The 142,779-nt window shown below is 48.9% G+C and overlaps 3 protein-coding genes and 1 non-coding gene across 11 annotated transcripts; 1 reads left to right on the top strand and 3 right to left on the bottom strand.

The window, feature by feature from the left end:
- Positions 1-1,101: 1,101 nt before the first annotated feature.
- CARD19 (caspase recruitment domain family member 19) lies at positions 1,102-16,866 on the bottom strand. 2 transcript variants are annotated; one of them, XM_061426221.1, is made up of 6 exons: positions 16,333-16,866; positions 5,098-5,240; positions 3,224-3,377; positions 1,950-2,009; positions 1,633-1,704; positions 1,102-1,365 (listed from the first exon to the last, which is right to left on the bottom strand). In XM_061426221.1, exons 1-6 carry the CDS (start codon positions 16,337-16,339, stop codon positions 1,250-1,252), a joined length of 552 nt encoding a protein of 183 aa, XP_061282205.1. In that variant the 5' UTR covers positions 16,340-16,866; the 3' UTR covers positions 1,102-1,249. The 2 variants fall into 2 exon arrangements, with proteins under 2 accessions (XP_061282205.1, XP_061282206.1); XM_061426222.1 differs by lacking the exon at positions 1,950-2,009 and having other exon boundaries at positions 16,333-16,844.
- Positions 7,754-7,880, top strand: LOC133253544 (small nucleolar RNA SNORA27). Its single transcript, XR_009738333.1, has one exon. It is a non-coding gene; the product is annotated as a small nucleolar RNA SNORA27 (small nucleolar RNA).
- A 17,059-nt stretch (positions 16,867-33,925) lies between the features above and the next one.
- On the bottom strand, positions 33,926-53,665 carry SUSD3 (sushi domain containing 3). Of its 2 annotated transcripts, none has more exons than XM_061426220.1 (5): positions 53,510-53,665; positions 40,866-41,054; positions 38,974-39,121; positions 38,151-38,303; positions 33,926-36,117 (listed from the first exon to the last, which is right to left on the bottom strand). In XM_061426220.1, exons 1-5 carry the CDS (start codon positions 53,595-53,597, stop codon positions 36,075-36,077), a joined length of 621 nt encoding a protein of 206 aa, XP_061282204.1. In that variant the 5' UTR covers positions 53,598-53,665; the 3' UTR covers positions 33,926-36,074. The 2 variants fall into 2 exon arrangements, with proteins under 2 accessions (XP_061282204.1, XP_061282203.1); XM_061426219.1 differs by having other exon boundaries at positions 33,926-34,612; positions 53,510-53,651.
- A 24,194-nt stretch (positions 53,666-77,859) lies between these two features.
- FGD3 (FYVE, RhoGEF and PH domain containing 3) lies at positions 77,860-141,858 on the bottom strand. Of its 6 annotated transcripts, none has more exons than XM_061426214.1 (19): positions 141,757-141,858; positions 110,652-110,832; positions 110,444-110,512; positions 109,312-109,825; positions 102,883-102,972; positions 102,065-102,201; positions 99,700-99,856; positions 98,339-98,477; positions 97,729-97,787; positions 94,631-94,777; positions 94,195-94,287; positions 92,926-93,005; positions 91,654-91,684; positions 90,626-90,733; positions 89,198-89,260; positions 81,449-81,571; positions 80,994-81,134; positions 79,074-79,220; positions 77,860-78,802 (listed from the first exon to the last, which is right to left on the bottom strand). In XM_061426214.1, coding segments are annotated over exons 3-19 (2,277 nt in total). In that variant the 5' UTR covers positions 110,446-110,512; positions 110,652-110,832; positions 141,757-141,858; the 3' UTR covers positions 77,860-78,556. The 6 variants fall into 6 exon arrangements, with proteins under 6 accessions (XP_061282198.1, XP_061282201.1, XP_061282197.1 ...); XM_061426217.1 differs by lacking the exon at positions 141,757-141,858 and adding an exon at positions 119,391-119,482 and having other exon boundaries at positions 110,157-110,512; XM_061426213.1 differs by lacking the exon at positions 141,757-141,858 and adding an exon at positions 119,391-119,482.
- Positions 141,859-142,779: the final 921 nt, after the last annotated feature.

Below are 142,779 nucleotides of genomic sequence, written 5' to 3'. Positions count from 1 at the left end.
AGAGGGTTCTGTGTACTCTGTCTCAACCTCCTCTCCACCTGGATTTTGTGTTCATTTCTAGGCTCTGACCATACATGTGTCCCTGACCCCCAAAGCCAAGGTCATCGCTTCCCCAGGAGGGAGGGGCTCTGTCTCCCGGATAGTGGGATCTGAGGAGCCTCACAGGGCCCAGGAACTGGGCGTTGGCTCTGGTGACTAGACAGAGACAAGAGGGCTGATGGGGGTATCTCCCTGGGACATGTCATAGGAAGGGAATGAAGGTGGTGGTCGAGCCCCTCACATGCCGGGTCCTCCTTTCTTGGCTCAGTGCCTCTCCTTTCAGTCTCAGCTTCTTCATCAGGAAAGCAAGGGCAGCAGCCCCCACCTTCTGGGGCTGCTGGGAGGAGTCAAAGCAACACATGCAGCACTAGAGCATCACAAGGCATTGGGCTGGTGCCCCGCCATGGCCCTCCACTAACGGCCTGGGGTTTGGCCACACGCAAGCCCCTTGTTCTGAGCCGAGCCCTGTAACTGCCTTGGGGACAAGGGCCTGTCTCCTCAGCCAGGGAGCTTGTACCCATCTGTCTCACCTCCTGGCCTCAGCCTCAGGATCTTGTCACAGAAACGTCCCTGTGCACATCCAAGAGGGCTCGGTGCTCCGCCTTTGGCCCTGGCGGCCCTGTGAGCCGAGGGAGGGTAACAGAGCAGTCCAGAGGGCCTGCCTGTCCATCCTCCAGGCCTGGGGCTGAGGACTGGGACAGAGAGCAGATCGGGGGGCAGGTGTGGGGAGCAACAGTGCTCCAGGTGGGGGATGGCAAGCAGGGCTCAAGGCAGGGAGTTCTGGAGAGAAGCAGTGGAAGGAGGCCCCAGAAGGAGGGGCAGGACATGCGGCAGGGTTACATCTGGAAGAGGGCACTGGGGGACAGCCGGGGACATTTGGGGTTGGGTAGTCCACACAGAGGGGTGAGACCCAGGCTCAGAGGAGTCCGGGAAGGCAGCCTGGGCAGGACCTGGGTCTTGGGTTGGACTCAGGAAGTGAAGAACCCACAGGAGCAACCTTAGTTAGAGATGCTGTCGTGTCTTGAATTGGAATCATCTAGAAAACACTCCTGAGAGAAGGGATGAGACTCAAACATTTAATATTGTTGAACACCTCTGTACAATGAAAGTAAAGTGCTTATTACAGAAATTATAAATAGCAAGAAATAAACACTTAGGAAAGAAGCAAGCCCCTGGAGAGCAACACGCAGGCAGGCAGGGCTGGGGTCGGTCAGAGGCCCCCCAGGTCATCTGTGAGAAAGGCCAGCAGGAAGCGGCTGACGTGCCTGTCAATGATGACAGGGGAGAAGCCCAGGACACGCCGGGCCCCTGGAAGCACCTTGGGGTCTGGAAGACAAGGGGGTCTCAGAACTCCTCCAGAAGGTACCTTCTCTCATCCTCGCAGCATCACCAGCCCACACCTGAGTGATGTGGGGTCCCCACGCACCGCTCCCACCCAGGACCTGGACAAGGTCAGCATGGCAGGAAAGCGACGGCGGGCATGCCACACTGGGTCACAAGGCGGGGCCTCAGGTGTGGGCCTCCGTCCATCTGGCAGGGCTCAGCCCCAGGGCGTGGGGAGGACTGGCCGAGGCCTGGCCCAGCAGCACCCACCTGGAGGGCAGCAGTAGATGAGAAGCGCCAGGCCCGCGGCCAGGCCGAGGCAGGTCAGGAAGGCCACAGGTCCTGGGGAGAAATGCGCGTGAGCAGCTCCCCGAGCCCTGAGGGGTGGGGAGGGGTCCGGAGGCCTCGAGGACAGGCTCACACCTTGTGCTGGGGTCAGCCAGGCAGGGATACCCCTAGTGAGCACCCTAAGGGGATCTGTCCAATGGGCAGCCAGGACTGGAACCCAAGTTGGAATGAGAAGCCCCCAAGACAGAGGTGGAGCCCTGGGTCAGGGGACAGAGAAAAGGGAAGTGGGAGGCGGTTACCCCTGTCACTGAGCTCACAGCTTGTGTTGCCCGAGTCTAGCTCTGTGCAATCTGAGTTCTCTGGAAACAAAATCACAGGGCGTGGTTAGTCATGGGGGAGCTGGAGAGTAAGGTGGTCGCCTGCCATCGAGAAACCAAGGGGGCCGCCAAGGCCCCTCCCCGCAGACCACCCAGGCCCCTTGGGTTGTGCGGGTGCTGAGCCCTCCACGCTGTGTCTGGGGCAGTGGGCGGGGGAGGGGGGTAGTCAGCACCAGGGAAGGACCCCTGCACAGTCTGGGGTCTTCTCCTTTTGTCCACTTCGTGGGAACTTGAGGACCATGGGATGGGGATTTCATTGTTCCCTGGCAACCACAAGGCACCCAACAGTGCAAACACCTGCCTGTCCCAAGTCCGATGGTGCTGAGTGAAGGCAGGGCGCCCTTTCTCTTCCCCAGACCTCCCTGGGCTCCCCAGTCAACCAGCTTCTTGATAACCCTGAGGGCACCCTGGAAGGTCCCTGACTCCAGGCAGGGCTGTGTGGTCCTGACAGCTGGGGTGACAGGGCCGTTCCATGCTGCAGCTCAGGGCCCAGGCCTGCCAGCCTGTGCTTGGGGCCCCTGGTCCAGCTGAGTGGCCTGAGGTGAGCCACCTCTGCCCTCACGGCCTCCAGCCTTTCATGTGAGGATTGAGGGACAGTAGCCACTCGCCTGGGGACCTGGGTGCAGAGGCCTCAAGACTGAGCTGCCACCCCTACCTGTGCCTTCCCTGTACCCATCCTGGCAGCTCAGAGGATCCCTCTCAAGCCTCCTGGGTCATGGGCTGGCACTTCTAAACCAAAACACATTGTCCTGGACCAGCCGTCTGTGCCAGAGACTGTTGTACAGAAACATCCACACCATGAGGCTCTACCTGGGTGAAAGTAGATACAACCTCTGTCGTGGGAGGCAGTTCACTCAAGGCTGGTATAGCCTACAGCTGTGAGCTAGTTCTGATCAGAAGCGTAAGGATTCCCAGGTTCATTAGATTATAGAGGAAAGGGTAGGACTACATGCACAAGATACTTTTCTGTAAGAAATAAAGAGCACAAGAAAAAGGGAGACAGAGAGAAGGAGAGAGACACACACAGTGACATGAAGAGACAGAGACAGGGAACCTTGGAGACAGAGATATCTGTGTTGTCTGAAATAATCTCTCTACACTCTCTGAGGGTCACACAAGACGCAACCAGAGGGTTGTCTCTGGTGAAGGGCTGAACAAGGAGATGCCAAGGCCAGGGGGCTGGGACACGCACTTACGCAGGGCGTGCCGGCTAGGCAAGCAGCTGTGCAGGGGCTGGGCGTGGATGTACAGGGCCCGATAGAACTCCTGGCAATCCCGCTCACCGCTCCGCTGCAGGTGGCCCAAGAGGTCGCAGAGACGCACTCGCAGAGACAACTTGGGGTTCCGGAACTGGAGAAGGAAGGGGCACAGAGAGATCAGGCTGGAGGACTCCGGATTCACCCCCCAGCCCCAGCCTTCTCAATGGCTGTGATGCCACCTTCGTGGCTGGAACAACCATGGGGAGGTAGCAATTGCTACCAAAGACTCAACCACTCCCGTGCGGTGCCCAAGACTGTGCTACACGGCCACTAATCCTTGCACTCCCATTGGAGGTCTCGACAGGTCACCAAGAAAGATGGTGGTGACATTATTCCAAGTGTGGAAACTTAGCGGCTGGCTAACTTGGTTTTCCCACGTGTAAAAAAGGAAATAATAAACCTACACGGTACGATCATTATAGGGAACCTTCAAGGTAATGGCATAAATGATAACTTCTAGTAGTTCATAGTCTACAGGAATGTGATTCGAGTTTTAAAAAATATATCAAGGGTTGCTAAGTCACTTCAGTCGTGTCCAACTCTGTGCGATCCCATAGACGGCAGCCCACCAGGCTCCCCCGTCCCTGGGATTCTCCAGGCAAGAACACCAGAGTGGGTTGCCATTTCCTTCTCCAATGCATGAAAGTGAAAAGTGAAAGTGAAGTCGCTCAGTCGTGTCTGACTCTCAGCGACCCCCTGGCCTGCAGCCTGCCAGGCTTCTCCATCCATGGGATTTTCCAGGCAAGAGTACTGGAGTGGAGTGCCATTGCCTTCTGCGATATCAAGGGTTAAGGAGAAAAAAAGGTGCCTTTTTCGATGTGGCTGACTGAAACATGTGTGGTTGTAAAGGTCAATGGACAGGGTACCCGCACTGACTCCCAGAACATGGAGGCTATGGCCCGGTGCTGCCACCTGGTGGTGGTGGACCATTCTACAAGAAACTAGAGTGGAACCACAAAAGGACAGAAACGCAAAGCAAAGACAGGTGTGCAGCAGAAACCATGGGTACCTATGAGGAAAGGAACCGTGGGGGTGTGTGTGTGTGGAGTTTCCTTTTTCTCATGTCAACATCTGAAGCTTTTCAAAATTGTTTTAAAATAGTGAATGCATATTAGACTTTTAATTACAAGACAGAAATTTGAGCCCCTACTTTTCAACTTACTGGACTACTTTTAGAACTCAACAAGCATCTGAGCCAGTAGCAGGTGTGGGTGGATTCTAGCTCTGTCGAGGATCAATATCATCTGTCCCCTGGAGAGGCCTCAACCCTCCAGAGAGCCCTGCATGTGGCCCCAAGAGGAGAAGGGCTCGCTCTGTCACCCAGCTGGGAGGCAGGTCATGTGCCCCAGAGCCCCAGCTAGTCTCTGGCACCCACCCCCATTGCCACAAGGGAGCCAGAGAAGTGGGTGGGGTGCACAAGGAGCACCCACTCTCATCCAGTGTCCCCGAAGAGGACGGGCCAGATCACACCCAAAATGACTGCCCATTTTGAACTTTTGGAAGATGCTGAGTGAAGAGTTCTGCAGCACTCAGTAGAGTCTGGTATCCCTGCTCCCCTCCCACCCTGGTACTCCCCTGTTCCCCTTCCCAGGTCTGTCTCATGTTGTCACACCTCTCCTGTAATCCTCCAGCATTTCTGAAAGGGGCTAGAAGTTCTGATGACATCTAAAGAGACTAAAGCTCAAAAAAATGATGTTCTAGGCCTAAGGTCACCCCAAGGAGATAGGTTTTCACCTCCAAACTGTCCTGCCCCCCGCTTCTCCCAGCCCAGAGAAGAAAGGATGGGAGAGCAGCCTCAGGTTCCTTGGCACCTTTTCTGCGTCCTTGTTGCTGAGGATCTGGGGATAGTAGCGGTTTAGCTGGAGGATAATCCTGTCCACCTGCTGCTCACTCAGGCGTCCGAGGCTGGTGAGGAAAGGAGTGTCCTGGACTAGGCGATCACAGTAGGTTTGCTCTGAAACAGAAGCAGAGAACACAGAAGGACATGAGCCAGCACAGCCCAAGGAGGTGTTGAGTCCCACACACCATGACACAGCCATGGCAGGGACTCCTCACAGTAAGGTCCTGTGCCCACCAAGAGGTGTACCAGCTGTAAGCATCCGGACAACTGCTGACATCCCAACTCATGCAAAGCCCAGGAATCCCCCATGTCATGCCAATCCCCTTGCAAAAGAGTGGGGTGGGTGGGTGCAGTGATAAAGGTACAGAGTGCTTAAGAGCAGAGCAGAGTCTCTGGTTCCTCCTCTCTTCTATGCCTGAGAGCTCATCACAAAACAACTCAGAAGGGTGAAGAGTCTGCTGTCTGCAGGGCCCCCAGTGCTCTCTGGAAATAGGCAGGCCTGAGGAAGGACACAGCAGCGAGAGAAGGCCCAGCTCCAAAGCTCCTACAGCCACTGTTGTCATGGGGATAGGAGACACACAGACAGAAGCACAGGGTTTAGAGTGGCCTGGCCACTTTTAGCTGGCATGGCCACCAGACATAGTATCTGCAAGGCCTTGGGAAGCTGCCACAAACAGCAGACCAACACGCCTGCTACCCAGGAGGCTGGGAAATGCTTTTCCTTTTGTTTTTTTCTTTCAGAATCATCATTAAAACATCACTGTTACACTATCTCTCCCATTAAGAATGTCCCTTAGAATGACAAGCCTTTAAAGGCAGGGAGTGGATGGGAAGAAGTTGGTGGGCAGATGGCAAAGAATCTCTGAGGAAGGGTCCCAAGGCCCTGCAGCCCTAGCTACCTGAACAAGTACACCACCTTACCTATGTGAGGCAGCTTGTCCTGTTTCCTGGTGGACCCAGAGGATGGGGGTTGGTGTGCGGGCAGGCAGAGCTATATAGGAGGAGTTTCTGTATGTGACTGAAGTTAAGCTGGTATTGATTCAAATTAGATAGCTGTAACTGTACAATATTAAACATAACCCCCATGGTAACCACAAAGAAAATGTCCATGGAATATACACAAAAGAACATCAAAATGTGTTACTACAGAAAATCAACATAAAAGGAAGTAATGGAAGAAATGAAGGACAAAAAAGCTACAAGACATACAGAAAACAAACAGCAAAAAGGTAGAAACAAGTTGTCCCTTATTTGTCAGTAATTAAATATAAATGGATTAAACTCTCTAATCAAAAGACACAGATTGACAGAATAGATTTGTGATACTGTGATTTACAGTAAGATGAAATGGCAATCCACTCCAGCACTCTTGCCTGGAAAATCCCATGGACGGAGGAGCCTGATAGGCTACAGTCCATGGGATTGCAAAGAGTCGGACATGACTGAGTGACTTCACTTTCCTATATTCACTCAGTAGTGTCTGACTCTTTGCAACCCCATGGACTATGCAGTCCATGGAATTCTCCAGGCCAGGATACTGGAGTGGGTAGCCTTCCCCTTCCCCAGGGGATCTTCCCAACCCAGGGATAGAACCCAGGTCTCCCGCACTGCAGGCAGATTCTTTACCAGCTGAGCCACCAGGGAAGCTCATGCCTATCTAAGGAAACCTCCATAACCTTCCCCCTGACCAAAGCGGGGTTTGGAGCACCTCCCAGTTACTAAACGCATGGAGGTGCCTGGGAGGAGCATGGAAGCTCCATGCCCCTTCTCACGTGTTTTGCCCTGTGCTTCTCTTCCACCTGGATGTTCACTTGTATCCTTGAAATATCCTTTGTAACAAACTGTGAATAGTAAGTGTTTTCCTGAGTTCTGTGAACTGCTCTAGCAAATGACAGTCAGGGGAAATCTGATTTATAGCCAGTCAGTTAGAAGCACAGGGGGCAGCCTGGACTGGTGACTGGCATTTCAAGTGGGGGCAATCTTGTGGGACTGAGCCGAAAGTGAACCTATGCGATCTGACACTCTCCAGATAGACGGTGTAAGAATTGAGTTAAATTTATAGGACACCCAGTTGGTGTCCACCAAAGAACTGGAAAATTGCTTGACAGAGGAAACCCCCACACACATTTGGTAACCAAAAGTGTCAGAAATAAAAGTGTTGAGAAATATGCATCGAGAAAAGAAATGCAAGAAGGCAAAGTGGTTGCCTGAGGAGACCTTACAAATAGCTGAGGAAAGAAGAGAAGCGAAATGCAAGGGAAAAAGGGAAAGATGTACCCGACTGAATGCAGGGTTCCAGAGAATGGCAAGGAGAGATAAGAAGGCCTTCTTAAATGAACAGTGCAAAGTAATAGAGAAAAACAAATAGAATGGGAAGACTAGAGATTTCTTCAAGAAAACTGGAGATATCAAGGGAGCATTTCATGCAAGGATGGACACGATAAGGGACAGAAATGGTATAAGGACCTAACAGAAGCAGAAGAGATTAAGAAGAAGTGGCAAGAATACACAGAAGAACTATACCAAAAAGGTTTTAATGACCCAGATAATCACGATGGTATGGTCATTCATCTAGAGCCAGACATTCTGGAGTGTGAAGTCAAGTGGGCCTTAAGAAGCATTCCTACACACCCACTTTCACTCTGCCAACTGGACTTATGTCTTTATTGGTCATTCAAGTGGGGCAAAGGAAATAACCTTTTAGAACTCAGGCAAACTGGGCGTTTGTCTTGTAACCTGTCAGAGGAAACATTGTAAAAGGAAAAAAAAAAAAAAAGAAGCATTACTACAAACAAAGCTAGTGGAGGTGATGGAAGTCCAGCTGAGTTATTTCAAATCCTAAAGGATTTTAAAGTGCTGCATTCAATACATCAGCAAATTTGGAAAACTCAGCAGTGACCACGTGACTGGAAAAGGTCAGTTTTCAATTCAATCCGAAAGAAGAGCAAGGCCAAAGAACATGTAATCTACTGTACTACTGCGCTCATTTCACACGCTAGCACGGTTATGCTCAAAATCCTTGAAGCTAGGCTTCAGCAGTATGTGAACTGAGAACTTCCAGATGTACAAGCTGGGTTTAGAAAAAAGCAGAGGAATCAGAGATCAAATTGTCAACATTCACTGGCTCACAGAGAAAGCAAGGGAATTCCAGAAAAACATCTACTTCTGCTTCATTGACTATGCTAAAGCCTTTGACTGCGTGGATCACAACACACTGTGGAAAATTCTTAAAAGAAATGGGAATATCAGACCACTTTACCTGACTCCTGAGAAACCTGTATGTGGGTTAAAAAGCAACAACTAAAACAGGACATGGAACAACTGACTGGTTCACAACTGGGAAACGAGTGCGACAAGGCTGTATACTGTCACCCTTATTTAACTTAAATACTTATTTACTTAATATTTATTTTAACTTAAATGCAGAGTACATCATGTAAAATGCTGGCTGGATGAATCACAAGCTGGAATCAAGATTGCTGGAAGAGATATCAACAACCTCAGATATGAAGATAATACCACTCTAGTGAAAGACAGTGAAGAGGAACTAAAGAGCCTCTTGATGAGGGTGAAAGAGGAGAGTGAAAAAGCTGGCTTGAAATTCAACATTCAAAACATTAAGATCATGGCATTCTGGTCCGTCACTTCACAGCAAACAGAAGGGGGAAAAAGTGGGAGCAGTGACAGATTTAATTTTCTTGGGCTCTAAAATCACTGTGGATGGTGACTGCAGCCATGAAATTTAAAAATCCTTGCTCCCTAGAAGAAAAGCTATGAGAAACCTAGACAGCGCATTAAAAAGCAGACACATCATTTGCCAACAAAGGTCCGCCTAGTCAAAGCTATGGTTTTTCCAGTAGTCATGTACGGATGTGAGAACTGGACCATAAAGAAGGCTAAGTGTTGATCTGATGCTTTCAAATTTGGTATTGGAGAAGACTTTTGAGAGTTCCTTGGACTGCAAGGAGATCAAACCAGTCAATCCTAAAGGAAATAAACCCTGAAAGTTCACTGGAAGGACTGATGCTGAAGCTCCAATACTTTGTCCACCTGATGCAAAGAGCTGACTCATTGGAAAAGGTACTGATGCTGGGAAAGATTGAAGGCGAAGGAGAAGGGGCTGGCAGAGGATGAGATGGTTAGACAGCATCATTGACTCAATGCACATGGATATGAGCAAACTCTGGGAGAGGATGGAGGACAGGGGAGCTTGGCATGCTACAGTCCATGAGGTCGAAAAGAGTTGGACATGACTTAGCAACTGAACAACAACAACATATTAAGAAAGCCCGCATGCAGCCATGAAGACCCAGTGCAGCCAACAACAACAAAACCAGCGCCCTCCTTAAAGCAGCCTGCATAAGTGTTGACCCTTTCTGGCCAGGCTTGTCTGCAAAGGCTTTGGCCAGTGTCAACATCGGGAGCCTCATCTGCCACGTGGGGGCTGGTGGATCTGCCCCTAGCAGCTGGCGCTGCACCAGCCGTAGGTCCAGTTCTCTTCACCACTGCTGCCCTAGCTGAGAAGAAAGCAGAGGCAAAGAAATAAGAATCTGAAAAGTCTAATGATGCCATGGGCTTTGGTCTTTTTGACAAACCTCTTCAGTAACACATTCAATAAAACGCTGAACTCTTAAAAAAACTTTAAAAAGGAATAAAACACTTAGAAATAAATTTAACCAAGAAGATAGAAGACTTGTACACTGATCTATAAAACACTACTCAAAGAAATGCTAAAAGATACAAATAAATGGAGAGACATTCCATGTCCATGGGTTGGAAGACTTAATATTGTGAAGATGACAATATTACCCAAAGTAATCCAGGAATTCAATGTGACCCCTATCCAAACTGCAATAAATCTTTTTTCATCTTTTTTTCATTCTAAAATTCATATGGGATCTCAAGGGACTTGTACAGCCAAAACAATCCTCAAAAAAAGAACAAAGTGGATGATTCACACTTCCTCATTTCAAAATCTACTACAAAGCTACAGGAATCAAAACTGTGGCACTGACATACAGACCAATGTAACAGACTAGAAAGTCCAGAAATTAACCCTATTTTGAGTTAAAAAAAAAAAAAGTGAAAAGACAATCCATAGAACGGGAGAAAATATTTGCAAAGCATATATTTGGTTAGGGATTAACATATATAGAAAGAGAGAGAATATAAAAACAACTCCTACAACTCAACAACAAAAAAAATCCTACAAAATAACCAATACAACGATGAGCAAAATACTTGAACAGGTATTTCTCCAAAGGTGGACAAATGACTGCTAAGTACATGAAAAGATGCTCAACATCACTAGTCATTAGCAAAAAGCAAGTCAAAATACAATGAGATACCACTTCATACTCATTAGGGTAAAATAAATATATGGAGAGAGGGAATATGAATATGAGGATGAGGATAAACTGGAACTCTCATGCACTCCGTGGGCAGGTAAAATAGTACAGCTACTATGGAAAACAGTATGGCTGTTTTTCAAAAAGTTAAATACATCCGCAATTCCATTCCTGGGTATACACTCAAAAGAATTCAAAGCAGAGACTCAAACAGATATGTGCATGTCAAGTTCAGAGTAGCATTTATTCACAAAAGCCAAAAGGTAAAAACAACCCAAGTGTCCACAGACAGATGAACAGATAGACAAAATATGGTATACATACAATGGAATACTATACAATCATAAGAAGGAACGGAATTCTAATACATGGGTTCAAAAACACGGATGAACCATGAAAACAATATGCTAAGTGAAATAAATTAGACACAAAAGGACAAATGAAGTGAAGTGTTATGTTAGTTGCTCAGTCGTGTCTGACTCTTTGCGACCCCATGGATTGTAACCCACAAGCTCCTCCGTCCATAGGATTTACCAGGCAAGAATACGGGAGTGGGTTGCCATTTCCTTCTCCAGGGGATCTTCCTGACCCAGGGATCAAACCCGGGTCTCCTGCATTGCAGGCAGACTCTTTACCATTTGAGCCACCAGGGAAGCCCATACAAAAGGACAAATGTATTCCACTATATGAACAAATGTATTCCACTATATGAACTATCTAGAATAAGCAAGTTCTAAAGACAGAGAAAGTACCATAGTGATTAACAGGGGCTGCAGGTAGGGGTGAAAGGGGAGTTTTTGTTTAATGAGTACACAGTTTCCCTTTGAAAAAGTTCTTGAAATGCACAGTTTCACAGCACTGTGGATGTATTTAATCCCAATGAAATGGTTAAAATGGTAAATTTTATGTTCTGTATATTTTACCACACATATACATATAAATGGACATGAATCTGAGCAAACTCCAGGAGATAGTTGAGGACAGAGGAGCCTGAGCAAGCTTGCAAACAGTCGGCCATGACTTAGCTACTGAACAACAAAATACATATAAAGGTAAGTGGATAATATATTAAACTGTGGTTCAGTTTAATAAGTTACAATGGAATATAACCCAGTGATTAAAAGACCTACAAAGTTACAAAAAGACATTGAGGAAACAAATGCATTTTGTTAAAGGTTAAAGAAGCCAATTTGAAAAGGCTATATACTATATGATCCCAAGTATATATTTTAGAAAATGCAAAACAATGGAGACAGTAAAAAGATTAGAGGTTGCCAAGGGTTATGGAAGAGGGAGGGATAAATAGATGGAGCACAGAAGATGTTTAACCCAGTAAAACTTCTTGTATGATACTGTAATAGTGGATACTGGACATCATGAATTTTTCAAAAAACTCATACAGTGTACAACACAAGGAATGAACCATCATATTAATATGGACTTTAGTAACAACTGAAATTAATAATACTGTATCACTATTGGCTAACAACCATACAAATGCAAACTACTAATAATAGAGGAAGTGGGGTGGGGGGAACCCTCTGTGCTATCTGCTAGATTGTCTATAAACTAAAAATGCTCCAAAAGTAAATTCTAGTAATTAATAAGAAATACTATTTGGGAATTCCATTGTTGAATTTTTTTTCTTTTAAAATTTTATCTATTTTATTTTTGGCTGTGCTAGGTCTTCATTGCTGTTCGGGCTCTCCTCCAGTTGTGGTGAGCAGGGGCGACTCTCTAGTTGCGGTGCACAGGGCTCAGCTGTTGCAGCTCGCGGGCTCTAGAGCACAGGCTCAATAGTTGTGGCACAAGGGCTGAGCTGCTCTGCAGTTTGTGGGATCTTCCCAGATCTGGGATAAATGTCTCCTGCATTGACAAGCAGTTTCTTTACCACTAAGCAACCAGGGAAACCCTCCATTGTTGAATTTTAAAGACGAAAACAACAGTCACAGAAAGGAGATGAATTCTTGGATTGGGTGGTGTTCACTGGAAAGGAGCATGAAGGACTTTCTGGAGTGACAGAAACGTTCTAGCTTGATTTGACCTGGGCCAGTTGTTCCATGAGTATATACATTTGTCAAAACTTAAGAGAATTTTTCACTAAAAATGAGTGTATTTATAAGTAAACAATACCTCAATAAAGTTGATTTTTAAAAAATAGGGTCACTGAGTTGGAACAAGTGGGGCCTCCTCCCGATTTCTTCCGTGGGCCCAACTCAATAGACCGTTTACCTTCTCATCTCTCTCTCCTGATGCTACCTCCTCCTGGATAGTCTATTCCCCCCAGAATAAGAATTTCTAACTTTTTATTCTCCCAGTCTCTGAAAGTATATTTTGAAGACAGACTTGTCAGAGCTCCAACGTGGTAAAGAAGCCATGGACAGGGATGCAGAGACATCTGTCACCACCATGTGGCAGGACCCTCCTGGCCACCTGGCTTCATCACCTGTAGCCTCTCTGATTAAAGAGTTAATAATATTGGCCATAGTTCATGGACTGGGACCCATGCTTGGGCATTCTGGGAGCTCTGTGCATCATCATTCTTCTATCAGCTCTGCTACACGAGCATGACCACTACCCTCATTTTCAGAAGGAGAAACTGAGGCACAATAAATAGATAAGGTACCTGCTGAAGAACTCAATCAGCTGGAGAGTGATGGATTGATTTCAGGACCCAGGCACAGTGTTGGGGCCCATTTCTGCCTCTCTGATCAATCTACTAATTAATCATGCAATTTAGCTGCATCATGTCTGCTTCTGACCAAGCCACGGGCCGTCTTGTGTGTGCTGCCAGTGTGTGCACTGTGCATAGGGCTGGTACACACTAAGCACTCACTGAAGAGTTTTGGAACGAATGGACATAGGTCCAAGGCTCAGGGCAAGGGCTGTCAGTGGACAGTGACTAGCACTTCTGCAGTGGCTCCTCCCACCCTGCAGGCTGCTAGCCAGGGGAGCCACCACTGGCTGGAGCTGTGAGTCACTTGGCATAATGGCACAGCCTGGGGACCACAGCTCCGGGCTCTGCCGTGCCCTGTGCTTCCTGTGGCCGTTGTGAGCTGTGCACACAAACCACACCCAGGTGGCCATTCACAGGCATGACAAAGCACAAGAAAGGAAACCAGTTTGGCCCCAAGTGACAGTCCCAGACAGTTTTTATAGGAAGGAGGAAAATGAATGCTCTGGCAAAAAAACTCACCAGACCTTCACCAGCAGCCTTTGCTAAGCCCTACCTCCCCCATCGTTGTTTTTTTCTTTGGTTGCGCTGGGTCTTCACTGCTGCATGCAGGCTTTCTTTAGTTGCAGCAAGCAGGGGCTACTCTTCTTTGTAGTGTCTTCTCTTGTTGCAGAACACAGGCTCTAGGCACACAGGCTCAGTAGTTGCAGCGTGCGGGCTCTAGGGTAGGTGGACTCAGCAGCTGCGGCACATGGGCTCAGTAGTTGAGGCTCATGGGCTCCAGAGCACAGGCTCAGTAGTTGTGGTGCACAGGCACAGAAGCTCCATGGTATGTTGAATCCTCCCAGACCAAAGATCAAACCTGTGTCCCCTGTGACCATGGAAGTGCCCCTCCCCCATCATCTTGCCCTACTGGCACCACAAGCATAGTTGGGCTGGCCAACCTGTTAGCCTGACCTGGCACTGGAGGCCCTGTGGGAGCTGGCCTCACTTGCCAACCAGGTCTCCCAGCCCCTGAGCCAACCCTGCACAGCAACACCCAACTGCAGCATTCTGCTTCGGATTCCCAGGAACAAGAACGCCTCTCCCTATGGTTTCCACCTGGCCAACTCCCCTCAAGAGACTTTCCTGAGCTCCCCACCCACCACCACCCCCAACAAAGTCCAGATGCTTGGGCCTCAACCTCCCCTCCCAAAATGAATCTCCCAGAATCCCCTCCTGTCCCAGTGTCCAACCTGGCCTCAGGCATGGAGCTGCAATGTTCCACTTGCCAGCACGCCACAAGGAAGGAGCCGGTTCTGCACCAACAGTAATTGCTACAGTGATACCTGGTCAGTGTGGCCCTGCACAGATGCATGAGGCTCCACACGCTCACTCTGCGACCCTTCGTAAAGGCCCCAGAACGAGACAGGTTGCTACTGGTGCACGGAGACAGTAAGCCCGGAACTTGGGACCTACAGCCTTGCAGGCCTGTTCATTTGGCCCTCCCAGGCCTGCACTCTCTGGGCCCTAGTTCCCCATCCCCAAAATGAAGGACTCTGAGGGAAGAGGCCTCTAGAAGCCCAGGACACAGAGACTGTAGGGAGAATGGGGACTGGTGGGCCTGGTCAAGGTCTGGTCCTGGCTCCGCCACTGACTGCCCCAGCAGTCTAGGGCACCTGCCCAAGCTGAGTCTTTGTTTCCTCATTCACACACAGAGATATTCCATATTTCCCCATACAGCAGGCCTGAGTAGCAAGCATCTGATGCAGGACCAGATGCACAGTAGGTACAATAGACCTTTGAACAGTGAGGGGGTTGGGGGACAGACCCCGAGGAGCCAAAAATCCACACATTACTTTACAGTCAGTCCTCTGTATCCATAATTTTGCATCTGAGAATTCAACCAACCTCAGGTCAGGCAGTAGTATGTATGCATCGAAAAAAATTCACGTATTTGAAACTGTCACATTTGAAACTCTAGGTCAGAGGATCAACTTTACTCAGAAATAGCAGCCACAGATTAAAAACAGTTCAGAGAGACGACAGGGGAATGAGTAGTAACTGGGGTCTCTTCTGGCTTAGGCTGGTACACTGGTGTCCTGGAAATCACCAGGTTCCTGCCCATCAAATCTTACTAGTATATGGGACTTAGGCTGGGACTTCAGTGACAGCTACAGAGAGAACAGGGACTTCAGGGGCCTCCCAGACCCTGTGGGTCACCCTAGGTGACTTTTACCTCAAAAGCATTCCCTGAAATAAGGTATGGCTTCTGGAAGCCACCACACTCCCTGATTACACTGGCATGAACTCTCACTAGCCTGTTACTCTCATGGAGCTTCTCCTACAGGGAAAGGTCCACAGAGCAGGATTACTCTGCTCAGAATCAGGAAGGTGGTGGGTGGGTCCCCATTCCGAGAGGCCCTTGGAGGATGGCTGGGCTAGGGACTGCATTCTGGGGGGAAAAAAAAGCTGGAGGGGCTGGGGCAGTCCAGATGGGGCACAAAGCCTTGGGAGACAGAGTGTGTGTGCAAGATCCCCTCGGGCCTGTCCCTGGACAAGGGGTGCAGCCTGGGAGATGCCAGAGTCCCACAGGTACCACACACTGCCCAGGAAGGCACCACCCGTTGGGCAGACTTCTCAGGGGACTCCTAACAGAAGACACAGCCTTCTATCAAGAGTTTCTATATCTCCTGATAGAAGCACAGTAGAACCCCAGAGAGTATTCCTTACCACCAATTACTTTCACCTCCTAGTGCCAGGCCACAGATCCTCACCCCAGCAGCTCCCCACCTGCAGACATACGTTGGCCTCTGCCCTCCTGGAATCACCCAAGACCTGGTCCCCGCCACTAGAACCTTCCATGGCTTGACCTGGCCTCACAGCACAGAACACGCTAAGGCTCGGCCCCTAACGCTCAGAAGCCTCCAGGGCATGACGTGGCTTTGCCCACCAGAACTCTCCAGAGCTTGTCCATGGCCCCCGCCCCCAAGCACCCTCCTAGACCCGGCCTGGCCTCGCTCCCAAAGAACCCAGCCCTGGGCCGCGCGCCGCTCTGCCGTCGCCCTGTCGACAGGGCACTCAGTCACGGGCAAGGTCACTCGCCGTCGCAGCGAGGAGTGGCATCGGGACACTCGGATCCTACGCGCCACCGTGGCCGCGTGCCTGTCTCCGCATGGCAGGCACGACCGCGGACCGCGCTCACCTGTCATGGCGGCGGCAAGCCGTGCATTCGGCCGACCCGACCCGTCCCCCTGCCGCTGTCAGCCCGTGTGGTTGTCCGCGCGTTGCCCGTGGGTCCGGTTGACCGCCTCCCGCTCCGGCCCGCTTTTTCCCGGTGGGCCCCGCCCCTGGTATCCTCTCGGCGTAGCTTTAACCCCGCCCTCACTGAGCCCGCCCCTTCCCGCTAGGCCCCGCCCATGGGGTCGGCGGCGCTGCCGCAGGGTCTAAAACCCTCAGCTTTCCCTGCAGTGCAGCTTCCTAACGCGTGGGCTACGGACGCCGCTGAGCCCTTAGCCCCGCCCCTCGCTGGATCCGCCCTTCCGGGAATCCAGGGCCTAGTCTTTGTCAACGCTAGGGCTCTAAACACTGCCCTCACTGAGCCCCACCCTTGCAGACCTTAACTAGGTCGCGACCACAACCCTGAACCCCGCCCCTCGCTCGGTCCTCATTAGTTACCGGGCCTCCGAAAGCCTTGAGCCTGACTCCCGCCCACAGGAGGTGCCCTCAGCTCCGCCCCTCACTGAGCTCCGCCCCCGCTGCTCTGGGCTAAATCACCGCCGTATCCTGACTCTAAACACCACCATTGTAGCTCCGCCCCCTCGGCGCTAGCTACGTCGCTGAGCAGTCCTGAGCCCCTCCCCTCCTCGCTCGAGCCTCACTCCAACTTTGGCTCAACTTCGTTTGTAGCCCACGCACTTCTCCCAGTCCTGGCTCCATCTTGGTCTGCCCTGGTCCCGCCCTGTCTTTGCCTGGCGGGCCAGCCAGACTGTAGACATGGTTGAGCTCTTTGCAGCAGTCAGCGGTGCTTCTGCTTTCCGCGCCGCCACCTATCCCCCCCCCCCCCCCCCCGCCAACTACCTCGTTCCCCGCTCCCATGAGGGAACTGGAGGATGCTTACTGGAGGGGTTCAGATCAGTTCAGTCGCTCAGTCGTGTCGGACTCTGCCACCCCACGGACTGCAGCACGCCAGGCTTCCCTGTCCATCACCAACTCCCAGAGCTTACTCAAACTCATGGCCATCAAGTCAGTGACGCCATCCAACCATCTCATCCTCTGGCCTTCAATCTTTCCCAGGATCAGGATCTTTTCTAGTAAGTCAGTTCTTCGCATCAGGTGGCCGGAGTATTGGAGTTTCAGCTTCAGCATGAGTCCTTCCGATGAATATTCAGGACTGATTTCCTTTAGGATTGACTGGTTGGATCTCCTTGCAGTCCAGGTGGGGTCTATCCTAAGCTGAGGGGGACAGCATCTACCTTGGACAGGAAGATTGTGTAACATGACCTGGGGGTGATAGAGGAAGTCCAGGCCTGCTCCAGGTCCTAGGGCGCAGTCCTCCCAGAGGGAGGGGGCATCCTGCCCACCAGTGGAACCGGCCTGACCCCCGCATTACTCTGCATCATTCTTGCTGCGTCATGACTCTGTGGACAAAAAAATGTTGCCTGCCATCCCAGTAAAGGCAAATGATACCCACTATTAAGCCTTTTGCCTCTGTACCACTCGCTTTGAGGGGAATTTAGGATGGAGAAAAACAAGATACTGGCCTCAGATAGTTGAGATTTGTATTTAAGGAATAATTTCAATGAACCCACGTTCTTGCATCTTCCCAAAGATAGTAAAGCACTAAGATCATTAACTTGAAGTGTCTGTTTTTGTAATTAGTAATCTTCCGATGTTCAACTGCATGGGTTTTTTAGTTTCTTTGTGGGTTTTTTGTTTTGTTTTTTTCTTTTAGCAAAATTCCTGTGTATCCTGGTTCCTTCTTAATTTTGAAACAGTCAACTGAAAGCTGAGCTTTGTTTTATCTGCCAGACTTTTTCTAAGGACTTCAATACTGGGAGGTAGCCTCTCAGATAGCTCTGAGGGACTGCTCCAAAGAGGTAAGGGAAGAGCCAGGATATATAGAAGTTTTGCAAGGAAGACTAGATAGTTGAAGCATCAAAAGTTTCCTGTTTAATAAAGAAAACCAGATATCTCAAGTTGATGAATTTATCACTTTTCTTTGTATGGGAAGATGCAAGAGTTTGGGTTCATTGAAATCATCCCTTTTATATGCACCTTAGCTATCTATGGCCATGATCCTTCTCTTTCCCATTCTGAGTCCCCTTACGGTGTATTGATGGGAGTGGCTGCAGTTGCTGAGGGCTTGGGGGAGGGGCAGCCCATTTGTCTGCATCCTGAGTTCCCAGTTCTCACCGTAAGGGGCAGTGGTAATGACTGATGGCTACAGCATCTTTTTATGTTTACTGATATGGCAGGCAACATTATTCATTCACAGAACAATTTCTCAGAGCTGAGAGCCTAGTCTTCACTAAGGTCTCTGAATAAAGCATAACTGGGAACTTTAAGACTGTATGTTTTTATTTATTTGTTTATTTATTTTTGGCTGCGAGAGGGCTTTCTCTAGTTGTGGTGAGCAGGGGCTACTCTTTAGTTGCGGTACACAGGCTTCTCATTGTGGTGGCTTCTTTTATGCCAGAGCACTGGTTCTAGGGCTTGCAGGCTTCCGTGGTTGTGGCACGCGGGCTCAGAATTTGCAGCTCTTGGGCTCTAGAGCACAGGCTCAATAGTTGTGGAGCATGGACTTAGTTGCCCCTTGGCATGTGGAATCTTCTTGGACCAGGGATGGAACCCATGTCCCCTACATTGGCAGGCAGATTCGACCACCAGGTTAGTCCTGTGGTTTTTCAAAAGTCAATGGCTCCTAGCGTTTACTTCTCTCAGTTCCTTTCTAAGAGTGATGTAAAAATCTTGACTCCCTGTGTACCCATGCTGAACAGAAATACGGAGACGGAGTTATGGAGGAGAAAGAGTGGCTTTATTTCTTTGCAAAGAGGGAACACAGTAGGCTAGTGCCTCAAGAACTGTGCCGCCCTCCCTGGGGGATGGGGAGAGCTCTTATAGTCAGGCAGAGATACATGATTGTAGTAGGATCAAGGTAGTAACAGTCATGCATTCTTTCTTCTGCAAAGTTTCAAAGGGTTAAGTTGCTGACAAGATTATAATGTGGGCAGGCTCTCAGGTGGTCTGGCCTCCTAATCATGATGAGCTTCTCTGGTCCCTTTAATCTTGTCTCAAGTGCTCCTCCCTGATTAGCAACTGTTCAGATCTGCCCTTTGGAACTCATAGAAGCTGGAGTCTTGCCTACAAGAAATGGCAGACCATTCTCCCAAATCATCGCCACCCCACCCCCGACCCCCGCAGAGTCCAAAAGACTGTTCTATACATCTGTGTCTCTTTTGCTGTCTCGCATACAGGGTTATCGTTACCATCTTTCTAAATTCCATATATATGCATTAGTATACTGTATTGGTGTTTTTCTTTCTGGGTTACTTCACTCTGGTGGGAGGGGGGTTCAGGATTGGGAACACATGTACACCCGTGGCAGATTTGTCTTGATGTATGGCAGAACCAATACAATATTGTAAAGTGATTAGCCTCCAATTAAAAAAAAAAAAAAAGAAATGGCGGACCAAAAGGCTCCCTGTGGACCCAGGAGCCTCACAGGACGCTGCTCAGTTTCAGAAGTAATGTCAGTGCCATAAGCCTGGAGTCTAGATGGACGGGGGACACAGTGGGGAAGGGGGACAGATGCAGAAACTGAGGCTCAGAATGAGGTAGGAGATAGATGGACCTCTGGGCTGGACACCTGGTACTTGTCAAGTGAAGTAAAATTCAAGCTTTGTTCTCACTCAGACATTCCAAGGATAAAACTAGTGGTGAAAGCTGAGCTCTGTCGAAGTAGAGAGATAAGGCACCCTCGCCTGAGGTCAAGGAAGACTTTTCTGCACATGTGCAGAAAGGGTTCTTGGCAGTTGAAAAGGGAGGGGCTCCACCCCAGTATAAGTGTGGACATGCACCCATAAACCTCTGCAGTGGGATCCAGTTTAGAAAAAAGTTGCACAAGCATCTTGGGGAGGATCCAAGTCCCAGTTAGGTGTAAAGAAAGGAACAAGATAATTGGCCAAAGGTAGGACGGGGGAGCCTGGTGGGCTGCCGTCTATGGGGTCACACAGAGTCGGACACGACTGAAGCGACTTAGCAGCAGCAGCAGCAGCAGCAGGATTGTCCTATATAAGTGATTAACATTCCCAGGTCGTGCTAGTTGTAAAGAACTCACCTGCCAATGCAGGAGACATAAAAGACATGGGTTCAGTCCCTGGGTCGGGAAGATCCCTTGAAGAAGGAGATGGCAACCCACTCCAGCATTCTTGCCTGTAGAATCTCATGGACAGAGGAGCCTGGCGGGCTACAGTCCATGAGATTGCAGAGTTGGACATGACTGAAGCGACTGAGCATACATGCACAGAGACCCAGAAGGACTGTTCTGTGTAAGTGACTTACATCCCCTCTTTACTGCACTCTTCCGCCTTCAGGATACCCATGCCCTCTCTCTCTGCCTAGTCTCTGACTCACCGAAAGGACATTCATACCTTTTCTCTCTGGCTTCGTGTATCTCTGCCCTGCTTCTGACTTAAACTGTTTACCTGTGTGCTCTCCCATACATTGTACTGCCTCTCTAATAATATACTTTGTATGTATTTTTTAGTTTTTGCCTCCTTGAAACATGCTTGCTTTCAAACAGGGGAAAGAACCAGGGCCACTTTGCTTCTAGTCTCTAGCCCCTGGTGGTCAAACTGCTGGGGTTCCTGGTTTTCACCCAGGTTAGCCAGGTTCAATCCCTGGACAAGGAACTAAGATCTCTCTTCAGGACTGCTCACTGCTTTCCCTCCGAGATCAAGAGCAGCAGATTTCTGGACCTTGCCCCTGTACAACAAGGACAGGGTCTCCCAAGTGCCGGATTTGCTACGGGGCCTCCACTCCCTGGCAGATGGATCCTGTGCCCCTTGGGATGTGTGCTACAGGCAAGCAAGGGCAGCAGATCTCCACCCTGTGAGTGGCAGGTGGACACTCAAAGGGTGGACCCTGGGCACTCCCCTGCCCAGTCGGGGGTCAGGTGCAGTGTCTCCCTCCTTGCCCATTGCCCCCACTGAGATGTGCATGTTGCAAGTCAAAAGTGAGCACTTGGAGCTTATTTTAATTTTTGTTTAATCAAATAAACAAGACAGTTTTTCCATGGGAAAAAACCAGATTTGGTCATTGTTAAGGCATTCAACCAATGTTAACTTCCATTGCTTAATATGTAAGTTTTGCTAGATGTTACTGTGATATATAGTAGAACCTCTGATGACCCTCTCCTAAAAAGGTAAATTGATAAAGAACAGTATAATATGGAATAATGACAAATTACAGCTGCGTGTAGTGTGAACTGTCAGAGTAATAAAGAGAATGCAGAAACACTTGAAGAGTGAGCACTTGGGTAGGAGGTTGGGCCATCCAAGATGGGAGGGCAGGACTCCTGGGGACCTTCCTCCATCTGCTGAACACTGGGGGGTCTTATATGCAGATGGAAACAGATCACCCTGTGTGGACTTACTGGTGCAAACTGACATTGCTCCCCAGCTGTCCCTAAATGTCCAGGATGCACTGGCCCTGCCCCTCACTCCCAACCCCCATGGCTTTCACTTCTGACTTCTGCTGTCTTAGAATTTTGTAATCCTGGTATGCTTTATCTGATCAGTAAGTAAATACAAGTTTAAATCAGGCAGGGAGAGTTCACCCCACATGGTGTCTGCACTTGCCACTCACCTGATCTCCTCAGGGCTGCCCTTCCCTCCAACATGTCTACAAAGTCAAAAAACAGACTAGAAATGGGGAGATATCGGCCACTTGTCTCACAGAAGGCTCATCTCCCTAATTAATAAAGGACTCCTAGAAATCAACCCTAGAGATCAATACTCCTATCATTAGAGAAACAGGAAACACCTAAGGAGCTGCTCAATTTCATTCATAATAACATTGTGTTCCACACATACAACTGGCACAAATTCAAGTTCCTGATCAGACTTGTGGGCCAGGTCATGGAATGCTTCACCGCAGGGCACCACCATAGGCTCCCCATTCTGCCCCCCAAGCACTTTCTGCTACCCATCTCCCAACTAGAATGTCAGTTCCCAAGGACAGGGCCACATCTACCTTGGTCACAGTGCCAGACATACAGCAGGTGCTCTGTAAATGCACTTAGAGCCTAAAAAGATGAGTTGAAAAAAGAGTCAAGCACAGGTTGAGGCAAGAGGAATGAAGTGTGCCCATGGACCGAGGGGCAGCCTGCCTGGCTAGAGCTGACTGTGTGAAGGAGTACGGTGGGTGATGAAGGGCCTGACCACTGCGGAGGAGCAAGGACATTTTCCTCCACATTCACATATGGCCAAAGGTCACAATTCATTCATTTACTCATTAATTTATTTGATAAATGTCTCCTAAACACCTGTGATAAGCCCCAAAAAGAGGTATACTATTTCTGGGAGAGCAGAGGAGCCCTGCTTACGTGGAACTTCCACCAATAGCAACAAAACACATCTGAGTGCAGGTGCTGAGTGTTGTGAAGAGCAAGAGACTAGACAGAGGCTGCCTTTGGGAGCCTGCCAGCCTCCAAATTGGCCCCTCATATTGCTACTGAACTCAGGATCACCTGCTTACTGCTCAAAAGTCAATAATTGAGGACCAAGAGTCAGTACAAAGGAAAGGTATTTTATTCAGAAAAACTGACAATCTGGGGAGAAAGGGAACTCTTGTCTGAGACCAAGTCCACAGATTCTGCTCAGCCGTGACTATCTTTAAAGGGAAAAAGGGGAAACGATCTCAGTTAATCATTAATGTAGGAAATCAGATTCTTTGTCATTTTTCCATTGAGTGCAGATCTGCTGATTTCCGATCTTCATTTGGACGCTGTCTTGCTCACATGGTCCCCCTGCAATTGGATGTTCTCTTGGCCGTGGTCTGCCTGCAAATGTACCAAGGGCAAGATAAGGTAAAGTCAGTCATTCTTTAAGTATTAATGCTTCACTCTTACTCCTTTTAATTAAGGAAAGGAATCAACAGGTTAGGCAAAACATTGTGTACATCCAGTAAAGCAAACATCAGGAACTAGCTTAAATGTTGTCTAGCGATCTCATGCTTATGGTTAAGGTCTGAGGAAAACAGGGAAGAACAAATGGAAACACACGGGGCGAAAGAGCTGCTTGCACCATCCCGGGTCACATTCCTGTGCAGTCTCCTCCACAGCAAATCAGGCCAATCTTTTTGACTGGTGAAACACGGCAGAAGTGATGATGACTTCTGGGGCTTGGATCATAAAGGGGATTGTGGTTTCTGCCTTTCTGTCTTGGATCACTCTCTCTGGGGGAGACAACTGCCATGTCATGAGGATGAGCAAGCAGTGCTGAGGAGTGTGCTGAGGAGTTGGACCCCCAGACAACAGCCAGCATCAGCTTGCCATTGATCTCAGCAAGGCAGCAGTGAGTGGTGGTGTGAAGCAAGATCTTAATTCCCTGCCTGGGAATTGAACTGAGGTAGTCTGAAGGAAATGGCAACCCACTCCAGTGTTCTTGCCTGGAGAATCCCAGGGACAGGGGAGCCTCGTGGGCTTCCATCTATGGGGTCACACAGAGTCGGACACGACTGAAGCAACTTAGCAGTAGCAGCAGCAGTCTGAATGAAAATCAGGAATTCTAGCCATCAGACCAGCAAGGGCTAGAAGTTAGAAGCTATTTTTCCTTGGATCTTTGAACCGGGTGAAAAAAAATACTTTTATCACAGAGGCAAAAACTGTAAGTATAGGTACAAAGTTAATTATTTGAGACACAAAACAAGTGGGAGAGCACACAAAGAAACTGTTTAGTTAAGGTAGAAGCAAGGCAGAGATGCACACCCAGAGAGAAAGGGTGTGGGTCCCCTCCCTAGTGAGGAGGAGCACAGTAAAGAGGCAGATGTCATTTATATAGGTCAGTTCTTCCAGGTTTTTACCTTCCTTCAGGTCAATTACCTGACCTACGCTGGAACCCTCCCTGGGTGAACACACACCTCTAAGCCAAGATGGATCTGGCTTCTGGAAGGAGCAAGACTCATTATGGCCTGGCCTTATCCCCTGACTTTTGACCCCCAAGGAGCCTTTCTGTGCATGGGTAGTGTCTCCCTTGTCCCAAAAAGGGGGAGCAGAGATCTCAAACAGGATTTTGCCCCTCTTTGTCCTTGCTATGACTATTACCTTAAAGGGTTTACAAGAAACAAAGACTGGCTATTTACCTTGTTTATATTGTTACTTCCACTTCGGAGGGGCAACAGGAGGCTGATTGTTAATGTCTTAACTGGAGCCCACCTATCTCTTGTCTCAGGAAATGCTAACAGTTTTATGTATCCAGCCTGAAGACCACCTCGTCAAGCCCCATGAAATGCAAACAGGAGGCCAGTTGTAAATGTCTAACCTGGAGCCCTTCTATCTCCTGCCTCACCATGAAGAAGTCCCTGGCTCCAGTTAAGACTTCAGGTGAAGTCTTCAGGTGAAGACTTCAGGTGAAGGCCTGGCTAACATCTGACTGCAGCCTCAAGAGAGACCCACAAGGACTTCCCTGGTGGTTCAATGTCTTGACTCCATGCTCCCAATGCTGGGGGCCCAGGTTTGATCCCTGGTCAGGGAACTAGATCCCACATGCCACTACTAAAAGTTTGAATGTCACAACAAAGATGGAAGACCCCATGTGCTGCAACTAAGACCTGGCCCAGTGAAATAAATATTTTTTTTAAAAAAAGAAAGAAAAAGAGAGAGAGATCCAGAGACAGAGCCACCCTGCCAAGCCTCACCTGAAACTGTGAAAGATACTAAGTGATGATTATTGTTTTGAGCAGAAGGGGAAGGTCAGGTGGTGACAGGCAGATCACATAGGGTCAGGCAGGCCAGGTAGCTGAGAGCTGGCAGTATGAGGGTTATGAGCTAGGGCAGGGAGAATGGAGATCTGCTCTGATTTATAAGTTTTAAAAATAACCCCCTGCACACACAAAAGCCAACTCATTGGAAAAGACCCCAATGATGGGAAAGATTGAAGGCAGGAGGAGAAGGGGGCGATAGAGGATGAGATGGCTACTGACTCAGTAGGCGTGAGTTTGAGCAAACTCTGGAAGATGGTGAAGGACAGGGAAGACTGGCACACTGCAGTTCATGGGGTTGCAGAGTCAGACTGGACTTAGTGACTTAACAACAACACACAAAAGTATTGAAAGAAGAGTCTCAAAGAGACATTTGCACACTTTGAACGCTGTTCAAAGCAGCATTATTTACTGTAGCCAAAAGGTGGAAGCAACCCAAGTAGCAAATATGGCATATACCTAAGATGGGAGTACTATCCAGCCTTAAAAAGGAGGAGATTCTGACACATGCTACAACATAGATGAACCTTAAAGACATTATGCTAAGAGTGATATTACAATTTATAATGAGAAATATATATATTTGATTTTCATCCTGATTCCCTGCACAGATTTTCTAAAAACCTTTGAAATTTCCCAAGTGGTTAGGTAGCCAAAATTCAGCCTCTGTATCCTGGTACTGAATTGAATATCAGAAACAGAGTTTTGGGTGAAGTAGAAAAGAAGAGCTTTATTACTTTGCCAGGCAAAAGGGGCCACAGCAAGCTAATGCCCTCAAAACTGTGCCTCAACCTGGAGGGGACAGAGAGTCTTACAGTAATGGTTCAAAGAGGAGGGCAGGATCAGTTCATGGACATTCTTCTGATTGGTTGGTAGTGACGCAACTGGAAGTCAGCATTATTAACCTTCTGATGCTAACTGGTTTAACCACAAGTCTATGTGCTTTTGGGTAGTATAGAGTTAACGTCTCCCACTTGGTGGGGGTTTCAGTATCTGCAAAGCAGCTCAAACATATTGTGTATATCCATTGAGGGGGAACCAAGATCATTGGTTTTTGACTGGTCCTCCTTTGTCTCCACAATCCTTCCCTTCCCTGATTAGCAATTCTTTGAATCTGCCCTTTGGAATGCAGGGAAGGTCATGGAGGCTGAACGAAGCCCATTTTCTTGTAAGCAAGCCCCACAGGGTCCTACTTGGTTTCAGTAACAGAAACCTTTTTATTATATTTTTATATTTTATATTGTTATATTTAGGTAACTTCTGGAAAGCCCCTAGGTCACTGAAGGATGGAGGTTGGTTGCCAGGGGGACCAACATTGTAACTGTTGTTGTTGAGTCACTAAGTAATATCCAACTCTTGGAGATCCCATGGACTGCAGCACTCCAGGCTTCCCTGTCCTTCACTATCTCCCAGAATTTGTTCAAACTCATGTCCACTGAGTCAGTGATGCCACCCAACCATCTCATCCTCTGTTGTCCCCTCCTCCTGCCTTCAATCTTTCCCAGCATCAGTGTCTTTTCCAATGAGTCAGCTCATCCCATAAGGTGGCCAAAGTTTTGGAGCTTCAGCATCAGTCCTTACAATGAATATTCCGGGTTGATTTCCTTTCAGATTGACTGGTTTGCTCTCCTTGCTGTCCTAGGGACTCTCAAGAGACTTCTCCAGCACCACAGTTCAAAAGCATCGATTCTTCAGCATTCAGCCTTGTTTATGGTCCAACTCTAACAGGACTACTAGAAAAACTATAGCTTTGGTAGCTCAGTGGATAAAGAATCTGCCTGCAGTGCAGGAGACCTGAGTTCAATCCCTAGATAGGGAAGATCCCCTGGAGAAGAAAACAGTAACCCACTCCAATATTCTTGCCTGGAAAATCCCATGGACAGAGGAGTCTGATGGGCTACAGTCCATGGGGTTGCAAGAGTTGGACATGATTTAGCAACTAAACCACCAATACAGACCTTTGTCAGCAAAGTGATATTTCTGCTTTTTAATATGCTGTCTAGGTTTGTCATAGCTTTTCTTCCAGGGAGCAAGCATCTTTTAATTTCATGACTGCAGTCACCATCCACAGTAATTTTGGAGCCCAAGAAAATAAAATCTGCTACTGTTTTCATTCCGCCCCCCCCCCCCATTTATTTGCCATGAAGTGATAGGACCAGATGCCATGATCTTAGTTTTTTGAATGTTGAGTTTCAAGCCAGCTTTCTCACTTCTCTTCTTTCACCTTCATCAAGAAGTTCTTTAGTTCCTCCTCACTTTCTGCCATTAGGGTGATATCATCTGCGTATCTGAGATTGTTGATATTTCTCCCACCAATCTTGATTCCAGCTTGTGATTCATCCAGCCCAGCATTTCACATGATGTACTCTGCATAGAAGTTAAATAAGCCAGGGTGACAATATACAGCCTTGATGTACTCCTTTCCCAATTCTGAACCAGCCCATTGTTCCATGTCTGGTTCTAACTGTTGCCTCTTGACCTGCATACAGGTTTCTCAGGAGGCAGGTAAGGTGGTCTGGTATTCTTATCTTTTGAAGAATTCTCCACAGTTTGTTGTGATCCACACAATCAAAGGCTGTTGTTAGAGATGGTTAAATCAATATATAGGACAGTCCTTCCTAGTCTTTGTTCTCCTCTGGCCAATTATTTCACCTCTTTTACCATATCTGACCTTTCTTAGAACCCTCCCTGTTATGCACGCACATCTTTTTGCCAAGATGGATTCTAGCGCAAAGGCTAAAGGAACGTTTGACAACACCTACTGTGGGATAATGCCCCTTTTCTTTTAACTCCCAAGGACCTTCCATGTGCACATTCATTCAGGGAGGTTTCCTTGACCTTATGTGGTCATCTTATCTTTTAGCAGAGCCCAGCTCTTGCCATTAACTTTGTCTTCTGGAGAAGGGAAAGCAACCCACTCCGTGTATTCTTGCCTGGAGAATTCCATAGACCAAGGAGCTTGGCAGGCTACAGTCCATGGGGTTGCAAACAGTCAGTCATGACTGGGCTACTAACACTTTCACTAGAGTTTCTAGGGCAAACAAAGCTCTAATTTGTTCCATTTGACAAACTCCAGCTGCTCAGCCCGGAGACCCATCTACCTCCTACTTCAAAATAAGCTAGTCACAAAAGGACAAATAATGTGTGATTAAACTTATGTGGCGTCTCTAAAGCAGAGACATTACTTTGCCAACAAAGGTCCGTCTAGTCAAGACTATGGTTTTTCCAATAGTCATGTATGGATGTGAGAGTTGGACTGTAAAGAAAGCTGAGCACTGAAGAATTGATGCTTTTGAACTGTGGTGTTGGAGAAGACTCTTGAGAGTCCCTTGGACTGCAAGGAGATCCAACCAGTCCATCCTAAAGGAAATCAGTCCTGGGTGTGCACTGGAGGGACTGATGTTGAAGCTGAAACTCCAATACTTTGGGACCTGATATGGAGAGTTGACTCATTGGAAAAGACCCTGATGCTGGGAAAGATTGAGGGCAGGAGGAGAAGGGGATGACAGAGGATGAGAAGTTGGATGGCATCACCGACACAATGGACATGGGTTTGGGTGGACCCTGGGAGGTGGTGATGGACAGGGAGGCCTGGCGTGCTACGGTTCATGGGTTCGCAAAGAGTCGGACACGACTGAGTGACTGAACTGAACTGAACTGAGAGTAGTCAAATTCATAAAGACATAGAGGAGAATTGTGGGTGCCAGAGGTTGAAGGAGGTGAAGGGGGAGTCAGTGTTTAACAGGGACAGAGTTTCTGCTTGGGAAGACAAAGAGTTCTGGGTATGGATGGTGTTGACAGCAGCACAACGTGAATGTGCTTAATGCTACTGAACTTTACACTTAGAAATGGTTTAGACAGTGAATTTTATGTGATGTAGCGTTTACCACAATTAAAAATTTAAAAAGCAAAGTAACCCTCCGGTTATGGGAACTGACCCTGGGGGCGGGCGATGGGGCTTGAATGGAGGAAGGGAGACCAAGCGGTGACCAGGAGGGTGCTACTGTGATGGTCCAGGTGAGAGGGGAGGAGGCTGGAGCCAGGGTAGTGGGTGTGGAGGTAGGGAGATGGGGTATGTTCCAGTCAAAATTTGAGGTTGAAGCAAAAGGACTGCTGTAGGATTGGATATGGGGTCTGAGAGAAAGTGGGGCCAGGGTTTTTGGCCTGGGGAAGGGGATGGAGAGAGGTAGAAGGGACAGTTCCTTGGCGCACTGAGTTCAAGAAGTGTGAGCATATCTAAATGTCAGGATGATCTTGGCCATGTAGCAGTGAACGGTGGCTCGAAGTGAGATCTGAGTTCCATGCCCAGGAATTGAACCTGGGTAGTCTGGATGACCACTGGAAAAACCATAGCCTTGACTAGACGGACCTTTGTTGGCAAAGTAATGTCTCTGCTTTTTAATATGCTGTCTAGGTTGGTCATAACTTTCCTTCCAAGTAGTAAGGTCTGTCTAGTCAAGGCTATGGTTTTTTCCAATGGTCATGTATGGATGTGAGAGTTGGACTGTAAAGAAAGCTGAGCACCAAAGAATTGATGCTTTTGAACTGTGGTGTTGGAGAAGACTCTTGAGAGTCCCTTGGACTGCAAGGAGATCCAACCAGTCCATCCTAAAGGAGATCAGTCCTGGGTGTCCACTGGAAACTGATGTTGAAGCTGAAACTCCAATACTTTGGGATCTGATGCGGAGAGCTGACTCATTGGAAAAGACCCTGATGCTGGGAAAGATTGAGGGCAGGAGGAGAAGGGAATGACAGAGGATGGGATGGTTGGATGGCATCCAACCGACACAATGGACATGGGTTTGGGTGGACTCCGGAAGGTGGTGATGGACAGGGAGGCCTGGTGTGCTGCTGTTCATGGGGTCACAAAGAGTCGGACACGACTGAGCGATTGAACTCAACTGAACTGAGTCTGGATGAAAACCAGGAATCCTAGCCAGCAGACCAGCTAGGGCTAGAGGCTAGAAGCTATTTTTCCCTGGATCTTTGCCCCCAGTGAAAACTGCATTTCCCACTGAAGCAAGAATTGTAAATGCAGATAAAAAGTTTATTTAGAGACATAGCACAACAACAAGTGGGAGAGCATGTAGAGATACTGTTTAGTTAAAATAGAAGCAAGTGAGAGAAAGTGTGTGGGCATTCCCCCTAGTGAGGAGGAGCACAGAAAAGAGGTGGTTAAGTCATTTATATAGGACAGTTCTTCCAGCGTTTTGTTTACCAATTATCTGGTTTCTTTTTCCACACCTGACCAATCCTAGGACCCTCCCCAAGATGTATGTGCAACTTTTTTTCCAAGATGGGTTCCAGCCCAGCGGTCTATGTGATCCACATATTAGCATCACATATTATGGGGTGATGCCCCTCCTTTTGACCCCAAGGAGCCTTTCTGCATGTGAAATGTCTCCTTTGCCCCAAGGATGGGAAATACATGATGTCCTCATCTTTCAAGAGGGTTTAGTCCCACTGTCCCTGCCATAAAAATGCCCAGTGTCTGGTTATTTACTCTATTCCTGTGCTGGTTTTTATACTGAGGTATAAATCTCAAAATATAGGCAGGAACCCAGTCATAAATATGTTGTCCTGGAGCCCATTTGTCTCTTGCTTTAGCAAATGTAAACAGGGGGCTGGTTATGAATATTCTACCTGGAACTCATCTTATTCTCACCCCAGGAGGTGTGAATAGGAGGCCAGTTATAAATACCTATCCTGGAGCGCATCTACCTCCTGCCTCAGGACTGCCTGGCAATAGTCTGGGCCCAGGCCGTAGGAAACCAACAGCCCCCACTTCCCACTTCTGGGACATCTACCCTTGAATCCCAGCCCCCACCCCTAAAGAATACTCAGGCCATGTGTGGTGTTTCCTCCCAGAGTCCCAGCTGAGGTCCCCGACAACTAGTGTCAACTAAACTGTGAGTGATCACCTTCAGGAGATCTCAGCCCTGGACTCTGCTACCTGCAGCAGTGGGGGAGGCACGCCAGCAAGAACCCACAGCGCTAGGACAGATGACAAGTCAGCGGCTGCGGTCTACAGCCACCAAGTTTGGGGATGACTCACTACCCAGCAGTGCATAAATGTGACACACAGCTAACCAAATTGTTGAAGAATCAACATGAGGCACAGTTTTGTTTTTTCCCCAACTGCTGTGCCCCAACTGCTGGGGAATGAAGTCTCCCTTGGGTCATCATAGTCTGATTCTTCAGAGCTTCTTCTGGTGACAAGAATGGTACTGCTCCAGTATTTAGGGCTGGCTGGTGTTTCTCTGATAAAGTACCTGTCACAGCAACTGAAAACCATGGATCTTGGCACCAAATGTTAAAGAGCTGATGCAGGATGACACGGTAGCCCTGGTGGGACTCTTGCTGTACCTCTTCCCTCTCCTTCTGCACACCCAGGAGAGTCACCCTGCTGGCCCGAGGTCAGTCTGGTCGACGTGTCCTACACAGAAGTGGGGCGTGTCCCCTCCACTGCTGGTGAAAGAGGCTCCACCATCCCTTCTCGTTCCTGCAGATTGTGGAGGTGAAAGTCGGAAAGGGGTGCTCCACGAGGTGAGGGCCCTACAACTCCACTGAGCACAGCCCCTGCTGATTGAAGTGGACACACAATCTGAGCAAGGAGTAAGTGATGTTGTTTGAGCCCCTGAGACTTAGGGGGTTGTTATGAACTGAGTGTTTTTTCCCTTCAATCCATATACTGAAGCCCTAATTCCCACTGTGGCTATGTATCACAGGTGGGCCTTTAAGGAGGTACTTAGGGTAAAACAGGGTCTGAACGGTGTGGTTCTGACCCCATAGGATGAGTGTTCTAAGAAGAGACATCAGAAAGTACTCTCTCCCTCTCTCTGGACACACTCCAAGGCTACGTGAGGACATAGCAAGAAGGGGGCCACCTGCAAGCCACTAAGAGAGCCCTCAACAGAAAACAAATCAGCCAGCACTTAGTTCTCACCTCCAAGACCATGTGATATAAATCTCTATTTTTTAAATTGCCCATTCTGTAGTAATTGTTAGAGCTGCCTGAGCTGACTGAATCAGGGGCTGTCAGTTTCAGCACCATAGTCTCGCCCATCCTGATATAAAAAGTGGCTAATGTTTCTTGAGCCAAGAAGGCAAGTGTGGCCATGTGGCATGTAAGGGCAGTGTTGCAGGCAGAGGGGACAGCAGGTACTAAGGCCTGTCCATGGAGGGTAAGCCTGGTAAGCAAGAAAAGGTGTTCTCACTCCTTTCTTCCTTTTAGGGGAGATTTGGAGCTGGCTCCCCCTTCCGCTTCTCCTCTGGTGCTGAGTGAAGCGCTCTGCTCTAAAATGCCTGTGAAAGAATGTTGCTCTCTTCCTGCTCCTTGGCAAGCTCATCTCCCAATCCAGCTGAGACCGCTGGCCACAGGGTAGATGGGTCAGGGCCCAGCGAGCTGCACCACTAAGGCCTCATGCCCCTCTAGCTCTCCTGAGCAATGACTCTGATGTCCAGCCGGCAGTCTCTCCAGCTGGGCACCACGTTGCTTCCCTCCCACCCCTGCAGTACCCTGTGGCCATCTGGATGCCTGTTCCTGTAACTCTCAGCTGTTGGGTGCTGGAGCAGGGTGGCGCCATCCTCTTGGCTCCACTTCACCTCATCCCTCCTGTCCTCTGCTCCAGTAGCCCAGGGTCCAGGGACAAAGCACCACTTCCTGTTGAAGGCACTCCCTCAAACCCTCATGGCAGCTTCTCACCACCTCACTCTGATAAGGACATGGAGAGGGCCTGGTGGAGTTAGCATTTGTGACCGAACTCGGAGCCTTGCACAGAGCTGCTGAAGCCCTCCATGAGGGGCCTGTGGTTTCGGACAGCATCCATATGCCCTGACACGCACTCGCAGGATCAGGGTGGACCCTCCACCACTGCCTGGCCCCACAAAGTTGAGCCCACAGGACCCTTGGAGGCACACAGCCGAGGGCGGCTACTTGCCCCTCCCAGAAAAGCTGGAGAGGGCCTGAGTCTACCAGGGACCCCCACAGCATGAATGCTGCACTATCTGGTTGAGGGCTGGGTCTGGGCTTGCCCCCCAGTGGCCCCTGCATGACCTTTCCCTCACTGGAGAACCACACACACCTTCAGGCCTCAGAATTCTTCATTGGAACCCACCGGATGGAATAGCATCCCAGACCAGAAAGGATGTGGGCACCAATGTAGCAGCTGAAAATGTGGAACCACCCAACTGCCCCTGCTGGAGGCTTTCCACATGAATCAGGACAGATGGACTGCCCCGTGTAACCTGTATCAAGATGTATTTGTTAGTGACGGAAACCATGACAAACGTGGCTTCAGGGTAGCACAGGCTCTTTCAGGACCACCAGCTCTTCGTCAGGCTCTTCTCCTTACAGCCTAAGAGTGACTGCAGGGCCTCCAGGAAGCAGGAAAGTTCAGAGAGCAAACACCAATGAGGTTCCTCAATGGCCAGACAGATCACACCCCAAATCTCAGAAGGCTGGAAGTCAGATTTCAACTGGTTCAGGAGAGAAGTGGAGTCCAAGTACCTCCCGTCATTGAATGAAACACAGAAGTGACCGAGGATGATTTCGGAGGCCCTGAAAGGTAAGGTTTGCACTTGGGACTCGCATTGTGGAAACCAGCTGCCATGATGTGAGGAGGCCTGGCCACTCGAGGTGGTCACCACTTCACGGGTCTCTGCTGACTCCTGGCAGCAACCCAGCTGACCACAAGCACATGGAGGAGGCGCTGTGAGCACTGGCCAGCCCAGCCCAGCAGTCCTGGAATCCCAAGCTGTAATAATGAGAAACTACGGTTTTATGCTGCTACACTTGAGGCTCTGTTACACAGGGATTGAAAACTGAGACAGTAATTCTTACCTTTATTGTTTTTCAAAGAATTGTTTATTTCATACCCCTTGCCACAACTTTACAGATAATGGATGCAGCATCCCAGCTGGGTCTCTGCTTGTAGGTACAAGGCAGCCAGCTGTAACTGTTGAGGAGTCTGCTGCCATCTCCTCCACTCTGCTATGCAAAACTAGACGTGCCTAAAATGTCCTCCAGTCTCTTCAAAGGGGCCTCACTAGATGGAGGCTGCAGCTGGTTTTGTGAACCTCAGTGGTGGTTTTAAGGAGCCCTGTCTATAAAAACAACTATGGCTGGGCTCCCCTGGGACAGGTCACCCCGTGAAAGGGTCCCCAACTCAATGCCCTGAGGGATCTCTAAGCCCGGAAGCTGATTTCACTGACCAATCTTGAGCTGGACACATGTCGAGATGCAGGTGTCAGCTGGTAGGGTCGTCCTGGCCTTCCCACTGTGGAGGGCAGGCTCTGGCCTCCGCTTTGGTCACCCTGGGACATAGGCTGCAGGCTGTCTGAGCATCACAGTTGGCCTGGAGGGAGGCAGAATCTGCCCTGGGTTTGCTGTATGCACCATCACCTGGGAGCAGGGTGAGCTGGTGGGGCCGCTAGCAGTCCAGAAGTCCTTGTCCATGCCTCGGGCCATGCTGGCTAGCTCTCTGGTACCCTCGCCAAGGTCTCTGCAGGAAGAGAAAGTGTGAGCTTGGGGGAAGAGTGAGGACTCCATTTAACTCCAACTTTGCCCCCATGCTGGGTACCCGAGCCCTGGTCTGCAATGGGTCTGGGAGAGATTGCTGCCCCAAGGCGAGGGCCCGTTTCCTCTTGCCTTGCACCCAGGGAAGCCCCTCCATAGGTGCCTCTCCCTGAGCCTCAAGTCCCTCCTTCATACAAGAAGGATGATTCAAGGAGCAGCACACCCACCTTCCTGGGGCTTTCTAGAAGAAGAAAGCTTATTCAGAGTGAGTGTAAACTATGTGGAAACAGCATGCCCTAGGCAGAGAAGGGACACTGGGGCCCCAGGAACATTCTGGAGGACACCCTTGCTCTTGCCAGGCTCTCCTCTGGCACTCTGGGGCCAGATCTCCTACCTTCTAGATCTTCAGTTCCCTTGTGGCCTCCTCTAGCCCCCAAGCCACAAACCCACCCATTTTCCAAGCTGAGCAAACCCTGGCCCCCACCTTTGTCCACCTGGTCCTGCTCCTACCCACTTATACTGGATTCTACTGCCTGAGGCTGCCTGGCTACTTCTTCCCCTTAAGATGCTTTCTCTTTCCTTCTCTCCAATACAGTCTCTCCCCATCTATTCACCTCAGGCAGCACTTCTTCCAGGAAACTTTCCCAGATTTCTGTTCCCACCCACATCTAGTCCTCAGGAAAGCTCTAGGAAGTACTAGGAATTACATTATCTGTTGGTTCAATGAATACGTGAGTGAATAAATTAATTAATTAGCAGAAAGGAATATCAGCTTAGTAAGCAAGTTCATTGACTTTGGAGCTGACTTCAAACCTAGCTTCATGCTTAGCAGTTGTGTTTTTCTGGACACGTTTCTCAAAATGGGATAGAAAAATAGTTCCTACTCCTATGGTTAGAACAAGTAATGTTTGGAAAAGCTCAGAACAGTGCCTGGCACAATGTGAGTGCTGGGAAGCATTTATGAAAGAAAAGTAAGGTCGAGGGGCAAACCTCACCTTACTAAAGACAATTTCACCACCAATCAGTGGGAGAACTGGGGCATCTTGCCTAGGATGGTACATCCTGAAATGCAGCAATTCCCTCCCCTATCCCACTGGGGCTCTTCCCAACTGAGACACCAGAAAGTGTGTCACAGGTCTATAATGGGGAGAGGGTGTCACAGGGCAGGGGGCAATGGAGAAGCTCCAAAACCTGCCAAGGAAATATGACTGTATGAAAAGGGTATGCACTACCAACATATCCTGCACATAATCTGAAAATAACTAAAATAAAAAGGAAAGTACTTGCAGCTGGCTGATGGGTAAGGATCTCTTCTACAATGTACACGAAGCTTCCAGTATTGATGAGAAAAAACATCAGGCAATTCAGCAGAGCAAACCAAAAATGACTAAAACCAGCAATGCGACTGGTAAGCAAAGGCAGGAGAAAATGCTCTTTCTCAATGTTAATCAAATAAATGCTGATGAAAACCACCGATGTAACTCACACGTGCTAAGGAAGTGATGGAAAACAAATCATTAACGTTTGGCAATGGTTAGCTGTAAAAATGGCTCAACTGGCACTGGGTTCCTGGAGAAAGAATTTGGTAATAAAAATATTCAGACTTATTTGACCTAAACAATCTGTTTCTAGGATCGCCCCAAAATGCCATCTCAAAGAAAAACAGCTCTAAGTACAGGCATTTACCTAAACCTGAGCACAACACTTGAAGTATTTGGAGTGAAGCTCCAGGGGCCTCAGACCGCCATGGCAACACAACGTGTCAGGTCAGGTGGAAAGGCTGCAAGGTGGCATTCCTGCCATGGCCACCACGATGTAGGCCTAATGTGTGTCCGAAGTTCAAGGGAAGGAGTTAGGAAGTCAATTCCTTCCCAGAGGCCTTACCACTCCAGGAGTCAGCCAGCCCCAGCGCTTTGAGTGTGGACATGGGATCAGACAGGCCCTTGCTACTCCTGCACAGGCCACCACCTCTACCACCTCAGTTTCCTCATATGCGTACCAGGGACAAGAGCAGAATTAACAACAATGGCTGGCACTCACTGAAACTGTACTCTGGGCCCAGTCGAGCCCACTGACTCATATCACCTCAACAGGGCCAAGAAGTGAGGCCCACCATAATCCTCACTGTACAAGGGTGGAAAATGAGGCATGAGCAGTTGTCACACAGACAGGTGTCAGGCTCAAGCAATTGGCTCCCTGGGAGGTTCCTGTGGGGATGGACTGAGGAAATGAGCAGAAGCTGACCTTGCGATGCCAGGGCAGGGCAGAGAAAGCACTCAGTGGGCCAGAACATCCTGTGTGAGAGAGGAGGTGCTGCAGCTACCGAAGCCAGCAAGCCTAGAGCCCACGCTCCACAGTAAGAGAGGCCATCACAAAGAGAAGCCTGCATACTGCAACAAAGAGTAGCCCTACTTGCTACAACTAGAGAAAGCTCCCGCGCAGCAACGAAGACCCAGCACAGCCATTAATAAATTTTTTTTTTTAAAGTTTGAGAAAAGAATACCTGTGAGTTCAGAGTGATACAAAAATAACAAAACAAAATGAAAAGGAAAGGAAGGATAAGACAAAATCCATTTCATTCCTCATAGAGGGAATAACAGAATCACAATGGAATTAAAATCATTATTCCATAACCCCCAGGGCCAAAACTGATTCTGGCTGGATCATCCCTGGATGCTAAGGCTACAGGTCAGGGGTCATGGGGGCAGCAGAGTGACCCTTAACAGAATCCTCTGTCACTTGACAACGGGCTCATCTCAGCTAAGAGGGCCCAGACCTCATGCCTGCAGGGCGATAGCCCAGCCTACATCCGTGATTCACACCAGCACCACCCATGGGGCACCTGCACCAGAAATGCTTCCCAAGTGAGTCACGCAGGAACGCCAAGACAGTCCAGAATACAGAGTCTGTAGGAGACCGCTGGCCTTGAGTGTGCCAAGGGAAACACCACCGAAGACAAATGTCCTGCCTGATTTAAGGAGCCCAGAGACCAGGAAGCCCTGGGACAGAGGGTGCTCACTCAAAGCTGGTAACAACAATGGGAGATGTTCTATCTGCAGTCCATGTTCAGCCAAGATTAGACTCCTTGAGTCAAAAAAAAGCATGTAAAAAATGTCCTTGTACTGGTTCATAAAAAGTGAGTGTGTGTTTTGAAAGGGAGACAAGGAGAGACAGAAACGGAGAGACAGAGGAGCAGGGAGAGAGACGGGAGGACAGAGCAAACTGACAGGGCACTGTGGGTCCTGGTGAAGGGTAATACTCATTTCCAGAAGCTTCCTTCTCTGGACAAGGGGTGACAAGACATGGAGTGGAGGGCAGCTCCAGGTCCTAGGGTACAGGGTCAGGCACAGGCTGCAGAAGGACCATCAGCTTGTCCTACAGATGGGAGCTGGGGCCTTGGTGGGCCTGGACTCACAGCATGCGCAGACCGTGAGTGCCCTTGGTGTCCAGGTTCGCTGGCCAAGCCAGGCACTCCCCTGCCCTTACCACTGCCCCACCGCCCTCCTTGCCCTGCCCGTGCCCACGTGGTGAAGCTGTGATTGTCGTGCACTTGGACAGGCTGGATCCTGGACACTCCACTGATGCTGCTGTCACTGTTGAGGCCCTTAAGGCCGAGGTAGGGAGCCTGTACCGTCTCCAAATCCTCGCTTCTCAGCTGGAGCCACAGTTGGTTTGCCCTGGGGAGAGATGGGGGAAAGACAGTCAGGTGTGAGCGTGTCCAGGACACTACCTGCAAGCCTCTGCAAGGCCAAGAGTGAGTATTTTAGGGCTGTACCGTTCTGCTGCTGTAGGGAGAAGGCAGTCGTGGATGATGAGTAAGTGCCAGAAAAACTACTTACAAAGACAGGTGGTGGAAAGTTCTTGCAAAGAATCAAGCCAGTGATGGCACAACACTGTGAATATAACTAATGCCCCCGAATTGTGCACTGAAAGATGGCTCGCATGGTAACTTTTATTATGTTGTAAATATTTTACCACTGTTTAAAAAAAAAATACCCGCCCCCACCCGCCACACACACACACAAAAACAGGATAAATTTCTGTGAAGAAAAGTAGAGGTGAGCCAGACTCCACCTGCAGGCCCTAGTTAACCATCGTGTGGTCAGCCCTGCACGTCCACACACAGCAGAGCACACGCTGGGGGTGTGCACAGTCTGCAGAAGGAGAAAATCCCACGTGTACCTGTCACCTGTCTTACAAAAGACCAAACAAGTGAGCCATGCGCCCTGCACAGCCTAGATGTTCTGTGAACGGCAAGACGCCAGGATCCCAGCAGCCCCACTCCCTGACACCCCAGGGGTCCCGCCGTGACTAGCAAGTGCCCGCAGCAGTGACAGGTCACTGTACCTGTCAGATCGCCGCTGCTCACTCCTCTTCAAACACTTCACGAAGCAGCAGGTGAGGAAGGCCATGGACATGAGCATGATGATGGCGCAGCTGATGATTGAGGAGATCACGGCCACCTTGAAGCCAAAGGTTTCGTAGGGGGGCACAGCTGTGAGGGAGACAAGACCAGCTCTTGGGCCCAGCCTGCCCTCAGGGAGCCCTGTTCCATGGGGAAGCCAGGGAGGTACTGACAGATGAGGTGAAGGTCTGTGAACACTGTTGCAGGGGTAGGGCTACCAGGTAAGACTGCCCCCGAGAAGCGGGTATTTGAGCAAGGTTTCGGTGAGTGTGTAAGTTTTTGGTGGCATGCTGGGGGAAGCTCTGACAGGGAATTCAGTGATGGTCTCTTTGGCTCCATCCCCTGTAGACTGGACTCCTGAGACCAGAGAACAGTATACAACACATGGTCTATTTTCACAATGCCTCAAGCTGGGAAAACCCTTTGGGGGCCTATGTGCCTTCTTAGGTCACTTTCTAGGAAGGTGTGGAAAAAAGGAAAACACCAATGGTGGCTCAGATGGTAAAGCGTCTGCCTACAATGTGAGAGACGCAGGTTCAATCCCTGGGTTTGGAAGATCCTCTGGAGGAGGAAATGGCAACCCACTCCAGTATTCTTGCCTGGAAAATCCCATGGACAGAGGAGCCTGGTAGGCTACAGTCCATGGGGTCACAAAGAGTTGGACACGACTGAGCGACTTCACTTTCAGTGTTTGGGGTCAAAGGGCCTTTGGCATGTTATCAGCTATGTGCCAAGTACTAGTTCTATCAGGTTCTAAAGGATGTTCTCGAAATTGAGGCCCAGAATCCTAATTTGAACAACACTGCATATTTTCCCATGTAGTAGATATAGACCACGCTTTCCATTTCCTAGTCCCTCTGCCCTAACTGGACACTGACCATCCTGACTGAAGACTACATTTCACAGCTTCCCTTCACATGACCCATTCTGGACAGTGGTGAACAGTGGGGCAGGGGTGTGGGACAACTTCTAAGAGCCTTTCTTGCCCTGCAACTAATCCTGTAACAACTACATGGATCACGCAGTTGAAGTCATGCCCAACAGAGCCACAGTATGGGAAGGGCCTGGGTCCCCACCATGGGGCACCATACAAGCCTTGGACTGCCCACCTGAGGACCAGAGGCAAGAAAAACCTCTCATAATCCCCCATTACTTTGGTAACCCTCATTATCTTGGGTTTTCTATCTCTTGTTGGAGTCTAATCCTAAGAGACACTCTCCTTCTCAGAGATTCCACCACCACATGAGTATTTTAAAGGCTCTGAGAAGTCCTGCTGCCTGTTAACCCAGTCTTTTCTGAATTATATTGACTACAGAGCCCTTTTCAATGCACAACACAATTAACACAACATATGTAGCCTCACTTTGGAAAATGCTGTGCTAGCTATTATTCCTCAACACCCTGTATAGCAAATACAGAAAACCATCTCCTCCTCCAGATTGAGCCCTATGGCCAGGCAATCCCATTCCCCAGTCCTAGAATTCTTGGCACATGGAATATCCTATTAAGGTTTCCTGTATCTGTGCATGAAATAACACATGAATGAATGCAGTTTTCTGCTTAACAGATAAAGTGCTAGCTCAGATGCATGAGTCACCTCTTGGAGATGACAGGCTAAGTCAGTGGCAGCGCTAGAATCTGAAGCAGCTACTAGAACTTGAGTCTACACTGCAGACATGGAGCCCCAAGGGACCACCAGCCTTGGGAACAGGACCTTACACAGACACCCATGGAACCTTCTCTGTGGACACCCATGCCACCCATGTGACAAAATCAGCACTCCCCCCAGGGGGCACTGCTGAGTTGGGGGCAGCTCAGGCAGAATGGGCCTCACTCTTGCACATGGGGGTCCCTGAAGACCACTCAGCGATGTTCCCCTTCCAGGCACAGGTGAGGAGGCCAGACCCCACCATCTGGTGGCCTGAGGGGCAGTGGAACATGATGACAGTCCCCACAGAAGTGCCGTCCCCACGAAGTACTTGGAAGGTGCCCTGCAGGGGCTGCTGCACTTGCACACACATGCCTAGGAGAGAAGAGAGGGGAGACAACGTGAGACCCCACCCTTGGGGCAGGGGCGTGGTGGGAGACTTCACCTGACCCAACGACTATACGTGCTTTGGAGAAGGTCACACAGTCACCCAGACAAGGGACAGTGGCATCCACGTGGCCAAAGTGTAATCCCTACATTAAGTGGAATCTAGAGGTGCTGAAGACCATGGTGTTGAAAAAAGAAACACACATCTAAAGACAAGAAAAGCAAAAGGACAACTGTTATCCAAGTGCAGCTCAAAAGGCAGAATTAAGGGGGGGAAAAAGGAAGGAGAGAGACTGACAGATGTGATTTCATGAAAAGTAAAAAACACAAACTTTTGTCCTTCCCTAATAACTGAAAACCCCTTCATGGATCACAACCTTGTTGTGGAGAAGGGGCTTGCATAACTCAGTGAAGCTATGAGCCAGGCCGTGCAGGCCTACCTCAGACAGACAGGTCATAGTGAAGGGTTCTGACAAAAGTGGTTCACTAGAGGAGGAAAAAGCAAGCCGCGGTAGCATAGCGGGTAGAGTCAGGCAGGCAGGGAGGTAGGCAGGCAGGTCCGTAGGTCAGGAGTTCGAATCTCAGGCAGGGTCAGGAGCATAGGGTTAGGGTTAGGAGGTAGGGGCTAGGGCTAGGGCTAGGATAGGGACCCCCTAGCGGTAGGGGATAGGAACACAGAGGATGAGATGGCTGGATGGCATCACTGACTCGATGGACGTGAGTCTGGGTGAACTCTGGGAGTTGGTGATGGACAGGGCGGTCTGGCGTGCTGCGATTCATGGGGTCGCAAAGAGTCGGACACGACTGAGCGACTGAACTGAAACTGAACTGGAGGAGGAAATGGCAAACCACTTGGGTAGTCTTGCCACAAGAACCCCAAGAACAGTATGAAAAGGCAAAAAGGTATGACACCAGAAGAGGAGCCCCCAAGGCTAGAAGGCGACCAATACACTACTGGGAAAAAGCAGAGGACAATTACTAAAAACTCCAGAAAGAATGAAGAGGCTGGGCCAAAGCAGAAATGCTGCTCAGCTGTGGATACGTCTGGTGGTGAAAGTAAAGTCCAATGCTGTAAAGAACAATATTGCATAGCTGATCACTAAAGAATTGATGCTTCTGAATTGTGGTGCTGGAGAAGACTCTTGCCCTTGGTTTGCAAGGAGATCAAACCACTCAGTCCTAAAGGAAATCAACCCTGAATATTCATCAGAAGGACTGATGCTGAAGCTCCAATAACTGGCCACCTGACGCAGAGAGTCAACTCGTTGGCAAAGACTCTGATGTTTGGAATTGCTGAAGGCAAAAGGAAAAGGAGATGGATCAGATGGTTAGATGCCATCACTGATTCAATAGACAAGAATTTGAGCAAACTCTGGGAGAAGGACAGGGGAGCCTAATGTGCTGCAGTCCACGGGATCACAAAGCACTGGACACGACTTAGCAACTGAACAGCAACAATAACTGAAAAGCAAATTCAGATGAAGAAATTAGGAAAAGATATTTGGAAAACACAGGACGAAAGTTCAACACCCGTAATTTACAAAGAGATCTTAACACATCAGTAAAAGCTGAACATCCAAGTAAAACAGAATGAGCTGATGTGTGAACAAGCTACTCAAAGAAACAAGTAGCTCACAGACATGAGAAAATGCTTGCCTTCATAGTAACTGTGCGTGCTAAGTCGCTTCCGTGACATCCGACTCTTTGTGACCCTACAGACTGTAGCCCGCTAGGCTTCTTTGTCCATGGGATCCTCCAGGCAAGAATACTGGAGTGGGTTGCCATGCCCTTCTCCAGCGGGGCTTTCTGACCCAGGGATAGAATCCAAGTCCCTTGTGTCTCCTGCATTGGCGGGTTCTTTGCCACTAGCACCACCTGGGAAGCCCTCAGAGTAACTGAAGAAACACTAACTCAAATGAGAGCTAATCTGTCACTCCTCCACCTGCAAAACGTAAAAACAAACAAACAAAACATGTGAACTTAGCAAGGGCCTGGGAACAACTCCTCTCTGACTTGTTGATGGCGGTGCAGACCCAAATCTTTCTGGACAGAGTCTGGTAAAGCGTATTAAGACCGTTATGCTTGTATATAAATCTGAGAATTTAGCCAAAGTAAGTACTTATGATATGCTGCCAGGATTTCTATAACAAGATATTTGTCTGCACCCACATCTCCAACTGTGGGCATCAGTGCAGTTAATCAGAGTATATCTGACATGAGTGTCAGCAATGATATCCTCAAGTGTTACAATGATGTCCTCATATAAGGACATATACAGAATTTACTCTGCGCTGTTCTAAATGCTTTACATGTATTAACTCATCAATCCACAAAATACCTCCCCATTTGACAGGGGAGCAAACCGAGGCACAGAGCGGTTTAACCATTTCCTGAAGTAGCACAGCTCGTATGCTGTAGGCAGAGATTCTGAAGCACACAAGGAGGCTCTGGGCACCCTCTCAATATACACGTGTGACAGACACATCATGGGTCCTTTGTGCTGGCTTCCTTCGCTTAGCACGAGAGGCGGCGTGCTGCGTGTGTTGCCAAGCTGTCCATATTCACGGTGGACCAGAGCCCCACTGTGGAGAAGGCGATGGCACCCCACTCCAGTACTCTTGCCTGGCAAATCCAATGGACGGAAGAGCCTGGTGGGCTGCAGTCCATGGGGTCACTAGAGTCGGACACGACTGAGCGACTTCACTTTCATGCATTGGAGAAGGAAATGGCAACCCACTCCAGTGTTCTTGCCTGGAGAATCCCAGGGACGGGGAGCCTGGTGGGCTGCCGTCTATGGGGTTGCGCAGAGTCGGACACGACTGAAGCGACTTAGCAGCAGCAGCAGCAGAGCCCCTCTGTGTGGATGCCCTGCGTGCTTCCCTGTCCTGCTGACAGACGGATGTGTGCGTTGCTTCTGGCCTTCAAGAAGATGGAACGAAGTGGCTACCGATGTTCTGGAGCATGCCTCCTCGTTCCCGAGTGCAAGAGGCTCTTCCTTCTGCTTTTCTGGAACTTTCTGATTGTACTTCTGGTGTATAAAGTGGTTAGCCTCAGACAAAAGGGAGACTGGTTGAGCTGGTTGTCTGGCCTGTGTCTGTGGCAACACTGACCAGAGGCAACATCCATGTTCAACTCCCTTGCTAGGTGGGAGCAAGGGTGGGGACTGGGACAGGGGTTAGCACTGCCCAGGCTGAGGACCCTGTTATTCCACACCAACCTAAGACAATGCTGCACCTGACCTCCACTGGATGCCTCCAGCTAGGACCGTGTCCTGGGCACCAGGCATAGATGTCCTAAAGCCCACTCAGCCTGCCACACCCAGTCAAGCTCCTGCCCTGGCCAACCTGCTCATCACTTGGCTCCCCTATTCTAACTATGATGTCAGCCACCAGTTCCTCTATCCTTTACTTGCTCTAGCCCTCACATTTAGAACCTACCTGGACTTCCTTTTCTCAGTCCACAACCAATTCACCAGCAAACTCTGTGAGTTCTGTTTTCAAAATACATACCCAGGACATATGTAGTAGGCTGGAGAGTCCTCCAAAATCCACACCCACGTGGAAGCAGCCCCACAGGGGGTCCACTGTGAAACGCATGGGACACTGTGTCATACAGGTTGTGGGGACAGAGCATGCCTGCGACTGCCCAAAGGGCCATGGCTGTCACTCAGAGGGGTCACAAACATGCACTCATATGCCTTGTGATAGCACCTCACATGTCTGCACACAACCAGCCCTGTCCAGAAGGGAAATCGAGGCTCAAGAAGGTCAAGCCACTTCTTGCATGAACCTGCTGGCCCTGCCCTACTTAGGGTGAGGGTGTTAACAGGGCAGTGACAGAGCCAGGCTTCAGCCTCAGGCCTGCATTCTGCCCTCAAGGAGGCCAAGGCTGCCCAAGACCCTTGGTGTGGGGCAGCAACACTCAGAGACGTCATTTGGGACAGGTTGGCCAAGCTGCATTTAGTCCACACACTAGCCCCACCCTCCCAAGAACCTGGCGGGTGCCTCATCAGGCTAAAAGGCTGGAGGGAGGAGTCTGTGCTGGGGGGTCCTTGTGGGAGTGGGGACTGACCATTGGAACAGTACAAACAACACTGGACATCTAATGGATGGTTCACTGTATTTGAGCCATATGAGAAGACCATCCACCTCACAGATGGGAAACTGAAGCACAGCAAGGCTGGATGACATGCTGAGGGGGATGGGGTGGAAGGGTGCTAGGCCATGGCTGTCATGTAAACCACACGTCTGGGAGGATCTGGGCTTCCCTGTCTGAGATGTCCACCGTTGGTGTCACACTAACAATAGCTGATAGAAACATCTGGTCAAGAAGGACCCCAATTCTGGCCCTCATATGGCACTCAACTATCTGCAGAGAACAACAGTCATTATATCATTTTAACATGAGCAACCAAGCTTAGAGAGGTGGCTGACCCGCCCAGCACCCATAGATTGAGAGGGAACCCACAGACAGGATTGACACACAGCTTAAGATTCCAAATCAACAGCAGAACAAAGGAGTGTGGGCATTTGCAACATACATGTAAGGGAGCATCTTTCTTACATAAACAGCACTTACGCAAGACAAAAGTCACAACAGAAAAAATGGTTACGTTACAAAGAAAAAAATGGAAATGGTCCCAAACTAGTGAGCAGCAATTAATTAAGAAAATTAAATAGCATCCACATTAGGAAGGAAGAAGCAAAGCTTCTCTATTAGATGGCATGATCCTATATCTAGAAAATCCCTGCTGCTGCTGCTAAGTCGCTTCAGTTGTGTCCGACTCTATGCAACCCCATAGACGGCAGCCCACCAGGCTTCCCCATCCCTGGGATTCTCCAGGCAAGAACACTGGAGTGGGTTGCCATTTCCTTCTGCTAAAAAAATCTACAGGAACTAATAAATGAGTCCATTAGGATTACAGTATACAAGATCAACACACAAAAATCCATTGTATTTCAGTACAGTGGCAATGAGCAAACTAAAAATGCAATTAGGAAAACAATTCCATTTACAAAAGCATCAAAAAGAATAAACTACTTAGGAACAAAATTTAACAAAAGAAGTTCAGGTAAAACTGAGACTAAAAAATTACAAAGCATGTTTAGAGAAATTAAATAAGACCTAAAAATATAGAAATACATGACATACTAGGGGGTCAGAAGACTTAGTATGGTTTAAGATGGCAATGCTCCTCTGCTCACTTAACAGCTTAACCCTTATTCAGCATAACCCCAATTCAGCATAACCCTTATCAGAGTCCTAGCTGCTACCTTCACAGAAACTGACAAACTGTTCCACAATTCATAAGGAAAGGCAAAAAGACCTAGAGTAGCACAAACAGAACAATCTTGAAAAAGGAGAACAAAGTTGGAGGATTCATATTTCCTTAGTTCAAATTTTATCACAAAGCTATGGTGATGAAAACAGAGGACACTGCTATACAGACAGACACACAGGCCAATGCAAGAGTTTAAACTCAAGACATAAACTCCTATTTACAATCAGCTGATTTTCAACATGGATGCCAAGACAATTAAACGGGGAAGAGAATAGTTTTTCAACAATTTGGTGCCACGAAAACAATATATACATGCAAAAGGAGAAAGTTGGACCTCTCCTTATATCATATAAAAAATTAATTTAAAATGAATCAAAGATCTCAATATAACAGATAAAAACCATAAAAACTCTTAGAAGAAAACATAAGGGTAAATCTTCCTGACTTTCCAATGGCAATGGTTTCTCAATGATTACCTAAAGACAAATAACAAAACAAATAGATAAATTGGACTTCACTAAAATGAAAAAATTTGTGCTTTATAGGATACTACCAAGAAAGTGAAAAGACAACCCTCAGAGTAGGAGAAAATATTTACAAAAGCATCTGTCTGAAAAGGGATTGCATTTAGAGTGTATAAATTATTATACTGAATTAAAAAAAGATAACCTAATTTATAAATGGGCAAAAGATATGAACAGACATTTCTCTATAAAGATATACCAGTGGCCACCAACAAGCACATGAAAAGATGCTCAACATCACTAGCTTCAGGGAAATGCAAACCAAATCCACAGGGAGGTACTTTTTCATGTATACCATGAAGAAGACACACGAAAAAAATAACAGGTGTACCAAGAACATAAAAAACCGGAGCCCTCACAAACTGCAGCTGGGAGAGTCAATGGGGCACCACTTGACAGTTTCTCTAACAGTTCACTTCCAAATGACGCAGCACTGCTCCTCCCAGCAATATACCCCAGGGAAAGGAAAACACATCTACATAAAGACTTGAACACAAATGTTCATTAGCAGCATTATTCATAATAGCCCAAAAGTAGAACCCACCTAAATGGTCATCAACTGGTAAACGGTGAGCTAAAACAGGGTCCACCCTTACAATGGAAGATTATCTGAAGAACTGACGTGCTACAACATGGATGAACCTTCAAAACTAGCCAGTCACAAAAAACCCACATATTGTATAATTCCATTCATATGAAATGTCTACAACAGGCAAATCTACAGAGACAGAAAGCAGATCAGTGGTTGTCTGGGGCAAGGGAGAGGGGAAGTTGGGAGGTGAAGTCTAAGGTATGCAGGGCTTCCTTTTGGGGTGATGAAAATGTCCTAAAATTGACTGTGGTGATAGTTGTACGTATCCGAATGGATTAAAAGCCATCAAGTTGTACACTTTAAATGTACAATTTAAATGTGTGAATTGTACGGCACATGAATAATACCTCAATAAAGCCTGTTAGAAAAATTCAGGGGAAATATTTATCTCAATGAAAGAAGTGTGAATTTGAAACCTAAGTTATTACTTTTGGCTGGTCTAGTTCAAAAACACCAGCCCACCAGCTTAGTGAGGCTGTGGGAAAAGGGGTGGGGCAGAGGGCACAGCCCGGAAGACCTAAGAGGCAGTCCTCCCCCCAGCAGGGCAGGCAGGTGCTTGCAGGCAGGAAGGGGTAAGCAGCCCGACTGGGAGTCCCAGGGAGGCAGGGCAAGGAGGACACAGCACCGGCTTCGAGCCCCCAGTCAGACATTTCCCGATTACCCTCACTGGCCTTGGGTCACCCAGTACCCAGCAGTACAGAGGTTCAGTACTACAGAGTACTCAGTACTGTACAGAGTAGTACAGTAGTACTCTTGATTCCAAAGTATAGGCCCTTAATTAATCATCACACTGTGTTTCCACAGGTGCCGAAGGAGAAATGAATGAACGAATGAATGTACAAATGAGTGAACAGACAACCTAACCTGGAAGCTGTGATCAGCACTCCTCCAGGAGAAATCTCTTTTCTTTTTCAGGATCTGTGGACTTGGGCATGTGTTGTCCTTCCAGCCAGGGAAGTGGACTGGGGTTTTGGAACTGGGCAGACATGGCAGGGCAGCCACAGGCCAGCCACATGGCCCCTTCCCCAGGGTCACCGGAAACCAACACTTCCCATTCCCCAATTTAGAGCTGCCACTTCTCCATTCTTCTGTGGCTAAGCACCTTCTTTCTCCCCAGCCCCATGAGGCCCTCGGAGAAGGGAGGGCCCTTTGGAAGGGATCAGCAGGGGTAGGAGCTTCGTGGGCACTTGTCTTCCCAGCACCTGGCGAATAAAAGGAGGAAGGGATAAACTTGTGTTTTATCCTTTAAAGATGCAACTAGAACTTTATCAAAAAAATAAGATGCTTTGAGGGAGGGACAAAGAGATGGCAAGAGATGAGATGAAGCAGACCTGGTGAAAAGTTAAGGGTAGGATAGAGCTGGGGGATGTGTGGATATTAATTCTTTCCTCTGTGGTATGTTTAAAAAATTTTTTTAATGTGGGGAGAAAGCCTTAGGCATCACTGTTGAATTTATCTGACTGCCTCAAATCCCCCAGGGTGGGTGGCTGCCCATCTCCCTACCCAGTCCACATCCTGCACTATCAGCTCAGATGGCCCTGGCATGGGGAGTCACAGACAGAAGAAAAAGTTTCAGACACTGAGGCAGCAGGCTGGTTCTACAGACACACACATCTGGGTATAAACCACACTTAACCTGCGGGGTGACCAGGTTACCAATTCAGTCCTCAACTCACCCGTAAAGGCTGCAGTGGGCAAGACTGGGCGGGGCCTGACTGAGATGACATGCAGCCCCAACCCAGCAAGGAAACCACCACTGTCGTGGGGAAAAGGGCCCGGCTGTCAACAGCCACATCCTGTACAGCTGCTGGGTTCCGCTATGGTGACATGCCAATCCTGAGACAAGCACTGCCGCTATTTCATCACCCAAGGGGCTCACATAGCTTCAATGACAGAAGTAAGCCCTCCCCACAAGAGGCCCAAAGCCTGTCCTGCCTCCTGGAATCTCACCAAGGTGGGAGGGTGAGGGGTGATGCCATAGAAAGGGAACAGGCCTGACGTGTGGATGCCTCCAGGGTGTGCGTCAAACTGAAGACTCAAGGGAAAGGTTCAAGAGAATTCGCAGCCCAGGCCCAGTGAAAATGCCACTGCCCATTACAATGCATGTTGAGCAGCTGGGGGCAGGAGGGCCACCGAGAGACCCAGAGTGGGGGCTTTAAAAGGAGTCATGGCCTCTCTCCCCAGACCTGTGGCTTCACACTCTGCATTTGTGGCCAGCCAATACAGGTGTCTCACGCCCATCAGAGGCAGGGAGCCCCTGCTTCAAGCACAAGTGTACTGTTCAAACAGGTCCTCTTTTAAAAATGAAAATGAAAGGTCTGAGGAAATAACTCTGATAAGAAAGAGCACGGGGAAGATGAGCCTTGCCCAAGGCCCCTCCCTGCAGTGAGTACATCATGGAACCTTCCCCTACCTGAGAGGCAAGGAGCTCAACTCCAGTAATCTGAGAGACCAATCAAGCAGAGAGGCAAAGGCAGAGAAGCCAAGTGGGCCTGGTCTGCTAGGACCACCCTCTCAGCCCCAGACCCTCTCCACCAGGTCTGACCCTGCTCCACCACCTCTAGGCTTAGGTCCTAGACTTGGTCAGATTTAATTTCCCAACCTGCAAAATAGGGTGACCTGCTCTTCAGGTCAGTGATAGGAAGAGTGGGACCACCTGGTGGAGACTTTAAACCTGTGCCTGGGAGCTCAGGAATGCCCCCAGGAGGAGGCTTAATACCTCACTCTATCCCCCATCCCAAGTCCACAGTATCCAGGATACCTGCACCTGCTACCCCCAGACTCAGACCCAAGTCTTCCCCAAGACCACGACACTCTGCCAAGACACCTATATCTGCCATCCCCTTACTCCAACAGAATGTCCTGCATCCCTTCTCTGGGCCTGGAAGGCTGGCAAACACTTTGGGCTGGGCCCATTTTCCAGATGAGGAAACGGAGGTCCACAAACCTGTTGAAGGCCCCAGGTACACACTGGCAGTGCCCCCCACAAGACCTTTCTACCCAACTTGTGACACACAGGCCAGATGGGGCAGGAAGGTGGCACAGCGTCAGAGGATGATGAGGGCTTCAGTCTACCCATCTTCTAAGGATATGCCAAGAAACCACCAGCTGGCTCCAGAGACATTCCAGAGACATCCCCTAACCACTGCAAACCCAGCCTCTTCTCACATTCCTCACTACACCCTCCACAGCCTGGAGACCCCCAGACGCTCTAGCTGGGCCCCCAACAGTCCCTCCCTACAACATGGTGTTTAAGAGGCAAATCCCGCTTCCTCCATCCCCTGCTGAAAATCCTCACCGACACCCAGCTGCCCCTGTATACCTTCCTAGACCTGGTCTCCACCCCACCCCCAACTCCCAGCTGTCCTTCCCTTCCAGCCCCACTCAGCCCTGGCGCCTGGCCCTGCCCACTTGCGGCCGACTCACACACTGGATGCTGCATTCCCCCAGCCCTCCTCTGGCTGGACCCCTGCACCTCTCAATCTTTGGTGCATTTTTTTCTCCGCACCCTTTATGAACTCATCTTTTTTTCTCTATGTACAAATAAATCTCAAAGGAGAGGAAAAACAACAGAAAAAAACAAAAGGAATGGATTTGATGCAGGCAAGATACAAAACAAAAGCAAACCCTATAAACTCAATGGACAGTGGAGAGGCAGATCTGCCCATCCGGTGTGCATCCAACTCCCCCGACTCACTCCCCAGTGCCAGGCAATGCTCTCTCCCACCCTCTAACACACAGTGGGTGTATGGCCTGGCCTGCACACCCTGTCCTTCCAGCCCAAGCCTCCCCCAGCCTGCCTGGCCAGTGGGGATAAGAACAATCCTTGCTTGTTAATCTTTTATCTGGAACCTTGGACACAGGACCATCCCTCCTATCCTCCTTCCTGGAGCCAACACAGCCCTCAAACCCTGACCTCATCCGCTGGGAGGTAAATAAGTTAACCTTTTATGCTGGCCATGGCTGCGGACAACAGGGACAATGGGGAGATGGGGGAAGCAGGCTCCTGGACTCGCCCACTGTGGGCCTGGGTCACTGTGGGAATGGAAAGTCACTTCCTTGTTCTGAGTCTCAGTATCCTCAAGTGGAAAGAGGAACCCACAGGAGGGATTTCTCAAAGAGAAATCAAAATGGGTGACGGGTACCGGTGCACAGGTACTCTATGGAGAGTCAACCTCCCCCCACTCCCACCCACAAGACCCCAGCAGCGGGGACAGCCACATGCAGGAGGCCCACGCCCTGGCTGAGTGTACTGAAGCAGGCACAGGGTTCAAAACTACTGCAGTTCTGGTCCTTGACTCCAGTCCAGACCTGGGTCTCCCAGGCAGTCTGCTGACAGCAGGTCAGCTCACACGTGAGAAATGTACATCCTCCTCCAGCACATGACCAGGTTAATTCCAACCCAGTAAGAGCACAAGCCCCGTGCCCCCATCCCCTCCACTCTGAATCTCTCAGGGGAGAACACTGAGCTCCAGAGAGCCTCTTTCATCCAGCAGCTCTGTCTGTACCCTGCTGGGAGACCAGAGCCAGGCCTCAGGGGCACAGAGGCCCTGTTTAGAGACCAACGCCCACCCACTCCCTCCAGGTTTTGGTCTTTTCGTGAAACGGGCCCATGCTGGCTGTGGGGCTGGCCTGCAGAGTGAAGCCAAGGGGACGCCCACAGAGCATGTGGAGGAGTCGGGACAACAGTGGGCCTACCACTTAGCATATGGAGAAACTGAGGCACACAGATAGTGAGACCAGATGTACCCCAAGTTGGGGGGGGCTCCACCCCCAAATTCCTGGGAAAGATTCACAGGCTGGGACCCCCAGGGTAGCAGGGCTGGGGCCAGGCCTGGCAGGCTAGATAGAGGGCAAGAACTGGACTCTGAGACCCCTTTTCTCCCAGGACAGTTCTCTGAAAACAGTCTTTTGTATGTAGCCAGGGTCTCCCCCTCGCTCTCCTTGGCTGATCTTGGGCAAGTCCCTGTGCCTCACAGTGGACACTCACCTCCCCAGGCGGTGCTGCACAACTCGCACACACATTATCCTCTCTTCACACACACTGAAACACTAAATTCGGGACGGGGCATCAGGCTGCCAGAGGGAGTTAAAGAAAAACCCACCCCACCAGGCCAGGGGCAGGTCTCAGGTCTTGGCTTTCACACCACCAAGCCACACGCCTCTGCTCAGAGACTGACTTCTCTGGGCCTGTTTTCCCATCTGAGACAGAGCCGTCATTCCTCCCAAGGTGGCAGGTGTCACTGTTTTAAGCTTGACTGGCTGCATGCCCAATGGGGTGTGTCCTGTGCCAGGCTGCTCCTCCAGGCCCGGCTTCCACCCGTACAATTCAGCGCCTGGCATGGGGCACGGTGTGCACAGACCCTCAGGCTTAAGGGGGAGCGGACTGTGTGCCCTCAAGTGAGCCTCCAGGAACATCTGGGGCTCAACGTCTGGGTTTATCTGTGTTTCTAAAAGGATTAAATTTCAGACGCATTCATGGCGTAAAGCGGACATTCGAACCCCGGGCTTCGGACGCTTTCCCCACACCGAAGGCGGGCGAAAGACGAATCTCCTACAGAACAATCCAGAAATCAAACATTTACGATAACAGTCAGCCTTCCGGAGACCCCGGAGCCACACACCAGGCCCAGTTGTCGTTCTCCTCTCTCAAGCTCAGTTCCCCCACCTGTAAAGTGGGGCTGAGGAGCTAGCCGAGGAACCGGAGCATCTCCCCGAGGTAAGACCGGTTTTGGTTTCCCCACGTCCGTCGCGCAGCCATCCCCCACATCACCCCGAGGCTGCCCCCACTGGGAAAGGGCGCACACCTGGGCTGGTGCGCGGCTAAACGCAGCCGCCTAGCTTCTGGGCACTCGCTGCCCGGCTTCAGCTCCGCTGGGGCGCCCGCTGGGCGGCGGAGAGGGCCGGAGGGTGTTAACCGCCGGGTGTGCACCTCCCAGCGGCAGAGTGCAACCCACCGCTCCCCGCTCCCGCCCAAGGCTGTGCACGCAGCCCCTCACTTTTCCCGTCTGTTTAATGGGCGCAGAACCTCACCCGAGGCGCTTACCTGTGCCGTTCCCGGGGGTGGGCATGGCGTTCCCCTTGCGCCCCCCGGGCCTCGCCCTGCGGCGGAGGGTCGCCGCCGCCCCGCGCATCCCCGCGCCCTCCGCGGCGCTTGGCCGGACTGCCGCGCAGGGGCCAGCGTGGGCGGGGCGGCCAGGACGCGCCCTCGCAGGGCAGAGGGCGGGGCCGACCTCGCAGGAGCCCTCGGCCCCGAGGGGGCGAAAGTCGCGGAGCGGAAAGTCTCGCTCCAGGGCGTTGCGCAGGCGTTGCTCTCAGTCCCTGCCCCTCCGACCGCCAGGGTCCTCCCCAGACCAGGTGTTCTCGGTGAGTAGCACATGTGAACCCCATCTGTGTCACTGGGTCAGGCCATCTGTGGTGGGTGTCCATGTGGTACTTCTTCAGTGAGGACCCCCGGGTCGCGGGGGCAAGATTCAGACCTCCAGGGTCTGGCCCTAGGCTTACACACCACGCTGGGGGCGCCTGCCGGCTCCTGACTCCTCCTACCCAGCCCCCTTAGAGGGGGCCCCTAGCTAGGCTCAGAGCTGCGGCCCGCCCCTTCCTTTCTCTAGGACCCCGCCCAGCCCAGGCGCAGCACCCTGCCCAGGCCCAGGAAATGCTGAGGAAGCACTAAGATTACCGAGTCCTCAGCGGGGTCTTCCCAAGGCAACTCCTGGTGACCCGTCCTGCAGAGCTAGGGGAAGGTGTGTGGAAGATTCTGGGTCTGTCTTGGTCCACACTCCTAGTTCAATGGTGGATCACTAAGTTTATCCAACATTAGACTACATGGACGGAGGAGACTGGTAGGCTGTAGTCCATGGGGTCACTGAAGAGTCAGACACGACTGAGCGACTTCACCGTCACTTTTCACTTTCATGCATTGGAGAAGGAAATGGCAACCCACTCCAGTGTTCTTGCCTGGAGAATCCCAGGGACGGGGGAGCCTGGTGGGCTGCCGTCTATGGGGTCGCACAGAGTCGGACACGACTGAAGTGACTTAGCAGCAGCAGCAGCAGCAGCAGACTACGTAGCAGTGATCAAAATAGACATACAGATCCATCCTTTAGACTAGGAATGCAGTTCAATTCAGTCGCTCAGTCGTGTCCGACTCTTTGCGACCCCATGAATCGAAGCAGGCCAGGCCTCCTTGCCCATCACCACCTCCTGGAGTTTACTCAAACTCATGTCCATCGAGTCGGTGATGCCATCCAACCATCTCATCCTCTGTCGTCCCCTTCTCTTCCTGCCCCTAATCCCTCCCAGCATCAGAGTCTTTTCCAATGAGTCAACTCTTCACATGAGGTGGCCAAAGTATTGGAGTTTCAGCTTTAGCATCAGTCCTTCCAAAGAACACCCAGGACTGATCTCCTTTAGAATGTACTGGTTGGATCTCCTTGCAGTCCAAGAGACTCTCGAGAGTCTTCTCCAACGCCACAGTTCAAAAGCATCAATTCTTTGGCGCTCAGCTTTCTTCACAGTCCAACTCTCACATCCATACATGACCACTAGAAAAACCATAGCCTTGACTAGATGGACCTTTGTTGGCAAAGTAATGTCTCTGCTTTTCAATATGCTATCTAGGTTGGTCATAACTTTCCTTCAAAGGAGTAAGCGTCTTTTAATTTCATGGCTGCAATCACCATCTGCAGTGATTTTGGAGCCCCCAGAAATAAAGTCTGACACTGTTTCCACTGTTTCCCCATCTATTTGCCATGAAGTGATGGGACCAGATGCCATGATCTTAGTTTTCTGAATGTTGAGCTTTAAGCCAACTTTTTCACTCTCCTTCACTTTCATCAAGAGGCTTTTTAGTTCTTCACTTTCTGCCATAAGGGTGGTGTCATCTGCTTATCTGAGGTTATTGATATTTCTCCCCACAATCTTGATTCCAGCTTGTGTTTCTTCCAGTCCAGAGTTTCTCATGATGTACTCTGCATATAAGTTAAATAAGCAGGGTGACAATATACAGCCTTGATGTACTCCTTTTCCTATTTGGAACCAGTCTGTTGTTCCATGTCCAGTTCTAACTGTTGCTTGCTCACCTGCATACAGGTTTCTCAAGAGGCAGGTCAGGTGGTCTGGTATTCCCATCTCTTTCAGAATTTCCCACAGTTTATTGTGATCCACACAGTCCAAGGCTTTGGCATAGTCAATAAAGCAGAAATAGATGTTTTTCTGGAACTCTTTGGCTTTTTCGATAATCCAGCAGATGTTGGCTATTTGATCTCTGATTCCTCTGCCTTTTCTAAAACCAACTTGAACATCTGGAAGTTCGAGGTTCACGTATTGCTGAAGCCTGGCTTGGAGAATTTTCAGCATTACTTTACTAGTATGTGAGATGAGTGCAATTGTGTGGTAGTTCGAGCATTCTTTGGCATTGCCTTTCTTAGGGATTGGAATGAAAACTGACCTTTTCCAGTCCTGTGGCCACTGCTTGCTGAGTTTTCCAAATTTGCTGGCATATTGAGTGCAGCACTTTCACAGCATCATCTTTCAGGATTTGAAATAGCTCAACTGGAATTCCATCACCTCCACTAGCTTTGTTCGTAGTGATGCTTTCTAAGGCCCACTTGACTTCACGTTTCAGGATATCTGGCTCTAGGTGAGTGATCACACCATCGTGATTATCTTGGTCGTGAAGATCTTTTGTGTACAGTTCTTCTGTGTATCCTTGCCATCTGTTCTTAATATCTTCTGCTTCTGTTAGGTCCATACCATTTCTGTCCTTTATCAAGCCCATCTTTGCATGAAATGTTCCCTTGGTATCTCTAATTTTCTTGAAGAGATCTCTAGTCTTTCCCATTCTGTTGTCTTCCTCTATTTCTTTGCATTGATCGCTGAGGAAGGCTTTTTTATCTCTCTTTGCTATTCTTTGGAACTCTGCATTCAGATGGGAATATCTTTCCTTTTCTCCTTTGCTTTTCGCTTCTCTTCTTTTCACATGGATCCAATATTAGGGTAGCAGTACAGACAATGATAGACACAGGGATCTTCCATTAGACTAGGTAGTGGAGACCATGGTAGATTCAGGGGTCCACCTTTAGACCTTGGAATCCTCTATTACTAAGTAGTGGAGACAAATACAAACACCAGACAAATACTGCTGCTGCTGCTGCTGCTAAGTCACTTCAGTCGTGTCCGACTCCGTGCAGCCCCATAGATGGCAGCCCACCAGGATCCTCTGTCCCTGGGATTCTCCAGGCAATAATCCTGGAGTGGGTTGCCATTTCCTTCTCCAATGCATGCATGCATGCTAAGTTGCCTCAGTCATGTCCAACTCTGTGTGACTCTATGGACAGCAGCCCACCAGGCCCCTCCACCCATAGGATTCTCCAGGCAATAATCCTGGAGTGGGCTGCCTTTTTCTTCTCCACCAGACAAATACAGGGATCCACAAATACAGACAAATACAGGGATCCCCCATTAGATTAGGAGTGCAGGCTAAGACATATCCAGGAATGCCCCAGGAATGGAGGAATGGAGACCCAGGTAGACACAGGGACCTCCATTAGACCCAGATAGATCCAGGACCCAACACTGAACTAAGCAATGGAGAGCAAAACAGACATAGGATCCACCGTTAGACCAGGAGTGCAAACCAAGACAGACCCAGGGATCCACATGAAATTAAAAGACACTTACTCCTTGGAAGAAAAGTTATGACCAACCTAGATAGCATATTGAAAAGCAGAGACATTACTTTGCCAACAAAGGTCCGTCTAGTCAAGGCTATGGTTTTTCCTATGGTCATGTATGGATGTGAGAGTTGGACTGTGAAGAAAGCTGAACACCGAAGAATTGATGCTTTTGCACTGTGGTGTTGGAGAAGACTATTGAGAGTCCCTTGGACTGCAAGGAGATCCAACCAGTCCATTCTGAAGGAAATCAGCCCTGGGTGTTCTTTGGAAGGAATGATGCTAAAGCTGAAACTCCAGTACTCTGGCCACCTCATGCGAAGAGTTGACTCATTGGAAAAGACTCTGATGCTGGGAGGGATTGGGGGCAGGAGGAGAAGGGGACGACAGAGGATGAGATGGCTGGATGGCATCACTGACTCGATGGACGTGAGTCTGAGTGAACTCCGGGAGTTGGTGATGGACAGGGAGGCCTGGCGTGCTGCGATTCATGGGGTCGCAAAGAGTCGGACACGACTGAGCGACTGAACAAAATTGACCTGAACTGAAATACCAAGATAAATCCAGAGAACCACCATAAGACAGAACAGCTGATGCAAAGGCGTTATGATTTTAATTCTTTGGAAGCTCGAGGTACAACCAGAAGTTCAGTGTGGCCACCCCTGGAAGTCTCTGAGATGGCCCAGGTGGACAGAACTGGCTCTGTGGTGCCTGGCAGGTAGCAGCAAAGAGATTGGTATCTTGTGGGACAGTAGGGCAGGGTCCCAGCAGGCCAGCCCCTCCCTGCCTTTGCTTTCTTAGTCTAGTAGACACTCATGTTCAGTGTAATATATAAGGGCCCTCCTCTTTCCTGAGTCAGAGTTGTTTCTCCCCATAATATTTAGACCTGTGGGTCACACATAATGACTTTCTTCATTTCCCTTGATATGAACCAAGCATGTTCGTCCCATCTGTCACACTGAGAATCCAGGGGCATCTGCAGGGCCCACTGTGATCTGCCGCCTCCAGACCACACTCAGGGACATATGACAGTGGCTCAGTCATGTCTGACTCTCTGCAAGCCCGTGACTATACACTCCATGGTATTCTCCAGGCCAGAATACTGGAGTGCATAACCTTTCCCTTCTCCAGGTGACCTTCCCAACCCAGGGATCGACCCCAGGTCTCCTGCATTGCAGGCAGATTCTTTACCAACTGAACCACAAGTCGTGTCTCCTTTGAGCCCCAAAGGGAAGCCCTCAGGGACAGGGGACCCCAGAATTCCCTACAGATGGCCCCATGCCCACCTCTGGGGTCTTGTGGCCTTCTCGTTGGCTCTGATGTTTTGTGCACAACACTGTACCCAGGACAGCTGTCTGAAGATGCATTAGCAAGGTTGGAAGGGGAGGTCTGGTGTGGCCCTTGAAATCAAAGGATAGAGCTGGTAGGAGCTGCCTGCGGGCTGCCTGCACTACCACAGGCTGGGCCAGGGCCTGGTTGTTTAGAATGTATATGCTTCCCGGGGCTGCTATAACAAGGTCCCACTGACTGGGGAGCTTAGGACTCCAGAAGTGTGTAATCTCAGAGTTCTAGAGGCCAGAAGTCTGAGGTGAAGGTGCTGGCAGGGCTGTGCTCCCCGTGAAGGCACTAGGAGTGGTCTTTTCCATGCCTCTCCCGCATTTCTCTTCAGATAATTCCTTGGCTGTGGCAGCATCATTCCAGTTTTTACACAGCTGTTCTGTCCCTTTGTGCGTGTCTGTCTCTGTGTCCAAATTTCCCCTTTTTATAGGGGTCCCAGTTCTATTGGAATAGGGCCACCCTAATGACCTTGTTTTAACTTGATTGCTTCTATAAAGACCATATTTCAAAATAAGGTCATGTTCTGAGGTACTCAGGGTTAAGTCTCAATCACTTGAATTTTGACAAGGACATAGTTGAACCCGTAACAGCCTATAACATGTCAGGAGTGAGACAACATGTTTTCTTGGCCATCTGTGGCACACTTACATGTTCTGGGTATTCAAGCATGTGGTGCTGGCCTCCATTTGTCGTGTTAAGGAACTGGGAGTGGCCTGAGACTTCTGTACAAGAAACCGTCCATCTTGTTATGCCTCAGAACACCCACTTGTGTCAAAGACATCTTCAGGAGCAGTGGGAGACAGTGGGTTCTCGGCCAATATGAACTCAGTCTAGACCCCATCCATCTTTTCTGGGGCTTCTTGGAAAGGCATGCTCCTGGAACACCAGCAACACCTACCATGGGTAGGGAGGGAAACTGAGGCAGTAGCTCACCACAGACTCAGACTGCTTGGGCCACCACCTCACCCCCTGCCCCATTCATGTCAGGGATCATAGTTCTGACAGGCACCCAATGCCTGAGCCTTGAAAGTCTAATCTAAGGGATAGAAAAGATCCTGCCACCCTCCCAAGGGAAGGGAGACTGTGACATGATCAGGGATAGACCATCGTCTGAAAGCTAGGCCAACCCTACCTTCCCCCCACCTCTCCAAGACCTGGCCCAGATGGGGAACAGTGCCTGTGCTATGCCAGGCTGGTGTCCCCAGGCCCTCAGGCCTTAGCCACCTCCTTAAGGGAGCCCTCCCTGATGCCCTTCCCAGACAAAGCTGTTCCGTGCTGCATGACCCCAAGTTCTATGAAGCAGACAAGACATATGGCTCCCCTGCTGAAGGCAGCATGTGGGCAGCTGGCAAAGAGGCAAGAAAAAGCCAGCAGAGGCTCTTAAGAAGCTGACCCAAGCCTTGGCCTCTCTGCATTTGGGGATCCAGCCCCCACCCCATTACCTCTTCCCCATCTTCATTGGCATCTGGGAGCACAGAGTATGCCCAGACAAACACTTGTTGAATAAATGAACTGGCAGGAAGGAACCAGGGAGACTGGTGAGAGGGTTCTGGAAGCTCTGGGTCTCAGTATTCTGCTCTGTAAAATGGGCTTACACACATGCTACCAGAGATTTTGAGGGGATGCTGAAGATCTTGTCTGGGCATCTCCTTCCCTCAAGACTTAGCTGGAGTGTTGCCTGTCCCAGACAGCCTACCTTAACCTGATTCCCCTGACACAGCATCCATAGGCCATGGTACCCCAGGGGGTGGTCATTTTGTGTGTGTTTGTTTTCCACAAATTGTATAATAACCTTGGAAATGTAAAATGCTTTTTGTTTTTCTTTAAATATTCATTTTTTCTCTCAGTATAAAAATAAGATTTTTATCTTAAAAACTTCTCATAATGGACCAAGGCTAGAAAATTCCATCCCAAAGTAAGAGTCAGGGCCTGCCTCCTCCCAGCTGCCTTGGGTGGTCTCATGGGCTTAAGGGCTTCCCAGGTGGCACTTGTAAAGAACCCGCCTGCCAATGCAGGAGACATGAGAGATGTGGGTTCTATCCCTGGGTCAGGGAGATCCCCTGAAGTAGGAATTGACAACCTACTCCAGTATTCTTGCCTGGAAAATCCCATGCACAGAGGAACCTAGCGGGGTACAGTCCATGGGGCCGCAGAGAGTCAGACCTGAATGAGCAAAGTGACTAAGCACTCATGGGCTTTGCCTCTTTTAAAAAATTACATTTTTAAATTAAGAGCAATTATTTTAAAAAGTAATCTAAACTTGTAGCTCCAATGAGCTGGGTACGTGGGGAGAGAAGAATTCTCCCCAAAATATTTTCTGCCAGGCTGTTTGTCATCCTCCACACACACTAGTCCTCTGGCTGCTCCAAAGGCAGGCCAGAGCTGGTCCTTTTCTGTAGGGAATGCCTGCCCGGAGCCCACTTCCCATCAGGGCTCTGACTGCTGGGTTGTCTTCCCTGGCCCTGAGTCTGCACAAGTGAGGCATTCCTTGACTTTCAGGAGGGAGAAAGGTGAGTTACCCCCGATGACATCTGAGCCACCACTCACAGGTTCACAGTGATGGCTTGGAGATATGTAGCAAGGCAGCTGGGAGGAAGCAGGCCTATGGGCTCTGTGCTTTCCTGGGGGAGCAAAAGCAGATGACGGAGTCATAGAAAAGAGAGGACCAGCCCCTCCTGAATGCCAGGCCCACTTGGGAGCCAGGACACAGGGTGCCCAGGAGGGACAAAGCCTGATGGGTTGCTTTGAGGGCTCCTCCTTCACCTCTGGGTGGCCAGATTGTGGCTCATTTTCTCCTGCCTCTTGACGCTTCTCTGTGTTGTCTGATTTTTTTTGCAATAGGCATGAATCTATTTCTTTTCAGAAAACAGGAGACTAATAAAGATTTTAAAGGTGGAACACATGTAAATGATTACACACAGTCACTGGACAGTTCTGAATTCTACCTGTCAGAAAAGATATGGACTGGCCCCTCATTTACAGATGGGGAAGCTGGACTCAGGGAGGTAGAATGATCCCACCTGTGGCCATTTGTCTGCTTGAATGATGCCTCATTACTGTGGTCTGAGGGCTCACTCACAGGGTTTGGGTGTGCTCTGCCACGGGGAAGGGGTATGTTTTCACAGACAGAAGTTTTTCCTAGGTAAGCCTGGGGTAAAATGTGCGTTGGTGAGTCTAGGGTAATCCAGAGGGTTGGTGGTTTTGAGCCAGTTAAGCTTCTTTGAGGCCATATACCTGCACAGCCAGCATGGCAGGAGCCCGAGTCCCCAGTGACAGGAGAGGTATGAGAGCCTGTCTCCCCATGCTCCCTGCCTGCTTCCCCCTGCCTAACACAGCCCCTGTGACCTCTTGGCCCTCATCATCCCCTCACAGGGCATTTTAACTACTTCTGTACCCTGCTGGTCGACTTTGGGTAAGCTCTGCCCTGTCTCTGGGCTCCTGTCTCCTCCCCACCTCTCCCAAGCCACATCTACTGAGGCTGTGGCTCAGGGGCACTGAGGCCCAGGCTTGTGGCCTGGCACACACCTTGTGGGAAGGCACTTCCTGGGCCTCCTAGGGAGTGGTCTTTCATAAGATCTGGAAGGCTGGCCAAGGCCATCCAAATGAACACATTGGAGAGATCTGCATGGAACAAGTGCTTGGAGGGCTCCCATTTCACAGATGGGGAATCTGAGGCCTGGGGGAAGGATCCGCCATAGCAACAGAGCTCACCCCCAAGGCCCAGCCTCTGGGGCCTGACTTTCTGGTTCTCTCTCTGCCTCTCAGTTTCCCTGAGATGGGCCAAAGGAAGGACAAGATGTACATTGCAAGACCAAGTGTGCTCAGGATTCGAGCCCCATCAGGGCCAGTAGGAAGGTTGGGACAGCCGAGAGCAGGAAGGGGCTGTTCTGAGCCCTGCAGCCTGCGTACCTACTCACCTCCTCACTCCCTGTGCTGACAGCTGCTTTTCTATCATTCAGTCTGATGATTACTGATTTTCCGGTAATCATCATGAGCGCTTTGCTGTCCCCATTTTACAAGTGAGAAACTGAGGCTCAGGCCTGTGAGTCATACATTTGCTAAGTAGCTGCATTAGTCATCTTCAAGGAATAGAAACCCAATATCAACCCAGAAGAGAAAGCTGTTGGCAGTTTCAAAGTTTTGAGGGAAGCCCTTCAGGCTAAGAATCCCAGAGCAGGGGAGCAACTCTTTCAGCATCCCAACACCTCATCCCAGAGGCGGGCTGGACCATGTGTTCATCCCTGGACAAAGAGCTGTGTCAGGTAGAGTCACTTGATGGACCAGGGTTCTGGGAACCTGTGACTGCATAACCACAGATAGTGTTTATAACAGATACTGTTTATTACAGCAACAGTCATTTCTGCTCATAAATCTGCAGTCCAGGCAGGGCTCAGCACCTTGGCTCTGCTCCACAGTGAGACTCCACTAGAGAGGGCTCATCCCAGGGCATCATCACCTCTCCACAGGCTGCTTGAGCTTCCTTATGACATGGCGCTGTCTTCTAGGAGCAAGCATTCCTGAAGACAGGAAACTGCGCATTTATCCAGGCCTTAGCCTGGAATGTCACTTCCATTGTATTCTGTTTATCAAGCTGCCATGGAACTCAGGTTCAAGGGGAGGAGACAGACCTCACCTTCAGCAAATCTGAGGGCCACCGTGGGAGCACAAGCAGTAGGCCAGACTTCTCTTGGGTATCTGATGGACACCTGCACAGTAGCAGGCCATTCCATATTAGAGAACTAGGATCAAACTCAGACCCTAAACGTAGGTGTAATCTGAGTTCTGATAAAACATGCACAAGGAGATGCAGACACAGGAGGGCTGGAGAACATGGCGTTAAGTGCTGATAGGAAATATGAGTAATGTCTACGTTTTTGATGTTTGTCCACATTTTCTGAACAGTTCAGGGGAATGTACACTTTATTCATCTGGCCTTGGGCTGTAAAGATGCTATCTGAGGGTAGGCGGGCAGAGACCATAACCAGAAACAAGGTCATCTCTCACATACCCACTTGTGGAGTCCCAGTGATGGTGCCCTCGAGTCTTCCTTCCCGTCAAGGCCCAGCTCAGCCCAGGTGGGTCCAAGCTCATGTGAATCATGCATATTGCTATGATTCTCCCCTGTCCCCCCATGGCCTCAGTCCTCCTGGAAACTGCCTTGTTTTCAGCTCCTCTGAGAGGCTCAAGGAGGGCCAGGGGAGGCTGAGGCCAGCCTGTTTGGTGAAGGCCAAGATCCCCGAGGGTAGTGCACGGGCTAAATGTCTTTGTATCTCTGTGCTCACTGGGGCCCCTGTGCAGAGACAACATGTGGACAGAACATGGTGATCCTCGGTGGAGAACATGCTCCTTCAGCCTTCAGAGGACTGGGGGGTGCACAGGTCCTGCCTTGCCTTGTTGATGGCCACCACCTCTCAAAACCGGACTCACAGTGTGATTAGTTAAAAGGTCCCTGCCCAGCTCTTCCTTGACTCCCTATTTTATTCAATCCAGTTGTTAAATACCTGCTCCTACCTGACTCTGTGCCCCATGCTGCCAGCCTCTGTGATCTCTTCGGTTTCCAGGGCGCGGAGTAAAGCCTGCTCACTCATTCCTTCCTGTAGCTGCTGCTGCTGCTAAGTCGCTTCAGTCGTGTCCAACTCTGTGCAACCCCATAGACGGCAGTCCACTAGGCTCCCCCATCCCTGGGATTCTCTAGGCAAGAACACTGGAGTGGGTTGCCATTTCCTTCTCCAATGCATGAAAGTGAAAAGTGAAAGTGAAGTCACTCAGTCATGTCCAACTCTTCGCGACCCCATGGACTGCAGCCTACCAGGCTCCTCCAGCCATGGGATTTTCCAGGCAAGAGTACTGGAGTGAGGTGCCATTGCCTTCTCTGCTTGGAGAGCCTACTGAAGTATTTATTTGCAGAGTGGTTCCTGTAGAAACCATGGTAAAGGTTCTCGCCACAGGTCCCCCTCTCCCTCTGCTTCCTGAGCAACAATGGTACTTCCTTGTGTGGCCCTGCATGATGCAGTGTGCTGCCAGCTCCCAGCCCCCAGCCCCATGGGCAGGTTAGCTCCGAGGCAATGGTTCTGCACTATGAGAAAGCTGGGGCTGTCCTGATGAACAGAAACTGTCACAGAACATCAACATGAGACAAGGTCACTCTGTGAGACAGGCAACACCATATATCACCAGGATAGAGACATAACTAACCATCCCCATCCTGGTGATATAAGTGACCGCTGCTTTGTTACCAGCCACAGCTTTTGCTTCCCTTCATTCCTCACACTTTCCAATAAAATGTATTGATACTCAAGCATAGAACAAGTCCCACTTCCTAACAGCATCCAACCCAGCTCTGCCTCCTTGAACCCTTATCAAGATTGCCTCACATGAGTCCAAACCCTACTCAGGCCCTCCCTAACATTGTACTGAGATGGCTCACACGTTCCCATTGCAAGCACTTCATCTCATCTCACTGTGGGAGATCTAAAAACCCCAACGTTGTCCTGGGGGTCTCTGCAGGGAGGAATGGGGTGACTGGCACACAGGCTTCCCCTGCAGCCAGGCTTCAGTTGCTCCAGACCTCAGTTCAGTTCAGTCGCTCAGTCGTGTCCGACTCTTTGCGACCCCATGAATTGCAGCACACCAGGCCTCCCTGTCCATCACCAACTCCTGGAGTTCACTCAGACTCACGTCCATCGAGTCAGTGATGCCATCCAGCCATCTCATCCTCTGTCGTCCCCTTCTCCTCCTGCCCCCAATCCCTCCCAGCATCAGAGTCTTTTCCAATGAGTCAACTCTTCGCATGAGGTGGCCAAAGTACTGGAGTTTCAGCTTTAGCATCATTCCTTCCAAAGAAATCCCAGGACTGATCTCCTTCAGAATGGACTGGTTGGATCTCCTTGCAGTCCAAGGGACTCTCAAGAGTCTTCTCCAACACCACAGTGCAAAAGCATCAATTCTTTCGCGCTCAGCCTTCTTCACAGTCCAACTCTCACATCCATACATGACCACAGGAAAAACCATAGCCTTGACTAGACGGACCTTTGTTGGCAAAGTAATGTCTCTGCTTTTTAATATGCTGTCTAGGTTGGTCACAACTTTTCTTCTAAGGAGTAAGTGTCTTTTAATTTCATGGCTGCAATCACCATCTGCAGTGATTTTGGAGCCCCCCAAAATAAAGTCTGACACTGTTTCCACTGTTTCCCCTTTTATTTCCCATGAAGTGATGGGACCAGATGCCATATCTTCGTTTTCTGAATGCTGAGTTTTAAGCCAACTTTTTCACTCTCTTCTTTCACCTTCATCAAGAAGCTTTTTAGTTCCTCTTCACTTCCTGCCATAACGGTGGTGTCATCTGCATATCTGAGGTTACTGAGATTTCTCCCAGCAATCTTGATTCCACCTTGTGCTTCTTCCAGGCCAAAGTTTCTCATGATGTACTCTGCATATAATTTAAATAAGCAGGGTGACAATATACAGCCTTGACGTACTCCTTTTTGTATTTGGAACCAGTCTGTTGTTCCATGTCCAGTTCTAACTGTTGCTTCCTGACCTGCATACAAATTTCTCAAGAGGCAGGTCAGGTGGTCTGGTATTCCCATCTCTTTCAGAATTTCCCACAGTTTATTGTGATCCACACAGTCCAAGGCTTTGGCATAGTCAATAAAGCAGAAATAGATGTTTTTCTGGAACTCTCTTGCTTTTCCCATGATCCAGAGGATATTGGCAATTTGATCTCTGGTTCCTCTGCCTTTTCTAAAACCAGCTTGAACATCAGGAAGTTCACGGTTCACATATTGCTGAAGCCTGGCTTGGAGAATTTTGAGCATTACTTTACTAGTGTGTGAAATGAGTGCAATTGTGCGGTAGTTTGAGCATTCTTTGGCATTGCCTTTCTTTGGGATTGGAATGAAAACTGACCTTTTCCAGTCCTGTGGCCACTGCTGAGTTTTCCAAATTTGCTGGCATATTGAGTGCAGCACTTTCACAGCATCATCTTTCAGGATTTGAAATAGCTCAACTGGAATTCCATCACCTCCACTAGCTTTGTTCGTAGTGATGCTTTCTAAGGCCCACTTGACTTCACATTCCAGAATGTCTGGCTCTAGGTCAGTGATCACACCATCATGATTATCTGGGTCATGCAGATCTTTTTTGTACATTTCTTGTATTCTTGCCATCTGTTCTTAATATCTTCTGCTTCTGTTAGGTCCATACCATTTCTGTCCTTTATTGTGCCTATCTTTGCATGAAATGTTCCTTTGGTATCTCTAATTTTCTTGAAGAGATCTCTAGTCTTTCCCATTCTGTTGTCTTCCTCTATTTCTTTGCATTGATCGCTGAGGAAGGCTTTCTTATCTCTTCTTGCTTTTCTTTGGAACTCTGCATTCAGATGCTTATATCTTTCCTTTTCTCCTTTGCTTTTCGCTTCTCTTCTTTTCACAGCTATTTGTAAGGCCTCCCCAGACAGCCATTTTGCTTTTTTGCATTTCTTTTCCATGGGGATGGTCTTGATCCCTGTCTCCTGTACAATGTCACGAACCTCATTCCATAGTTCATCAGGCACTCTATCAGATCTAGTCCCTTAAATCTATTTCTCACTTCCACTGTATAATCATAAGGGATTTGATTTAGGTCATACCTGAATGGTCTAGTGGTTTTCCCTACTTTCTTCAATTTAAGTCTGAATTTGGCAATAAGGAGTTCATGATCTGAGCCACAGTCGGCTCCTGGTCTTGTTTTTGCTGACTGTATAGAGCTTCTCCATCTTTGGCTGCAAAGAATATAATCAATCTGATTTTGGTGTTGACCATCTGGTGATGTCCATGTGTAGAGTCTTCTCTTGTGTTGTTGGAAGAGGGTGTTTGTTATGATCAGTGCATTTTCTTGGCAAAACTGTATTAGTCTTTTCCCTGCTTCATTCCGTATTCTAAGGCCAAATTTGCTTATTACTCCAGGTGTTTGTTGACTTCCTACTTTTGCATTCCAGTCCCGTATAATGAAAAGGACTTCTTTTTTGGGTGTTAGTTCTGAAAGGTCTTGTAGGTCTTCATAGAACCGTTCAACTTCAGCTTCTTCAGCATTACTGGTTGGGATCTCCAGTCTTTCCTATTCTGTTGTTTTCCTCTATTTCTTTGCTTTGATCGCTGAGGAAGGCTTTCTTATCTCTTCTTGCTTTTCTTTGGAACTCTGCATTCAGATGCTTATATCTTTCCTTTTCTCCTTTGCTTTTCGCTTCTCTTCTTTTCACAGCTATTTGTAAGACCTCCCCAGACAGTCATTTAGCTTTTTTTCATTTCTTTTCCATGGGGATGGTCTTGATCCCTGTCTCCTGTACAATATCACGAACCTCCATCCATAGTTCATCGGGCACTCTATCAGATCTAGTCCCTTAAATCTACTTCTCACTTCCACTGTATAATCATAAGGGATTTGATTTAGGTCATACCTGAATGGTCTAGTGGTTTTCCCTACTTTCTTCCATTTAAGTCTGAATTTGGCAATAAGGAGTTCATGATCTCAGCCACAGTCAGCTCCTGGTCTTGTTTTTGTTTACTGTATAGAGCTTTGGACACGACTGAGCGACTGACTGATAGAGCTTCTCCATCTTTGGCTGCAAAGACCCCCTCATCCAAGATAAGGAGCATTGGCTGCACTTTGCTGGAGCAGCCGTGAAGAGATAACCCCATGGTAAGTAAGACGGTAGGTGTTGCAAGAGGGCATCAGAGGGCAGACACACTGAAACTATACTCACAGAAAACTAGTGAATCTAATCACACTAGGACCACAGCCTTGTCTAACTCTAACTCCAGACCTCAGTTGCCTGCTAATAGACTCTGTGTATCAGTGTCCTGGGGCTACTACAAGGAAGTACCACAAATCAGGAAGCTTAAAACAACAGATGAATCCTTGGTGTGCCTTGGCCTGTAGGTGCACCACTGCAGTCTGCCCCCACCATCACGTGTCTGTGTGTTCTCTCCCTCTTTTTATAAGGACACCAGTGACTGGATGGACCTCGATGCCGGGAGCCAGCATGAGGAGCTCCACCCATGGCAAAGGTCATGAGGAAGGAGGCTCGGCATACGCAAAGGTGAGATGGAGCCTCAGGAGTCCCTCCGGAAATTCTCGAGCATCTACCCCCAAAACCAGAGTCTGCCTACTTTCTGCTTTGTGCTCTCACCTACACCTCTGACTTCATGGGGGGCTGTCCCCCACTACCTCTCTCTGAAAAAAGAGTTAACTTACAGCTCCAGTTAATAAAGTTCCTGGGTGTGATAGTGTTTCAACTTACAAACTCCTTTGGAAGTCCTCTAGCCTGCCTGAATAGGTTTTTCCGGCCACATGTGATTGTTCAGAGCCTCCCAACTGTGAGAGGCATGAGATGTTCTAAACTGTCTAAATACAGATTCCTTTGAGCAGTTAAAAGATTGATTAGAAATTGTATTGGTGAAGGGTTTTTCACTTGTTGGGCCAATGTTTGCTGCTAAGTCTCCGTATCCCTTACCTGCTGTGTCCCTGGCAGTGTATTGATTAATATAATTGGTGTAAGTAGTAGCTTTAATGTTTGTAACCTTGGACCCTTGAGTTAATTCTTTTTCTTGTTATAGCCCACCACACCTTTGCTCTGTAGGAATGCAACTTTATCTAATGCTTTTGGAGGGTGGCGCCTGACTAATCACCTTTAGAGAAAAATAAGTTTTCTGAAGAAAGGGTCTTAAAATGTTAACAGGCCTCTTGGCCAGAAGATGATGCAAATCACCAAAGCTTTTGCATATGATAAGTCTGCAGGAAGAAAGCCTGGCTTACTGCATGACTCTACCCCTTCCCCCATCATCCTCTATGCATAACTTAAGGTATAAAAACTACTTTGGAAAATAAAGTGCAGGACTTGTTCACCCAGTCTTGGTCTCCCCATGTCGTTCTTTCTCTCACCTTCTGGCTGAATTATTCAGCCTCTTTTCTCCACTGAATTTCCTCACTGAGCTATCCTTATTTAACCACTCTTTATATCCTTAATTAACGTTTAATTAAGCAATTGTTTCCTGATCCTCACCGACGCCATCCCCGCTTCGAATTCCCTGGATCCACCGGGGTTGGACCCCAACACCTCATCTTAACTAGTTACATCTGCAAAGACTTTACTTCCAAACAATGTCACATTCTGATATTCCAAGTGGACATGAATTTTAGTGGAGGACACTATTTAACACATAATCATCTGCCTTCTGACCCCCTCAAAAGTCACTTTGGTTCCCCACGTACAAAATACACGCACCCCATCCCAACATCTCCCAAAGTCGTAAATCAGTCCTAGAGGGAGAAAAAGGAAGGTGCAAAGGAGCCACTGGTCCAGTGCAAGTCAGAAGCCCAGCAGTGCCAGTTCCAGTAGATTTCAAGGCCTGTAAATAACCCTTTGTGGCTTGATGCTCTGGGTGCGTGATGGTGGCCCTGCTTTCTGTGGCTTTGGCAGCAGCTGTAGCCCCACCTTCTCTTTTCTCTGCTTCTGCCTTCATGGCTCTGCCCTCCAAGCCGTTCTTTCTTCACTTCATTCCATCCCTGGGCCTCTCAATCTAGACTGGCAGATGTAACTGATGTAACAGTCTCAAAAACCTTGTCGGTCTTCTCGGTAATTCACAGGGAGCCACACCATCAGATAAGAGGCTCCACAGATCTTTCCTGAATAACCCCATCTCTGTTCCTTCATTCCCCTGAGATGGTGGAGTAGGCCTGCAAGTCATGTGCCTAATCTCTTCAGCAGTAGGCTCTCCCACACCTTTGGTGCTCTCTTTAGACCACACTTTCTGAACAGTAAATTTCCTAAATTTAACAAACTGAAGTGAACTGAAGTGAAAGTCGCTCAGTTGTGTCTGACTTTCTGCAACCTCATGGGCTGTAGCCCGCGAGGCTCCTCTGTCCATGGGATTCTCCAGGCAAGAATACTGGAGTGGGTAGCCATTTCCTTCCCCAAGGGATCTTCTCGACCTAGGGATCAAACTAGGTCTCTCATATTGCAGGCAGATTACTGTCTGAGGACTTCCCAAATCATCAAGTACTGATTCCTTTTGCTTATCAGTTCCTTTCCCCAATTTCTTTCTTTCCTCTCAGCTTTTACTATAAACAGCAAGGAGAAACCAGGCCATATCATCCACATTTTACTTGGAAATTTCCTCAGCTAAATAGTCAAGTTCATTCCTTACAATTTCTACTTTCCACTCAATATTAGAACATAATTCAGCCAAGTTTCTGCTACTTTATGGCTTTTCCAATAACTGGTTCTTCACTTCCATCTGAGATCTCACTGGAAGAACCTCTCATGTTCATACTTATGTCAAAAATATGTTCATGATCATATATGTATTCTCTGAGACAATAGAAACTTTCTCTACATTCTCCTTACTTCTTTCTTTTCTTTTCCTTTTTGGAGGTTTTTCTTTTTTTTAATTGAAGTAAAAATTTACAATGTCATACACCAGTACAGAAAAGTGGTTCAGTTATACATACATACATATATATAGTATAGCTCTCTGTTCTATACAGTAGGTCCTTGTCAGTTATCTGTTTTATATACAGTGTGTATATGTTAATCCCAAACTCCTAATGTATTCCTCTCTCCCACTTTCCCCTTTGGTAACCATAAATTTGTTTTCTATGTCTGTGCATTTATTTCTGTTTTGTATATGGGTTCATTTGTATCTTTTTTGTTTGTTTGTTTTTTGATTCCACATATAAGCAACATCATGATGTTTGTCTTTTTCTGTCTGGCTTATTTCACTTAGTGTGTGATATCTCTAGGCCTATCCATGTTGCTGCTATCATGCCTACTTTATCCATTTATCTGTCAATGGACATTTAGATTGCTTCCACGTCTTTGCTATTGTAAACAGTGCTGCAATAAACACTGAGGTGTGTGTATCTTTTCGAATTATGGTTTTCTTCAGGTATATGCCCAAGAGTCCTGACTTCTTTCTGACCTCGGTCTCACCAGAATCACCTTTGTCCGTATCTCTACCAACAATGTCTTCAAGGAAATCTAGGCATTTTCTATCATGTGCCTCAAAACTTTTCCAGCATCTACACATTACCCAGTTCCGCAGCTGCATTTTTAGACATCTGTTATAGCAGCATCCCCCTTCCTGGTACAAAATCTGTATCAGTTTGCTAGAGCTGTTGTACAAATTTAGTGGCTTAAAACAACAGAAATTTATCCTTTCAAAGTTATGGAGGCCAGTAGTCTGAAATCAAGATATTGTCAGGGCTGTGTACACTCTGGAAGCTCTAGGAAAGGATCCTTCTATGCCACACACACCAGAGTGAGCTGCTGGTCACTCCGGGTGAACTTTGCTGTTCCTTGGCTCATAGTTGCGACATGCCAGTCTCTGCCTCCGTCATCACAAGGCCTTCCTTGTGTGTCCTGTCCTCTTCTTATAAGGACACCAGTCACTGGGTTTAGGGCCCACTCGATCCTCATTTTAACTAACTCCATCTGTGAAAAATATACTTTCAGGTAAAATCACATTCTGAGGTTTCAGGTGAACGTGGATTTGGGATGAGGGATACTATTCAACTCAGGAAGCCAACTTGTGTTGGCTTTCTTCCCTTTTCTGCCTCATTCTCCATTCCCCTACTATTCTTCCTGGGTTGCCTCCCAAATAAAGTCCTTGCATTCTATCTGTGTAGCAGGATCTGCTACTGAGAGAAAGTTACATAAGACATAGGCCCCCTGCTGGGAGCCAGTGGGGACCCACCTAAGACATGCCCCCCTCCTCTGTGAGCTACTGGGAACCTACTTAGGACATGACTCTCAGTGCTGAGCTGCAGTGTCCCCCTCTGCGAATGGAGTGAAGATAATGTCCCCTTCCTCTGAGGTTTTGGGAGGAAGGAGGGCATGCTGGAGGGCTCTGGGCTTAGGACCACACACAGAGAATGGCCACGCCCTGCCTCTGGGAAGTGGGGATGCTTTGGGAATTACTCCAGTATTTTTCTTTGGAGATGGGCTGCTCTGGTGTCAGTTTTCCAGTGCCCCTTGGGGTCAGATATTCTGGGGGGCTATAATTTGCTCTCTGAGTCTGGATAGAGCACAGGGAAGTGGCCCTCCAAGATGCAGATAGATTCATGAGATGTGGCATGCACAGTTTCAGCAGGCAGAACTGGAGTGCTGATGGCCAGGCCCCCCAGGGGCAGGCCTGGCCCTGGCAGGAAAGGGGAGGGTTTTGTCCCTCTCAGGGATACTGCCAGCCTGGATTCTTTTGGGAATATAGGGTCAAGGCAGGACATTTTGGAGGATGCAGGCTGGTCCCTGTCTGTGGGTGCTGTGGGGTGGGGCAGGGCCATAGAAGAAATAAGGCTCCAGATGAACTTTATTTGCTCGCTGCTGCTGCTTCAGGCGAAGTCAGAGATGGTTTTCTTCCCTTCTTTTCTCCTATCCTAGTCTGGGCTCCCTGGGAGGCCCTCCCATCTCGTTCCAGGATGGTCCCCCTCCACCCTCAAAGGGGGACTGTCTTGGGTCACACGGCCATCTTGGACCAACCCCGGCAGAGGGAGCGGAGAGCTGGCCAGTGAGCCTGTGGTATAGGGGCCCCGATGGAGGCCTTCTCCTGCACACCTTCCTTTTCTAGGGTCTTGGGGCGAGATGGCCCACCTGAGCCACCAGCTCTTCTCCTTGGCACCACCTGGTACTTGCCATCCTGCTGGGGTGGGTTCCTGGCTGCTCCCCGTGGCTTGCCCTAGTCCTGCCCACCTCTCTGGCCCTCCGTTTTCTCTCTTATAATTGGGGGGCAGGGTGGATGTAGGAGGGTATGTGACTAGGGAGCAGCCAGGCCCCCTGTCACAACTGGCTGCCTTGGGACCGCCTGGAGCTCCTCGGATCACTTGGAGTACTTAGGAATACCTGAGCTCCCTGGGGAGACCTGGAGCCTCACAGGGACCATTTGGAGGCCCTGAGGACCACCTGGGGTCCCCCGAGACAAACTAGAGACCCATCTTGGGCCCTCAGAAACACCTGGAGCCCCTCAGGACCACTTGAAGCCCCTGTGACCACCTGAAGTCCTCTGGGACCATCCACGGCCCCCTGGGAACCCCACCAGGAGGGGGAGGTGACTAGTAGGAATGGGCGATGGGGATCCACAGAACAGCCACTCTCAGTTGCCAGCTGGGCTCCCAGAAGGGTGGTTCAGAGAGATCTTGTCTACAGACACGTTGCAGTGGGTCCTGAGGGGTGAGCCCGCCCTCCTTCCTGGATGCCCAGCACCTGGACCAGCTGCTCAGAAGGGCTTGGATTCCAGGGCCCTGTCAGACCTCAAGAGGCGGGAAGGCGCTGTGAGCGTCTAGGGGATGAGGATTAGAGCCCCCCAAGGCCTGGGAGTGTCAGCTGGGGCTTCAGGGGCTGATCCTACCACCCCCATGTGTACAGGGGTCTTCTGTCCCCTGGGAGGGCACTGAGGGATGGGCACAGGTGTAAGTCAGACCCATTTGGGTCCCAATGCCCCTCTGCTGATTTTCTGGGGGCGTGGCAGCTGTCTGGGTCTCATGTGCTATTCTCTGCAATGGGACCAGATGTCCGAGGAGAACCTGGCTATGTCCCGGATACCTAGGGACTCAGAGAGGGCAGGAGAGCCACTGGGCCTTTATCACCCCAGGCAGCCATTGGCTCTGTTTCCTGATCTGTTAAAGTGAGTGAAGTGAAGTCGCTCAGTCGTGTCTGGATCTTTGCTACCCCATAGACTGTAACCTACCAGGCTCATCCATCCATGGGATTTTCCAGGCAAGAATACTGGAGTGGGTTGCCATTTCCTTCTCCAGGGGATCTTCCTGACCCAGGGATCAAACCCGGGTCTCCTGCATTTTAGACAGATGTTTTACCATCTGAGCCACTAGAGAAGGTCTGTTAAAAGAGGATTCCAGACCCAAAGTGCTCTGGGGCTGCATGGCAAGAGCAAAATCCCTGAACTTTCACTAATGCTGTTGGCAGATATTAACTGAGCACTTATTCTCTGCCAGGTGCTATCATAGGTGCTTCATTCTGCCCTCGGAGCTTCTGTCCTAGATGAGGAGACAGAGATTAAACAAGGAGGCAAATACCCAAACAAAAAGTAGAGAGATTAGGGCAAGGGCTCTGCTGAGGTTCATGGAGCAGACTCTTGCAAAGTCATGAAGGAAGAACCCCCAGGCAGATGAACAGCATGTGCAAATTTCCTGAGATGGGAGGGAGACTAGTATGTTCTAAAGACCCAGTGACGAGCCTGGTAATCTGAGGTCAGGATGAAGCAGCAGGGGAGCAAGGGAGGGCAGGAGAAAATGAGGCTGGAAATGTGGCAGGGTCAGAGGCTACAGGGCATTATTCAACTCCTGAGTCCCAGAAATCCGAGTGGCTGGCACCCTAGTGCCCAGCACACAGGCATGCCGTCAGTGATGAAGAAATGGACAGGGAGTGAAAGAGTGACCCAGCTGGGTCCCTGATGCACTGTGTGACCTTGGGCAAGTATATTTCCCTCTCTGGGTCTTTGTTTCATTACTACTAAGACACTACCCGAGTTATAATTCTTTTCAGCAAATGGCTAGGCTGGGTGCCTGGCTGCAGCAGGCCTTTGAGTATGGTGGCTCCTTCCTCTTCCCACGACTATGAGGGACACAGCCAACATCCCCCGTGGCCTTAGTGGGGACATGTTTTCCTCACACTGCAGGCAGCAGCCCCTGGAGGCACAGAAGACTCTTAGCTCAGGCCTTTGACTCCTGTGGCAGCTGGGTACCTCAGACTGGGTACCTCCTGCCCTGACTGGCATTCTTTAGGACAGGGGATGGTCTCCTGTCCTGCAGGGTTGGGAGCTGGACTTGGGGAGGAGGAGATGACTGAAAAGAAGGACAGTGGAGAAGCTAAAAGCCAGTGTGCATCCACCTCCCCGCTCTGTGGGTGGGCAGTGTGGTGTGGGCAGGCCCTGGATTATGGGGACAAGATGAGGGTGGACAGATGTTGGCAATGTGTGCGTGGGAAGAAGCCCAGTCTCAAAGTCACCCAGACATATGGTGTGGAGACTCCAGGCAGGCAGCCTGCTTTTCACAGTCCTTACTGGGGCATCCAGAGGGCTCAGGGCAGGCCAGATGCCCCTAGCCGAAGGGATCCCTGGAGCCATCCACTGGTCACCCACCCCATGACTTCAAACTCTACAATAGTTAACATTTATCGGGATGTATTATAAGAACATTCAAGTTTCTTTCATCTCCTGAAAAGCTGGAAGCTCTGGCCACATAGGTCCATGCCTGTGTGGGCACAGTTGGCAGAAGTGCCCCTATATCACCATGACTACTGGTGTGCCCCTCATGGGGGTTTGTGTTGAGATACCTGGCCCTATCTCTGTCTCTGCCCTGGCCATCCCTATTGCAGCCAACTGGATCTATTAAGACCCCCAAGCCTGCCCCATGGCTCTCGCCTCCTGGAGCATCACCAAAAAAGACCCTGTGGAGACCCCATGACCAGGCCTTGTCTCCCCCAGGCTCCTTCTCCTCACTGTGCTCCTCCAGATCCTCCTTCTCCTCACTGGCTCCTCCAGGTCTTGGTGGCCCTGCCCTCAACTTAGGCACCCTCTCTGTAACCCCTCCCCCAGCATGTCCTGGTCAGGAGTGAGGCTTCTGGGTACCTCCTGCCACCCCCCCCACCCCCACCACCCACCCCCCCACACACACCCTGCTTCTCTCTTCCATGGCTGCACGCTTTCTTCTCAGTGTCTCAACGGGAATAGCCACTCCAAATAGGAATTTCCTTTCCTCTGGATCCTCAGGGCCCAGCTGTCCAAACTGGACAGTGAGGACATTTTTCCCAGTCCTGCTGCAGCCACAGCCGATGGAATGCCTCCTGCTTTCACCCTTGCAGTTGGCCCCAGGACACTCTCCGATGGACTGTGATGGAACGTAATGTCCTGGCGGACTCCGAGCTGCTAGGGACAGAATGGCCACCTCACCAGCCTTCCCATGTGCTGAGTGAGACAGGACCCTCATGAAATTACCGTGGACACCTGTATGCCAGGCCCCCCAAGCTGTTGGGTCAGAGAGGATAGGGCTCAGGCCTGCCCTGGTGCCCAAGAGCTCACTGGGGAACTGGTCATAATGGCAGAACCCACAGTGGCAGCCCTGGGTGAGGACCCTGAATAGGGGGCCCAGTCTTGACCCCTCAGACTGGCAGAGTGGCACCATGTCCAGTTGGTCAATTCTGGCTGTGCACTTGGTCTGGAGCTGTGGGACTCTTGGAGGTGTCCTTTCTGTGACTCAGTTTCCTCAGCTGTCAAGTGGGAACATCCTGGGATTCAGGTAAGATGGGAGTGTTACAGAGTTGACCCTGAGAAGGAGCCCCACTAGGCCCCCTCAGTCAGCGCATGAGGCAGAGAGAGCAGAGCTCCGAGGGAGAAGGGGCAGGACCAGTGGGGAGGGGCTGGCTGATCCCTTCACTGCCTCTGACACCTACCTTGGCTCCCTGGGTAGGACTTTGCTGTGTTTCCTTGAATAAGAGCACAGTTGGAAGGGCCTGGCCTCCCCTTCCCAGTGGGCAGGTTGCTGGTATCAAGTAGCGTCAGAACACCCACTGCAGGGTGGGTGGGCTGTCACAGATGCAGGACTGAGGCCCAGGTATACAGCCTCTGCAACATCCAGGCATCGCAGGGTGGGCACACAGGGCATGGCGCTGACTCGTGCATAAGCTCACCAGTGCCCTGCCCGCCTCACCTGTGTCTCCACCTGTGCTCTCTCCTACCTCGCCTGTACCTCACCGACCCTGCCTACCTTACCTATGCCCCACCACCTCACTTGGACTCTACTCACCTCACCTGGGCCCTGTTATTCCTCACAGAGCCCAACCCCCACCTCACCCACGACCAGTCATCCATTTCTGGCTCTCACAATGGCCCTCTCAGCCTCCAGGTAGGTGCCCTGCAAGTCTGCCCACACCTGAGCAGTGACAGACATCCCTGCAGGGTATCTTGTGGATGTTGGAGAGATGGGGGTCCCAAGGGACTGGATACCCCTCAGTCATCACTCCCTAAGTCCCTCAGCTCTCTCCCAAGGCCCTCAGGGCTCTGGTCCAAATAGACCTTCCTGTTGACTTTGTGAGTGCCCAGCACCCCACGATCCTGTAGCTAAGTCTGGCTCTACTTGCTACAGGGGCAAACAGTCCTATCTACCCCACTAGCATGCGCAGGGACACAGCAGTTGTCCAGGCATGGCACCTTGTCTGAGGCCTCGCCATCTGATGCCGCTGCATCCTGGGGCACCCACAGGGGTGTGACTTGCACCCTGCAGGCCTGTATGGGGGTCCAGGCCCCGATTACTGGCTGTGCCCCGTTACCCTCATTTTCCATCCAACCACCAGCAGGCCCACTGTGCAGAGACCCTGCCCCAAGGCTATGTCCACCTGTTGGCTGCCAGTATTTACTTATTTATGCAGATAAGCACTGTCCGCCACCCGCCAGGGGAGGCAGGCACAAATCTTGAGGCCCCACACAATGCCTGTGTGGTCCCCCTGTAGTTTTGCAGCATGGTTATTTAGGAACATACCACTCGCCCCCTTGGGCAACTCCAAATGGAGTGTCAAACTACAAGGCAGCACAATGCTGTGCCCAGTCGCCGGGAGAGGAAAGGGAAGAGAGGTGGAGTCCAGGGGCCAGGTCTGGTTCAGCTCGCATGCATGTAGATGGTGTGGATGGTGGGCAATCACTGGGAGGGATGGCATGACTGCAGACATCCACTAGGTGTCCCTGGGCACCGCCCATGAGCTCCTGTCTTCAGGCACAGGTGACTGCTCATGGCCCACTCAGACAGACTTGACAGTCACCCTACGCCCAACTCTGGGCCACACGACTGGGCCTGCAGGCAGAAGCCCAGCTCTTTGAGACATGCTGGATGACCTAAGCAGTTGGCTGCCCTTCTCTGGGCCTCATTTTTCTCCTCTCTGACATGGAGGAACCCTCCAGAGCCAAGTGCTGTGTGGCCTGTCGGCCCCTCAGAGGTCCAGGATCTCTTCATGCCCATGTGGAGCCTTGACATCACCTCTCAGAAGAGCATAGGCCCTGCTGTGGTGGCTGTACAGTTAGGAGACATGGCAGAGACTCAGCTCATGGGGCAGCTGGGGCCTGGGGCTGCTGGGCCCCCAGGCTGGCCTGGGATGAATGCCTATGGGCTGCTGAGCTGAGAGCCTCCAGCCACTGCTGCTGCAGCTCGGCAGACGGGGCGCTCAGGTACAAGGACTGCTGGGCCTGCTGCAGCTGCCACACGTGCCTGGCATCCAGTCTCTCTGCAGGGTCCAGCACACTCACCCTGCAGCCGGAGAGGGGGATGGCATGGAGCAGCTGCCCATCCTGCTGAAAAGTAGAGAAGCGTCAGCACCCTAGCCTCTGGAGTCCTGGCATCACTAAATACTACCTCCCACGAGTGGGTAGCAGAAGGGTGATTCTGGACAGTCGGGGAAACAGGCCCTAGGGTCACGTGAGCCACCCTCCAAGTGAAGCTGGTCCCAGGCAGCATGGCCCAGGCCTATATGGGCACAGGCCTGAGGCCACGGGCCTGAGGTTCTGGTTGCCGGAGCAGGGTGAACCCCCACCCCCAACGTGGCCCAGTGGACAGAGCACACACCTGGCTGCCTTCGTGGAGGTGCAGCACCAACTCCAGGGAGTCTGACTCAGAGATGGCAGCCCACGCCTTGCTCCATGCTGTGCCGCCATCTGACACCTGCAGGGGGCCGCAGAGCAGGCTGGGTGGGGGCTCCGCAGCGACTGGCTTCTGGGAACGCAGAGGACAAGTCAGGTGAGTCTCACTTGTAAGAGCTACTCTCCTGGGGAAGCATCAGGGCCAAGGCTCTGGGGGGAGAGAGGCAGGAGGGGAAGACAGACTGGACAAAGGCCTAGGCCTAACTGACTTTGCCCAGGGTCACTGCAAGGCCACTGGGGTTGGGCTGGACCCTCTAGGGAGTGAGACCACAAGAAAGGTCAAAGACAGAAATAAAGGCAGTAGGAAACACTGGAACTGCAGGAAACCAGAATGTGGTGGCTTTTGTGATTTATCTGTACACACACACACATAGGTAAACACCCCTCACACATAACACCACACACATACCACACACATGCACACACACACACACACCCATACCACCCCCCAACACCCACACACACCTCACACACCACACACACACATTCATTCACATATACATCATACATCACACACGCCCTTCTCTCTCTTCTGATGTGTTTAGAGCAGTCATGGACACAACCCCTAGGTCATCAGAAAATCCCTCAGACACACCTGATAAAACTGGTTCCTGCTTGGACCTGGGACACGGGTCTCCCAGATACAGCATTTAAAATGCATGGATGAGAAGGCCAAGGGAGCTGTGCAAGGGACCCCTCTCTCCTCTGTCAAGATAATACTACACTCAGTTCTAATACACCGATGCACTTAACCTCTAAGACATACAGAGACTCTAACTGGGGCTCTAATCAGAGTCCTGACCCACCTGGATAACCTTCCCTAGAGCCTTTGGGAAGGGAAATGTTATAAACATTATAAATAGCTTCCCAGAATATCCCAATGTGCAGCTGGCCTTGAGAATCATGGACTATGTTATGTGGAGAGAATGCAAAAATGCACTTTTTTGGAAAGCCATATTCTCTTTTTTTCCAGCTTTCCTGTTACCTCATCAAATAGGGACAGTGCCCTTCAAGGAAGGCCTGGAGGGCAGCAACCATCTCCAGAGAACAGGAGGTGAGAAGGAGGCAGGTGTCCTCACTGCCCCCACCGCCCTGATGGCTTGGTCAAGGTGGGAGCAACATCTCACTTCAGCAGGGCCTCCAGGCCTTCAATGAGGGTGACCATGAGTGAAGATGAAATGTGTTCCCATCTGCTGTGGGCTGAACTGTCTGCCCTTAAACCCATATGTTGAAGCCCTAAGTGCCAGCCCCGCACCCCCCCACCCCCCACCCCCCCGCCACACACACACACACACAGTGAGACTGTGTTTGGAGATGAGGCCTCTAAGGAGGCAATTAAGTTAAAATGAGGTTATATGTATGGGCTCCAATCCAATATGATCAGTTTCCTCATAAGTAGAGATTAGGATATCCATAGAGAGAGCACCATGTGAAGACAAAGGGAGATTAAGCCCATCGACAAACCAAGGAGAGAGACCTCAATTGAAACCAGCTTGCTGATCCCTTGATTTCAGAATTCCAGCCTTAAGGACTATGATGAAATAAGTTTCTGTTGTTTAAGCTGCCCAGCCTGTGGTATTTATTATTCAGCCTGAGCTGACTAAAGCACCATCTAACTCCAGGGTGCAAATGATTCCCAAGCTCTCAACCATGACTAGATCCTATGAAGCCCAACATGCACACAGGAGATATTTGGCATTCAGTTGCTAGCTGCCTGCAGTGGCCTACAGATCCAACTGAGCCTCATCAGTCCTGGTCCCAGGAAAGCCAACAGCTCTGGGAGCACCATCTATCAAGGCTTCTGGGGCCTTGTGTCTGGAAGGCTCACCAGACCCAGCCCACCTACCTCTGTGCTCTGCTTGGGCTCCAGGGGCTCCTCAAGGCTGAGGTTCAAGTGGGCCACTGGCTGGGTCAGGAAACACTCTTTGCAGACACGGCTCTGCCTGCCGTTCTCAGCCTTGAATTCAGAGCACTTCCCACAGATGACCTGCAAGACAAGGGCACCTGTGACCCTACCACCCAGGGACAGAAGACTGTCCAGAAGGAGGCTGGAAGGGCCACAGTGACCAAGAGAGATGTGACATCATGTGGAGGGGAAGGGCTTGCCCATGAGCCAGGGGGATCAGGAGCCTTGTCCAGCAGGCAGAGACCCCGAGGCTGGACCCCTTTGGGCCTCCAGGCCCTGCCTTCTTGCTCGGAGGGTCCAGAATCCAGGGGGTCTGTGTGCATGGAAAGAAGATTGGGAGGAGGAATAAAGCACATGGAAGTCCCAACAGTTGGCCTCCTCCCATCTGGACTTACCGCCCCACACAGCTTGCAGTGGTGTTTCCTTTTGGTGATGGAGTTGAAGGTCTCACCACAGCTGCTGCAGCCCTGCTTCTCCTTGTCACGTCTGGTCTTAGAGGACCCTCTCCTGGGCTCAGACTGTTGGAGGCAAACCGCTGCAGTCAGCTTCCCAGCACGTGTGGAGTGGCAGCCGTGTGACACACAGGCAACGCACATGCGGGGCAAGAAAGCTGGACGTGCAGAAGGGAATTGAGCAGGAGCCACGTTGGCCGTGGCCCCCTGTTCAGCCCCGCTCCCCAGAAGCTGCCCTGCTATCACACAGAGTGAAATTCCAAGGGGATCAGGAATTCTATGCTTAGAATGACCTGGCCCTCCACAAAGGTCAGTGACGTAACCCTGCCGTGTCTGCAGAGATAACAACCGGAACCCACACCAGGGGAAATGGTGGCTGCTCTGCAGCAAAGTCCAGACGCCGAGGACCGGGTGTCTGCACCCAGCATCCGGCCAGGTGGCCCTTGCTTCCACACTCTTATCCTGCACTGGGCCCCAGAGCGTGGTGCCTGCAGTTGCCCACCCAACACGTGTGAGAGTGCTCTCCTGGGGTGAAGGAGTAGGGTCAGGGGGCTGGACTCCCCTGTCTGTCTCCTCTGATGCTGCCTGAATTTCCCACAAAGGAGGGCACTGATGAGTCTTTTCAGCAAGAGAAGAGAAACAACAGGAAGTCATGAAACATAATGTGGTGTGTGTTCAGAGAGGTTAAAAGACCTTTGAGACAAGTCACAAGAACACACTACAAAATTCTTTTACTTTTGTTTTGCTTTCTTTAACGTATAAACAAGCTGTTTTGTGTAAGGTTTCTCAAAAAGATTTATAAGAACCACATCAAAGTCCTTGGAGCCAAGAGGAATTGGGAGTGGCAGGCAGCAATGGGAGAGAGGTTTTCATTTTCTTCTACCACTGTACTTTTTTCTTAAAAGTATTCATTCCTTTTATGGTAAGCATACATTTACAAATTTTTAAAAAATCTGATGCAGTTTAAAATAAAGGAACAGGTGCATAAATCATGCATGGGAGGTAGATGTCAAGGCGACGTATCGGAAAATTAAAGGTGTTGAGTTCTATAGCTAAGGGAAACAAGCAAATAGCAAAATAACAGACAGTAGCATATGATGTTTATACCGAAAAGGGTACATGCATGAAAAAAAGACTGGAAGGAAGCACACCCTGATGATCCTATTGGCTGTTTGGGGTAGAGTTACTCTTATCTGACTCTCTTATCTGGATTGTCTCAATTGTTCACCAGAACGGCTTGTGAAAGGAGAAGAAAACCAAAAAACATATAGAAAGCAAATCAGTCACTCACTGACCAGCACTCCCAAACCCCCACCCCCCATCTCACACTCCCATCGAGGACTGTGTCCCCTCTGCGCTATGAACAGAAGTTTGAGAGCTGGTGTGGTCTGCTCTGGCCACCTACACCCTGGCCATAGTGACATCAACTGTGTCTAGGACCCCAGCCCCATCTGATGCAACGGCTTGGGAGGTGAGTGGGAGGCAGGCAGGAGTGAGGGTGGGAGTGGGCACTGCCCATGCACTGAGGCTGGGATGGGGGCTCAGAAGTGTTGTCTGATTAGGTTTCTCCATCTGATTAGCAATAGTGCAAGTTAGGGGATAACTCCCAGGCCCCTGCCCTGCCCCTCATCAGCCGTGAGACCCTGCATGAGTCACTTTTCCTCTCCAAGCCTGGTTCCTCATCTGTAAAGTGGAGTAAGGGACAAAGCACAAAGCTGAAGTTGCTCCAGACAGATGAGGCGGGGCTCGCTGTCCGTTATTTCTACTTCGGTGTGTCCAAAACTTCTATAATAAAAATCTGAACAAAATAAACTAGAAATATGTTTAATATAAACTCTGCAAACTTAAGGAGAAAGAGATGCACTGGTCAGGGGTGAGGAGACAGAAAGGAGGGGCTTGTGCTGAATTGTGTCCCCCAAAAGTCATAGTTTGCAGTTCTAACCCCCAGCACCTTGGAACGTGACTGTAATTGGAGAGAGGGCCTTGAAAGAGGTGATTAAAGTAAAATGAGGTCACTTGGGTGGGCCTTAATCCAACATAACTGGTGTCCTTATAAGAGGAGATTAGGACATGGACACGCTCAGAGGCAAGACTACGTGAAGACACAGGGAGAAGATGGCTATCTATATGCCAAAGAGAGATGCTGTAAACAAGAAAAGACCAAAGAGTGTTACTCATCATCCAGTTATATAAGGTTCAGGCACAACCTCTGCAGTCATGACAGTGTGGCCAGAATGAAAAAGCAAGAGGAGACATTCTGTGTGTTGGAGAAACAGGCCCCGAGATAGATGCACATCTCAGAAAGAATTTCAAAGACCTCAGATTCTTGTATCTTCCCATGTACAGAAAAACACCAAAAGTGTTCACTTGAGATGTGTGTTCTTTATGATTAGCAGTCATCTTTTACTAAGATAGATGTCTGTCTACATGTATGTCCTAGCCAAAATAAATCCATTCATATCCTGGCTCCTCCCCTCCTCTCTTAGAATCAGTTTCTCAGAGCTGTCTGCTGGGCTACAGTCTTCAGTAAGACCGTGAATAAAACTTAAATTCAACTCTTAAGTTGTATGTTTTTCTTTAAGTCAACAGGCCTCCGGAGAAACCAGCCGGGCCAACACCTTGATCCTGGATTTGCAGCCTTCAGAACTGTGAGCGAATAAGTGTCTGTGGTGCTTTGTTAAGCAGCCTGAACACAGGCCTATGCTCCCCAGCTCTGCTGCCTCTGCTCATAGTCCCCGCTGTGGGCCCCACCACTGTGAGGCCAGCTCCAGCCACCTGGTACTAGGAGCCGTGAGACAGCTGGTGCCTCTGAGGGTGACAGGAACACTTATTCCGCCCAAGACCGCCCCCCTCCCCCCGCCACCTTCTCCTCCATCTCATGACCCCTGGCCCCATGGACACTGGGCTTAAGATGTCCCCCTCTGTTTATTCCATGCAGCTCAGGACCTCAGAGCTCTGTGGGTGGAGAACGGGGGGCACAGACCCAACAAGCAACGCTGATGCTCCCCACAGCCACACATCTCACCCAAGGCCACCCTGCCATCCGACACGGGCCACCAGCCACACTGTAGCCCTGAGACACATTTGTCTGCCCCACTCAGGGTTCCTTCTTTGGAGACCATCTCCAGAACTGCTAGGGCTCAGACAAGAGGAGGGAAGGGAGGGGCCATCCACGGGTCTGCAGCAGCTGCAGCAGCCCCAGCCCTCCACCAACCTTCAAGGTGACCCTGTCATTCCCATTTTCCAGGTGAGGACACCAAGGGCATGTGGGATGGGCGTGATCAGAGGTAGGGTGGCTGGATCCACTGGCTTGCCTTCAAGCCCTGACGTGTGCCACAGAACCTCAGCTCTCCAGACCCTGAAAACAGCGCTGCACAATTGCAGAGAACACCAGGGGACCAAAGGGGCTTCTGGGGTATCCCTGAGGCCAGGGGGTAGGCAGGGGGCTGGAGGGGCAGGGCTGGCCCACAAGGTGGAGGAGAGGCTGTAGGGGCCAGAGGTGTGTGGCCATGAGCTTGACCTGTGAAGGTCACCAGGACAGCAGGGACCCTGCCCTGGCCAAAGGGACAGAGGGCAGTTCCCAGAGCAGGGCATCTTGGGGCTGGGGCTCAGCAGAGCAACCCTCCTGGCTTCCTTTGTCAGGCAGCAGCTCAGTGCTCAGATAGAGTTCAGGCTAGGTACCAGCTCCCTGCATGCTGAGGACTATAAGCCACTGTGGCCCACCACTGATGCACTACCCCACCGAAAGCTGGTGACCAGGTGGCTGGGGTGAGCCCACCTGCGTTGCTGGGGACAGGTCTTGGCCAACCATACTTCCTGTTTGGATGAGGATACAGAATAGGCCAACAAAAGGGAGAGGCTTAGATTTTCTCTCTGGGTGTGGAGACATTGGAAAGGCTGGGCCAAGTCTAACCGGGGAGGTGTGGAACCGTGGCTTTCTCCACTAACAGCCAAGTGACTCCACCTGCAGTGCTCCAAACACACAAGCGTGGGCCTGGGAGGAGGTATGTGCCAAAGCCTGTTTCACGAAGCATTTTCTCTTCAGCAGATTCACTTACAAAGCAGGGAAGCAGGAGGAAAATTCAGGTTAAGAAGTGGGTCCCAAACAGTGGTCCTGACAACCAGCCCCAGAAGACAGAGCCACACAGTTATCATCCGTCCTGAAGGGTGTGGACATTGGCCTACGTCTCAGGCCCTGCCCAGCGAGGCCCAGCCCCTCTTCCTCTTGTGGGCAGCTCTGTCCCAGGGCCCTGGAGGGTGGGTTGTACTAAATTTGTGCATGCTGAGGAGATGGTGGCAGGGGTGGGGCCTTCCTCGGCATCGTGGAGGGGTCCATGTGTGGTCACGGTGGGTCAGGGACTCTGACATTTCTGTGCTTCTGAGAAGAGAGATGTAACTTTTACAGAACAGGGAAGTCTTTGGCTTCTGCAAGGCCCCCTTGCAAAACTTCCTGGTTTAGCTTCTCTTAGGAAAGACGGCTTGTGGAAATTGTGTGTCTGAGGACAACACCAGGAAATCAAACCAGCACACCAAGAGTGAAGTTACATTTCCTCTCCAAAAGCTTACATCTGGCATGTTGTAGCAAAGATCACTCTTTCTAGTGTCAGAATTAAAACCCACTTTTGGGTACTTTCCACAAATATCCACTGAGTACGTCTTGGACTCGCCTTATACAGCGGGAGCTTCACTGAGTTGCCCTGGGTCCACTAAAATCTGTGCTCACCAGAGACACAAATGAGAAGAACCATGGCCAGGCCACATGTGCCGGGGCCAGAGCTACGAGTCTGTTGCTAACAGATGTCTGTCTATTGTAGGGCCCTGGCCTGGCTTGGGGTGGGTAAAGGGACTGGGACAAGGAGGCCTGAACTTGAACTGTGATCTCAAGCATCTGCGAGTCAGAGACGCTGCAGAGCCCTGAGAAGACTGAGCCCCAGGTGGGAGAAAGAGGGGCGGCCTGCTCATCCACTGACAGTGTCGCTGTCACTGCCCCGCAGGCTGCAGACTGGCCTGGACAGACCCCTGGGCTGGGCTGAGGCCCTGACCGTCAGGGGCTCTCAGTTACCTTTTCACCTATAAAAGGAGTTGGGCGACCAACTGGAGGGGCACCCAAGTGGCCAACAGACATCTGACATAGTTTCTCTCTCTCTTCCTCGTATCCAGGAGAAGGTAGGGGTGGAGGGTGAGGAATTGCCCAAGGCCTCATGTCAGGACCCAGTCACAGGTTAAAACATTAAACATGTGGCTTTCAGGTCCTTCCAGCTAGAAGATTCTCCAGTGGGCACTGCCTGCCCTGTGTGCCAGCCACACCTCCTGCTTCTCTCTCCCTGCCTTGGCACTGGATCCTCCTCGGTGCCTCCTCCCTAACCATGCAGCCTGCAGCCATTCCACTTCTCCTTGCATCCCAGGGCTGAGGCCTGCTATGGACTCACCCAACAAAGAATGGGGGTTGCTCATGGCTCTTGATGCCTTGTAGCCCACCCCAGGCCGAGGGTCAGATAGCAGAGGGCCCTGCATGGGGCCCAGCTCAGCTCCCCCGTGGAGGCAGGGAGAGGCAGTGCTTTATGCAAAGGGCCAGCATCAGGCTGTCAGAGACCCCTGGCCAAGGGACCCAGGGGCCAACTGGAAAACTGCAGAGGCCCCATCTGTCATTTCTCTCTGGTCAGTTACACAGAGGAAGCCTGAACGTGCGGATTCTTTTCATGACATTCCTAGACGTTCCCGAAAGGAGCCCAGTAGCACAGTGCAAGCCTTACGTGTACAGTTTTGTGATTCATAAAGCTTATAATGGGCTGCTTCATGAGGGAAACACTTGTCAGTGATCCTGGGGTCAGCTGTGAAGGCCTCACAGATGAGGCATTCTGCACAGAGGGGGCAGCAGGTACACAGGCACTGGGACATGGCTAAGTGAGGGGGACCAGGGCGTGGTCGGGGAGGGTGGGCTGGAAAGAAGGCAATGCGAGACAGGGTCACGATGTGGGAAGCCTCTCAGGGAGTTTGAAGGGCTATGATAAGACCATCTCTCCCCTACTGACCACGCGGCTTTTAGATTTCCTGACTTTGAGTTCAAACAAATTAGCGCAGGCTGCTTCTGACCCCCCAGCATACTGTGTGGCAGAAGTATCACTCAAATAAGGGGGCTCCTTCCTCTCAATTGGTCCCTGAACCCCACCATGCTCTAGAAAAGCTGTATCTTTCCCTCAGAGCCCAAGAACTTCTCAAGGGTTTCCCAGTGCCTGCAATCCAAGACATGTCAGGTCAGGGGTCATGTGTGACCTCGCAAAGCCTCTGCTCTTGTAACAGAGCTGGGGGGACACTGGTGCATCTGTTCTGGGGCCTCAGCAGGGGCTCAGTGCTATCAATGCATGGATGTTGTGGGAGGAGGAGATTAGTTTTCTTACTAAAAATCTAAGTCAGGACAGGAACACTTACTCCCCATAACAAGCTAGGCAGCTGTCCCTCCCTCTGCTGCTGTCCCAGGAAAGTCCAGTCACACCACAATGTCTGGAGTCGAAGGCTAGGTCTCCTCACCTGTCAAGCCCATTTCCGCTTCCTAAAATGAGTTGTCCTTCACAACCACCAACCCAGGATGGTGGTAATGACCAGCAGGGTGGCACTTGTAGCCAGAAAAGAAGGAGCTCTAGAAGCTGGTGCTAAATTCAGGCAGACTTTGCTGTCCGACTGGGGTGCACCTGCCCCGAAGGGAATGGTCCTCATAAGGGTGTGAGAAAGAGAAATGGGGGAGGGAAGGAGAGGCAGGCATGGAGGAGAGAAGGTGGGGACAGTACTGACCCACCCACAGGAGATGTTCCTTTCTAGGAGCAAATACCCTGTTGGGTGTCAGGCTGGGCCTCAGGCCCCCACTCGTTCTTTCGAGCCTGGAAAACTGAGGAACAGGGCCAGGTGGGGCTCGTGGTAAAGAATCTGCCTGGAGATGCTAGTTCGATCCCTGGGTTGGGAAGATCCCCTGGAGAAGGAAACGGCCCCCCCTCCAGTATTCTTGCCTGGAAAATCCTATGGACAGAGGAGCCTGGAGGGCTACAGTCCATAGGGTCACAAAGAGTTGGACATGACTGAGCGTGCACACACAAGGGCAAAGCAGGGGTGCCCAGGAGAATCCCCTCTCAGGATGCGGGGCACAGCACCTCCCTGGGAGTCTAGGGTTATAACTGTCATCAGACTTCATGACGATTAGGCCCCGTGGTTAATAACGACGCTCCCCTGTACTGCATACTCCCTGCATGCAAGGCAAGCACATTTGCCCTCCTACTTAATCTCCCAACCATCAGAGTGGGCGGGGCTCAGGCATAGTCCCATGGCCTGGCCCTCTCAGAGTGGGGACAGGACACAGGCCGTCCCTGGACACACCATCTTTGCCCACACTGACTGAGCATCCTGAGGGCCAGGCACCACCTTGATGCACATTGATCCAGGGCTATTCTATTCATGGTAAAGAGCACAAGTCTTCAGAAGATCTTAGCTGTGTAACCTCCACCCACCCCAAAAAATGGACATTTGGGTCCCAGCAGGCTTACTCCAGCCCTCTCCCGACAGGCCCCAGAGGCCATCACTGTAAGGACGCAGGTCTCATGGAGTAGGGGGAAGGCTTACCCCTAAGGACTCACCCTCAGGTCACCCTGATCTGACCCCAACTTCTACCTCCCACCCATGCCAACAGCTGAGGGGGTCACTCACCCCTGAAACTCCCCCTCCACTGTTGGCTGGCACTGCAGGCACCTCGGAGCTGGGGCTCATCATCTGGAAGGGACAGAGACAGCTGGCATGAGCAGAGGTTCCATGGCCACATGCTGACATCCAGTGTAATGTTGGAACACCACCATTTCTTCTGTCTGATCACAGGGTCAGGAGAAAGACAGTTGGGGCCTAGCATTTGCTATAATTCTGACAATCAGCCCCTCCCTGGCCTGGCTGAGGACTGAAGGCATCCCAGGAGAGTTATCATTTCTCAGCTGGGGGTGGGGGAAGGTGGGCAGGTATGAAGCTTCTCAAGGTCCGTTGGGCCTAGCTGGCTACATCACACCACGTGAGGTGGCCCTGGGTTCTAGCTCCTTCCTCTGGCATTCATGGAGAGCTCAGTGCCCTGCCTTCTATGGTCAGGCTCTGCCTCTGCATCGACTTTAATAGCAGGTATGGGGTGGGGCAGGGGGATTCTGTTTTCAGGTCACCTCTGTTCAAGCTAGGAGACAGAGCTTTTCCTGCCTGGAGATGACACAAAGTTTTCTTCCAAAATAGTCCAGAAAGCAGACAAAATGGAGATTTGATGCAAATATTAAGTGGATAACGAGGTGGCCTGTGGGCCACAGGGAGGACCAACCAGGCCTGGTGTCTGGGACACTGAGCTGTTGAGCCAGTCTGGGCTGGGCATCAGGGATGTCTCTGAGGCCTCTCACCATGAAGTCACGTTTGGTTGTGCCCACACAGAGAGTCCCTTGGACTGCAAGGAGATCCAATCAGTCTATTCTGAAGGAGATCAGCCCTGGGATTTCTTTGGAAGGACTGATGCTAAAGCTGAAACTCCAGTACTTTGGCCACCTCATGCAAAGAGTTGACTCATTGGAAAAGACTCTGATGCTGGGAGGGATTGGGGGCAGGAGGAGATGGGGACGACAGAAGATGAGATGGCATCACCAACTCGATGGACATGAGTTTGAGTGAACTCCGGGAGTTGGTGATGGACAGGGAGGCCTGCCATGCTGCGATTCATGGGATCTCCAAGAGTCAGACATGACTGAGCAACTGAACTGAACTGAACACAGAGGGGATGGCCAGGGCCTAGGGCCACCTATCTGGCCGTGGGTGGGGATCCTGCTTCCCTGCTCTCCCCAGGCCTGGGGGCGACTCCCCATTGGGAGGAAGCCACCCCTGCTGATATGATCACAGCCCCTAGTGCACGTGAGAGGACAGCAGATCACGTAGCAGCTTCATCCAGCCCTGTCTTTCCCTCCCTCCATTCTGAGCGCCGACCACATCTGCAGGGAGCAGGGGTCTCCACATGGATGCTCAGTAAAGGTGGGCACAAGGAGAGTGTGGGGACCAACTTCCCTCCCAGATACCAGTCCTTGCGGAAAGGGCCTAGGTCACCCAACAGGTACTGGCTCTCACAGGGGGTTCTGGGGTGAGGGGGGAATTCTCATCCTGGCTGAAGGAGCCACTGAAGGCCTTGAAAGTCTGGCTGTTCTGCTTGTGCTTCTCAATGGTGGCTTGAATGACCTGAAACAACCACAGAGAACAAGGGCCCTCAGAAAGCATTTCAGGAAGGTCAGGACAGGGTCCTATGGTCATTGCCTTTCCCCCTGACCAACAGCTTCACATTTCGGCAATAGCCCCCCCATAAGGTGAGGAAACAAGGCTCAGGGATGTGACCAGTGACTGACAAGGTCCCCACGCCAGTTCCCATGGATCCCAATGCCACCCCACATGCAGTGCTCCAAGCCCAAAGCAGACACTCTCTGGGAACCTTTTATATTGATTTGAGGCCGTGTTTTCATTTCCTGCAACTGCATTACCATCTAGTATCTGTTTGAATTTCCTTTTTCTCCTCTCACTCAGATTTCTCTTCTATGAATTTTGTGAACCACACTTCACTAATGGTTAGCATTTGGCCTGGTGGTGGTCTGCCCACCCTGCTCACTGCCTTGGTCTTCACACTGCCTTGGCCCTCCTGACCGATATCCCCGCCATGGCCAGCTCTGAGCTGAGCCTGTTCTGGCTGCCCCATGATGCTGCCTGGCCTGTCACTGGAAGTGCAGACTCCATCCTGGAAGTCAAACTGCTCTTTCCACACAATGCATCGCTCCTGCCAGCCATGGAGAGAAAGGTGACAAGGACCCGCCTTCAAACTTCCAGCCAGTAGGGATTCTCCCCAGGGTGAAGTCACCTCCCTGCATTCCCACTTCCAGGCCTTTACATTTATTTGTTTACTGAAGAGGAGCCCCAAATAAGAGAATGGATTCAAACTTTGGATTCTTAAGGTACTTAGAAGCTTGGTCAATCCACCACTTCAAGGTGGATAGATGGATGGGCAACACCTGAAGGGCCACAGGGCCATCCCATCCCTTGCTCCAGAATGAAATGACTATGCTGCTCAAGACTTTGGTCATTTGGTGACTTTAAAACTTTAGGAGCTTTACCTGAATCCATTCTTTCTTCTCCTCTTCCGTCCTATAAAAGCCAAAACAGTATTTTATTAATTTTGTCTTGAAAGTGAAAGTGAAGTCACTCAGTCTTGTCGAACTCTTTGCAACCCCATAGGCTGTAGCCTACCAGGCTCCTCCATCCATGGGATTTTCCAGGCAAGAATACTGGAGTGGGTTGCCATTTCCTTCTCCAGGGGAGCTTCCTGATCCAGGGATCGAACCCGGGTCTCCCACATTGTAGGCAGATGCTTTACCAGCTGAGCCACCAGGGAAGCCCTAATTTTGTCTTAGATACCTAATTTTGTCTTAGATACTATAAACCATTGACTCCTCTCAGCTCTGCAGCAAACGCCTGAGCTGCTCACTGCCTGGAAGTACAATTCAAGGCTTGGAAGAGTGGCCCCACAGGCTGTGGGACAATGAGGCCAGTATCACCAAGTGCAGCCGGGTTGAGTGTGACCAAGTGGAGTTAGATATGGCCATGTGGGTTCAGGACGGTTCAGGTGTGCCCAGACGAAGTCAGGTGTGACTGTATGTGGTTAAGCTTGGTATGCAGAGCCCTCTGCAGTGGATGTAAATCAACACCTCCCTGGGCCACAGTGGGTCATAGATGGGCTCTCCCACGTACTGCTGCAAGTCAGAGAGAGCCTGGCACCACCTTACAAGGTAGTGTGATAATAGCCACCAAAATTTAAAGTGGACGTGCTACTCTTTGGCCAGCAATTCCTCTTCAAGAATCTGTCAGATGTACATAACAACACATCTGTACAAAGCTTGGTTCATGGACACTGCTTGCAGCACCATTTGCAACAACAAGACCCCAGAGGAGCCTAGATGCCCATCAGTGGGAACCAGCCAATGACCATAGTGGAAAATTATCCTACTTTAGAAAATGATGATCATATATGGGATGATTTCTAATAAATTAAGTGAAAAAAGCAAGATGCAGAACAAACTAGACAGAAAATGGTCATCTGTGATTAAAAAAAATAGATACATGTATGTATGGGGACAAAAATTCCAGAAGGATGCTTCAGAGATGGTTAAAAATGTCTGCTGGGGGTGGGAAACAGGAAGTGGGTAGAGGCCTAATTTTCACTGACTTCCCCTTAGTACTGTTAACATTTTAAACCACAAATAAGCCAGTTAAATGAATAAATAAAAAATACATCAAAAGGTTATCCAGTTTAGAAAAGGAAGCCATCTGCTAAAATTTCAGGTCAAACACACTCACACAGCAGCAGACACTGAGGCAGCTGACCCTACCGAGTTTGTAGCTCCAGGGATCTTTTCTTTCCAGTTATGATGAATGTGTGGGCTGCCCCTGACTTGACGATATCCTGCACCTAAAGGCACACAGCCAAGGACAAAATGAAAACAGTGTGTCACTCAGCAGGGCCTGGACTCTGGACTCACACCGTCACTCAGACTTGGAGGGTTTTCCCTGAGAAGGGGGCAGAGGGGGCCCAGAGGGTCTGCAGGGAAGGTGTCCAGCTTAGGGTCATGGTTGCTGCGGGCGACTGTATGAGTCAGTCCATGGGGGGAGGGTGGACCACTGACCTGCCCACGCAAGGCTAAGACCACTCATCCGCTGTTCTTAGAACTGTGCCAGCCAAATGTGTCTGTTCTTGGAGTTTCCCAGGAAGTCAGTGCCAGTGCCTTTCCCCACAAGGTACCCCCCAGACACTCCTGACACACAGGATGAAAATCTGAGAAGAGCCAGGAGGATCCCCATTTCTCTGCAGGAGTTTCTGAGGCCCCATGGGCTGGTGCCTTGGATCAGGGGCATCTGCAACAAGGAGCCATCCTTCATCCCCTACACTCCTCATTCCCTCAGCTGGACGTGGCCCACAGGCAGGCCACTATCAGAAGGGATTTTTTTTTTTGTATCACTAGCAAATCTTTACTTTTCAGAATAACTAAGTACTTTGATTTAGCCAGCATTTTTGGAGTGCCTGTTAATTCAAAGTACTCCCCCCACAGGAGAAGGGGCACTGATTCCAGCTCCAGTAGCCGCACAGCATAAGACATCGATGGACTCAAGGAAGAGGGACGGCAAGAACAACAAGCTGTCTGGATTTGGGGTACAGATGTCAGCAGAACCTCATCCGGGTTCCAGATTGGTGCAGGAGTGGAGGGAGCATAGGACCAAGGACCAAAGAACAAGGACGCCCAAAGAGCAAAGTGTCCAAGCATGGGCACCCCATCTATATTCACCTCAAGCTTCCCTTAGAGTCTGTAAAGGGAACCCTGGGTGCTGGGTACAGGAGACAGCTTGGTCCTGCCATGGCCCTTCAGCCTGCCAACATGAAGCCTACACGTGCTGGAAGGTAGGCCAAGCTGAGGGGCAGGGATCCTGCCCACTCAGTCCAGGATGCCAGGACTCAGAGATGTTCCTGCACGCCTGGATCAGGACAGAAGCAAGGCTCAGAGAAGCAGGCAGATGACCAGTCGCACAGCAGTGAGTGCCCTGTGTCCCTCCACCTGCTCTGTGCTTTCCCAGGGGAACAGATTGCGTGGGAGGGGCTCACCCACCTGGAGGCCGGAAATGTCCATCTTCTCCCGGACACTGAACTTCTGGCCCATAAGCCGCAGTTTGGGCACACAGTAAAGGATCATGCTGTTGAACTGCGATAGGGACGGGCAGGCACGCGATGAGGGGTGTCTGACCCCAGAGAGGAGCACCCTAGGGAGGAGGTGGGGCGTGGCCCTGGCGGTGGTGGACAGGGCTAGGTGGGGCTGGGCTGAATGTGGGCGCGGCGAGGGCATGCTAGGGGGTGGGCTGAGGGTGTGGCTTAGCCGCTGGGCGTGGCTTTGCCGCTGGTTGGGTCTGGGCTGGGTGAGGGTGTGGCTGAGTGACCCGGTGGGCCAGGACTCTGCGTCTGGGCTGGGTGAGGCCCGGCAGGGTTGTGGCTCTGCAGCTGGGTTGGGCAGGAGTGGGCAGGGCTGGTGTGATTGGATGGGGGCTCACCAGGAAGAGGTGGCGGTCCTGGGTGGTGCCATTCTTGGCCGACAGCTTCTGGATGTGGCCCTCCTTGATCAGCTCGTTCGCAGGGTTGACGATGTCCTCCTCCCCACCCAGTCTCTCGTACACCTCCAAAAGCTTGTGCATTTTCTCCTAAGAGAGACACGGGGCTCAGGCAGCTCCACAACCACAGGGACTGGAGGCCTGCCAGGGCTGGGGACCCAGAGATGAATGGAACCCTGCCCTCCAAGTGTGGACCAGAACCAAGATGGGACCATGAGCCTGTGTACAACCAGATGTGAGGGGAAACATGGGTGACACTCAAGTTGGGCACTGAAGAACAGAAGTTCACCTCTCATGTTAATAATAACTATTCAATTGTAACAGCAGCTAGCACCATGTGCCCTGCCCTGTTCTATACATAGTATACTTAATACACATAGTGTATTTAACCTAGTTCTAGCACAGGTTCTATGAGGCAGATCCCATGATTATCCTCAACCTATAGACAGAGAAAGACTTCCCTGGTGGCTCAGACGGTAAAGCGTCTGTCTACAATGCGGGAGACCCGGGTTTGAGCCCTGGGTTGGGAAGATCCCCTGGAGAAGGAAATGGCAATCCACTTCAGTATTATTGCCTGGAAAATCCCATGGACAGAGAAGTCTGGTAGTCTACAGTCTGTGGGGTCGCAAAGAGTCGGACACGACTGAGCAACTACACACTTCATAGACAGAGAAACTGAGACACAGAGAAATTAAGTAACTTGCTGGAGGTGCTTCAGCTAGAGAACCGGGACTGGCTCTCTTGGCCTCCACACTGCATGCCAGTGCCTTCTATGGGGAGGCAGTGAAGGCCTTGGGTCAGAGGAGATACGCTGGGCCCCTCTTGTGTTTTAGCCTTACCGGTTTCCTGCTCCACCCTCAGATGGCCCAGGGCCATGATAAGACCAGACCTCTGCCGAGCCTCAGGTCATCTCCCTCCGGCCTCAAGACTGGTTGTGGTCATATGGTCAACCAGCTCCCCTGGGGTATGAGGGGAGAGGATAGGCAATTCATTGTTACAGCTCTGGGCTGAGAGGCACCTAAGCCAGGAATGAAGGAATGAACACAGCGAAAGGCAGAGCTGAGCCTAAGGAACCTTAACCCAGCAACAAAAAGAGTAGATCCACTATGCTACAGCAGCCACTGCCCTTGGATCTGACCAGTCTAAATCTGCACGCCCTGGAAACAGGCTGGTTTAGTTGGCCCTTCTGTCTCTGGTATGGAAACAAGTGGTAGAAATGGGCGTGGGAGCAGAAAGGGGACCCCAGCATAGAGATTAAGGAGGAGCAGACAAGGCAGGGCCAAAGGGCCTGTGTGTCCTGGAGGCTAGGCATGCAGACAGCATGTTGGAGAGCTTGTGTGTGTACCTGGGAGGCGATGGCAGGTCAGGAGGGCTCTGAACAGGGAGTGACAAAATAAGCAACCCATAGAAGGCTCTGAGCAGAGAAAGGTGGATCAGAGTCTGGGGAGACTGGAGGTGGGGAGGCTGCAGCGGTGGTCCAAGATGAGGAGATTACAGATAGATAGGTGGAAGCATGAAGAGGCTCCTGTGAGCACACACTGATAAACCGTCCCCTGCACCTGATAAGAGCCCCCAGACTGTCACAGAGGCCTCACCAGACTTGGAGTGAGAACTGCCACATGGTGAATATGGTATAGTGTGATGGGAGTCCATCCCATGCCCCTCCGAGATATAGGCCCACAGCAGCTCCTCCAAAGGTCCATGGCCTCTATGTGACCTCATGACCATGGAGTTCCATGAAGCAGCTCTTTCTCCTCCATTAGATTTAGTATTAAGGACAAAAAGATGGGAAATTAGATTAAAAAGGATCTAGAGTGAAATGTTGCCTGTTTTGGTTGCTGTGGGTACCCCCAAAGCAGACCCAATCCTGGGGAAAGTCAGGTAGGAGGACATAGGACATGGATCACACATAACAAGAGCTTCCCCAAAACAGGCTGCCCATCTCTCATTTCTCACTGTTGAGAGATGTGGGGGTCAAAGAAATATTTCCCTTTCTTTCTCCTCTCAAAAAACAGCAGTGCCCATGTGAAAGTAAATAGGTCCCAGGACTGAGGGAACCAGGGCTGGATAGAGACTGTGGCAGCCTGGAGAGCCGGCTCACTGAGAAGATAACCTCATCTCATCCTAGGTTGAAGTGTGGCCCTGGTGTTTTCAGGGTTTTCCAGTAAAGCCAAGAATTTGGATTCTCCTGTGAAATGCTCTGATCTAAAATTCTGGGTAAGGAATTAGAAATTCTTACACTATGTCCAGGCAGTGTGCAGGACAAACAAGGGCTGTGATGAAACAATGCCAGCTGGGTCAAAAGGTGTTGGTAGGAGCTAGGACGCCTCCCCATCTGCAGACCCCATTGCTCAGAGGTGTTAGATCAACAAGAGGACACCTTCAGGCTGTATCTGGAGATGGGGCCTTTGGTAGATGATTAAGTTTAGATGAGGTCATGGTCACGGGGTGGGAGAGGGGATCATGATGAGATTACAGCCCTAATAAGAGAGACATCAGAGAACTTGCTCTTTCTTTTTGCCAAGTGAGGACAGCGAGAAGGTGGCTGTCTACAAGCCAGGAATCAAATCCATCAGCACCTTGATCTTGGACTTCGAGCCTCCAGATGGTTAGAGTAAATGTCTGCTGTTTAAGATGTCTAGTCTACAATACTTTGTTATAGCAGCCCCAGCTGACAGAGCTTGAATGAATGAATGAACAATCAAATGAGCGATGCTGACACTGAGAGCTAACACTGAACTGTACCAGGTCTTGTTTTGAGCACTTTATGTAGAGTGATTTGATCCCCATGATCCCCAAGGAGACAAGTTTTGTCAGTGATCTCATTTTACAGATGGGGAAACTGAGGCACAGGGTACTGTATAACTTACTAGCAATCATCAAGCTAGTAAGGGGTAGGCCTGTATAGAACTCAGCAGAGCCTCTGTCTTCCTGGGGGCAGGTGGGTAAGTGTGCATACTGATGATGCTTGGCCCACCCTGTGCTTGCCCTGCCCTAAACTGCTGGTTCCTCAGGCATCTTCTGGGAATGCCCACACTCACCATTTTCCGAATGGCAGCGTTGGAGTGGTTGGCAGCTGTGGAGATGAGCTCCAAGGACCCTGCAGAAAGACGACAGAATCTAGCTACAGGGCACCTGATGGCACCGCAGGTCTTTCCCCCATGAGGCTGAGTGCCAGGCTCTGCCCTGTGCCTGTCCTTTCCCATGGCTGTACCAGGTGCTCATTAGAACTGGCCCAGGGTGGGGCAGTGCAAGCTGGCAGACGTGTCCCATTTGCTGGGGGTCTGCCAAGGCTGGCGTCCCACTCCCCTGTGCAGATCCTGCCCCATGCTGCCCATCAGCTGCTGCCCGTGCACCAGGTACAGCCTTGCCAGCCCCACAAGGTCCTCCATGAGCCCTAAGCTCTGCCAGCACTTAGCAGTTCCCTCCACAGGAACATCATCCTCTCCTCACACTGCAGTGGGGCAGGGGAGGTTTTCCCTTGCACTCACTCAGTCGCTTCCTGCTTAGGGGTCAGTTGGAACTCTTTCCTTCTGTCTCTGTCTCTGTCTCTCTATCTCTGCCTCTTTGTCTCTATCTTTCTGTCTGTTTGTCTCTCTCGATGTGGGTTTTCAGCAGGAGCCCCAACTCCCACCACCCAGGCCAGCTCACTCTCTGCATCCTTCCAGTCTGGGGCATCCTCTGGGAGCCTCTTCAGATAGTCCTTGAGCAGCAGCTCATAGCGGGGGACCCTCTGCACCGGCTCCAGCATGTGGTGCTGCAGGGTCAGGTTTCCGCACAGCTCCTGCTTCTGTGGGGTAGACAGAGGAGGTGTGGGGCACCCATGGGCAGGCATGCGGCTCCCAGGCACACTCCACACTTTCAGCTTCTGCAGCCCCCAGAAGGCTGCCTGGAGAACCCACAATTGACTGACTGCAGGCCACATCTTACACAGAGGAAACTGAGGCTTGGAGAGATTGAACAATGGAGTGAGGAGCTGCACCCCAGGCAGGCCTGCTCTAGACCCAGTGCTGGCACTTTTATATACATCTTCGTTGGAGACTGTTCTGTGCGGACAGCTGGGAGGGCCCAGCTGCAAGTGAGCGGGTGAGGGTGTAGGGGTGGCAGGTAAAAGGGGAGAAAGAAGCACTCAGAATCAGAGATATCCTCTCTGGGGAGAGATGGGGATGCTGAGAGATGCAGGCAGATCCAGGACTCTATACTAGGAAATCATGAGTGATGTGATTACAGTGGGATCTGAGGACAACCCAGAAAGTTATCAAGGGGCCACCCCAAATCTGAACCTGTCCTTCAAAGCCTTGGCACAGAGGGCTCAGTGCCCATTAACTCTCCAGGGTACAGTGAGGAATGTAGGTGCACGTATGCATGTGTGAACATGTGTGTGTACACATGTGCACATGTGTTACATATGTACATATATGCATGTGGGTGCAGGTGGCTCATACTTAAAATATTTTTAAAAGAATTACTTTATTTAAATTGGTGAATGTGGCCAATTAAAACCCTCAAATTTTGTATGGAAAACAAAATCTTAAATAAAGTTAAAAAATAAAACATCAATGGGGAAAAATAATTTGCAACACATTTGAGAGTTAACAGCTGACATTCTTAACATGTAAAATCTGCATGAATTAGTAAGAAAAAGACCAACAGGGCAGTAGACAACAGTAACCAGAGTTGTAAACAGTCTGTTTGCAGAAAAAGAGAAAAAAAAAATTGATGCAACATTTTCCTAAGTGTTTGCACCAGCCACAGAAGGATGCTCTGGAGGGAGACTGGCATTTGGATCCTGGTCCTATTGAATAATAGTTTGTGATGACATGATTGCACAAACTTTTTGAGCCACAGTTTCCTCTTCCATGAAATGAAAATGATGATTTGTCTCTTGGAGTTATTTTAAAGATCAAAGCATTAATAGAGCGTCTGGACACATGCCACAATTTTACTGATTTCCTCCATGTTGAAACACAAACCCATCACTGTGCCCATGAAGCAGAGGTGGGGCCACCTACCTGGATGCTTTGGACAGTGTCTTTAAATACAGGTGAGCGCTGGGTCCAGGTGCTCACCAGCTCCATAGCCCGGTCAAAGTTCTTGACATATTCACCATACATCTTGAGGAATGGGGCCAACTTCTGCAGGATGTCTCCAAGTCGAGGGTTCACATCCCTTCACCAGGAAATGAGATCATCACACACATAGTTCCAGTGAAGGGCCAGGGTGGGACAGGGACTTCACAGGGAGCCATGGGACAATGGCCTGACTCCCAAGTCTGTGTGATGGTGGGCAAACTGGTCACCCTCTCTAAGCCTTATTTTCCTCTCCTGTATCACATGGGATGGAAAATAGTGTATTGCCTAGAGGATCATGTGAACTACTTCAACAGTGCAGTCACAGAACCATTGCTCAAAACCAGGAGCTGTTAGTAATAATGGAACCACCTGATGAGCCACAGTTATCGAAGAGAACCAAGAAAACCCCATTATACTTCTATATGAGCAACAATTAGGAACAATAGGATGATCTAATTCTGGCAATATCATGGGAAAGCAGCACTGTGTAATAATGAGTGGTTTGGACAGGGATTTAGAAATAAATTTAAAGGAACCAAAAATATATGAATATATTAGACTTTAGAACTGTGGGGGATTTATCCTAAAGAAGTAATCCAAAAGAAGAAAAAAAGGCACAGGCAAAAAGTCATCCTCTGCAGCATTACTAGGAATGGGCTTTCAAAGGCAGAGGGGAAGCCCCTGGACTCCTGCACCATTATTACACAAGGAGTGTCTGTGTACTGACAGTCTTTTCAGGGCCTTGAGGGGCAAAGTCATTTCTAGCAGGTGTGCGCTGCATTAGCCAGAAAGGCAATCCAGCCCTGAGCTTTAACCTCATGGCTTTGCACACAGTATAACCTGCTCTGCAAGTGGAGCGTGTCCTTCTAAATATTTACAAATTGACCTGGATGCTTGCTGAGCCTTGCAGGTGCAGGGACACCCCCCAATCAAGCCCCTGGCCCTTGGCCTCTGTGTTCTCTCTGGCCTGGCTCTAGCTTAGAGAGTGGACTCTTGGGGACACCACAGGCCTTGCAGCTGAGCTGTCCCTCTCCTACAAATAAATGGAAGCAGCAGAGGGACAGAGGGACAGCCCTCTGGGGACACTCACGAGAGAGAAAAACATCTCAGTTTTTAAAGTAGAGGTGCAGTATATACTAGGAAGGAAAATAAACCCATAAGCATGGTCTATTCACTGGTGTTTGCAGATGTCAAACCTCATTTAAATTCTGCAAAGCTCTGGTTTGGTGGTTTTAGTTGTTAAGTCATGTCTGACTCTTGCGACCCCATGGACTGTAGCCCACCAGGCTTCTCTGTCCATGGGATTTCCCAGACAAGAATACTGGAGTGTTTTGCCAGTTCCTTCTCCAGGGGCTCTTTCTGAACTATCAGTCAAATCCACATCTCATGCACTGCAGTCTCCTGAATTGCAGGCAGATTTTTCACTGACTGAGCCACCAGGGAAGCCCAAACAATTCTATTTACAGTAGCACCTGCTCAAGGTGCTCGGTCACATCTGACTCTTTTGCGACCCTGTGGACTCTAGCCTGCCACGCTCCCCTGTCCATGGAATTCTCAAGGCAAGTATACTGGAGTGGGTAGCCAACCCCTTCTCCAGGGGATCTTCCCGACCCAGGGATTGAACCCAGGCCGCCTGCATTGCAGGCAAATTCTTTACAGTTGAGCAATCAGGGAAGTCCTGAAGGAAATGGCAACCCACTCCAGTATTCTTGCCTGGGGAATTCCATGGACAGAGAAGCCTGGTGGGCTACAGTCCATGGGTTTGCAAACAGCTGGACACAACTGAGCAACTAACAAAGCCCTGAGCAGGTATTAAAGTCTCTTTCATAGCTCAGTTGGTTAAAAAATCTGCCTGCAATGCAGGAGACCTGGGTTCGATTCCTGGGTTGGGAAGATCCCCTGGAGAAGGAAATGGCAATCCACTCCAGTATTCTTGCCTGAAAAATCCCTGGACAGAGGAGCCTGGTGGGCTACAGTCCATGGGGTCGCAAGTTGGACATGACTCAGCGACTAAACCACCACCACCAATTTGCAGATGAAGAAGCTAAGACACTGAGAGGCCATGGGGTCAGGGTTGGCCCAGGACCCTGCAAAAGAGAGCCTAGGACCCTAGGAGACAGGTTTCCCAGGTAGCCCCTGGTTTGGGGGCATGCAAACCCCAGATTTAAAGGCTGCTTGGCAGGGAATATACAACAAAACACTGCAACAGGATCACCATGACCTTCAATCTCCAAAGGCATAGGAATCCAACTCCCAGGGAAATGTCGGCCCCTCCACTTTCCCAGGCACCCTGAGTTGCACTTACCACTCATTCGTGATCCGCGCCTGCAGCTCAGGCAGGAGGAACTGCCCGTGGAAGCGATAGATGGAGGAGATGTTAGAGAAGATGCCTGTGGTGACTTCTGAAGGGATCCCTGCTTCTGTCAGCCCGGTGCAGAAAACCTAGGCATGGAGAAGCCCTTGCAGTGGTCACTAAATGTGGGTCACTGCAAATGGTTACAATCATGCTTCTGCTACAAACATGGGAGCTCAGGAGAGGCTGCCATTGCCTTATGTTTTCTTAATGAAACTTCTGCTTCAACAAACTGCCTTAAAGAACCTTATGGTCTTAAAGCGAGCTTACTGATGGCCAAGAATTAGGAGTGAGGCAGCGACAGTCCCCTCTAGACTGAGACAGACCATCTTTCTCCCATCTGCCTTTCATGGGAAATGGATGATCCTGATTTCCTTTCTCTGCTTTGTGAGCTACAAACAGAAGCAGCACCTGTCAAAACCTGGTTTCTATTGGAGTTTTACTTCCTGTGCTCATAAACCCCATGTTGCCAGGTAAAGAGGGAGAGTGCCACTCACTGTCATAGGGCTTTACATGCTCAGATAATTTAACTGCCATGAAGAAAAACCCCCAAGGTGACTAGACAAGACCTTTGCCCCAGAGCCACAAGTTGTGAAAGCAAGAACTAAAAATTTCTGGAGGAGACTTAAATATATCCAAGTTTTAGTATTCATGTCAGTCATATTCCAACTGCAAGGCCTAGCCAATGCTAAGATAGAAAGCTTGCCTCTGAAACTGCCCACTGAAACTCTGGAAGTAGACAAAGGCAGGCTCCAAGCCAGGAGGGTTACCTGGTCTAGCAGGTACAGCCGCTTCACATAGGTCTCCTCTGTGTGCAGGAGCTCCTGGGCGATGTGGAGCAACTTCTGAGGCTCAGAGCACTGTGAAGAGAAGAGCTATAACTCACCTAGGGACGGTGAGTTTGGGGGAGGCAGCATCTGACACTGCATACCAGGGATGACCACAGGCCCCCAAAGATCAGAGGAAGCTGCTGGAACTGGGATGTGAGGCTCAGTTCTCACAGATGGAATTTCCAGGGAGGTTTCTGGGGGAGACAGAATAATTTTTACCAATCCCCTCAAATCTTCTGCAGCCAAGAGAAAACTCTATCCTTCCAGGGCTTTGACTGCAGAACAGCTACAATAGCCACATCAAAATATACTGTGGAATGACATCATCAAGATGGCAAATCAAAGCTACAAGCCCACCCAATAGACACATGAAAAGATGCTCAACATCATTAATTGTTACAGAAAAACAAATCAAAACTATAATGAGGTATCACCTCACACTGGTCAGAGTGGTCATCAGTCATTAAAAAGTCTACAAATAAGAATATTAGAGAGGGTGTGGAGAAAAGGGAACTCGCCTATACTATTGGTGGGGATATAAATTGATGTAGCCAATATGGAGATTTCTCAAAAAACTAAAATAGAGTTGCCATATGATTTAATAATCCCACTCCTGGGCATATGCCCAGAGAAAACTATAATTAAAAAAGGTACATGTACCCCAGTGTTTATTGCAGCACTGTTTAAAATAGCCAAGACACAGAAACAACCTAAATGTTCATCAACAGATAAATGAATAAAGAAGATGTGGCGCATATATACAAGGGAATACTGCTCAGCCATTAAAAAGAGTGACATAATGCCATTTGCAGCAACATGGGCTAGATATTATCATACTAAGTGAAGTAAGTCGGACAGAGAAAGGCTATGCGATATCACTTATGTGCTTAGTTGCTCAGTCGTGTCCGACTCTTTGCAGCCTTATGGCCCACCAGGGCCACTGTCCATGAGGATTCTCCAGGCAAGAACACCGGAGTGGGTCGCCATGCCCTCCTCCAGGGATATCGCTTATATGTGGAATATAAAATACGACACAAATGAACTTATCTATGAAACAAAACAGACTCACAGAATTAGTGAACAGCCTTGTGATTGCCAAGGAGAAGAGTGAGGTGTAGGAGCGATGAACTGGGAGTTTGGGATTAGCAAATGCAAACTACTATATATAGAATGGATAAACAACAAGGTTCTGGTGTGTAGGGAACTATATCCAATAGCCTGTGATAAACCATAATGGAAAACATATTAAAAAGAATGTGTGTGTGTATATATATACTTATATATAAATGCATAACTGAATGACTTTACTATACAGTAAAAATTAACATAACATTGAAAATCAGCTATGCTTGAAGAAAATAAATTTACAAAAAGAAAGCTCCAGGCCCTCCTTCTCCTACATAGACATGGAGTTAACAATATACAAACAAGAATACCTCTGTGAAATCTCAAGACAGCTGAGAAACTATGGCTTCCAAGCCATTTTAAAACTAAAAAGAGATTCTATCAAGCAGCGAATGAAAACTGGTGTTTGGAACACCCTTTTACGTTCCTCTCCCAAGCAAAATAGGATGGCACAACTGGGAGGAACTCCCCCTCCCCATGATGCTCCTCCCTCAGGATGAAAACAAAGGAGTGAGCTGTACACCCAGTGTTCTGTCTCTTCTGGAAGTCTCCTGAGGGATGGTTTTTGTCTTGCCAGACTTGGAATGCTATCATGACCAGTGCCAGAGTTTCAAAGACACTGAAAACTGAGGCAAGAAGCATGTTAGAGCTGATGGTCTGCAGGCAGATGCCAGAGGAGCAAGAGATCAGACAAAGTTTACTAAGTTTTAGAACTTCTAGCCTGACTGGCTAAGATTTTTCCCTGCACAAAGCCAGCATGTGAAGACTGGAGAGGTGGTTGTTTTTCAGATGCCCAAATTCCAGCAAAATATTACAAAGAAATAGGGAAACGTGGTGTGATTAAAGGAACAAAATAAAATTCCAGAAACCAACCCTAAAGAAGCATAGATCTATGAGCTGCCTATAAAAAAATATTAAATACCTGTCATATAGATGCTCAATGAGCTAAAAAAAAAAAAGGAACACAAATAGACAACTAAGTGAAATTGGGAAAGTGATGCATGAACTAAATGAAAATATCATTAAAGAGACAGAAACTATAAAAAAGACCCAAACAGAAATTCTAGAGCTGAACATTTCAATAACTAGACTAAAAAATTCAATCTAGGTCATTTGAAAGTCAGAGAAACAAAAAGAAAAACAATGAAGAAAAGCAAAGAGAGCCTAAGAAGTTTATGGAATACCATCAAATTGACCATATATGCATTATGGGAGTTCCAGAAGAAGAGAGTAAAAAGAGCAGAGAGTTTACTTGATGAATTTTTGGCTGAAAATGTCTCCCAAATGAAATGGATACAAATTCAAGAATCTCATGGAACTCCAACTAGGACAAACCCAAAGAACCACAGTGGGACCTATTATTAAAAAAGGTGGGGGAGGGGGGCAGTGGGATATCATATTTAAAGTGCTAAAGATGAAAAAAAAAAAAAAACTGTGAAGCAAGAATACCTTATTCAACAAAGTGGTTCTTCAAAAGTGAAGAATAAAGACTTTCCCAAATAAGCAAAAGATAAAGAGTTCATTATCACTAGACTTGCTATACAAGAAATGCTGAAGGAAGTCCTTTAAGTTGTGAAAAGATGGTAGATAGCAACATGAAGTTATACAAGAATATAAAGTTCTTCAATAAAAGTAAATGCATGAACAAATATGATATAATAACCTATACTATCATAATTTTTGGTACAAAATAACACAAAAAGGACAAAAACTTTTAAAAACTCTAAATTTATGTGAAAGGGCATACTGGACATATAAACATGTCATTTGTGATAACACATAGATCATCTGGTAAGGACAGCTGTAAAGCAGAGTTTTTGTTTACCATTGAAGTAAGTTTTTACCAGCTTAAAATACAATGCTATAACTTTAAATATTTTATGTAATTGCAATAGAAAAAATATATAGAATATACACAAGGGGCAATGAGAAAGGAATCAAGGCATATTATTACAAAAAAGTCAGTTAAACTTAAAAGAGGAAAGCAGTAAGAGACGGACAAAAAAGTTACAAACCATATAGAAAACAATGAAAAAGGCAATAGTGAGTTCTTCCATATCAGTAATTTCTTTAAATGTAAAATAATTTAAACTCCCCAATCAAGACATATGGATTGGTTGAACAGATTAAAAAAAAAATAGCATTCAGTTATATGCTACCCACAAGAAACTCGGGCTTCCAAGGTGGCTCAGTAGTAAAGAATCAACCTGCCAAAGCAGCAGATGCAGGAGAGGAGAGCTTGATCCCTGGGTTGGGAAGATCTGGAGGAGGAAATGGCAACCCACTCCAATATTCTTGCCTGGAAAATTCCATGGACAGAGGAACCTGGCAGGCTACAGTCCATGGAGTCACAAAGAATCAAACATAACTGAGTGACTAAACACACAGAAGAAACTCACTTTAGACTTAAGGATATACATAGGCTGAAAGATGTAAAAAGATATTTCATGGAAATGGTCAACAAATAGATCAGGAGTGGCCTACTTACATCAGACAAAATGGACTTTAAATAAAAAACCTTACACAATACAAAGACATTATATAATGATAAAAGGATCAATTCACCAAGAAGATAGAAAAATTATAAATATGCATTAAACCTCATGGTGGGGGTGGTTTACTTGCTGAGTCATGTCCGACTCTTGTAACCCCGTAGACTGTAGGCTACCAGGCTCCTCTGTCCATGGGATTCTCCAGGCAAGAATACTGGAGTGGGTTGCCATTTCCTCCTCCAGGGGATCTTCCCAAACCAGGAATCCAACCTGGGTCTCCTGCATTGTAGGCAGGTTCTTTACCTTATAACACCTAAATATATGAAGCAAACTTCGACAGATTAGAAGAAAGAAGCTGATTACAACAAAATAGCAGTAGGAGACTTCAGTACTTTCAATACTGGATAGGACATGCAAATATCAATAAAGAAGCAAGGGATTTGAACAACAGTGTCCGAATGAACCTAACAGACATATGTAGAGCGCTCCATCTAATAATGGCAGAACATACATTCTTCTCAAGTGCACATGGAAACCCTCAAGATCAGACCATGTGTTAGGCCACAAAACAAATATTAACAAATTGAAGAAGATTGAAATCATATGATTTATCTTTTCCAATCACACCAGAATGAAACTAGAAATCAATAGCACAGGAAAACCTGGAAAATCCACAGATTTCTGGAAATTAGATAGTACACTCTTAAACAACAGTCAAAGAAGTTGCAAAGGAAATTAGAAAATAGCTTGAGACAAATGAAAATGAAAACACAACATATCAAAGCTTATGGAATGTGGGAAAAGCAGTGCTAAGAGGGGCATTTATAGCTGTAAATGCATGCATGTATAAGGAGGAAAGATCTCAAATCAACAACCTAACTTTGTACCTCAAGATTAGAAAAATAACACACTAAACTCAAGGGAGTCAGAAGGAAGTAACTAACAGATTAGAGCAGAGATAAACGGAACAGAGAGTAGAAAAATACACTAAAAAAAAAACCAACAAAACTAAGAATTGTTTTTTGAAAAGATGAACAAAATTGACAAACCAAAAAAATGGATAGAAATCAAATAAATAAAATGAAAGAGGAAACATTACAACCGATACCACAGAATACAATCATAGAGACGGACAATTAAATGCCAACAGTTGAATAAACTAGAAGAAGACATAGATAAATTCCTAGAAACACAATCTACCAAGACTGAATCATGAAGAAATAGAAAATATGCACAGACCAATAACAAATAAGGAGGTTAAATAAACAATAAAGAAACTTCCCAACAAAGAAAAGCCCAGGACCAGATGGTTTCACTGGGAAATTAACACCAATTGTTCTCAAATTTTTCCAAAAAATTCAAAGAATGAGGAACACTGCCTAACTCATTCTACAAGACCAATATTATCTTAATACCAAAGTTTTGGGGCCTTGCTGACCCTGGAGATACTGTCCCTCCCAGGATACACTAATTCCTAGAGATATAAAGAATTCACCAGCAAGACAAAAAGTGTCTTTCAAGTGCAAACCAACCCATCCAGAGCCCACATCCAACCATCTTCTTTCCTGAATCACACAGGACCAGGTGTGAGGTATCCAGGGACAGCCCCTGTACACAGAGCCCACTGAAATTATTCAGACTGGCCAATCTTAAGCCTGCTTACTCTGTCTCACCCATCCATCTCATCAGAAATCACAATCAAGACTCTACTGTAACTTAAATAGTACTTGTACATCAACTATACTTCAATTAAAAAAAAAATCATTAAGTGATTAAAAAAGATTCTTGCTCACAATTTCCAACCCCTCTGTCTCCTGACCCACCCTGGTGAGTTTCTCTCTGGTTCTCCTTGGTATCATGTACCCCCTCTTTTCATGAGCTATGAGTAATAAACTGTCTTTACACATAAGTCATTTCCTGATTTGTTGGCTTTGTCATTTCTGAATAATAATAAAACCTAGATTAAAATATGCCCCCAACCCACTTGCTGAGACTTTGGCTTACAACAGCATAGGCCTGTGGCTGCCGTTTGCCCACAAACCTGCCTATTGATGCAGCCATGTTTGTCAATACCATCTCCAACCAAAGGCCGCCTGTGCTTCTCTTGAGACCTAGTCACTTGCAGCTTACCTACGCTGTTCTCCTCCCATGCACATGCAGTCCCTCTAAGCCAGGGCTATCAGCTTTACTCCCATGTCCCCATGAGTCCCAGTGCAGAGCCCAGAGCCCCAAATGCTAAAGGGACACAGATGAGCTTTCTCTAACACTGAGCCACATGCATGAGCATACCTGCTTCCCTGGGCCATCTGCATGGGGCTCTACTCCCATGCCTGGGCTCCCTTCCTGCCTCTGTACACCCCATGTGCAACACTAGTGTTTTCCCATTCATAAAACAACGTGATAACCATGCTGCCTTCTTCATGGGGGCTCTGCAAGGCAGGCAGCAAGCATTGGTGAACAGAGCTGGTGGCAGCGCTGTTTGCATTAAGACTGGGACACTGTGTGGCCATGGAACTGAGGCTTAGGAGAGACATCATTGCCTGATGTGTTGGGGAGACCCCTGCTTGCATGGTCCTGCCCTCGGGCCTGCCCACCAACCCATTGTGGGGGCTTCTTTGAGAGTGGTGTTTGAGTGTGCACCCTGCTACTGGCACCAGTAAGTGATGTAAGTAAGTGATGGCCCTATGGACCTCCAGTACCCTCAGAGGAGGGCCCTGCAGCCCCTGACACCTGGTACAGGAAGGTGACCTACCTTGGCTGGATCCATGTCAACCTTAGAAGGGTTGTTCTCAGGGTCTGGCTCCTCACTGCTCCCCTCGCCTGCATCGCTATCAGCCTCCTCCTGTGGAGACTTGCTGCCCAGGGCTGTTCCCGGGTGTGGCCCTTTGATGATGGTACCTGGGCCCGCCTCGCCGCTGTCCTCACAGAAGTGCTCGCTGACCACGCTGCAGGATGGGCTGTCTATCCCGCTGTCCCGGTTAGGGATCTTAGAGCTGCTGGCCTCACCCACTGAGCTCATGTCCCCAGCAGAGGCCTGGCTGCCAGGGCTCCCAGAGGCAAGCTCCCCGTGGTGAGTTCCAGGCCCGACAGGGAGCGCTGGGAGCTTCCCTGGGTCTGTGCTTGGTTGCTCCAGGGAGGAGTTATTAGGCCCAGCATCTGGCTCCTCCATGGTGGCACTGGGGGCCGGGGGTGTTGAGGACCCCCTTCCTGGCTCCATCCTCAAAGCTGAGTTCTCTGATCTCTGTGAGGGGCTGGCTGGGGGCTTCCTGTCAGGGAGAAATGAGTGCAGTCAATGCCAGCTGGGCTGTGGACCAGCCCCCAGGGAGGGCCCTCTGGAGAAAGTCAACATGCAGCTGCACTTGAGCACCCCTGTCAGCCTCAGCTGGTTTTCGGGCAATGGCAAATACAAAGCATTTTGTTTTAAAAGTTAATTTCTTCATAAAGAAAGAAGGAAGAGAGAGAGGGATGGAGGGAGGGAGAGAGGGAGAAAGAAAGAGAAAAAGAGACGAAGGAAGGAAGGAGGAAGAAAGGAAAGAAAAGAGAGGGTGAAAGAAAAAGACAGGAGAGGGAGGAATGAATCCTGTATCATGAAGCTACCTGCTCCTCGATGAATTAGAAATAAACGCATAAAATAATAGCAGTAGCCATCTTGGGCACAGTGGATCTGGTCTGCACCCTGCTCTGGCATCCGTGACACTATCCTCAAGGTAGCTCTGAGGTGAGGCAGGATCCCCATCAGGACCCTCCCTCAATATCACTGTAGATATGCTGTCTGACAGGTGACCTGACACTTTCCAGAGACCCAGGGGCTGAGGAGCCTGGATCTTGGTCCCAAATTCCTCCTGCTGCTGCGTTTACGCACTGGGGCTGTTTCATGCTCTCACATGGTGCCTCTTCTGGAAAACCTTGTGGAGGAAACGCCCCTTCGAGTGTCAGTCAGTCAAGTGTCAGACCTGCACAGAGAGGGTCAAAGGTGAGACTAGACTGCAGGAGACTGAGATCCCCCCAAATCTTCTACTTGAAGAGTGGAGCTGCAGAGGAGTCAGGGACCAGAAACAGCAGCCACTTATTCCTGGGCAACAGGTGGGTTACCTGAGGCTGGCAGACTCCACAGGGCACTGAGGTGAAGGGCAGGTGCCAGGCTCCCTGCCAGCTGCTTTCTGGGTCCTTTGGGTTGGCCAGCCGAGGCCTTGCACGAGACTGAGGGGGGGCAGGATTTGCTGAAAATCTTTTTCTTGCCCAGCAGTTTTGAAGTGGAGCAGTTCACGAGGTTCTGAAAAAAAAAAGGTGAAAAGAGAACGTTAACCACGTCCTCCACTGGCACAGAGCAACCTGGGTGACAGACCTAGTTCTCCAGGGAGAAGATGAAAGGGCAGCTTCAGGCCACCGCTCAGTGCAGGGGACCCCTGAGCAGGTCGTAGAGGCCTATGGGTAGATGGAGCACGGCTGATTGCCTGGCCCCCAGCCCAGGGAAACATGTACGACAACGGCCGTGGCATGTAGCAGCTTCTACTGCTGCTGCTACGACTGCTAAGTCGCTTCAGTCATGTCCGACTCTGTGCGACCCCATAGACGGCAGCCCACCAGGCTCCCCCATCCCTGGGATTCTCCAGGCAAGAACACTGGAGTGGGTTGCCATTTCCTTCTCCAATGCATGAAAGTGAAAAGTGAAAGTGAAGTCGCTCAGTCGTGTCCGACTAGTAGCGACCCCATGGACTGCAGCCTACCAGGATCCTCCATCCATGAGATTTTCCAGGCAAGAGTACTGGAGCGGCTTGCCATTGCCTCTAGGGCTGGCTTAAAACTGGGGCCAGAATTGAGCTTGTCCCCAGCCATGCCATGACTCAGGGAGAAAGGGTCCCTTCAAGTGTGCAGTGCCATCATGACTGAGGGGACCCAGCAGGCCCTCCCAGACACATGCACTCCTTGTGCTCACAGTCACAAGCAATCAACTGCTGTCAGTGGCTTCTTCACACATTGTCTTCCTCCCTCACTAAACAAAATAAAGAACCATCAGTGGAGGCACAGGTCCCCCTCCCCTCCAGACACACAATCAAAAAGGTGTCCTGAAGCCTGACCCTTGGCCACCCATGCAACAGAAGGGCCTCCTGGCAGAGTGTGCTCAGAAGAGAAGTGTGACCCACCTCTGCACGCACATGGCCTTGAGGGCTGGTGAGGCCCCAGAAGCCAAGCAAAGATCCAGCCCCTGTGGGTCTCCTGCCCTCTTGTCTCCCAGTGTAATCAGATTTCTTCTGAGTCAAGTGACTCCAAAATCAGTGCAGGGTGCACATTTAGTATTGCTACTGCCACATTCCTCAAGAACTTAATGGGGAGGAATATCAATATTTCTAAACAGAAAATGCATGCTTTGCCACATTCTTCTCATAGCACAGAAGATAATCTCCAGTTTCCAGAAATCAGACATGACACAGCAGTAAAAATATGCCAGATGGAATTCAGGCCACACACTCAGCTTTGGCATGTCTAATGCCGCCATCCGGTGCCAGGTTGAGCCTGCTGCAATCACACCTCAGGGCCTCCTGGTTCTGGTCAAGATTGAATAAACTGGAGCTACTCTCTCACCTGAAACAACTAAATCATGGATAAAGCACACGAAACAGCAGTTTGAGAGACACCTTACAGCAGGCAGCAAAGGGCAGTGCTTCTGAAGGTGGAAACATGTGCAGTGAGCCCTCCGTCACCCCAACTTTCTGCCTGGAGAAGGGGATCCCAGGTCGACCCCTGAGTGAGGAGACAGACCTGGGCATCCAGGAACACCAAAGCAGCTGGACGTCACAGGGTAGAGGGCTAGAGAGAGATCTGCAGTGAGGGAACACGGAGACTGACGGGGGCCCTCGGGATAGCTCAGTGCGTGTGCAAGGGAACTACAAACCTTGAGAGAGAACTACCAGAGAGGATCGGAGGGAACGCCAACTCAGGCTCACACAAGGCAGGGAGTAAGCCTGTTTCCACCAGCCAGACTGAAAACCCCAGTACCCACAGGGACTTAGCTAACTTGGAAGGGTCTTGCCTCAGTGTGGGTGCATAATTAGCCCCACAGTGAGCTCTACTCAGGTCCCACCTAACAGACACTGACGAATTTTAACAGGCAAGTCCCTCTGTTAACAAGCAACTTAATAGCATCGCTAAACAATGCTCCAGAGCAATTATGGAAGCACAGACATATTCAGAATCTAATAAGGTGAAAGCTACAGTGTCTGGAATCCAACCAAAAATTACCAGACATAGAGGGCAGATACACACAACCCACAGTGAGGAGGAAAAGTCAATGAATTGAAATTGACCCATATCTGATACAGATGCTAGAATTAGCAGACAAGGTCTTTAAGACAGCAGCAGTACCTGCTGTATATTCAAAAGGTCAGCAGAGACATGGAAAATAAAAAAAGATGCATATCCAATTTCTAAAGATGGAAACCACAAGATGTGAGATCAAAACCCCCTGGAAGGGACTGATGGCAGATTAGATATTAAAGAAGAAAAATTAGTGAGTTTGGAGAGACTATAGAAGCTTTCTAAAATGAAAGAGAGAGAATGCATTGTGAGATGCAGAAAAACTATGAGCAGCATAATATGTGTGTAACCAGAATACATATGTGGAGTGTTAAAAAAGGAGTGAGCTTGAAAAATACTTGAGAAAAAAAAATGACCAAAGTTGATATCAATTCTACACAAGCCTTTGGATCACTGAGGGGAAAAGGGAATACTTCTCAATAATAAGGATGAATCTAGAAAAAATTATTTCAAGTGAAAAAAAGACAAAGAAAAATGTGCCTACTTGTTTTTCCATTTACATAGAATTCTAGGAAATGTACCCTAACATGTGATGCCAGAAAGCAGACCAGGATGTTGCCTGGATGGAGGGGTAGGTGCGGTGTGGGGGTTACAATGGAACACAAGGAAGCCTTGCAGAGTTGACAGATGTGCTCATCACATGTGTGTGTGTACGTGTGTGTATGTTGGAACATCCAATCGTACGTCTTAAACATGCAGTTAATTGTATGCTGACTATACTTCAGGGAAGGTGATACCTCTGAGTTACACAGACTTGGTGAGTTGCTAACATTCACCAGTGTCATTTTCCTTGTTACAGAAGGGACAATGAACTATGCAAAGAACAGTGGTAAGGAGTGTGGCAGGCCCAGAGCCTGGGGAGGCTGCAGCAGCCTGGCTTCCCTGGATCCCCGTCAAGGAGAGGAATTGTATCCTTTCTCTGGAGGTCCTTCAGGTGTGGCCATCTTACCTTCCAAGGGTTTTTGTGCAAGAGCAGCTGATCAAGGCTTGGCCAGACTGGGAAACCCAGGGCTCGGCATAAAGATGCCCTCCAGGGAGCAGAGTACCTGGTGGAGGGCGGTTCTGGTTGCAGAAGAGCTGAGACCACCCTCTAATCTGACTAGGAAGCTGCAGGGTACAGCCCGCAGCCTCAGCTGGTCTCCCTTTCTAAGGCCAAGGTGAGCGCAGGACAGGCCAGTCCAGTTATAGCCTCCCCTCCTCACAGCTCAGAGGAGCGGAGGGCTGAGGGAGGGTTAGGGTCGAGGACACACACGTGCAAGGGTGCCCACCACACACACACATGTAAACACACACACTTACACACATGCACATGCACACACAGACACACATAAACATACATCCAATTACACACACACACATACTCCATGTGCCTGGGGACATGCTGAGCGCTTTTGTATGCTTGCTCAGTTGTAGTCACCAAGGTGGGTGACATTCCATGTCTCAGACAAGGATGCCAAAGTTGATCCTGACCATGTGGCCTAGGGGAATCAGCACCCAGGAGCTGAGTCTACCAGACATGCTGCTCTGAACCCCCTGGACTGGGTTCCAGGCTCATTCTGACATGCCCAAGGCCAAAGATGTAAAACCATGCAGGAGCCAAGGAGCATTTGTCATTTCTGTCTTCCCAGCCACTCACCTCTCTCTTCGAAGCCCCGAGCTCTCTGAGCTGAGAGAGCCCAGCTACTGAACTCAGCCCAGGGCCCAGTGCCCCTGACACCGAAGGCTGCCACCAGCCAGTATCAAAGGCCCCAAACCTGGGACCAGGAGAGGTGTGGGGACTGGAGAAGTACAGAGAAATTAAATGTGCCCCACTACCGAGTGCATTGTGCAGCCAATGGATAGGGTGGCAGGAGGGGTGTGGTCCCTGCCCTGGAGTCCCCAAACTGCTTGGCAGCTGCCTGAGACAGGCAGGGATAGTCCTGCATACGGGCCACAATTCCGCTCCACCTGACGCTGGACGTCCCCACTACGGATACAGTGCAGGAGCTCCCACTAAAATCAACACTATGCCCATCTCACTTGCTGCCTGTCACCTGGTACCTTGGAGGCCCCAGGTGGGCAGGGATCTCCACAGCTTTGTCACTGACATGGCTTAGTAGCCCCGGAACATGGGGCCCCAGATGACAGCTATCAGCAGCCATCAGATGTATGAGCCTGAGAGGAAGCCTTTGAAACAGTTCTAGCCCTGACTGGCTACAGTCCCAGAGAAACCCTGAATGAGGGCCACTGAAATGCACCCCACCAGTCCCAGAATCGTGAGAGATGATAGTGCTCAGTGGGGTGGTTGGTTACGTGAAGGAGGTAATCCAAATAGTACTGAGAGCACCATGGGGCAATACAAGAAACTGCTATGCTGCACACACCTACATGCAGGTTGCAGGCTGGGGGATAAGGCTGCAGAAACCTACAAGGCTCTATCAGCAGTGACAAAGGTCTGGTTGTGCAGGCCCTGCCAGATGCAACAATCGATGGCATGTCTGCAAAGCTGCTCCATGACCCAGAGGTGCCTGCACTCCAGAGTTAGGATCCAGAAGCACAATACTTGTCTTGGGGCCTCAGCCTAGGAAATGCTCTGGCTGGTACAGTCTGTGGTCTCCATCCTGTGTGCTGAGAACCCAGACATGGACACAGACACTGGGGTGCCATATGCTTCAAAATTCAGTGGGGGTCAATGGGACTTCAAGGCAGGATGGGGCTAGCAGAGCGAGGAGGAAAGGAGACTGGTCAACAGCACTGGACCCAACAACAGTCCCACAAAGGTTCTTAAAGCCCGAGGCAGCACACAACACTCTACCTCCAACTGGCTATATCATCGCTTTTTAGTGGTCCTAACAGACAAAGATGGGCAGGACACCTCACCAGGCTGATGACCTCCAGCCATTAGCATCACCTGAAGCTCCTAGTTCCTCATCACAGGGCCTGTTCAGCTACAGTAGGAGTTGGCAAAATCACACAATGAGCCCAGTAGTGATGACATGTGCCCAGAGCTGAGTTGACAGAAGTTCAGCGAAAGCAAGCCCAAGAACGCACTGGCTACAGTGTAAGGAGCTGTGACTGGAAGGCCCATGTGCAGAGCTGCGCTGTATGCAGGCAGGTGTGTCTGGGAAACAGATCACTGTGATGTTTCTTTCTCTCTTCTTTGGCCGTGCTGCATGGCATGAGGGATTTCAGTTCACCAACCCAGGCTCCAAACCATGCCCCCTGCAGTGAAAGCGTGGAGTCTTAACCACTGGACTGCCAGGGAAGTCCCTGTACTGCTTCAACTTACTCTTTTTGCTTATGTATATATTTACTATTCTTCTTTATTTCCTTTTTTTTTCTATTTTTAAATTTTTATGTTTATTTCTGATTCATATTTTGTTTCTGTTTTTACTTTTATCTAGAAGGAGAACAAATATAAATACTACAGACACTATGCATTGCCATACATCAAAAGCAACTACAGAAATAAGATCACAACCTTGGAAATAAAAAGCAAAATCCTGTCTTGCATAGGCAGCTAGATGTATGATAAAGCAAGTAGAATCCCAGGAGTGAGCACTGCAAAATTATTGGAGCTTTGCTGTATTTTTAAAATGTTTTATAATAAAGTTTTTTGGGAAAAGAGTTTATCCCCACAGCATCCAGGATCCCTAGGCCCACACTCAGGATGAGGCAACAGGGGCTCCTTGTTCCATTCTGACCTCTCCCATGGGGCACCCTGGGCTCACAAATATTCCACTCTACTTTTGATTGTGTTTAAAATTTTTATTTAAAAAAGCAATGAATCAAAATGGATAAGAACTTTCCAACAGCTTCCAGTTGATACTGAAAACCCTAACACAGACATGACTCTGCCTCTCCCTCCACACTGAGCCACTTTGGGGGGCTTTCAAGGCCCTCCCTCTGGAGGAACAGCCTAGCCCAGCTCCCCGCGCTCATTCCCTGCTCTGTGATAGGCCTTCCTCAGAAGAGAACCCCCTCCTCCATAGCTCCCACCTGCCAGGCTCACCCACACCTCCCCACTCCACTCCCCGCCGGCTGCAGACCACACAGGTGGAAATCTTACCTCCTTCGTGTGGTCTGCCACCTGGCAAATAGCAGGGCTCAGTAAGCATGTTCAGTGAGTAAGTGAATAGATGAATTTGAATCAGCACGTCAGTTTTATTTCCTTCTAATATGTACTTTTACATAGCCCTACAAAAATATGCTTTAGTCAAGTCCAAATTTTTGAAAATACAAAATGCAAATCAAGATTACAGAAGGTTAAACTCCATCTCCTACCGTCCGTCACTTGACAGCCCCACATCATCTCATCTAACTGCACAGTGACCCTGTCAGGTAATTACAGTGAAACGGAGGCCTAGATGGTGGATTCACCTCCCCAAAGCCGATGGCTGTACCAGCAAGAGCTCTGTGTCCTGGGCACCAAGGGGCTCCAAGTAGCCCCCACAAAACCCCGTAGAACTGATGTACAAGGTAGGTTACCATCCACTTCACTGGGAACCTAGGCAACCAGTCATCACCACCACACACAGGGGCTCAGACAGGGGACAGGAACCCAGACAGAGGAAACAGCATCCTAAGTAGAGGGAACAATATCTCAGACAGAGAGAGCAGTATCACAGGCAGAGGGACCAGTGTCCCAGACAGAGGGAAGGGCACAAAGCAAACAAGAGTGAGTCATGCCATCTGAAGAGGTGGCAGTGTGCCTAGGTGTGTGAGCCCAGAGGGGAGGGGACAGGATTTGGGGGTTGGAGCCAGGATGGATCTCATAGCTGTAGGCAGCCAGGGGTCATGCAGGTGAGCGACACCCCATTCAGGTTTGGGTTTCACATCTGTGCTATGGTCAATACTGCTTGAAGGTTACATTTTTACTCCCAGGCTCATCCCCTTTTCCATGGACCTGTTTCCTCATCTGTCAGTGGGGTCATCAGAGCCCACCTGGAGCAGATGGCAAAGATGCAGCAAGACAAGTGCTCCTGGCACTTGACCGTGATCCTGGTGTGCTCCTGGAGACTCTTCTGTGATCATTGTTCTGAGTCCAGCAACAACCCCCACCCTAGGCTCTCAAGGGGCTCAGGGCAGAAAGGCCTCACCTTTCCTCTGGGGCCTTGCTCAACACCTCATCTCAGCTCTAACCTCAACAGACCTACTGCAGTCTAGGCTTCTGTGTGTGCAGAGCATAGAGTCCTGTCCAGCTTTGGGGGGCCACTGCATATTCAGAGGTGCTGGTTTTGTGTGGAAACAGACGTCAGCGCAAGTTGCGGAACCAGGGCCTTGGCCTCCTGCAACTACCCAGCCGAAGACAAACCACTTCCTCCCCTCAGCACCCAGCCCCACCCAGCCCCAGGGCCACTTGCCAATCAAATTTTCAGGCTCCAAAGGTTTGAGTTTGGGCCCAGGTTGTCAGCTTACAGTCCATGGTCTGGGGCAAGTGATGGGCCTCAGTTTCTCTGTGGCCCTCAGCTTCCTCTCCTAAAAGAGTGGTGGAGCAAAGTCACCGTGGGATTTGTCTGAGGACTAGTGTGAGTAACAGCAGAGCTTCCCTGAGCACACCCAGCCTCCCAGGGCTGTGCTCACCTCTGGAGCCTGGTACCACTCAGATCCCACTTCACATATGGGAAAGTTGGGTGGTAGAATCAGTGGCCCATAGTCACAGAGCTGGGGGAGGGACTGCAAGCCAAATGTCCCCGTGGGCCATGAACATCACCAGGATACCAGCTACCTGCTGCCACATACTCCTCGGTTCCCTCCTCCAGTGAAAACCCCAGACCCATCTTTCCACCTCCCAAGGGGAATCCACAGCACCTCACTGACCCCGAGAAACTGTAAACGGGCTGATGGTCTGCAATCAGAGGGACTCCCACACTGCAAACGCCACAGGGTCCTGGGAGCCTAGTGCTCTGGGTACAGTCGTGCCCTAGAACATGCCCCCTCAGTACAACCAGCACAAACACAGCTGCCTCTGGTACCCCATGGCTGCCCATCACCCTCCCCGATGTCAAGGTGGCCTGGCCACCTCCCCGAGGTCAAGGTGGCCTGGCCACCACCCTGCACTCTCTGGGCACAGTATGAGGTTCGGAAGAGGCCCTGACAGGCTCAGTCTTCCCTCCTAGCAGCCCATCATAGACAGGCCCTGTCAGGACCTAAAATGCAGATTGCAGCGGAATCTTCTGAAGCCCCACAGTCTCTAGGGACTGTGTTTGGGACCACTTATCCTTCCTCCACAGGTCCAGTCTATTCGGGGACCCCGGCCCTCAAGTTCATCTTTGCTAGAGTCTAAACTGCCACAGGACACTCAGCAGTGTGCTCACTCACTGCTCAATGACTTGCTACAAATCATGCTAGAGGCACCACAGGAAGACAAAAGGGACACAAGACACCGCTCGGCGCCACCACGGCAGCTTCCTGCCTTAGAGACATCCGACCCCAAATGACTACTGCTCTGAACTTTCCCTGACCCCAGAAGTGCCCCTTACGGGACCAGCAGAGGCTCTCTGGGCTGGCAAAGACCCCAGAGCCAGCACCACTCACCTGTCTTCTGTGGCGCACGTACTTCTCTCCAGGACTGACTTCAGGCAGCAGCAAAACACAACTTCCTTTTGCTGGTTTTCGCAATATGGGTCACTAAACGACAGTGCATTTGCATTTCCGCACTGGTTCTTCCCTTCCCTCACATACAAAAAGATACAGCCCCAACCGGCTGGAATGCTGTCCGAGGACCAGGCGATGCTGGCCGCAAGGTGGTTTAAAGTTTAACAGACTGCTCTGCGTGCCCCAAGTGGTTCCGGGTGTAGAGGCTACAGCCGTCCTGCCCTGCCTCTATCTGTTTTTCTAAGCAGACTTCCAGGTGCCCGTCTCTCAAACCTTCAGAGAGGGGGCACTCAGTGGGTATCTAGTGGGTTCAGTGCCTGAGTTGGAGAAGGCAATGGCACCCCACTCCAGTACTCTTGCCTGGAAAGTCCCATGGATGGAGGAGCATGGTAGGCTGCAGTCCATGGGGTCGCTAAGGGTCGGACACGACTGAGCGACTTCACTTTCACTTTTCACTTTCATGCATTGGTGGAGGAAATGGCAACCCACTCCAGTGTTCTTGCCTGGAGAATCCCAGGGACGAGGGAGCCAGGTGGGCTGCCGTCTATGGGGTCGCACAGAGTTGGACACAATTGAAGTGCCTTAGCAGCAGCAGCAGCAGCAGCAGTGCCTGAGTAGTGGGGTTGGCTCCAGACCATACAGGCTGTGGCTCCTAGATCAAAGAAAAGGCCCAATGGGCCACCAGAGGCTTTCTTGAATTTTCTTGGATGGGAACAATGAAAATGGCCATAAACTGTTGGAAAATTGAAAGTGGATTGTTTCAAGGTGCTCCCAGGGGTGAAGCCAGTCGCCACCTCCACCCCAATTTCCTGAGGAGACCTGTTCCATATTTGATGATCTGGCTGCTCCAGCCAGATCCAGCCCTTCCTAGCACCTACAGAGAGGGCTCCATGACTTTTAGAGTGAAAAGTAAATATATGAAGATACAAGATTGCTACAAGGCTTAGACCACAAATTCTGGTCCAGTTTAAATGACGGATTCTTCATCCAGCCTTATATGTTTTTTAAAAAGCAAAGAGATTTCTCTGGACCTTGGTTTCCATGTTGTATGGGGGTCACAATAGAGCCCCCTCAGAGGCAGTACCTCACACACAGGGATCATGTGAGTATAACGAATGAGACCATTGAAGGGGCCAGTTAATGAGATAATTTCTCCAGTCCACACTGACCCCCCTTGGCAGATCACACAGCCATGTTTCTCCATGGGTTTCCAAGGGATGCCCACACCAGCTGGAGAGGGGATTTGCTTCCACCCTCTGTTCTTCTAAATATTTACCAGTTGTTTGGAAGGGGGTAGTCTGAGAGATGCTACCCACTTTCACCTCCAGATAGTCTTCCTTTCAACCAAAGACTTGAAGAATTCTATGACTAAGACACTGATAAGCTCTTGCTCACCTCCATGACTCATTGCAGTGAAATCCACCATGTGCCAGGCCCTACGGATAGGACCACCTTGGACCCAGGTCCAGCTCCAGAATACATGAGTGCATCTTCTCCAGGAATCTGAAGACCAACGTTAAGATAAGTTCCACCTGGCCCCCAGCCATTACTGTGGACTCAGAGCAGCTCAGTCAGCAGGTGATGGAAAAGAGGGCAGCCTATGTCTCAGAGGTACCTGGTTTCATATCCTGGCTGATGGGGTGTGTCACCTCCATACATCACTAAGCCCCTTGGAGCCCCAATTCTTCTCATAAAATGGAGATAATACAGGATGCGTGGTTGGAGTTTTGTGAGGAAAGAGAGCCTGGCCTGGGGTAGATCAATTATCCAAGTGCTTCCAGTCCAGGCTGGCAAGGACAGTGCCTGCCACCATCGCCCAGCACAGCCCTTCCCCTTGTTGACATCCCTAAGGCAGAAGACTGGCAAGGGGACCTCATCAGGACCTGGAGACCCAAGCCCAGATCTCTGCTGTACAGAAATGGCCCAAGAAGGCAGAGATGAAGCCTGGCAGCACAGCAGCAGACCAAGTGTAATGATCCATGGGTCATGTGGTGGTGGAATATGCTGAAAAGAAGAACGGGGGTAAAGTGCCCTTTCATCCTGGGTGGGGGAGGAGATTCTCCACTGGGATGTGGGTGACCCCCTCCAACAAGAAGCATGTTTGTGGCAGCCATGCCCCAAGAGGGATCTTGGTGACCCCACTCTGCTGCAGCTGTGCCCACTTTGAATAGGGTTGATGCAGTAATGCAGTCAATAGGACACTGCAGAAATATCAAGGGTAACTTCTGAGGCCAGGTCAGTCACCACACTGCAGCTTCTGCCTTTCTCTCTTGGGGTACTTACTCTGGGGGAGCCAGCCACCATATCATGATGATGCTCAAGCTGCTCTGCGGAGAGCCCCATGTGGGGAGGAGCTGGGCCCTCAGCCAACAGCCAGCACCAACTTGCCATGAGGTCGTGAATCACCTGGAAGGGCACCCCTGGCCCCAGTCAAGTCTTTGGGTAAGACTACGACCTCACTAAAGTCTCCAAGCCAGAGACAAACTGTACCAAAATTCCTGACTCACCAAAACTGAGTTGGTAAGTGTTGTCTTATGTCACTCAGTTTTGGACATTTCATTAGGCAATAGATAGATCCGTTATGCAATGATATGAAATGGTCATCAGGAAATGCACGAAGGGTGACTTATGGTCAGGGGGCATCAGCCCAAAGTGAAGAGATGACTGCAGGGTATTAACGGCACACTGTCCTATTTCTCTATCCAATTATTCCATTAATGACCCGGTGGTTCAAACTGTGTCCTCATCCCTGAAGGGTTCCCTGGTAACAATGGTGAAGGCTCTGCCATTCACTCTCCATGACCCTGAATAGCTTCATGAGTCAGAGGCTCTTCAGCGGAAGGCCAGGTTCCCCAAACAGCATCCCTCTGCCCATCCATCCTCCCCCAAGCTGCTTGCCACACAGGAAGCAGCGCTGATCATGAGGGCTCTCCCACATGGTCCCTGCTTTACCCCAGAAACTCCCAGCCCCACCTAGCACAACAGCTGGCAAAGACTGAGGGACAGCCCATCCAAGGAAGGCAGAGGAACCCTGAAAGCTGTCACTAAAAGGGAACTTGTGTAATCAAAGCCTGGGGAGAGTAGGTGAGCAGAGACCTTTCTACCAGGGAAGTATCCATTCATTTCACTCAAGAGGTGATCCAAAGGGAGAGAGCCCCAAGCCAGCCAAGAGAAACTGGTCTGGGGGACGGTGAATGGGGCCCAGCCCATATCCTGATGTGGGGCTGCTGGTTAGCGCCCAAGCCCACACAGAGGAGGATATGACAGTCTCTTGGAATAAGGGACTGGTCAGAGAGGAACCCTGGAAGATCTCATGATTTGACTTCTTCTGTGTTATGATTCCTACTCATCTTGTGTGAAACTCATAGAATTTAAGCTACATTAAATAACTCAAGATGCAGTCACAGTGGCAAATGTGAATTTCCGTATTAGTTGTTTTGAATGTACAACATAGGACTCTGAGTGTCTAAGTGTAATACATTGAGAGTGTCAACAGAGATAAGGCACTTGTTTGGTAGCATCCTAGGAAAGACTGGGAACAGAAGGGGTGACTTTGACTCCATATATTTGACTCCATATACTTTGACTCCATATATTTGTTTGATAGAGACAAGATCCCCGGAGTAACTGTTACACCTACTGACTGACTTCTTAAAAGCTCAGACCACTAAGCCAAATGACTTAATGCCTCTTTGCTGGAGGACCCAAGTCCACACTGCTGAGTGCTGTTCCAGATGGCCCTGCCAGAGGCTCTGCAGGAGGAAAGCCACTTCCCACTCACGCTTGGTCAAGGGACCCACTGCTGGCCCAGAGACTGATGCTCATGCTGAGATACCTCCTTCCGGGACTTTCTCCTGGAGTTATTTGTTACCCCCTTTCCTATTTTCTCCCTACTTTGACTAAACTGTGTTGTAACCTGATGGTGTGCAATAAGCTGAGTGACTTGTGAGGTGAGTGTTGGTTGCATTTTGTGTGCCTCCAATCCTGTGATTGTTACCTGGCCTTACTGCTGTGCCCTCAACAAACAGGTCTGCACAAAGAACAGTGGAAAGAGTGAAGAAAGAGACCTTGGATGGTAAAATCTAGGGTTTATGGAGTCTCTCCATATATTTGTTTATCTCTCTGTATATTAGTTTCCTGCTCAAACCTGAACTCCCTGATTCACTGTTTACTCCAGGAGTGTATACACCTGTTGTGTCCCAGCTCAAGGGACACAGAGGTCATCCAAAACGGGTATTTTTATAGTATAGGATATTAAACATAAAACGGCCACATATAGTTGTGTCTTATCCGCACTTATTTGAGCGTGAGGAATATGGAGCAGTACTGAGAGTGAAGTGACCACATCTTATTACTCCCAACCTCCCCTGTGGATGGTGGGCCGTGTTGCCAGCCCTGGGCAATGGGAATGACATGCTCCCTTCAGGCTTGGCCTCTCAAAAAATGTTCTCAAAATCTTCCAGTTTGCTCTTCCCCATATGCCAGGCAAATGCACAGAAGTTGGGCCAGTAGCCATCAGATGAAGGGGACTGGACTCCAGACTGTCGACGAGCTAAGCTGGACTGTGTCTCCCATAACTCCTTCTCTGTGGGGACGTGAGTTAGGGATGGTCACAGGGGAAATTTGCACAATATCTGGGAGATGAAAGTGAAGCAATGCCTCCCTTTCTGAAGGTCACTGTGATTAGATGAGAGAGACCCAAACAAGAGCCCTAGAAGATTCCAGTTCATCCCAGTCCTCTCTGCTCTCTGTCCAGCTCTACATCTCCCAAATAATCACCAGTGCCCCTTCATGGTTCCTGTCTGCTGGTACCCCTGCCAGCAGACCCTTCTCTCCTAGCTGGTATTTACTAAGCACATACCTGAGCCAGATTCTGCCTGGACTGGATTTGTGAGAAACTTGGCACCCATTGGCCCACCCCAAATGCTGCTCAGAATCAGATCAACTGCCAGGGTCCTTTGATCATGCAGAAGTTTCACTGGCTATGGACATCTGATGGCCCCAGAACATGCAGAATCAAACATGTGGTCAAGCTTCACTGAGGTTTTCCTGCAGACAGGGGACAACAAAAGCACTAGCTCCGGGCAAAAATCACCTCTCACCTGTACTGTATGTGGCACTGAGCTTTAAGATCATAACTGAGCCCATATGAGATTCTGAAGATGTTTAAGACGCTTTTCCGTGGGAACAAATTCAGATTTTACTCACGGTTACCAGCAATGGAAAAGCGCCTGCTAGAAAAGGGGAGGCCTAGCCCACCCACATACATTCTGAGTGGGCACTCAAAGATCTCAAATCCTCTGACCATAGCAGGGTAGAGAACAGAGGCTCCAGTTTCCTTGTCACCAGGAAGCGGCAGGGCTGGGAGTAGCTCCATCCTCTCGCCTATACTGATCAGAGCTGAACTAGCTCTTGCTGTCCTGCAGTACTGTAGGTGTAAGCAGCCTCTCCTGGGACACTCTTGTGAGCTATCAGATGTCCATTCTGGACCATGGGCATTGAACAATCACTGCTTTGGTACCGGGAAACTTGGAATACACCTGGGGCAGCCACTCTTCTGGATGGTCCAAGAGCTGTCAGCTCCACTGTTCTCCCATCAGAGACCCTACTCTCAGCATTGCTACTGGCCCCCTGTATGTGCCCCCTCACCTCCGCCCCACAGTCCCCCTGTGTCCTTGGGGATCAGAACCACACAGTCAATACCACTTCAGCGTCCCTGATGGGGTATCCTCTGCCATCACAGTGACCCAGAGCGGGCATCAGCAAATCCCTTCTAACGAGCCAGGCAGCAGGCAGCTCCTACTGCACAGCAGTGCAAAACCAAGAAAAGGGCCTGCAAAGTCTGACCAACAGGGGAAAATACCATTGTTCCAGCACATTTAGAAATTTTGTCAGAACATTGAAAATCTCTCACTGTTGCTATAAATATAGAAAGATGAAAAATAGTAAAACCAACATTTATTCATTATGTTGTGCTGCTGCTGCTAAGTCACTTCAGTCGTGTCCGACTCTGTGCGACCCCATAGATGGCAGCCCACTAGGCTCCTCCGTCCCTGGGATTCTCCAGGCAAGAACACTGGAGTGGGTTGCCATTTCCTTCTCCAATGCATGAAAGTGAAAAGTGAAAGGGAAGTCCCTCAGTAGACTCTGACTCTTCCCGATCCGTGCCATTAAAAACATTAAGAATTAAGGTGCTTTATTTCTTCATATAAAAAGTTACATTGTTAAAAAAAAAACTTATAAAAAGAGAAACTAATTCTCTCTTCAATTGCTCAATCTGTTAAAATTGCTCTGTTGTAACAAATGTATCACTCTGGTGGGAGAGGTTGTTAATAAGAAAGCTATGCACCACTACCTTGTTAATGAGAAAGCTATGTATGTTCAGGGGTGGGGAATATATTGGAATATCCCTTTTCCCTCTTAACAGTGCTGTGAAAGTAAAACCAGTCTAAAATTTTTTTAAATTTAAAAATCCAATATAGTAAATAAAATATGATACCCCAGATTGAATGCTGGTGAAATCTGACTACAAACTGTAGTTTGCAGTATTCTACCAATGCCAATTTCTTGACAAATGGAACCTGGTTTTGTAGATGCCCATGTTGTGGCAAGCTGGGTGAAGGGTATAGGAATTTATATTATCTTTTCAGCTTGTCTGTACATCTAAAACTATTCCATAATCTAGGGATTATAAATTCAGTACTGAATATTTTAATGAGATGGAACAATCCTGTTGTAAGGCCATGAGAAAGTTAGCTTTCTCTCAAAATCTTGTCTCTTATGACATTTCGCATTCTAAATAACTATCTGGTTCATGTGTCAGTGAGGCAGCAGGAAAGACAAAAGGATGATAAAAAAACAGCTACCAAATGTAAAGCAATGTATTTACTGTTAATTTGACTCAACCTAAATTTGGTTTTATTGCAAAATGGTTCAATTTTTTAATTTTTTAAAGATTCAGATGGCTGATCTGATCTGCTATCAGATGAGCCACTATCATTTGGGCCAGATGAGGATGCTGTGAAATGATTCAGAACCCAATACCTCTGGGCAAAGGTTAGGAACAGATAATCACAGAAAAGGAGAAGTGGCTCCACCTCACATGTAATGAGGGAACTACAGATTACAGCTACACTGTGATAACTTTCCTCCCAGTTAGACAGGCGAAGACTGAGGGAGGAGGGAAGTGAGGCCTGGGAGGAGGCTCTTTCCACCTGGCTGGTGGGAGAGTGAAACGGCACATCTGCCCTTTGACCCGGCATTCACCTCTCTGATGAATGCGGGCATTCTGCAGGCACAGTTCTGCAGACACACCTGCACAAGTACAACAACCTGCGTCAGGCTGCTAGGAGGAAGGCTGGAAACAACCAAGACCCACCTAGGAGGGACCTGCTGGTAAACCACGTGGCCACCTGCCAACTGCAGAGGGGAATTTGCACAATGAGGGGGATCTGGCAAAACTGCCTTAAAGGACAATGCAGCTAGTCACTAAAATGGAATGACCAGAGCCTGAGTGACACAAGAGGAAGTCTCTAGCCACAAAATGTTCCATCTGTGAGCTCTGAAAGTTGTTTTTTTTTTTTTTTTTTTGAAGATGGTTCTGACCGAAAAAAGTCTGCCTATATATACAGAGAGAAAGAGGGATTAAATATGGGAAAATGTTGACACTTGCTGAATCAATTCTTATAATTTTTCTGTAAATTTGAAAATGTTTAAAAGCAGTTTAAAATGGGCTGTCTATACAGAACAAGAGGAAAGGAATGGATGAAGATGGGGTAGGAGTGAGATTTCTCTTGTATCATTTTATTTTTCTAGCCATATAATCATTGTAGCCATTTTTTCATTTAATCACTTTCTTAGAATAAGATAATTAAAACAAACAAACGAATTCTACTTCCTCATATGGTTCGTCTCCATGACAAAGCACAGAAGCAAGACATGAGACAGCACTCCAGAGGCACCAAACACTGGAGGTCGACTTGGAAAGGGGCAGTATAGGGCCTGGGGTGCACCATTCCCCTGCTCCGCACCATCTTGGGGAAAGCAGTCTGGAGCCTCGACCAAAACAAGGATGGCAACACACAGCTTATACCTCCTCCCACCCAGCCGTGCCCACTCCAGGTGTCAATCCTTCATGCTCACACAGATGAGAAAGGACATGCAGTACAGTCATAATTGTAATAGGTGAAAATTGGAGGTGTTCTGGATGTCCACCAACAGAGAACTAGTTCAATAGATTACCACAGCACAGGTCTTACTATAAAATATAAAATGATTTAATTTATTAAGTAAAATGATCACTATAATAATATTAAATTCAAAATCAAGACACTGTGATGATATTGGCATTGTTGTCATTCAGTCAACAACAAAAGAGTTGTTTGACTCTTTGCGACCCCATGGACTACAGCACGCTGGGCTTCTCTGTCCTTCACTCTCTCCCAGCATATTGGCATACAGATAGAGAAGTAGGTCAATGGAACAGAATAGAGTCCAGAAATGGACTCACATTCACTTGGTCAGCTGATTTTCAGTGAAAGTGCCAACAGCTGTCAATGAGAAAGGAAAACCTTCTCAACAAGCTGGACTAATTGGTTATCTATATGGAAAAATGAACCTTAACTCACCACTCACACCACACATGTGAAAATAACTAGAAGTGAATCACAGTCTTAACTGCAAACACCAAAACTAAAACTGAATAGGAGAAAACATACATGCATTCGAAATAAGCAACAATGTCTTAGGCTAGAAAAGACACTAGCCATACAATAAAAACTTGACAAATGAACTTCATCAACATGAACAACCTGTGCTCATCAAAAGGCTCCCTAACCAGAAGGGAAAGAGACACGTGTACCCCAATGTTCATCGCAGCACTGTTTATAATAGCCAGGACATGGAAGCAACCTAGATGTCCATCAGCAGATGAATGGATAAGAAAGCTGTGGTACATATACACAATGGAGTATTACTCAGCCATTAAAAAGAATACATTTGAATCAGTTCTAATGAGGTGGATAAAACTGGAGCCTATTATACAGAGTGAAGTAAGTCAGAAAGAAAAACATAAATACAGTATACTAATGCATATATATGGAATTTAGGAAGATGGTAACAATAACCTGGTGTACGAGACAGCAAAAGAGACACTGATGTATAGAACAGTCTTATGGACTCTGTGGGAGAGGGAGAGGGTGGGAAGATTTGGGAGAATGACATTGAAACATGTAAAATATCATGTAAGAAACGAGTTGCCAGTCCAGGTTCGATACACGATACTGGATGCTTGGGGCTAGTGCACTGGGACGACCCAGAGGGATGGTATGGGGAGGGAGGAGGGAGGAGGGTTCAGGATGGGGAACACATGTATACCTGTGGCGGATTCATTTTGATATTTGGCAAAACTAATACAATTATGTAAAGTTTAAAAATAAAATAAAATTAAAAAAAATAAAAAAGTAATATGGATGATATTGAAAATAAAAAAAAAAGAAAATGAAAAGGCAAGTCATAAACAGAAAGAAAATATTTGTAATACATCTACCTGACAAATGACTTGTATCCAGACTATTTAAAGAATTCCTACAAAGACAGTATGGAGATTCCTCAAAAAACTGAGAGTAGAACTACCATATGACCCAGCAATCCCACTACTTAGCATATATCCTAAGGAAACCAAAATTGAAAAAGGCACATGTACCCCAATGTTCGCTGCAGCACCATTTACAATAGCTAGGATATGGAAGCAACCTAGATGTCCATCATCAGATGAATGGATAAAGAAGCTGTGGTACATATATACAATGGAATATTACTCAGCCATAAAAAGGAATGCATTTGAGTCAGTTCTGATAAGGTGGATGAACCTAGAGCCTATTATACAGAGTGAAGTAAGTCAGAAAGAGAAAAACAAATATTGTATTAGTTTAGTTCAATCACTCAGTTGTGTCCGACTCTTTGCAACCCCATGAATCACAGCACGCCAGGGCTCCCTGTCCATCACCAACTCCCAGAGTCTACTCAAACTCATGTCCATCGAGTCAGTGATGCCATCCAGCCATCTCATCCTCTGTTGTCCCCTTTTCCTCCTGCTCCCAATCCCTCCCAGCATCAGGGTCTTTTCCAATGAGTCAACTCTTCGCATGAGGTGGCCAAAGTATTGGAGTTTCAACTTTAGCATCATTCCTTCCAAAGAACACCCAGGACTGATCTCCTTTAGAATGGACTGGTTAGACCTCCTTGCAGTCCAAGGGACTCTCAAGAGTCTTCTCCAACACCACAGTTCAAAAGCATCAGTTCTTTACGTTTCTCTTGTTTGATATAGATAGCAGCCTTTGGTTCTATCACTAGCATTGCAAGTAAAAAGAAAAAAAAAATTAAAAAAAAAAAAGCATCAATTCTTTGGCACTCAGCTTTCTTCACAGTCTCATACCCATACGTGACCACTGGAAAAACCATAGCCTTGACTAGACGGACCTTTATTGGCAAAGAAATGTCTCTGCTTTTCAATATGCTATCTAGGTTGGTCATAACTTTCCCTTCAAGGAGTAAATGTCTTTTAATTTCATGGCTGCAATCACCATCTGCAGTGATTTTGGAGCCCCCAAAAATAAAGTCTGACACTGTTTCCACTGTTTCCCCATCTATTTCCCATGAAGTAACACACATATATGGAATCTAGAAAGATGGTACAGATGAACCTATTTATAGGACAACAATAGAGACAGACATAGAGAACAGACTTATGGACACAGGTCGGCAGTGGGGGAGGAAGGACAGGTTGGGACAAATGGAGAGAGTAACATGGAAGCATATATACTACCATGTGTAAAACAGATAACTAATGGGAATTTACTGTATGACTCAGGGAACTCAAACTGGAGCTCTGTAACAACCTAGAGGAGTGGGATGGGGGGTGGAGGTGGGAAGGAGGTTAAAGAGGGAGGGGTCACATGTATATCTATGACTGACTCGTGTTAATGTATGGCAGAGGTCAACACAATATTGTGAAGCAATTTTCCTTCAGCTAACGGTAAGTTAAAAGAAAAAAAAAGATTCCTACAAATCAAATAAGAAAAAAAGGCAAGTGATCTAATGAAAACAATTTTTTGAGGAAAGACTAAAGTAAGTACTCAACTAAGTTATTTAAATAGACAAAAAGCACACGGGAAAGTGCTCAACATCACCTGCCATCAGGGAAATGCAAATTAATTTCACAATGAGATATCACCATGCCCCACCAGAAGGGCTACAATGTAAAAGACTGAGAATACTAAGTGTTGACAAGAATGCTGAGCAAACAAATCTCATATAGTGTTGGTGGAAGCATAAAATTTTACAACTGCTTTGGAAAACTGCTTGGAATTTTCTTATGAAGTTAAACATACATTTGCCCTATGACCCAACAATAGCACTCCTAGCGGGTCTACCCAAGAGAAAACGTTTGTCCACACAAAGACCTCCATTTTTGTCACAAAAGTCTATAGAAGCCCTGTTCATAATAGTTCAAAACTGGAAAAAGACCCAAGTGGCCACAGGAGAATGAATAAATGAAGGGTGGTATAGCCATAATATGAAGCAAAAAGGAATGAATTACTGACATAACCAATAATATGGATGTATCTCAAAATAAGCCAAGCAGAAAAGGCTGGTTTTGATGAAGTTCAAGAACAGGCAGTACTAGTCTATGAAGTTGAAGTAGTGATAATCTCTGGGGCTCTGGGTTGAGAGGGTGGGTATTAGTTTGCTTGAGCTGCCATGACGAAATACCATAGAAACAATAACAAAAATTTATTATCTCATAGTTTCGGAGGTTAAAGTCTGAGATTCATGTGTCAGTAGGGCTGGTTTCTCCTGAGGCCTTTTCCATGGCTTGGAGATGACAGTCTTCTCTCTGCATCCTTACATGGCGTTTCATCTATTTGTGTGTGTCTATATCCTAATCTCTTCTTCTTATAAAGACACCAGTCATATTGGATTAGGGTTACCACTTGCAAGACCTCATTTTAATTTAATTATACCTCTATAAAGGCTCAATCGCCAAATACAGTAACATTCTGAGGTACTGAAGATTAGGATTTTAACATGTAAATTTTGTGGGACACAATACAGCCCATAGTTCTCCTTAAGAATGAGAATGAGGCAAGGATATCTGCATTCTTATTCATCAGAGTGGTAGATTCCTTAGCTAGCTCAATAAAGGCAAGGAACTAAAATGTATCCATAACAGAATGGGAGAAATAAAAATGTCCATATTTACAGATGACATGATTGTCTACAAAGAAAATTTCAAGAATCTACATCATACTCAATGGTGAAAAGCTGAAAGCATTTACTCTAAGATCAGGAACAAGACAAGAATGCCCATTCTCACTACTTTTGGGCAACACAGTATTGGAAGTCCTAGCCACAGCAATTAGACAAGAAAGAGAAACAAAATGAATCCAAACTGGAAAGAAAGAAGTAAAGCTGTCACTGTTTAAAGATGACATGATACTATATATAGTAAATCCCCTACATACAAATAGTCAAGCTGCAAACTTTCAAAGATATGAATGTGCATTCCCTCGACATCAGGGGCGAATTAAAGTGAAACTTGCCCTCCATCTCCTATTGCTGGTGATCCTTCAGCCCTACCATCTCTCACCTCCTCTACCTCCTCCAGTTAATGATTCTTCTTGTCTGTTCACTTGATGCCAGACCCAGTATGCTAGCTGTTGTACTGTACTTTTCAGTTACTGTAAGATTTAAAAATGTTTTATTTTGTGTGTTTATTTTCATGTATCATTTATGTGAAAAGTATTATAAACTTATTACAGTACAGTACTATATAGCCACACAATTGCACTCATCTCACATGCTAGTAAAGTAATGCTCAAAATTCTCCAAGCCAGGCTTCAGCAATACGTGAACCGTGAACTTCCTGATGCTCAAGCTGGTTTTAGAAAAGGCAGAGGAACCAGAGATCAAATTGCCAACATCCGCTGGATCATGGAAAAAGCAAGAGAGTTCCAGAAAAACATCTATTTCTGCTTTATTGACTATGCCAAAGCCTTTGACTGTGTGGATCACAATAAACTGTGGGAAATTCTGAAAGAGATGAGAATACCAGACCACCTGACCTGCCTCTTGAGAAATCTATGCAGGTCAGGAAGCAACAGTTAGAACTGGACATGGAACAACAGACTGGTTCCAAATAGGAAAAGGAGTATGTCAAGGCTGTATATTGTCACCCTCCTTATTTAACTTATATGCAGAGTACATCATGAGAAATGCTAGGCTGGAAGAAACACAAGCTGGAATCAAGATTGCCGGGAGAAATATCAATAACCTCAGATATGCATATGACACCACCCTTATGGCAGAAAGTGAAGAAGAACTCAAAAGCCTCTTGATGAAAGTGAAAGTGGAGAGTGAAAAAGTTGGCTTAAAGCTCAACATTCAGAAAACGAAGATCATGGCATCCGGTCCCATCACTTCATGGGAAATAAATGGGGAAACAGTGGAAACAGTGTCAGACTTTATTTTTTGGGGCTCCAAAATCACTGCAGATGGTGACTGCAGCAAGGAAATTAAAAGACACTTACTCCTTGGAAGGAAAGTTATGACCAACCTAGACAGCATATTAAAAAGCAGAGACATTACTTTGCCAACAAAGGTCTGTCTAGTCAAGGCTATGGGTTTTCCAGTAGTCATGTATGGATGTGAGAGTTGGACTATAAAGAAAACTGAGTGCCAAAGAATTGATGCTTTTGAACTATGGTGTTGGAGAAGACTCTTGAGAGTCCTTTGGACTGCAAGGAGATCCAACCAGTCCATCCTAAAGGAAATCAGTCCTGAATATTCATTGGAAGGACTGATGTTGAAGCTGAAACTCCAGTATTTTGGCCATGTGATGGGAAGAACTGACTCATTGGAAAAGACCCTAATGCTGGGAAAGATTGAAGGTAGGAGGAGAAGGGGACGACAGAGGATGAGATGGTTGGATGACATCACTGACTCAACAGACATGAGTTTGAGCAAGCTCCGGGAGTTGGTGATGGACAGGGAAGCCTGGCGTGCTGCAGTTCATGAGGTCACAAAGAGTTGGACACGAGTGAACGTCTGAACTGCACTGAGGCTAACTTTGTTGGACTTATGAACAAATTGGACTTATGAACATACTCTCAGAATGGAGTTTGTTTGTATGTAGGAAACTTACTTTATAAAAAATCCTAAAGATACCACCAAAAAGCTATGGGAACTAGTAAATGAATTCAGTAACGTTGCTGGATATGGAATTAATATACAGGAATTGGTTGGATTCCTATATGGTCACAATGAACTATCAGAAAGAGAACTTAAGAAAACAAACCCATTTATAATTTCATTAAAAAGAACAAAAGCACCCAAGAATAAATCCAAATAAGGAGGTAAAAGATCCATACTCAAAAAACTCTAGACATTGATGAAAAAAATTTAAGGCAACACAAATGGAAAGATATACTGTGCTCCTGGACTAGAAGAATTAATATTGTTAAAATAATCATTCTACCCAGGGCAATCTACACATTCACTGCAATCTCTATGAAAATATCATTGTTATTTTTCACAGAAAAAGAACAAATAATTCTAAAGTTTGTACGGAAACACAAAAGACCCTGAATAGCAAAAACAATCTTGAGAGAGAACATAGTTGAAATTATCAGGTTCCCTGACTTCAGACTATACTACAAAGCTACAGTAATCAAAGCTGTATGGTACAGGCACAAAAACAGCCACAAAGATCAATAGAACAGAATAGAGAGCCCAGAAATGAACCCACACTTAAATGATCAATTACTCTATGGCAAAGGAAGCAAGAATATACAATAGGTAAAAGATAGCCCAATAAATGACGTTAGGAAAACTGGACAGCTAAGTGCGAAAGAACCAAAGTGAACTATGTTTCACCATATAGTAAAATAAATGCAAAACGGTCTAAAGGTTTAAATGTAAGACCTGAAACCATAAAATTCTTAGAAGAAAACATAGACAGTATCCTCTTTGACATCAGTCTTAGAAATATTTATTGGATATGTCTCCTCAAGCAAGAGAAACAAAAGCAAAAGTAAGCACAGGAAGTTGCATCAAATTAAAAAGCTTTTGCACAGTGAAGGAAGCTATCCACAAAATGAAAATCTTGCCTACTGAATGGGAGGAGATATTTACAAACCATATATCTGATAAGGGGTTAATAGCCAAAAGATACAAAAAAACTCAAAACTCAACATCACCCTGATTAAAAAAATGGGAAGAAGACTTGAATAGAATTTTTTTCTCCAAAGAAGACATACAGATGGTCAACAGACACATGAAAAGATGGTCAACATTACTAATCATCAGGGAAATGCAAGTAAAAACCATAAAGAGATATTACCTCACATCTGTCAGAATGGCTGTTATCAAAAAGATAACAAATAACAAGTGTTTTAGGAAGGATGTGGAGAAAAGGGAACCCTCATGCTCTGTTGGTGAGAAAGTAAACTTGTGCAGCCACTATGAACAACAGTAAAAGAATTAAATATAGAACTCAAAAAATTAAATACAGAACTACCATATCATCCAGCAATTCTACTCCTGGGCATTTTTCTGAGAAAAACAAAAACACTAATTTGGACACTCCTATAAACATAGGAGCATTGCTGCATATAAACTGCAGCATTATTTATAATGGCCAAGATATGGAAGCAAACTAAATATTCCATGATAGATGAACGGATAAAGAAGATATGATAGAGACAGACAGATAGAGATATATACACATATAGAGATATATACACAATGGAATATATATATATACACACACACACATACAAAATGAAAAATTTTTTCAATCAGATAGAGATATATACACAATGGAATATATATATATATATACATATACACACACAAAATGAAAACTTTTTTCAATCACTAAGTCATGTCTGCTCCGTGGACTGCATCTCACCAGGCTTCCCTGTCCTTTACTATCTCCTAGAGTCTGTTCAAATTCATGTCTTTGAGTTGGTGATGTTATCTAACCATCGCCACCCTATTCTCCTTTTGCCTTCGATCTTTACCATCATCAGGGTCTTTTTCAATTAGTTGGCTCTTTACATCAGGTGGCCAAAGCATTGGAGCTTCAGCTATAGCATCAGTCTTTCCAATGAATATCCAGGGTTGATTTCTTTTAGAATTGACTGGTGTGAACTCCTTGCTGTCCAAGGGACTCTCAAACATCTTCTCCAGCACCACAATTCAAAAGCATCAGTTCTTCAGTGTTCAGCGTTCTTTTATGGTCCAACTCTCACATCCATACACAACTACTGGAAAAACCATAGCTTTGACTATACTGACCTTTGTTGGCAAAGTGATGTCTCTGCTTTTTAATACGCTGTCTAGGTTTGTCATAGCTATTCCTCCAAGGAGCAAACATCTTTTAATTTCATGGCTCCAGTCACCATGAATGAAATGTTACTCAGCCATAAAAAAGATGAAACCTTACCATTTCCAATAACACGTTTAGACTTTCAGGGTATTATGCTAAGTGAAATCATTTGGAAGGAGAGAAACACTGGCACAAGTGGGTCCTGTGCCTGTGCCTCTTCCACTCACCGGTCCCATGGGACACACAGCAGCAGGCACTGGGGGCACTGCCAGGCCCCAAGGATGGGACACAGTGTCCAACACTGTACTTCCTTCAACAAGCTGGGCAACATCACCAAAACAGCTGGACGGGAGGCTGGGATGAGAATCCAAGAAGCTTTGGATAGGGGGGGCAACTTTGTCAGCTTTCAGGCCCCAATGACAAATTCTGATGAATATTCCACTTATCAGTAGACAAGACCCAGGAAAGGAAGAGGGAAATCTTTCCAGGCCCACATAAATCTTGCCACTTTCAGGTGGTGAGCTTCTGGGTTTCCTCTTCTCAACGCTTCTCAGTAATATCTAAATTTCTATGAAGAACATGTATTATATTTGCAATTGGGAGAAAAGCCAACCTATTTAAAAATAAGCTAATAAAATCTCCATGCTCTTTCAAGATTCAAAACTTCCAGTCATTACAGAGTCAGAGCCAGCTGTCTCCATGTCTGTTTACGTATGGAAATTTTAATTTCTACTTAGCTGTCCTAAATCTCTCTGAGGAAAAATGTGGTCAAGCAATTCCAAAAGAAAGGACTCTGAATGTAATTCTGCTTTCCGAGAACATGTTTTTGCAAAAAGCTTTCTAGATTGCTCTAAACTGAAAGTATGTTTTGTTCAAAGGCAGAAAATTTTTCCTAAACTTGAGGAACTTCACCCATTTGCACCATCAATCAGGCAGCTAGGAGGGTGAACACAGGTCCTGAGAGGCCACATCCTGGCCAGATGACAGTGGGGGAGCCCCTTCACCCCAACGCGAGGCTACAGGGACTCCCTGGGAAAATTGTATGTCAGATGCCAAGGTGGAGGCAGTGAGGAGCTGATTAATCATCACTCACTTTACTTTTCTTATTTATTTTTTAAAAGAAGACTTGCTCTAAAAATATTTGACAGTTTAGTCATCTCAGCCAAGAGGAGCCTTTGGCATCGCACTGGAGAAGCAATCTCGGCCTCAAGCCCTTAGATGAAGTGGCATTTAAGAGCTTTCCAGACAGGACAGGATAATTACAGAGAGGCCCTGGCATAGGCTGCAGTGACATTCAAGCCTGAAGTGGAAGCAACCTCTTATCTTTAACAAAGAGCTCTGATGATCGACACTGAAAGGAAAGTGCTGTGTCTGGGATGCTTTTTTTTTTTTTTAACCCTGTAAGAAAAAAAAATGTCATTGTGTAAATAAAGAGCTACATGAAGGAGTAAGGAAATAAGAGTGGCCTTGCCCCACTCTTCAGGTCCAGGTGTCTGGATACAGAGTGATTCCAACATTGTTCTGGCAACTGCACAGCCTCAAGCAGAACATGGCTGAGCCCAGGGAGATTAGGGTCTCCTCTGCATGCTCAGGCTCCACCCACATCAGAGTTGGCCTGGTGGCATTTGCACAGTCACTTGGACTCTTTCTTTCCTGTTCAGTTCCTTCATCTTTGCTCCTGATCAACCAAAGGCAGTTCAGAACGCAACAGCTCTGCTTATTTAGAGGGCTTCCTTTCAGGGCACTGATATGCTGGCAGCTCTGGGAGAAGATAGCTAGAGAGAACTGGAATCTACTCACAGCACCACTGTCCTAGTAAAAAAAAAAAAAAAAAAACAAAAACGAGTGAAGGGAGGGAAGAATGAGGGGAGGGAAAGGGGAGAGGACCTAAGTGTCCCTTAGCAGGGCTCTGAAGCTGAGGGACAGGCCTTTCCTGATGGCTCAGATGGTGAAGAATCTGCCTGCAATGCGAGAGATCTGGGTTCCGTTTCTGGGTTGGGAAGATTCTCTGGAGGAGGGCATGGAAACCCACTCCAGTATTCTTGCCTGGAGATCCCCATTGACAGAGGAGCCTGGTGGGCTACAGTTCATGGGGTTGGACACCACTGAGTGACTAAACACAGCACGAAGCTGAGGGACAGTCTCAGGAAGCAATATCGGGCTGGGAGCATCTGCCTACTCCTGCAATTGATTATTTTTTAGGCAGCATAGTTTATTTTGCAGACAAAATTTTTTGAAGCTTGGTTTAAGACAGAGGATGATGGGGAGAATAGACAGCAGTTGCCCACTTTGCCACAGAAGCTCTTAGGCTCCTCATACATGTAGGGAGTGGGGAAGGGAGGGAGGAGCTTCTCTGCAGCAGGTCCTGACTTTAGGAAGAAAGGCTACCATTTCAGCTGTTCCCGAGGATACTCCCTGCACGTGATGTATCCCCACAGGAGGACACTGGCTAGACCCCCATCCACACCAGGGTTCCTTGACCAATCATCTAGGACAAAACAGTAACAGCCATGCTCTCCTGCACCCATTTTTGGAGAAGCAGCACAGGCTGCTGAAAAGTCACAGCCTGCTGACCAGGAGGCCCCAAGCTTATATTTAGAGGCCTGCAGTTTTATCCAATTTGCAGTCAGAGCAGCAGCTATGAGGGGTCCTTTAGACATGATGTTAAGAACATGGGAATAGACAGCTATAACCCCACATCTGCATGGGATGCCAGTTTATTTTAGGAGACTCTAAATTCAGCATAAGATGCATTCAACAAAAAATTCTGGCCTCATCCAGCACAGTCCTCCTGGAATATTCTGAGATATAAAATAATGTACCAGGAGAACACAGGCCTTCCCTGTTCATCTGTTCAAGCATATATCACTAGTAACTTCTCATTTTTAAAATCCCCAATTGGATCTCTAGCAAGTCCATTGGAATTCTCTCAAAACACACTCGACAGAGCTCTCACCCCAGAGCCAGGCCAAGGTGGAGTGAGCCATCTGCTCCCATGCTGTCCCCTCTCCCTTGTTCCTGCAGGGGGCAGAAAGCTGGGAGGGGCAGCCAGGAGGGTGGGTGGTCATTTAAGGGCTCCCACTCCTCAGACCCCCTCTGAGTGGGCTCCTTGGGTGTGTTTCTGGGTTCCACTCTTTAGACTAAAGAATGCTCACAGGTTCTAATAAGTCATAAGAATCTGACCTGGAAGTGGGGCGAGGACTTGGACTAAACTGGCCAAATTGAGCTCACTGGTGCAGAGCCCTCCGCTCTCCCCTGCCTTCTTTCAACACCCAGGTTCTTGCAAGGGTGGGCCCAAGTCCAGAACTCCTATACAACTCGATCATGCGGCTTCACACTCCACCCTCCGACACACTCACGAGTTCTGTCTGCAAATACATCCAGCTCTTATGATAGGTGGGAGAGAAGGAGAGAGGGAAAGGAGGAAGGAGGAAAAGGAGGGAAAGGGAGAGAACAGAGAAGGAGGGAAGTCAACTAGTTGGTTCGTAGTTGGGTAGTGACTGCTAGTAGTGACTAGCACCCAGGTGCTGCTAGTGGTATAGAACCTGCCCACCAATGCAGGAGACATAAGAGATCTGGGTTCGATCCCTGGGTTGGGACGATCCCCTGGAGGAGGGCATGGCAACCCACTCCAGTATTCTTGCCTGGAGAATCCCATGGACAGAGGAGCCTGGCGGGCTGCAGTCCACAGGGTCACACAGAGTCAGACACGACTGAGCAACTGAGCATACACACGTGCACACAGTGACTGGCTAGTCAGTTAGTCGAGCTCTAACAGGGATCTTGCCTGTGGCCCCGGGGCAGCAGATGGCTGACAGCCTCTCAGTGAGCATGGAGTGAGGACAGGAGGACCACGTTCCTTGGCAGCATGTGGAGGGCACGGGTGCAGCAGTGTACACAGGGGGCGGGTTCTGGCCCAGAAGGCATGGCTTCTCGGTTCTTCCCAGACAGACTGCTGCAAACACAGGTGCCTCACCTCTCACTGGACACAGTTGGACCACATAGACACCTGGTGGCCTCGGGTGGGCTGGGAATGCTGAGCTGTGGGTGTCCCGGATGTCCGGATGTCCCGGAGAAGGTGGATGCCCCCAAAGCTAGCCTGAAGCTATAGGAGTGAGGCAGAACTGGTGCCCAAGAGCTTGGGTAGGGTGTCCCCTCAGTCCGGGCAGATGCTTCAGTCAGACAGGCTGCATCTGCCGCAGAGTGCACCCCTCAGCTCCTTTCATACATACTAAGCACCACTGGACACCTGGGAGAACTGAAGCACTGGTGCTGTGTGCTCCCCCCGCCCACACGGCAGGCAGATGTGTCCTGCTCTGAGCCCCCCAGACCTGTGTGAGCTGGTCTGTTCCTGGTGCCTAGGGCAGGGCCAGGCCCCCCACAGCCCTAACTGAGGTCACCGAGCGAGCCACTAAAGGCCGGAGGATGAGCTGTCAAGATCCCCCAAAGTGCAGATGAGGAAACACGCCCAACCCAAGCTCTGCCTGATGGGTTCTCTGTGCCAGTGGGATCCAGCCCAACCTGGCTTGCCCGTCACCCTCTTGTCTACACAGAGCAGGCCCTGCATCCAAAGACAGCTGGCCTTCAGCTGACCAACTGGCTAGACACGGAAGGAAAAGCCACAAAATAAGCCTGCACAATATCACCTCTCGTGAACAGCCTATCTGGGGTTGAGGTGAGCTGCTGTCATTTGAATTGAGTCTGAGCACATGTGCGCACAGACCCCCCTCACCGACTCACTCTTTTTACTTCAAGTTAATTCAAGCTGTGATGCTGCATCCCCCAGTCACCCTAGAAACCCACAATGACAGCTTAGACCTTCTCACTGTCCTGATTCATAGATGTAGACAGGGAACACACCATCAAAGAGCCAGGGACAGCCTGGGGTCACCAAGAACCTGGGAATAAGCACTTTACACTCTCTTTAAAGAAAAAAATCCCCTTATCCACATTTATCCGAAGGGCTGGTTTTCCTAATCTAGAAGAAAGTAAGTGAGAAAGAGAAAGAAATAATAAGACAACTCTGGAACCTAAAATGAAGGTTACTAAGTGACAGAAGCCAATCTGAAAAGGTAACATACTGTATGAGTCCAACAGTGTGACATTCTGGAAAAATTACTGGAGTTAGGACTTGCCGGGGTTTAAGGGAGGAGGGATGACTAGGTGGAGTACAAAGGATTTTTAGGGCAGTGAAACTACACTGTGCAATACTATAAAGGTGGATACCTGTTATTTGTCCAAGCCCACCGAACGTTCACACCTAGAGTGAACCCTAATGTAAAATGTGGACTCTGGGTGATCATGATGTGTTGAAGTAGGTTCATCAGTTGTAACAGACGCACCATCCTGGTGAGGGAGGCTGATAATGGGGGAGGTAGGGAGAAGCAGCTGGGAGTTATATGAGAAATCTCTGTACCTGCCCCTCAGTTTTGCTGTGAACCTAAAACTAAAATAACAAGTCTACTTAAAAAAAAAAAAGACAATCCTGACATATGAAATCCCTGTTATCATGGCAACCTCATGCAGGGGTATTTCTAAAGCACCCAGTCTATTCCCTTCCCATCCATTTAAAAAGGGGGAAAAAAGAAAGAGTGGGGTGAGGGTGAGGGAAATTCAGAATTAAACCAGGTCCCATCACAGAACCCAACATTCTGCATTTGTTCAAAAAATACTCTGGACAATTTTGTTCAAGAGCCAGGGACCCCTCAGCAAAGCCAGCCCAGGCTGTCAGCCTAGACCCTGGTGCGGTCAAATGGAGACAGACCCCTCCTCAAGTCACACAGCAGGAGCGCTCCAACCCAGCCCGACAACCCCAGAGAATACAGCACCCAAGGAGCCCAGGGAAGTGACACCCAGGACTTCAACACCACCCGAAACGAGAAAAACTCTCCCCTTTTCAGACATTGGTCTACTCACCGCCTTCCCTTGGCGAGGAAACCCATGAAACTCACAAACAAGCAGAGCCAGGGGGTACCCACAGGCCTGGGCAGCCCCATTGGCCACTCCTGCCTGGGACAGCTTGCTGCCTGAGACCCCAAGCAGGTCACCAAGGAGCAGGATGTCACCCCAGTCTCCCACGCTGGGGTGCCGCGGGCCTCCTCCTTCTGGGCACGCTGTGCTGTGGGCAGTTAGTCCAGGGTGAGGCTGGCAGGAACCCCACGAGCTCGGGGCTGGTGGTCTGGAGTGGCCCTGCCTCCCTGTTCCAGGCCTCAAGGGGCCCCAGTGGCACCCACGGCAGCCTCTTTTCTTCTCTGTCTAATTTCACAGCTGCAGGGAGACGCTGAGCCCTGACAAAGCCCGCCTGCTCCTCCAGAGCCAGCAGGAGGGGTGAGGGGAGTGCAGCCCGCAGCCCGCAGCCTGGGATGCCGACTGTCACCATGGTAACAGGAAGGGTGGGGGAGGGTGGGCGAGGAGCTGGTGGGACCTGTAGGGCCAGGGAGTCTCTACAACCATGGGCAAAGGAGGAGGCCCTGGCAGGCTGTGAGGGGCCTTGTTTCTTGTTCTGAACACCTCTGCCACCCACCTTCTCTCTTGCAGACTTTTTTAGAAGATTCTGTGGCAACAGGGCATTTAAAATGCTTCATCACCACAATGATGTAGTGTGCGGACATTTAACACATGCCTACAAGGAATACTCATCTGCTTAAAGAGTCCTTTGTTTGGAGACTATGGGTGTAGGGGGTGTGTGTGCCTCTCACATTCAGGCTTGCCTCCACACTCACATTTTACGCTCATACCTGCCTGCACCCCTCATTTGGAGAATGCTAACTGAAGCCTGGATCCTCAGGGTGTGTCAGCTCCCCTGAGCCCTGTCCGTGAATGTGACACAGACTTACTTGTTTGTTTCCAGCTGTGCACCTGTAAGGTGAGTAAGGTGAATACGGTCATCATGGAGTTTTCTGCCAAGATCACCAAGGAGATACATGCCTTGCTGAGGTC

The sequence above is a fragment of the Bos javanicus genome, chromosome 8 (assembly GCF_032452875.1).
Source record: "Bos javanicus breed banteng chromosome 8, ARS-OSU_banteng_1.0, whole genome shotgun sequence".
Lineage (NCBI taxonomy): Eukaryota > Metazoa > Chordata > Mammalia > Artiodactyla > Bovidae > Bos > Bos javanicus.
Note: the sequence above shows the minus strand (reverse complement) of the source record. Positions and strands in the feature narration are given on the sequence as shown.

Excerpts from the sequence above, each read along its gene's own strand:
- CARD19 (XM_061426221.1), bottom strand. Across the intron at positions 2,010-3,223 it reads GCCTAGCCGGCACGCCCTGC|AGAACTCAGATTGCACAGAG; the intron begins GTAAGTGCGTGT and ends TTTTGTTTCCAG. Across the intron at positions 1,366-1,632 it reads CATCTACTGCTGCCCTCCAG|ACCCCAAGGTGCTTCCAGGG; the intron begins GTGGGTGCTGCT and ends CTTGTCTTCCAG.
- FGD3 (XM_061426214.1), bottom strand. Across the intron at positions 102,973-109,311 it reads TTGACATGGATCCAGCCAAG|TGCTCTGAGCCTCAGAAGTT; the intron begins GTAGGTCACCTT and ends TTCTCTTCACAG. Across the intron at positions 97,788-98,338 it reads AGACTGGAAGGATGCAGAGA|GGTCCTTGGAGCTCATCTCC; the intron begins GTGAGCTGGCCT and ends GTCTTTCTGCAG.
- SUSD3 (XM_061426219.1), bottom strand. The coding sequence starts at position 53,597 with ATGCGCGGGGCGGCGGCGACCCTCCGCCGCAGGGCGAGGCCCGGGGGG. Across the intron at positions 39,122-40,865 it reads AGGGACCCCCATGTGCAAGA|CTGTGCCCCCCTACGAAACC; the intron begins GTGAGGCCCATT and ends TCTCCCTCACAG. Across the intron at positions 38,304-38,973 it reads GAGCAGCGGCGATCTGACAG|GGCAAACCAACTGTGGCTCC; the intron begins GTACAGTGACCT and ends ATCTCTCCCCAG.